At 47.6% G+C, this 140,948-nt stretch overlaps 2 protein-coding genes across 9 annotated transcripts; both read left to right on the top strand.

Moving 5' to 3' along the window:
* Positions 1-3,626: 3,626 nt before the first annotated feature.
* On the top strand, positions 3,627-7,496 carry CRIP1 (cysteine rich protein 1). 2 transcript variants are annotated; one of them, XM_085586905.1, is made up of 6 exons: positions 3,627-4,078; positions 4,169-4,217; positions 6,406-6,500; positions 6,592-6,649; positions 6,775-6,822; positions 7,149-7,496. In XM_085586905.1, exons 2-5 carry the CDS (start codon positions 4,178-4,180, stop codon positions 6,813-6,815), a joined length of 234 nt encoding a protein of 77 aa, XP_085443031.1. In that variant the 5' UTR covers positions 3,627-4,078; positions 4,169-4,177; the 3' UTR covers positions 6,816-6,822; positions 7,149-7,496. The 2 variants fall into 2 exon arrangements, with proteins under 2 accessions (XP_085443031.1, XP_085443030.1); XM_085586904.1 differs by lacking the exon at positions 4,169-4,217 and having other exon boundaries at positions 3,627-3,710.
* Positions 7,497-14,731: 7,235 nt separating this feature from the next.
* TEDC1 (tubulin epsilon and delta complex 1) lies at positions 14,732-83,550 on the top strand. 7 transcript variants are annotated; one of them, XM_085586900.1, is made up of 9 exons: positions 15,883-15,914; positions 16,651-16,729; positions 16,843-16,921; positions 23,436-23,719; positions 35,138-35,296; positions 40,832-40,930; positions 59,479-59,565; positions 62,576-62,779; positions 82,312-83,550. In XM_085586900.1, the coding sequence occupies exons 2-9, from the start codon at positions 16,691-16,693 to the stop codon at positions 82,663-82,665; spliced, it is 1,305 nt and encodes a 434-aa protein (XP_085443026.1). In that variant the 5' UTR covers positions 15,883-15,914; positions 16,651-16,690; the 3' UTR covers positions 82,666-83,550. The 7 variants fall into 7 exon arrangements, with proteins under 7 accessions (XP_085443024.1, XP_085443025.1, XP_085443027.1 ...); XM_085586898.1 differs by lacking the exons at positions 15,883-15,914; positions 16,651-16,729 and adding an exon at positions 14,732-14,815; XM_085586899.1 differs by lacking the exons at positions 15,883-15,914; positions 16,651-16,729 and adding an exon at positions 14,732-14,806.
* Positions 83,551-140,948: the final 57,398 nt, after the last annotated feature.

A 140,948-nucleotide genomic window follows, 5' to 3' on the forward strand; every position in this document is an offset into this window, starting at 1 on the left:
CAGGGCACACCGAGAGCTCTGCGGGCCTTTTGATGGGATCACGCGCCTGGCAGCTCCCTCCAGCTTCTGCCGGGCTTGTTTTAAGCCATCCTATAATTTTCTTGTCAAATTAGAGTTCCGTACTGGGTTGTGTGGTGCATATTTTACGACAAATAGTCTTGGCTGAGAGGGCCTTTGACTTGCACAAGTATGGGTTGAAACATGGCCACGGAGGGGGATTTTGCAGGATTCGCAGTTGTGAGAGTGCTGGGACAATGCTGGACCAGGGTGTCACTGGCCCCTGGGTCAAGCCCTCCCGGGTGCATCCTCTCCCCTCTGTGCAAGGGTGCTGTGGGGCTGTGAGACCTGTGAAAGCCCCTGTCCCACTCCAGCAAGGTGGGGCAGGATGGGGAGCCTAGAGCTGCTGCCCAGGCAGATGGGCTGGTCTGCTACACGGAAATAGCTGGTCTTTTCTTGCTGCGTTAGCAAAACAAACCCAAATTGGCTTATGTCACCGCCCTGCCTGCAAAAAGGCCAGTGTCTTTTCCTATTGTTACTGCAGTAGTCACCAGTGGCCAAGATGCTTGAGGGAGATACATGAGCAGGCAGCTCTGGCACACCCAGGAACTCTTGACTCACAGCTCTGCCCCAGGAGCCCAAGAAACTCTTGGGGGCTGGAAGGACCTTGCACAAAATAGGGCACAGATGGAGCTGGGGAGCTGGTGCAGGCTCTTGCCAAGGGAGGGGATAGCCCTGGCCATAACAACACCACCCAAACAAACAAATGAGACAGCCCAGGTTTTCCGAGGGCTGTTGCCATGCCATCGGGGAGCACTGGCGCCTGATGCTTCAGGATAGAGCCTCACCCACAGATTCCTATCAGAGGGCATTGACAGCTGAGGCATGCTCAGTCTAATGGTTAAATGAGCCGGAACAAGGTCTGCAGATAAGATAAAGCTGGGCTTTCCTGAAGAGGCTGCTCTCCTTGGCACTGGCTGGGTTGTTTCCCTGTCAGGCTATGAACCTTGATTTGAAATGATGCTTTGGGTGGGACTGGCTTTGCTGCAAATACCACCCCTGCCCTTCTCCTGCTCCCCAGTGCTGTCTCTGCCCAGCACTGGAGCTGCCCACTGGATGACTTTGTCTGTATGCGTGGGCACGGCACCATGGGCAGCACCCCAACGAAGAGGGATGAGCTGCCTTCCGCTCACTGCCACTCCAAGAAGGCTCCCACACAGTTGGGTTTGTGCCCTGGGGGGACCCTGGATGGCAGAGGAGCAGTGACCCCAAATGTCAGCCTGCTGCAGCGTTTCCAGCCAGCTCCCTCCAGCACAGTGTGACTGATCCATTGCAGAGCGCTGATGGGTTTTGCACACCAGCATTCCAACTGTTTATGGACTTGCTCCCTGTAAAATGGGCAAGAGGCAGTATCCCATGGGCTCCTGAGATACTGCCGTGCTCTGGGAGCACCTGTAGCCTTTCCTCCCTCTCTGCTGGGGCCCTCTGGCAGATGGCTTTGCTGCACTGCCCCAGCCCTGTGCATGCCTGCTGATCTGGGGGACAGGAGTGGGGTCCCAGCCACGAGCAGGGTGCAGGCACGGCTCCCATGGTGTGCAGGATCCAGGGCTGTGTCCCACAGCAGCATTCCCACTGAGACTGGCTTGCTGGGATTCATGTAGGTTTGCAGGGCACACACCACCATGCTTTGGCTCACTCCAGGTGGAGCAGGCTGGGTGTAGCCCAAGGTTTGTGGGTTCTGGTAACCCAGCAGAGCCAGCCAGGACAACCGAGGAGCCACGAGGGGTCAGCAGGCACACAGCCCCATGCAGGCAGGGCTGGCAGAGAGCACCATGTGGCTCCGTGGTGCCTTCTTTGTGAGAGTGGCTCACGTCCTGTGCCTAATCTCTTGAGTGAAGAGAACAATCTCCAGAAAGTCCGTGGGGACACAGAGGGGAGGGGATGGCCAGGCTCTGCTCCAGCCAGGTCACTGGGTGTGCAGTGCCATGCAGAGGCACCTGCTGCCCCAGCCGGGGTGGGAGCATTCCTGACACAGGAGGAGCTGGGCCAAGTGGTCCACGGGGACTGGCCGCAGGGCTGGCCAGCTGGAGGAGACTTGCAGGAGGGCAGTTTTCAGCTGCTGGCCCGCACAAAACCTGCCTTAAAAGGGATTGCAGCTGAAGACATCTGTCTGAGCCAGTCAATGGTCCCAAAGCAGCCTGGCACCATGTAGGAGGGGAAGCAGGGCCACCAGAGCGGGGACAGGACATTTCTTGTCCCCTGTATTTCATCAGGGTGCCAGCTGCACCCCTCGTGGTGTGGGGAAGGGTCCTGGCCTGGGTAACCCAGCTGGGTGCTCATCGAGTCCTGTGCCTGGTTCAGGGGGATGTGATGCGGCTGAAATACAGGTGCCTGCATGTACTGGTGCCTCAGGGCAGGGAGAATGGGGAGGAGGCAGGGTGGAGGCCCTTGCAGGACACTCTGCCTCCCCTCCCATACTGCAAGACACTGTCTCAGCATCTCAGCATGACTCACGCCTCAGCCGGAGCTGCTCCCCGTGACATCCTGTGGTGTGAGTGCTGCCTACCCTGCTGAGCCCAGTGCTGCCCTTGGAGCAGGACAGTGCCCTCCAGCCTGCAGTGGGGTTGCCAACTGTGGGATGAAAGACCAGGACCACTGGCAGCAGCAGGGAGCATCAGCAGGGGGATTGTGCTGGAAGGGAGACTGCTGGAGCCAGGCTGGGTCGAAAGCAGTCCCGGCTGAACATGAACTTCGCCTCTGGGAACAGCTTGCCGCCTCTCCTCCTGCACCCACGGGTGGGATCCGGTGTCAGCAGGGCCCTGTTTGTGTCAGTGAGGGATGCCTCGCATTTCGGGAGGCAGTCACAGGCCTCCTGGCGCTGGGTTTCACAAGCCCTCATGACCTTTCCAGCACAGCAACGTGCCCTGGGGAGGATTGTTTCATACAAAACAGACCTTTGGATAGGCTTTTCATTTCCTTCACAGCCAAGCACAAAGGAACAACAAGTCCTCCCTCCTAATAAAATGACAAAGTCAGTGACACAGATGGGCTGGCTCTCCACAGTGAGCGGAGCCGTGTGCCGCACCCACGCCATTCCCAATGTCCTGCAAGAGCCGGATTACAGTCCTGAAGCTCCCGCCTGCTTCACCTCGCACCCCAAAATTCCCCATGGGCAGGACACCCTGCCCGAGGCTCGACTTGTACACTCCCTTGGGAGAAAAACCTATCTGTGCTCGGAGGGGGTGAGCCCAGGTGGGCAGTGCCCCGTGAATCGCTGTCTGCGAGCGGGGCTCATTGGCAGATGCCAGCCACAGCTGCCGCTCGGAGCGGGGCTCTCGGCCACCCCCGCGGCACAGTGTGGGCAGGGGCCGGGGTGCAGAGGGCGCAGGGCTGTGTGTGGGAGGCAGTCGGGTCGGGGCGCCGGGGGCGTGGGGCTGTGCCCTGCAAAGGGCGCAGGACGTGCAGCTGGAGGGACTGCAGGGGCAAGGGGTGCAGGGCCGTGCCCCGGGCTGTCCCCTCCAGCTGCGGGCGGGGTGCACATCTGGGCGGGGCGGAGCGCACATCTGGGCGGCGCTGGAGGGGCGGGGCGGGCGAGCAGTGACTTCGGCGGGGCCGGCGGGGAGCATCCCACAGCCGGTGCGAGCGGAGCCCCGAGCCCAGCCGAGCCGACACCATGCCCAAGTGTCCCCGCTGCCAGAAGGAGGTCTACTTCGGTAAGGGCTTCCTGCCCCGCCCCAGCCGCCCCGCCTCGGGGCGCCTGCCGGGCACCGATGCCGCACTGTGGGTCCTCTGGGCACCCCGGCTTCTGGCCCCCATGCTGCGCACCCCATCTCTGCAAATTCCTGGGTATCCCAGAACGGCTCAGCCCTGTGCTGCGGGTTCCCGGGATGGCCCGGGTGGGTGATGCTGTAGATCCACCCCCAAGGAGATGCCTGGCTGCAGGGCGCGGGCTGCACTGGGCGCTTCCAGAGCAGCAAGGGAGCCCAGCCTCACTTCCTTCCCAGCACAGCCCGCAGTCCTGAGCCGCTTTGGAGCCCAAAGGCCCAGCTGGTAAAGCTTGCTGCTCTTAAAGCCTGGGCAGGTAAAGCAAGCACCCTCCCAATGGCAAATCCTGCCCTCGGGCAAGTGCCTGGGTAGGTGGGTCACCCACACGTTGTTTTTTGTGGTTTAGCACAGCAGGATGACACCTCTGGGTGCTATTTTTAAGCTGCTGTCGCAAGGTAGGTGTGAACCTTGTTAGGCTGCTGTCTGCTGCCAGGCTTCCCGCAGACGTCTTCCCTCCAAACTGGGGCCCCGAAGCTCCTGCCCCTTCTGGGGCCACGGACCTGCTGTCTTTTCTGAGAGTATTTGTGGGGTTTGAGCTTCTCACTTTGATATCAGCTTTTGGAATGGGCAGGATCCTCTGCCAGACCTCTCCACTTGCCTGGCATAGCTGAACTCGAGGGGCTTTGCTGGGAGCAGCTTTCTGATTTACTCAAGATGAGAGATCTGGACCCCAGGTGCCACCACTGACTTCTTTCTCTGCTTTATTTCTGCTCTGCTTGTGCCTGTGCCCCAACTATTTGTGCTCAGCCAAGGAGTTGGTGGCTCAAACACAGGAGCTGCTCTCTGTGCCTGTCAGCGATGCCCACCCTGGGAAGCAGTGCTGTGGCTGGCATGGGCGCTGCCCAGAGAGCTGCTGAGGCTGTGTTTCCTGTGGTTGGGAAACACTGCCTTGCCTTGAACTCACTGCTTGCAGCCGGGCTTTGGGATGGAGGTTTTGGCACAATAGAGTTTGTGGCTCCCTCCTGTGACTCAGGCTCCTGGCGTGCCTCGTTTACCCGTGTGGCTTGATCTAGGAGGCACCAAGGTGCTGGTGGCACTGTGTGCCTTTCCCTGTGAGTCTGGGTCAGTCCTGCTTGGCGCGAGTTGGGTTTGCCGTGCCCTCAGGTGTGGCCATGGAGGAGCTGGGACGGCACCGTTTGACCAAGGAGGGGTTTGACCTTGCACTTATCACGTTTGCACTTATTACGAAATGTCTCTGTTGATGCAGAGGCTGAGGAGGGTTCAAAAGCTGTTGGAGGACCAAGCTGGATGCGTGATTTCTGTGCCTGCAGATTATCCAGAGAGCTGGCAGAGGACAAAGAGCAAGCCTGGCTCTGGGGCACACTGAGCTCTTGGAGCCTGGTGGTCCTGCTTGGGCGTGCCTCAGGCTGCTCTGGGCTAAACTGTGTCTGTCGAGAGCAAGGGTGGAGAGGAGGTGATGCTGAGAGCACTAGGGATGGGGTTTACAGGAATTTTGCCTTCATGCCTGAGTGCTATAACGAGCCTTAGCAGAGTTGCTGCCCAAATGTTGGTGCAAATGTGTGTGCAAGAGGTGGGGAGGCTGTGCTCCTTGCAGAAACCCTGTGATAGGAGGGTCCTGCCTTGGGCCAGGCTCAGGCTCCAAGGGGCACCCAGGGGGAGGACACTGTTGCTGCTGCCAGGCTGCGGGCACAGGAGGCCCTTTGTGCCTCTGGGGAATGGCAGCAGGGCTGCCTTGTGACATTTGGGCACTGCCCCCGCTCCCACCTCGGCAGCCACCAGCTTGCTCCTTGCACAGGCTGTTGTGGGCATATTTGGACTCCAAAAAGCTGCTTCAGACTGCCCAGGGCCCTCCAGAACATGCACTACCCACATTGGCTTGGTCCCAGTTGCAGGCATGGGGACAGTATTCAGACCAGGTTTTGACACGATTCCTGTGGACAGCTCTGTTTAATCACTTAATAAATTCCTAGGAGCTCTGCTGCCAACATGAAGAGCACACACGCCTGCAGAAAATACCCCTCTCCCCTACTGTGCACCAATTAAAAGGCCCCCTGTGCTCGCCACTCTCTCCCTGAACATGTCCTGGCTCCCATGTTGTCCCTCCCATGGCTGCCTGAACCCCTGCCAGGCTCCAGCTCTGCTCTGATTTGCCATGGTGCCAGCAGAATCTGAGCTGTGGCTGGAGGAGACTGGTTTGTGTTGGCAGGGTGTGGCAATAGCTTTGCCTCCCCAGTCCTTGCCAGCATCCCCTTTCACCCCTGCCAACTCTACTGATTTCTTGGGCTCCATCCCTGGGGAGAAATTAATCCCCTTGCAGGCTGATGTTGGAAGGAGGGAGGTCCTCAGGTCTTTGGAAGATGGGGTAGAAGTCAGTCCATCTTCATGGATGCAGCTGTGCTCACCCTGGGTGTGGCACCACTGCTGCAGATCCACATTCCTGGATGTGCATGGCATTGTGTGTGCACACTTGGGTTTGAACACAGTGCCCTCTGTCCTGGACTGACAGACTTGAGAAAATACCCAAAAACGTGCTCCCTAGGGTTGACGGCAAGGCAACCAATCTGCCAAAACACATTTGTGCCTGTTCAGTGCCTCAACTCACCCACCTCCTTTCCATGGCAGCTGAGAAGGTGACTTCTCTGGGGAAGGACTGGCACCGGCCCTGCTTGAGATGTGAGAAGTGTAACAAGACCCTGACGTCTGGAGGCCATGCAGAGGTGAGGTTTGGTGCCCAGCAGGTCTGGGTTTGCTGCACCTGAGGGCTTGGACAAGCAGAGGTGGGCTGATGCTCTTTCTCTTTCCCTGCAGCACGATGGCAAACCCTACTGCAACCACCCCTGCTACGCTGCCTTGTTCGGGCCCAAAGGTGGGTGCCTGTGGCGGGGTTGTGGAGGGAGTGAGGGGGCTCGGGGCTCCTGTCTCCTGGCGAGCTCCAGCCCTCGGTGTGCTCACCATGCCATGGCAGTGCTGACCCTGCTCCATCTCTTCCAGGGTTCGGCCGGGGAGGAGCTGAGAGCCACACATTCAAATAAGCCTCAGGTTGGTCCTTCCCTCAGAGCTCCCCTCCTGTCTCTGGCTCCATGGGCTGGCTGGGGCTGTCCTCCCTCAGACCAGCGGGGAAGGCAGGCCTGCCACAGCATCACTCTGGGCTGGCTGTCACTCCCAGCCCTTACACCAGGGCTCAGGGGCTGGGTGCCAGCTGCTCCTCTCCACCAGCCCCAGCTGACAGCAGCCACTTGGCTCCGGCACTGGGTCCTTTGTGACCATTGGCAAAGACAGGATCTGTCCTGGAGCACTTGGCCCTGGGACATCTCTGCTCCAGCCCAGCCTGACTTCATCCACTCCTCTCTTCCATCCCTCTCCAGGTCTGATGTCCAGGGTTCCCAGCACAACCTGAAGACCGAAAAAACCACACCGCAACAGACATGCATTTTTGTTTTTAATTCACCCTGTACTAGACTAGCACATTCAAAGCAATAAGTAACCAAGGCTGGGCTGGTGTGGAGAGAGGCTCTGCTCCAGATGGAGTGCAGCCAGGGTGGGGACGTTGGGTTGCCCTGCTGGGTAGGAAATTTGGCTGACACTGCTGAAGGCTGCCTGGAGAGGAGACCACACCCTTCCAGCCAAAACCTAGCTCTGCTTCAGGCATCCAGCTTTTGTGGCTGGACCCACAGTTGTATTTTCAGTCTTTAATAAATGAAAAGATGCTTCCCTCCTGTAGCAGCTGTGCTCTCTGTAACAGGAGTCCCACGGGACCCCCTTGTGAAGTGCTTGCCACCTGCTTGATGCCTGTGGCCTTTGGATTGAGCCCCACGCTGTGTGATGGCCCCACGTGCCCTCAGCTGGGGCAGAGGTGTCTTGCTGGGAGGGGATTGACTGTCACATCAGGACAACTTGGTATTTGCTGCTTTTGATCTGAGCAGCCACCTGAAAAGGCCAAGGGAAGTGGGAGGTTACTGCCGAGGCAGAGCCAGCCTCCCCTGGCAGGGACAGCAGAATTGTGGTGTTAGCAAGAGCTGGCTCAAGAGCTTTGCTCTTTTGTGTTTCAACGTTTTTGCCCTACTGCAAACACAGCACTGACAGATGTCAAAGATGTCAACTCGAGGAATGTTTCTAAAATGGTTTCTCATGTCTTTCCCTAACCTGAACCACTCCATTTACATATTCAGAGATATCTCATCACCCACTAGGATATTTTTGTCTACAGTTTATGAATGCATTTCCTTAGAGGCTGCTTTGCACTTTACTGTCACATCAGCCTTCCTGGGTCTTGGCCAAAACCCTCAGGGGTCAGAGAAACATGTCCAGTGTCAAAATCCTTGGTGTCAGAAGCAGCCTCATCTGATAAGCATCTTAAAACTTCCAATTAAAACTTGCTTGATGCTGCAAGGCGCTGCCTCACCTCCCACTCCAACAGCACAACAAACATACGCATCTATGTCAAAGGCAAACTCTGGCTATTGCTGCTCGGCTGTCATCACACTTCCCAGCCAGCCAGGGCTCGTAGGGACCTCCTGCTCCCACTGTTGCCTTTGCCAGCAGCCTCTCGGGGTTGCAAGGAACCTCCTGGGGTTGCCAGCAGCCTCCCAGGGGTGCCAGCACCCATGGACCCGTGGCTTCTGGCCATCCATGCCCTGTCCCTCTCTGCCAGCCTTCTTCTGGGGCACTGGGACACGACTTTTCCCTGCCAGCTGAGCTTCAAAGCAAACTAGTGATAGAATCTCAGCAGCCTCACCCGTGCCACTGAGATAGTGTTTTCCCTCAGGCATTAAAAGTAATGGCAAACACAAGCCTTGTCATCATCAGGATTTGTGTGTCCAGCTGGGAAAAGGACCTGTGGATTTGGCTCAAGGTCCTTCCCAGCAGGGCCCTGCACTAAGATTTCAGAAGCAGCTTATTCCAAATACAAGGGGCCAGGCCAGCAGGGATGAGGAAGGAACCAGTGAAAGGTATGGAAAAGCAGAGGCTGCACGGGGGGAGGTTGGGGTGATCCAGCCCTTTTCACTGGCAGTGGCTGCAGCTGGGGCAGGAGGCAGTGTTCTGCCATGTTCTGCTGTTTGCTGTGTGCTGATCTTTGCACTGTGTGCTGCTGTTTTCAGTGTGGCTCCCTTTTGCTTCCATCCCTGGCCATGGATTTGCAGTGTACTTGTGTTGGCTGGGGACATCTCTCTCTTTCCTGGGTGCAGGCAGGGATGCAGGAACTGAGCTGTGCCAGGCTTGTGCAGCTGCAGCTAAGCCTGATCCTGCAGGTGCCTCACTCTGTGCTGCAGAGGGGAATATATATGTGTGCATTAAAAAACAGGGATCCCTCAAGCATGGGCTGGGGACAAGCCCCTTGGTATTTATTGCCAAAATCTCCTTCTTAAGAGTCCTGTTTTTCTGCTTGCCCCACAATAAGAGCTCCCAATGAGATGGCTTTTAGCCTCAGGACTTTCTGCTGGGATATTCTCCAAGAGCCGTGCTTGTACAAGCCACACTCTCTGCCTGATCCAGCCTTGATGCTGTGAGGTTGGGCAGGTCAGGCACAGGTCACATCTGCAAGGAGCCTTGGTCAAAGAAAATATATGATAAATTGATTTTTTAAAAAACTCACTTTGGTCTTTGGAGAGGAAGCAGAAACAGCTGTATCTCATTTGGATAGGAAATCCACTCCTGAGCCAGGCCTCCCCTGGATGCTCAGTGAGGCTCGGCGCGCGCCGGGGAGGTGGGCTGTCAGCAGACATAATCTTTTCTCCATTTGAACAGTAAATCTCCATGGCCTGGAGTGTGACTGCACAGACAGACAGCAGTGTGGTTTACAGTGCCTCTCATCTGTGATGCTTTTGGTTCTGAGCCTTGGCAGGAATTTGGGACAGGCAGGGACAGTCCCTTCCCTCCCTGTGTGGTGATGCACTGGCTGTGCTGCTCCTGCAGAAGGGAGAGCAAGATGCTTGGGGCAAATCCCAGCTTTCTGCCCATCTGGGACAGCAAAAGTTGTTGGGTGATTTACAGCACGGTGATGCCCAGCACAAAATTCCCTGCTTTGTTGACCTGAAACACCACCGTTGGTGACTCTGAAGAAAGGGGCTGTGCTTCCTCTGCCGTTATTTCCTAAGCTTGGGCTGAGGTCATTCCGTGGGTTGTGGAGTGATAGTTGCTATAAACACTTCATCACTGTGACAAAAAAACAAACAACATCACAGTTCCTCTGGCGGTTGGGTGTGGGCGAGCCCCAACGCCCTGGGTAGGGAAGCAGAAGAGATTTTGGCAAAGACATAAAACAGGATGGGTTTAGAAACTTAACTGCTGCTGCTCCCCATCCCGATTTTGTGACTTTCTGTACAGAAGAGAAAAGGGGAGGGGAGCAGAAGAGGGGCTGCGGGGCCCTTCAGCCGTGGGGGCACAGTGCAGGCAGGAGTGGCCAGTGAGGGTGATCTGACCCCATGTCCTCCTCTTGGCACAGACTGACAGACCTTAATCTGAAGCAGGGTACAGATGTTTCTCTGTGCCTGCAGCTGGCAAGGGAGGTAGCTCAGGCTGGAAGTCCTACAGCAGGGTTCTCCTCAGGGTCATGCTGAGGGAGGCAGCGGGCTCGGCCCCTCGACAGGGCTGTGTTTTGGCAGTGTGGCTGCAGCCTTGAGGTCACATCTGGACTACCATCTGCTGGGTGCCCGGGTCAATGCTACTTTCCTGGGGCACCAACGGGGCCACTCACCCTCTCCTGCCAGCGCTGATGGGGACACTGATGTGATGTTTCTACCACTTCCCTTGAGGTGGTTTGTGCAGCCTCTGGCTGGGGCAGAGTGGCACAGGGGCTGTGGCTGCAGGAGCTTCCTGCTCTTTGCTGTGCAGAGCTCACGAGGATGAAGCTGGGCTCGAGCTGGGTGGTATCCAGTGCTCCACTGCTTTGGGGATTTTTAAGGCTGATTTGTGTTAAGCTCAAAGAGCTCTGACATATTTTAGGTCAAAAAAAGTGTCTGCCCATCTCCTAATGCCTCAGAAATCTGCCTTCTTATGCAGCCAGTGTGGTAAGAGGAGCTGTGCAGCGGCTGTCAGGCAGCAGGAACTCTGGCAGATCATGTGGGGAGAAGGGACTTCCCATCCAGCTCCGCAGTAGTGGTTTGGGGAACCCCCATCTCAGCAACGGAAACAGCTCTGCAGAGGTGAAAAAGGGGGGGTCAAACCTTCTTCCTGATGGGGAACAACACCTCCAGCAAACACTGAAGATACTGAAGTCAGGGGCACTCTGGGTATGACAGCCGGGGGTGTAACAAGAAGTGAATGGGACCATGAACTGAGGTACTGGAAACTGAGGTCTAGCTAGGGAGCAAGAAGAGGAGGGCACACACTGCTGTGTGCCACCCCTTCCTACTGCTGGTGATCCAGTGCTGGAGAGCAGCTGGGTGCAGAAAGCTCTGGTGGTGTTTATCAGGTCCTGGGTGGCTTGCCCAAGCAAGGAGTAGGAGAAGAAAAGTTGACATCAGGCACCTAGAGGTGAATTTTACTTTCACATCTCTTGTGTTATTTTCAATGAAACAGGGAGAGTTTCCAAGAGGGAAGGGTGCAAGGACTTCCCTCTGAAGCCTCTGTCTTCTTTTGGTGAGTCTTGTGTTAAAGGCCCTGGGGGAGGAGGTCAGAGGGAGTTTCCCTCTGTGCAGGGGAGCTTGGCTATTAGAGTAAAAAGGGTGAAACTCCAGATAAGAGAGTTGCTGAGACCTCAGACCACTTTTCTAATCGTTCCCAATTCACTTATACTGAAAGCCCTGCATAAGAGCCAGCGCCTGAAATACCAACACTTTTTTCTTAACCATCCAGCTGCTGGGAGCTGACCTTGAATTTTGGTGCTACAGCCCACACACAGGCTTTGCTGCTGACTAAATGACTGTGTCCAGGAATACCTGCACCAGAGCATTTGTGGAGTCATGTCAGCATTGCTGCAGCCCATCTATGCAGGCAGTCCATCTTCACAGCCCTGTGCTTGCTTGGCTCCTTTCTGCCAGCACCATGCCATGCTGCCAGGTCATGCCTTTTCTCACTCTGCTTAACCTGATGTCCCAGTGAGGGAAGAACAAGTGTGTATAAAAGGGCCAGGAGGGCGCGGGGAAAGGAGCTGGAAATGTTTGCAGCAGAAAGTGGTGCAGCCTGCCTGACCTGCTCAGGGTGTGAAATGCTCCGGCCACCCAAGGCCTCCCTCGAGCAGGCAGGGAGGGAAGCTGTGCTCTGCTCTGACAGCTGCTCAGCAGATACCACACCGCAGGAAGGAGAGGGAAAGGAGAGGGGAAGGAGAAAGGTGAGGAACTCTGGCCACCCGAGCTGGCGGTGGAGCGTGGGAAGTGCTGATGCCTGGATTGGAGGCCTGGCCAGGAGACAGACTGGCTTCCACCCACGCCTTCATGGAGATAAAAGCATTGAGAAAAAACCCCAAAAGACCAAAGAAGTTGTTTTTGCAGGAGGAGAGCTCACACCTTGCCCTTGGCAGAGCGGGCTGAGGTGACATCAGGGAGCAAGCAGGGATGGCTGCTATCGCGTACGATCGGCATGAGGCAATGGGACGGGGCCGCCGTCACCACCTCTGGCAGCCCTGTGCACGCAGCAGGGCCCTGTGTGGTGGCAAGTTGCCATGGCACGGGTGCAAACAGGCGCCCCTGGCTCCACTGAGTCACCCAGCACGGAAATGACCGCAGCTGACACATCGCACCGAAAATGGCCGGCTGTGTGGCACCACGCGGGCCCAGGAACCCAGAGACCTTTCCCAGCTAAAGCATCCCTGCCCCTGGACTTTCCCTTCCCATTGTTGTCCTCACTGCCATGCTTGCCCTGAATCTGCCTCAGCGCCTGGGAGCCAGGGAGCAGCTGATAAGTCAGCTCTGTCCTGCTTCCTTTCTATAGAGAGGGTCCTGGGGGCTTCCAATCTCCACAATGACATCAGGGTTGTGTGCTGATGTCAGACAGCCATTTCTGGTTTCCATCTGCCAGGACACTATTGCTTGGGAGAGGGGATGTGAGGGTGGCCTGGATGCAGCAGGGCTCTGCTGCCAGCCAGGTGCTATCGCCAGCCCTGCTGGGACAGCACACTGGGGGCTGTCACCTCCATTGTCTGTCCATAGCACACGGTCCATCTCTGCAGCAGGAAACCATTGCCTTTCCATGGCCTCTCCCACGCTGGGAACATGGCCTGGCAGCTGGCAGAGCAGATAAGTGGAGTCCCGTGGGCCGGCACCGAGCACCCGCTGTGCTGCTGGGATGCTGCAGCCTGGGGTGCTCTGCCCGGCCTCCAACCCGCCCGTGGCCGAGTGCCAGCCCTGCACAGCGCCAGGCCTGGGCCAGCTGTGCCCACGGGGCTGCGTGCCGGGGGAGCCGCGGCACAAGGGAGCGGGGGATGCCGGCCAGCAGGGCAGCCAGCCCTGTGCTGGGTGCCATGGAGTTGGTTTGGCCAGCGGGATGGAGAGGTGGCACGGGGGTTCTCGGTGTGCTGGGATGGCGTGAATTCCAGCTGCTGAGTGGTGATATTCGCTGGCCTGGGGGTTGCCTGGGGGACAGGAGCCCAGAGGAGGAGTGATGGACAGAACTACTCACTGTGCACTGGGCGATGCAGGAGAGCCCTTGTCTCGGCAGCTGCCCTGAGGAGAAAAGGCCTAGACAGAGGAATGTGTGTGGGGACAGGGATAGCTTTGAGCTGAGTTTATGGAGTGGTCAAGAAAACACAGGAAATTGGCTGCAGCTGAAGGTCCTCCTGCCTGGAGACTGCAGCAGAGACGGGAAAATAGACAAGCGATGTGTCATGGAGGGAGCAGACAGCGCTCGATAGCAGCAAGGCATGGAAAGCCAAGAAGGATGCCAAAGACAGCAGAGGATTGTCCTGGTTCGATAAGGCTCTGGGCAATAAAAAGGGACTTTATGGGCTGTTGGAAACCAAAAGAAAGGAACCATGTGGAAATGCCAAGCCTGTTAGGAAGCAGAGCAAAGAAGTGGATACAGATTGCTGAGCTAGAACTGGACAAGGGATAAGGAAAATGCTTTCCAGATCATTAGGAAAGGAGGATGTGAGACAACAGCTGCTAGAGAAGATATTTTAAAAATCCTTAAGCCTGGATAACTCACACCCAGGGGTCCTTCCAGGGCTGGCTGGAGCAGGAGCCAGGATCCACAGGATGGGGAGAGCGCTAAAACAGCGCTCAGCACTGGAAAGGAGTGGGAGGCAGGAGAGTAGCAACCAGAGGGAAGGAGTGCAAGCACAGTTCACGTTGGTTCGAGGACCCTTTGGACCACTGCGATTTCTCTCCTCATTGCAAACAGCCATTTGGCTGCAAGAGCCTGTTCTGTAGCGGGAAGGAATTTCACGTGTTTGTTTCATGTTGGAAAAATAAAGGCATCATGCTAGATCCACAATGAGCATATTAAATGGGCTGTGAGCTGGGGAACTGGCCAAGAAACCATCATGGTTTCTGCTGGAAACCATGATGCTGGGGGCTTCCAGCAGGTCTCATGTCCAGGCACAGGCAGGATCCCGCGGTGCTGGCGGAGCAGAGCCGTGCCCCTGGCACAGACCAGCTGTGCTCCCTCTGTAAACGCACGGCAGGAATCCATCTCTGTGCCAGGTTCGGGTTCTGTAGATCCTGCTCATGGGCAGACCTCTCTGGAACTCAGGCTTCTGGCACAGAGCAGCTCCGTTTCTCCTCCCCCATGGCCCCCCAGGGATGAATCCCTGGGATCGCTGCCTGTCGGGGTGAAACGCCTGGGGACCCGAGCTGGCCGCAGCGCGCTGAGCAGGAGGCTGGCAGAGTACCCGCGGCGCGCTGCCGCCGGGCGCTGCTCTCCCATCGGCCGAGCAGCCGCTCCGGCTGCGGCACAGCTGGGCTTTTGCCATCGCAAACCCGGATTTTGCAACAGCTCTGTCCGCCAGGAAGGGTGGGCGAAGCTCGCAGGGCTTCCCCGGGTGTTTTCTGCCGGGGCAGGAGGCGCGTCCACGGCTCGGGGAGGTGACATGTGCTGGTCACTGCCCGGGGCGGGCCAGGAGCGTTCTGTGCCCGAGCCATGCGCGCAGGTCTGGGAGGTGCGGGGACATGCAGGGACATGCAGAGACATCCAGAGCGATGCAGGGACATGCAGGGAGGTGCAGGAACATGCATGGATATTCAGGGAGGTGCAGGGACATGCAGGGAGGTGCAGGGACATGCAGTAAGGTGCAGGGACATGCAGGGAGGTGCCGGAAGTTGCAGGGACATGTAGGGAGGTGTAGGGATATGCAGGGAGGTGCAGGGACATGCAGGATGATGCAGGAACATGCAGGACGATGCAGGGACATGCAGGGAGGTGCAGGGACATGCAGGATGATGCAGGAACATGCAGGGAGGTGCAGGAACATGCAGGATGATGCAGGGACATGCAGGGAGGTGCAGGAACACGCAGGGAGGTGCAGGGACAGGCAGGATGATGCAGGAACACGCAGGGAGGTGCAGGAACACGCAGGGAGGTGCAGGGACAGGCAGGATGATGCAGGGACATGCAGGGAGGTGCAGGAACACGCAGGGAGGTGCAGGGACAGGCAGGATGATGCAGGGACATGCAGGGAGGTGCAGGAACACGCAGGGAGGTGCAGGAACACGCAGGGAGGTGCAGGGACATGCAGGGAGGTGCAGGGACGCGCAGGGAGGTGCAGGGACAGGCAGGATGATGCAGGAACACGCAGGGAGGTGCAGGGACAGGCAGGATGATGCAGGAACACGCAGGGAGGTGCAGGAACACGCAGGGAGGTGCAGGGACAGGCAGGATGATGCAGGAACATGCAGGGAGGTGCAGGAACATGCAGGGAGGTGCAGGGACGCGCAGGGACACGCAGGCAGGGCTGGGCGCCCGCAGTGCCCCTCCCCGCGGCCAGGGGGCGCTGCCGCGGGCGGGCGGCCCGGAAGGGCGCTCCCGCTGGGGCCGGGGCCGGCGGGAGCGGCGCGATGCGCGGGCAGCGCCGGCAGCAGCACCGGGAGCGGCTCCGGGAGCGGCACCGGGAGCAGCTCCGGGAGCAGCACCGGGAGCCGCTCCGGGAGCGGGGCCCGGCGCTGCCCGCCGCCGTCGGGGCGCTGTGCCGGGCCCTGCCGCCCCGCGCCCGGCCCGCCCCCGACACCCTGCGCCGCGCCAGGTTCGACCGACCGCAGGCGGTGAGCGCCGGCCGCTCCGCCCGGAGAGCCTGCGGGGCACGGGCACAGGGCGGCGGGGACCTGCGGGACTCCCGAGTCCGGCTGGGCCCGGGGACAGGCCCTGGATGGCGGCGCGACGGGCACCGAGCCTTGGGCAGGCCTGCGAGCTGGGCTGCGGTGTGGTCCCGGCTCGGTGTGGTCCCGGCTCGGTGTGCGCCCACCTCACACGTGTTAGGGAACTCCCAGCAAATTCTCCGCTCTGGGAAGGGCTGTGCCTTACTGTGGTTGTAACTCGAGGCTTAGTGTTTCACTCTAGTCTGCGACACCTTCTCGGTGTCCCCTGCTGCCCTTTGCTGTACCCGGCTTGGGTCTTGCTGCTTTGCCTCCGAAGCTTCCAGCTCGCACACTGGATACCTCCCTTCCTGGGCTATTTTAAGGATTTTACGAGTGTTGACTGAAATTCCAGCCATAAGAATCACTATTTGAGTTTGTCAGCATGGTGTCCTTGTGCAGCCAAGAAATGATTCCCAGTCCCAGCTCATTCTGTTGTGCCTCTTTGTGAGTTTCTGACACTGGCGTGTCAGATCTTACTGGTGTGTTCAGGCACTTGTTTGACTACGGGTGAGCTGTGCCATATGTGGTTGTATCAGAGCAGATTTTGGAATGCTCCTCCACACATGGGTCTCACAGTAGAAGTGTTGGGTGTTGCTGTAGAGCCAGCATTAACCCTTTTCTTTCTGGGCGCTCTTTTCTGTAGATTCTGTGTTCATCAGATAGGAACATGAACAAGAGCATACATGAACCTGCCTGATCAGATGTGTTGGCTGGATCAGCAGGTGTGCTGTTCCGTGTGTGATGTTCAGATATGGGCTTAATTGCCTAATTGAGACTAAATAACATGGCAGATATTTTTCCTGCTGATCTCCCCTTCCACCCCTCTCTTTTGCAGAGCCTGGACTTCTGGAAGCTGCTGTACGTGCTTCTGAAGCAGATCCATGGGGGCAGGTGGACAGAGTCTGATGCCATAGGTAACATCATTGTGGTTGACTGCAGTTTCCATCTGTCCTGGAACTGGTTTTGTAGCACCTTTGGCTCCTTTCTCCCTGTAGTGAGTGCTCTGTTTTGAGCACCCGTGCCACCAACGTACTGGGTGTCAGGTTTAGTGATGAGTAAATGTGCTGTGAGGCAGGTTTGCTACTCTTTGATGTGCTTTGTCCTGGAAACTGGGATGTTTCCACAGGCTCTTGCATCCCTGTGACGTTTTATTGCAGGTAAATCTCTGCAATGAAGTTATACATTCGCAGTATCTGCAAAGACAGAAGCAGATTTGGTTTTCCTTTGGTTCCTTCTTTTCCCATTCCCGCTCATACCATGATTCTGTTGGTACTTTTCTATCCAGCCCTGTGTCAGAGACAGGAATTGCAACGTGAGGGCCACAAAGGCAGTGTTTTAGATTGAAGTTCTAGACAAAACAAGAAATGGACTGTGTGTGATTATTTTAGGGGTACTGCAAATAATATCTTTATGGACAGGGCCACTGCTTCAGAGAGGAGCTGAATACAGACTGACTTCCCAAAATAGCAGAAGACTATTCTTAAATGTATGTTGTTCCAAGTAAAACACTACTCCCCATCTTCTCTCTTGAAACATGCCTATCTAGGGCCTTTTCACTGTATGAAAATTGTATTGTGATGAATCAAGGTCTCTTCATACCAAATCCACTTAATATTCACTTTTGCCCTTGAAAGCAAAACACCCTAAACAGCACTGCATAAGCCCCTGATTAGCTGTGAGCCTGGTAGCTCTGTAAATGGAATTAAGAAAGGTTAAGCATTGTGGAATGCAGAGCAAAACCACCAGCATAGTTCAGCTGGTAGCTCAGCAGGAAGTTCTGTTGCTTGCAGGACTGCTATTTTTTATTTGGCTGTTTTTATTTTTCCATTCATCCACAATCTGCTGTATATGGCAAGTCTGTTTATTGACTGTCTCCCACAGCATTGTGGATGTGGTCGTGCACATGTGCAACCTTATTGGATCCTGGCTGCTGCCATACTAATTGCCTGTAGCATTTGGGGACAGAATTTCCAAATGCAAGTGGCAGCTTCTGGCTCTGGAGACAGCAAACACAGCCTCCACTGGTATTATTGTGAGGTAGCAGTGTGTGATTCTGCTGAGAACTGCTCGGCTGATTTTTGAGAAACCTTTTTAGTCACAACTTGGTGATTAAAGCTGAAATTCAGGCTGGAGTGCTGGACTGTTTTTCAAATGACACTAATTACTTTTGCTTGGCAAGTGAATGAGTAGTCTGCTCTGAACACAATCGATATTTTACTGCTTTTCTTCTCTGCCCTAGCTCTGGTCTCTTGTGTATTTAATGCAAATGAAATAAGCCTTGGGCATAGGCACTGAATAACTTTCTCAGGTTTGTGTAGGATCCTGTTACACAATAGAGAATTGAAACAGATTCCTCTAATCCAAGTCTAGTGCCTTAGTCCACAGATCAAGCTTTGCTTTTCTCTGGTCTTTTTGTACAACCTTGGTTAAAAGGTTAATTACCTTGGTTAAAACAAGGAGAGCAGCAGTTGCCAGATCCCAGAGGAAGGCTGTGAAGACTCCTTTGGTGTAGCAGTTACTGTGAGCATAGAAACACTTTCTGGAAAAGAGAAGCCATTCTCCAGTGATCTTGCATCCTTTATTTTTCAAAAGGAAACAATGATCTTTGGCCACTTCAGGAATCCCACTGAAGCCTGCCAGTCAGTGGTTATAAAATCCTGCAACTGGCTCCTGGTTTCTTGTTCTGTGAGAACTTTTTCTTCTCACAGTGAAAAGCACTTAACTGTAAACCTTACTTAAGCTGTAAACTTACTGTAAAATCCATTGCCTTAAACATGTCACAGCAGTGGGTCACTGGACAGTGGAGAGTCAGTGTGAACACTCTGGGCATGACCTTGCTGATGAAATTGTGATTAGTGGTTTCATGCTGCTTGTTCTTCACAGAGACTGATGAACTTGATTAACAACCTGACAGCCAGACCAGGTAGCAGTGCAATATGCATTTGGACAGTTGGAGAACACATTTATTTTCTGGGATTGCTGTTCAGTTTTTATAGCATGGGAAAAATGTGTGGAGCTGCAATAGATTTTTGTTTGACAAATGAAGCAGAAAATGTTTTTCTGAAGTGGTAGTTTCCCATAATCCCACTCCCTGTGCAGGTGTTCCTTGTCAGAGTGCACGAAGTAATGTATCTGTGTCTATGCTTGTACTGGGTTTGTAGTTCCTTTCCCTTTTAGCCTGGCAGGCTAGTGCATAGCTCTTATTTGAATATCATCTTGTCAATCACTGAAAATATTTATTGGGACACACAGTAGAAGAGCACAGCTAGAGTATAGTTTTAAGTGAGCTGAGCCCTGAGGTTCATCCCCAGCTTGGTCTTACTTGGCGAGTATACTTTTATAAATATAAAAGTATACTTTATATCTGTGGCTAAGGGGATTAGTTGGAAGCCTTGTGAAGGTCTTTCTGTATAAATTTCCTAATCCTAATGGCATAAGAAGAAGTCAGACAGGTGTCTGGTGTTATCTTCTCTCTGAGTGATATTTTTTCCTCACTCTTGGTCGCATGTTATGGAAGAATCCATCTTGGTCCTGGGTACGCACATAACCTTTATTGCCATTTTTACTTTTGCCTTCTAACTTGAGCACTCTAGAGATGGGGAAAACTAAGGGACTTCTCTAAGGTCACAGGAAGGCTCCTTGAGCCCCAGGTCCAGATCCATGCCTTGACTGCTTACTCCCAATTCCTGCCTGGTACAACAACTGTACCCTCTCCTGTGAGGGTAGCATGTTGCAGAGGGAGACATGAAAGAGGGGGAGATAAAGAACCAGAACAACTCTGAAATTCAGGTGCTGAATTGCCTTGCTGGATCTGGCCTGAGTGATGTCTTAGAGTAGAGAAATGGTGGTAAAAGAAAATAAAAAAACACCTGACCTGCTCTGCTTTCCTCCATTTTTAAGGAGCTCCTTGAACTGCAGATGGCAGCATGTGATGCTTATTTGCTTTGAAAAAGGAGGAAAGCATGTACTGTCCATCCTTCCTTTTGGAGGATTTCTGCTTTTATCTGTTATGGCAGTTCCTTTCTTAACAAATGCACACAGAAAAGGAAAGGATGACATGAAAACCCTGCTCACGTAAGAATATTCACGCGTTATCAAAATAAAATATGCAATACCTCCATACTCCTCTTGTGCCTGAGGAATTGGAGTGCTCATCTACAGGAAGATTTTTAGGAGGCCATAGGCATTTCTGCCACCCTGACATGGGGAAGGGAAGCTGCTTGTTTTATTCACAGGATCTGTGGAAAGAGCAAATGGAGTGATTTAGGTATTTTGCTTTGTAGGAATGCCTGAACTGCATGGAACTGTAGATTTCTCTAGCTCTACCCAGCTGTGACAGCTGTCAAAAGGAAAGAAAAGAGCAAATCTAGAAGGATGGTTTCATGGCATGGGGGGATATTCCTTCAGCCTCCAGCAGTTTACATCTCAGATTTTTCAATACAGAGAGGATATGTTTGTGTTTCATAAGTTTCCATGAACTGTTGTTTTGTAAATCCAGTTTCTCCTTGAGCCTGAGTGACTCTTAGGAGTCCATAGAGTCCCACCCACAGTGAGCAATTTCAGAATTTTGCTGCGTGTGTGAAAAGCATTTCTTTTATGTTTTGACTCACATGCTTGCTAACTTTGTTGGCTCACAGTTCTTGTGTTGAGTGTTGTGCAAACAAATCATCCACTCTTCACCCATTGCACGGCACTCAGGATTTTGAAGAGTTTTGTCATATCCATTCTTGCTCTTCTTCTTGGCCTACTTCATGGCTTCTTACGATGCAGCTGCTCTGTACTTGTGATTGTACTTGTCCTTTCTGTTCACTTCTTTCCAAATCTTCTGTAGCCTTAATGGGAGAGAAGAAATAAGGGTCACGGTGGGTATTTGTGTTCTGTTCAGTGTCCTTGGTAGGTTTCTCACACTGAGTTTGCCTTTGGATGCCTGTCAGAACCAATTGTGATACTGTCATTAAAAACTTCATAGTCTGAGATTGTGTTCCTGAGCCCACGGCGCAGTTCCACGTCCAGTCTTATGTTGTAAGTCAGTAAAGTTAGGAACATTTCTTTCTTTGTGCACATAATTTTTCATTTTTTTCTAAAAATACTTTTATCTGTCTTTTTAAAGCTTGGTCTCAAGGTTCTGAAGTCCTTCATGATCTGCCTGCATTCTTTACTACTAATATCACATCAGCATCAAGTTTTCTGTCACTGTCACGTTGTCTAAGTGTCATTTTGAGTTGTTTGAACAGCAGTTGTTTAGCACAGAGCGCTCACGTGAAACCACTATTTGTTCTGCCCTCTGGTTTTTGTCTGCTGGGTACTTGTCATTGATCCAAGGCTTTTCCTCTCCCTCCACTGCAGTGCCTTGGTTTCTTTGTGCAAGCTGAATCCCAGTGGGAAGTCTAAATGTCTTGCACTCGTTGAATCTTCCTTAATCACTTGCTTTTTGTTGCCCTTGGAGAGCTCCAGAAACTTTCTGAGCAGGTCTTCCTTTTACACCTGTTGATTCCTAGCCAGTAGGTGTTGTTTTCGTTGTCCCCCTAATTATGGTCTTTATTCTGTTTTTGACTTAGTACAGAGCCAAGGTTTATTGGGCAGAAGCTTTTTTAATAATAACTTCCTCTGTGTTTCTCCAGTATTTTACAGTCCTGCAGTGCCTGTCTTGTAGCTGTCAGGTACCATTTGCTGGTGTGAAAGAATATGGATCAGAGCATTCCTGAGAATTTAATAGCCCATGTGCTGTGCTGCATTATCTCTGCTCTCTGGCACCCAGAGATTTGCAGCAGGCTGTGAAACTCGTATCTCTAAATTCCAGTTTCGTTCAAGAGTGGAGTGGTTCAAAGTGCTTGCTAATTCATAGCGTGCTTGGTGACTCATAAAAAATGAATAGGTTAATTGGAGTCCCATTGTAGTGGGGGTGGCTAGTGGCCTTTGTTGCCTTTTTTAATTTCCAAGAGGCCATTACTGGTCTTGATCCCAACTTTGAATTTCTTCTTTTCCCTGAGGAGTAGTTCCTGTAATCAGAATGGGGCTGTATAAAGAAGGCTTTTATCCTTTCCCTCCTGTCCTTCACCAGTTGTTGATTGTTGCATATAGATAAAACCTTATAACAGAAAGGCCTTATGAAATGTGGTTTAAACCTTATTATTCTGGCTAAATTAACCTCTTAAGTTTCCATGAGAAAAAAAAAATTATAAAAATAAAAATCAGTTTACATAGCTGTCTATTCTTATGAGAAAGAGTTTGCACCTACAAAAATAAGAAGTCTATCCTGTGAGAATCCATGAAGAAAAAATATAAACTATCTGGAAAGAAAAAAAATTGATCAACATGTTCATTAGCCATTACCAACCAATCAACTGAGTTTCAATAATTTGCTAACCTATTAAATTCAAACATGGTACCTTCTAATACCATATAAAAGTTAGCTATGTACAATACAGATTCAGCTATTCTACACAAGAAAACCAAGCATCTCCTCCATCTCATTTCTATATCTAATGCAAGGCTGCAGCGACAGTTGATAAAGACGAAGTCCCCACTGTCTTCCTGAGGCTGGGTTAGAAATGCTGCCCTGGAAGGAGGCCGCAGCGGTGGAGCTGCGTGGGTGACTGCACTGCTGCAGTGTTACTCTCAGCGGTTACTCTGAGCTGTTACTCTCAGCGGTTACTCTCAGCAGTTATTCTCAGTGCTTACTCTCCGTTGTTACTCTCAGCAGTTACTCGGGGGTTACTCTCAGCAGTTGCTCTCAGCGGTTACTCTCAGCAGTTACTCTCAGATGTTACTCAGCTGTTACTATCAGATGTTACTCAGATGTTACTCAGCAGTTACTCTCAGCAGTTACCCTCAGGTGTTACTCAGCTGTTACTCAGCAGTTACTCTCAGTTTTTACTGATCTGTTACTCAGCAGTTGCTCTCAGCGGTTACTCTCAGCTGTTACTCAGCAGTTACTCTGGTGTTACTCAGCAGTTACTCAGCAGTTACTCTCTGGTGTTACTCAGCGGTTACTCTCAGCTGTTACTCATCTGTTACTCAGCAGTTACTCTCAGCGGTTACTCAGCAGTTACTCTCAGCTGTTACTCAGCTGTTACTCAGCTGTTACTCTCAGCGGTTACTCAGCTGTTACACAGCAGTTACTCTCCAGTGTTACTCAGCTGTTACTCAGCAGTTACTCTCAGTGGTTACTCAGCGGTTACTCAGCTGTTACTCAGGAGTTACTATCAGCGGTTACTCAGCTGTTACTCAGCGGTTACTCTCAGTTGTTACTCAGCAGTTACTATCAGCAGTTACTCTCAGCGGTTACTCAGCTGTTATTCAGTGGTTACTCTCAGTTGTTACTCAGCAGTTACTCTCAGCAGTTACTCTCAGCAGTTACTCTCAGCAGTTACTCTCAGCTGTTACTCAGTGGTTACTCAGCGGTTACTCAGCTGTTCGCTCTTGCAGGTGCCCAGGTGAGCTTTGTGAAGTGGGCGCTGTGGTACCACGGCTACGGGCGGCCCCAGCTGCAGCGGCTGCCGGCCGACGGCTCTGCGGGCAGCCGGGAGCTGCTGCTGGCGTTCTCCTGGCTGCTGCACAGCCCCGGCCTCCTGGAGCGGCTGCTGGCTCGGAACAGGGCGCAGCCTGGCGATCAGACCTCCGTGTGCACGGTGAGCATGCTTGTGTCCTTCCACCCCTCCCTGTCCACGCACCATCAGTGTGTGGTGGCTGCTGTCCTGGTGCCTTGGCAGGTAAGTGACTTCAAAAAAAGGCCGGTGTCGATTTCCTTTCCGTTCTCTAAGCTTTCGTGTGCAAAGCTTAGGGGTTCTTTCTCTTCATCAAACTCCCACCCCTGCTTAAATTCCCTGATTTCTATTTCAAGTACAACTGAGACCACTGTGGAGGCAAGTGAATCTCTTCAGTCTCTCTGCTTCTGGGTTTTGGGCTCCCAGACTGAACTGAGTGGTTCTGCAGGGCAGGCAAACAGGTTAGCAATGAATGCTGGGTGTGTTGGCACTGTTGGGTAGAGCGGGTAAGGGTAAGGCAAATAATACTTTTTGCAAACAACAAGGTCTCAAATGGCAGCTCCTGCTCTTGAGGTAACTAATGACCTTTGAGTACACGCTGGAATATGTTGTTTTTTCCGTTACCAAAAGCTGTTAGTACATAGAAAGTCTGTTCTGAAGTAACCAACATCTAGTCAGACTCTAATTACTGCTCGGTCTGCTTCAAAATGACAGGCTCACAGGATTTTGTAATTTTTTGGCAAAGGACCTTGTAGGTCGGAACCCCTAACTGGTGATAATCTCGTGGTGTCTAAGGCCTGTAGGCTTTATTGAACCCATATATGTTTTTTCCCTGGTTTTCTGGAGCCTTTTCAGGAGGCAGCAAAGCAGGAAAGCGAAAGTTTGGAAAGCTGCAATATAAAAACAGTGTCTTCAGAAGGAAAACACTTGTACAAATGGAAAACAAGGGAAAGAATCCTCTTTGTAACAACGTTACAAGAAGTATTTTGAGGAAAGGGACCACACTTGCTGCACTACAATTATTTGCTGCACAGAAGAGGGAGCATAAGAGGCTGAGCTGTGAGTGGCAGTGCCATCTACTTATGTCAAAAGTGTCTTGAGATTTCAGAAAAAACACACTGCTGGAGAACTTTTTACTTTAAATTTCTCTTTTACTTTTTTCTGTTTTTTCATTTGCAGTAGCAGGGTTTTTTTTTTTTTTTGCTTTGTTTTTTTAACTTTTTTTTTGGTTAAAATTTTTCTCAATTTCTGCTACAAAAGAGTGACAAGTGAAATGTGACGTGAATTCAGGGAATGGGGCAGCACCTGTGTTTTCTCTGAAGGCTTTAAGCTTTGCATTTCCCAAAAAGGGATGAAAGAACTATGATAATACAATGTTATCTCTTGTGGGCACACATACTGGTGTGTCCTTCACTGCAGTTCTCACCTGCTGTACTTGTGTTTCTCAAAAAGCTTAGAATGCATATTAAATGTTTTTACTTCATAACTGTCCAAAACAGTGTTTGGAAAGGCTTAAGAGTCTGATTTTTTTTTTTAATGACCAGACAAAAATTGTATAGAAGTTGGAATTGGAGTTAGCTTGTGTATGTAAAGCTCATTGTATTAATGGAAACAATTCTTGTATGGTGTTCATCCAGCAGTTTTCATGCTCCAATAAAAATAAATATTTACAAGGAAAAAAAAATTACATAGTTACAGCATAACCAGTGGGTTTTGTGATTCTCCAGCACAAGAAAGTTAAAACAAATGGAATTTTGAGGGAGAGGTCTTATATTTGATCAACTAGGCATTGCAAAACCAATAAATTCAGCCTTTAGGTGCCAACCAAATGAAAATCAGTGGTAGTGCACTGGCAAGGATGCAAGGAGTTAGTGGTGGGTGAGGAGGAGATGGGAGGGTCACACACCTCATTTTGGTCAGTGATCAGCTCCTTGTAAACCACTCAGGAAAGCCTGTGTTTGTTTGTTTCATAAAAGTGTTAAGTTTTATTGTTGTTAGATATTGTCATTTGCTGGCTGTTGTTATTTTGTGAGGCAACCATGTGTCAAAGCCTGCTCATTAGCCAGTGTTGAGCAATAAAACCCCAAAATCTCAATAAGAGAGGGGGAAGGTGAGGTTGTTACTTTGCTACCTGACATCTTTTAAGTTAACACACCAGACATGTAGTCTCTGCAGTCTTAACTCTCTTCTATTTCAGTAAAGTGAAGGAAAAGGGTAAGAGAAGAGGAAAAAACCTTCACTCAGGAAAGCTCTGTCTCAAAAAATAGGAGAAAGAAAAGGAAATGCTCTTTAAGACAATTGAAATGAAATTCTCAGTTGAGAACTCGAAAAATCTTCCACTGAATGGAATCTTTAATGTTACAAACAATTTTCCTGAAGTGAAAATATTGCACAAGAAAAATACAAACAAACAATGAAATACATTTGGTTCTGTGAATGGCTTAGATCTCTGCCAAAATGAGCAAAGTGTGAAAGCCAGTACTTGCTGGAAAAGTACATCTGTTGGTCTACCAGTGAGAATAAATTTGGAGAGAATCCTTACCCTTTGTCTTCATTTAAAAGGAAAGGAGGCTCAATAACTGTAGGCATAATGCTAGTTCAAACTGATATTCATATGGTTTGCTTTTAAAATTTTGTCTGAAATCCACAAAGATGAACAGGGTCTGTTGTGTGAGAAGAGAGAATGGAGCTAATCCCTAAATTAAGTGTACAATCATGTTCTGAGTGTTCTTTCAGCCTAAATTTAAAACAAAGCCTGCTGAATTGCTGATAATGTGCCAAATACCCAACATATCAACAGCCAATTAATTTAAATAATTTCATTTCAGCTACCACACTCTGGCCTTTTTTTCCTTTGCAGTTCCTTAGCAACACCATTTTCTTTCCCTGCAAATTGAACACTTCCATCAGCTCTAAAGGATTTTTAGAGGTACAAGGGTATTCATGACACATGATGGACAAGGAGCTCAAGCTCTGCATGGAATTCTTAATCTTTTGATCCTGAGCTGGGAAAAGCTTCCGCAAGATTTTACATGTACTTACATCTTCAGAACCAAAAGTTAAGTGATTCCTGAAATTATAAACTCCAAGATGGTAAAAGGTGTTTGGAGGTAGTGCTAATGTAGGCACAACTCACTGTGAGGTAGTTGTGGTAAGGACAGGCGTGGTTGGTAGCCTGGGGTTGGCTGCTTTTGTGTGGTAGGTAGCAGATTCCTTCAGGGCACCTCCAGCTCATATTTTTTGGCAGGGCAGTGCTGCAGTGTCTCCTGAGCCAGGATCCCGGTGCCTGTGGCAGGTTGCCCCAGTGAGCAGGGCTGAAGGATCCTTCCTGAGCTGTGCTCTCTTCTAGCACATGAAATTCATCAACTGAGAGGGGAAACAGTTAAAGGAGCAAACTGTGTTGCTGTGCAGGAGGAGCAGGGGATCCACAATCCATGATAAACTGGGATCCACAATCCATGATAAACTGAGATCCATAATCCATGATAAACTTTAGAGAAGGGCTGCAGCAAGTTCAAGTTCTCTGAATTTACTGTGCTCATCTGTCAGCAGGTTGGTGACTCCAGAGGCAGTAAGTGAAAGTTCAAACCTTGCATGGGCCAACTCTAGAAGTATTCACTAATTCTGTTAGATCTATAAAGACTTAAGTACGATTTGAATTGGAGGCTCATATTGATGCACTGAAGTGTCTGCTTGGGAATTCTTGCCTGTTGATTGCATTAAAGCACTGTGTCAGTAATTGATGGTTTTCAAAGGCTTTTGACACCCCTTGTGGATTTCCATCTCAGATATACACTGCTGTGATGTCTCAACATCTTCTATTGCTTTGGTGATCATGTACAGGCAGATTATTCTCAAGTGCCATTTATTGATTCCTATTCACACATAACAAATCCTGGTGTACAAGACACAGCTGAAAACCTATAGCTGAAACTATCTCCTTCACTGAACTTGGGAGGCACACCTGGGAAGTTCTCATTCTCTCTGAGAAGCATGTAATTAACATAAACTTGCCTTTTTAGCACATTCGATATCTGATTAATTTGTATTTACCTTGTATTTTAAGTTTCAGTGATACCATCCCAGCTTTCTCCGAATCTGTGATGGTTTGGGCAGGTAATAGCAATACTTTGTGAGTACATATTCTTCCTGTTTCCAGGGAGGAATACTGCCTGTACTTCTTTTATTTCTACAGCTGAAATTAATCTGTGTCCCTTGTAATTTAATTATGTGTGGAGACTGCTGAGCTTTTTAAATGGGTGTAGTGATGTTATATCCCTCACGATCATCAGGAGATGTTGTACAAACACTGGTTCTTGTTTCCTCTAATTCCCTCTGGCTGCTTCTGGCCCTCTGAGTTAAATTGGATGCCCCTCCTCTTTTGTGAATTTGTAGTAATCAACAAATAGAGCTATTATGTCTGTTGTACTTGGAATTCATGCATGTGTCTCTAGCATGTCAAAGTGAACTCAGTTTAATTACTTGTGGTGGGCAAAGATAAACATGCCTTCTGACCCTTGGGTTTGCAATTTGATTAATCTTTTGTTTGTCATGGTCTAGTTTGGCTCACTGGCTATTTTCCAGTATGGTATAGTATAAGGCTTTTGCTTGGTCTAATCTTGTTGTGAAATGCCTTTCTTATATAGAAAACTTGACAGTCACTGCTGTTCCATAAACCATGCTACTAGAGGAAAGTATTACAGTAGCGGCCAAGCTTGATGTTCCCCCCAGCAGAAAACAAGTTGGGCACTAGTTTCAGTGAAAAATAGTTTTCTGCATTTTTTCCATGTCTTCATCAATTCCAGTGAGGATAGAGGAGGGAATTGTATTAACCTTATTGATTCTGACTCAGAGGTGTAATTACTTTCCAGATCTTTATGGGCTATATTAGTCTGTCAGCTTTCATTTTTTGGTTTTCCTCCCTTATTCCCTCAACTTACACTTCTATTCTCTTTGTCCTTCTGTGTTCCTAGTAACTCTCACCATTTACGTTTTTGCCCTTTTTCTGCTATTACTGTTGCTGGATTCAGTAGCTGCTAAGGAACGCTCTTTTTTTAAAAGCCATCTGTGAAACCTGAGCAGAGGGTGGAGGATCCCTGAGGTTTCTCCTGCAGAATTTTCCTCACCTCAGTGTGGCTGACAAGTCTGTTGTAGCATGCTTTGAACTTGTCATGGTACCTTCTTCCTGTGCTACACTGGAAGATGTGCAGTTACCAACATTTGTCTTTGCTTGACACAGTGAATGCACAATTAAGAAGTTTTTTTTTTTTTCCCAGACAGCATGTCAAAGTAAAACACTCTAAAAGACAAGTCTGAACTGATCAGAAAGGCTTATAATTTATTGAATCTGCTGTGTCTCTGGTAATGTCTGAATTGCTTGAACTTGACATTACAGCTGATGTGTTCCTGGATGGGGTTCAGCAAACAGGTGCTTGAGCTGTGTGAGGAGAAAATGATGAGGACTGGAGTGCTGGTAGGAAGGTTTACCATGGTCATACTGGTACTTTGCTGAAATCCAGCACAGGGAGCTCCTTCCTGGGCTGTTGGGGAAAGGAGGGGTTTTGAGATGTTTCAGTGCCTCTCCTGCCCTCCAGTGCCAGGGCGCAGCCAGTGCCTTTGGTACGTTTTGATGATCTTCACAGTTGAGAACATCTGCTTTTGGTGTCCCACTGTAAACAACCTGCATCTAAGGTTGAGAGGATCCTTTGAAATAAAGCACTTTTCCCTCAGGAGGACTTTTCCTTCAGGAACATGTGGAGAGGGCATGGCAGGCTCCTACCCAGGGCAGAGCTCTGCCTCCTGTCTCCTGGAGGGAGGTGCTGTTCCCCTGCGTTCCTCTAGCCCAGGTGTGCTGTTGCTGCAGGGAGCTGCATCTTTCTATCTCCAGGGGCTCCCCTCTTGCCACACTGGAGCAAATGGCCATTGGCAAGGGGAACTACAGCTGCAGGCAGGGGAAAAAAGCAGTGCAAGGCATTATCTGTGTATTGCATTTCATGAGCCCTGCAGAACTCTCTCCCAGTTAAGGTTTACCCTATCATGTGATGGTCTTAGGATGTTTAGTTTCCACATTCTGCCTGAATATATAATGCAGTGAGCATTGGGATTTTAATGTTCTTTTTAACCATGCAGCTCCAAAGATTTGGCAGCGCTGCCGAGCTCTTTTAAAGGCATTGTGCTTTTGCTGTATTGCAGAGCTCTTAAATAACATCCCAAATGAGTGGGGAGGGATGGGATAAAGGACTGATGTGCTCTAGTGCCTCAGGCCTCTGGCTACTGCCAGAGAGGCTTGTTTGAACAAGGCAGGCATGGGTAAGAGCTGTGTTCACATTTTTTGTTTTCCCTCAGCACCTTCTCTTTTTCACTCTTTGCCATGAGTAAGCTCTTGGGAGTGCTGTTGTGAGTAGTAATTCTTCAAAGCGGCGTAGAAATTTAAAAGCTAAAAGGCCTTGCAGAAACACAGGACTTCACTTTTTAAATTTAATTGCTGAACGCGATATGAGCATAACTTCGATGTTGTGAGCACTTATGTTTGTGGAAAACTTACTCTTCTATGCAAATATCTGGAGGTTTAATTGGTATGTGCACCATGTGGAATGGGTTTTTACACCATCTATCTTTCCCTGCATAAATCTAATCTGGATCATGTCTTGTCTAGGAGGAAATCCATTTAGTGTTGTTTATGGTGCTATTAATGAAAAGAGTGCTGTCCCTTTTGCATTCATCTGTTCAGATTGTTCTTTTTCACATTTTCCCCTCCTGCAGATAGATATATGGCTATATTAATTAAGAAGGCACGTCTGATACTGTTATTTCTGGCTATGGTGTTTAATTAGGAAAAAAACAACAAAAAACTCTGTTCTGTTTAAAGATGTGTAATTACAGAAGTTAGCATATGTTATGTCACATCAAAACCATTGTTTGAATTATGAGCGGTTGGGAAGGAGCGCTCAGTGAAAGCTGCAGAAGCACTTTATTGGCTTGATTTATGGGATTGCCTTGCCTTTCCTGAGCCCTGCAGTGAGGATCTAAATGTGCTCCTACCCACCTTGGTGATAACAGGCTGTGGGCTTAGAGTAGTTAAGATCTGAGTGGTAACTGAGTAAATATTTTCTGTCTAGATCCAGAGTCAGTCCAGTACAGGTGAGCAGTGGGCTGGGAACGTGCCCTGGAAGGTTCAGCTGGCAGTTGCTTTGTGTTGCTCTGCTCAAGGATTAGTGTCAGGAGGTTGACCTAGTGCACCTATTTGTGGGTTAAATATCTTATCTGTGTTCCAGCAGGCTTGTTTCTCCATGGGTAGCGTGAGCAGCAGATTGTGTGCTGGTTGTCCAGATGTAGAGGCAGAGAGCTGGTGCTTGGAGGGATTTGGAAGATGCCTGGGAAAAGCCATAGCTTGGTGGGGATGAGCTGGGCTCTGTCCTGGGCCGACAGGTGGCAGCTCACAGTCAGAAAAGAGCATCTCTGGGGGAGCCAGGCCTGCCATCGCAGTGTGTTACAGCCGTGCAGGCAGCACGGCCCTTCTGTTCCATCGCCTGCACGGGGCACAGTGAATTTATTTAGGTAAGGATTCATAAGCCTTAAAGATTCAGTAGGAACAGTATAAAAAGGCCAGATGAAGTTGTACAGCAGTGTTTCCTCTGCAGTCCTGCATATGGCATATCACCGGATCTGCAAGGAATTTTGCATTATATCAGTTTTTGGAGTTTTAGTAATTCAAAGGGTATGAACAGAGCAAGATCTACTCCATAACAAGTCATTAAAATCCTCGAATAGAGCAAGTAGGGGAAAAAATGCTCCCTTCTCACATGTCTGTAAACACACTGGTGCCTGTGTTGTTCTTTGATGAAGTATTTATAGGATGAAGTACTTGTTTAATTTATCTCTATCCACTGTTGGTACACCTGCTCTCTGATTTCTGGTAATGTGGGGTTGCTTTGTATTTCAAACCAAAAAGAACAGCTTCATTTCTGTTGTTGAAGTTGAAACTTCTTAATCTTTAATTTCTCTCTAAGCACATTGCATGCAAGTTGTTTCCTCAGATGTATGGAATGTGACTGAAAATTGATAAAGCACCATGTCTTTTTCACACCCTCCTTTCTCCCACCCCTTATTCTTTTCCTCTGAGTACTTTCATATCTGATGGCTTTTTTCAGTTCGCTGTATTTCATGATTCTGACTTGTTTGCTCAGAACAATTCTGCCAGGAAGACTTTGGCAGTGTTGGGCTTTTTTATGCACTTCCTGCATTGTCTTACCACAAGCCTATTCACACTTTTTGGGAATGATCTGACACATTTTTTTTTTTTTATAATATGACTTGAAATAGCTTGGGATGGAATGTTTCAGGCAAAACTTGTGTTTTAAAGGCTGAATTCTAGGCTGCCTTGCAGAATTTGTTAAATATATGCTTTTGGGACATAAACCATGTTTAGGTCTATCTGAGGTTTATTTGTGAGTCTGGGGTAGGTTTTGTAGTTTGTGAGCTACCTTAACTGGGTTGGTAATGGGTGGTGTCTTGGAAGGTGTATTTGTTCTGGGGCTTAGCTGTTTATTTCTCCTGGATCTTTTACCACAGGAGAGCTGGATCTGCTCAAGTGTGGGCAGGGTGATAGTTCAGAAACTGGCTTGGAGAGAGCTCATGTAAATATATGCTTGTCACTTTGACTGGGCTTCTGCTTGCTTTTCTTAGTCTTGCAAGTGAGTGGATACTGAAAAGTTTTAACAGCAGTACTTGGAGCTTTTAGGATAGAAAGCTCATTTGGGGTGAGCTATGGTGGGAGTGAAATGAGGATCTTCATTCTATCTTATGCTTAATCAATTTTCCTAAGTTATACTGCTCAGGAGTGCTCTGGCAGATCCACATCACCCAGTTTGACCAAACCAGCTCAGGCATCACCAATAACGGGAAAAAACCTCAACATGGTGATGAGGGCATTGATATTTACTCATGTGACTTTTGAACTGCAAGACTGTGGCACCAATTCTTCCAGCTGATCCAGGCATGTCCCTTCTCTGAAATGGAATCAAAGAGAAGCATTAATTGCAGCAAACAGTTTGCAAGCAAAATGATTCTCTGGGAAGTGGAATGATCTCTTCCAAAAGAGGCGTGGAGCATTCCAGGTGTGGGAAGGCCGTTGAGGTCTCTGGGTAGTTGCCTTGGCTGCTCTCTCTCTGTGAACTGGACTAAAAAAATATGCACTTCTGTATCTCATAGTGAATGTAGGTGTGTGCCTGGATGCTGCATAGATGAGATAAATTCACAGTGATACTCAAAGCAAAGCCTATAGCTTGGACTCATGTTTTAGTGATTTTTCACCCCCTGGGAGAGCAGCAAATAGTCTTAGATTGTAAAGATGGGACTGGAAATTGAGGTCACAGTATAATATGCAAGACCTTTATTTTTTTTACCTTGTTTACTTTATGCCGGGCTAAGTATTTCATAGCAAAAGTAATTTTTTTGTGCAGTTTGCGAAATAAATAATGGAGAGATCCTGTTAAAAATGCATTGGCTGGCTTCCTTATTTTAATATTAATAAGGCAGGTTGCTACAATAAAATTAGCTCTGCATGGTGTTTGTCACTGTACTGCCAAAGCAATCGAGTCTAATGCCATTCCTTCCTGAAATAAATCCCCTGGAGAGCAGTATTTGTGCTGTTCGGAAACCTCTAACCAGGGAAGTTGGAGTAGGACTGTAAATTATGGACACTGAAGATTTTAATCCGGGATTCCCAAGTCTGCCTTTGGCCTTGTGGCTTTCTAGCTGCTTCTGTGAGGTGTTTTAATGTTCTTTACATGGGCGTTTTCTCTGCTGCCGTGACTAATATCCAACTGCTTGGCTTATCAAGCTAATGGACAGCTTGGTAACCATATCTGCATGGTGTCCTGGTCCTGAAACCATCCTGTATGGGGCAAAACAGCCTGAACTGTGGAGGGGCTTGGCTTGGACTGCAGTGTCCTAGGACACAGTGCCAGGTTTAGGAACCTGGAGACAAAAGAGTAGAGGAAGAAGAGGAACGCTGGAGTTGGCACAAACTCTTTCTACTTTTTTTTTGTTGTTGCTGTTAAAGATGAATCTTTGCCTTTAAAAGGAGAAGCCCTTTACCAGCCCTGCACCTCTGTGATTTATAGTATTTGTTTATCTGAGCCACAGAGCAAAAGGGAACAAACCTGTTTGGTATGTGACCGGAACAGTGTTTTTGTGCTTATAAATAATAGGAACACTCATTATAATAGAGGCTATGTCAGCTGGAGCTATTTAGGTTAAAACAAGTGTTAGGGGGTTATTTGATCATGGTTGTAGACACACTTCTGTTGAAATCTGCATTTAAGGCAAGATTAAATCTCTTCATTTTACAGTTTGCATTGTTAGTTTAGAATCCAAATTGGAACTACATTCAATCTTTGCCTGCCAACTGGATCTTTTGAAGATTTTACTGAACGTGGAAATCTGTGAAGCAGGGAAGCACATATGTTTAAATACCATCAAGGTCTGTGGGTCCAAATATCTGCCTAAGTGTTTTCTTGAAAACAGGCATGTTTCAAGTAGGCTTTTAAAATTTCTGCTTAAAAGCAATGTCTTGAGAGCCTAAGAACTGGGAGACATTTCCTTTCAGAATGGCAAACATCTGAATAACCAGGTCTTTGCAGTTCTGTATTATTTCTGTTTCTTATGACATGTTGTGGTAAAAACGTTTGGAATGATGGGTTGTGTTTATTGTAATTCCTATAGACCGCATGAAATGGAAAGCTTTACTTTAAATGGTATTACTGGCTTCAGAGGTAAAATTACCCATGTCTTCTTCCCCTTTTAATTTGCAATCTGCAGGAATCGTAGCTGAAAATGGAGGGATATGTCTGTACATGTGCAAGGGGCTGGGGGAGGTGGAATTCCCTGTGTTCCTGGGAAAGAGGTATGACAGAAATGGGCTGCAGAAATTTCATCCAGAAGATGAAGGTGTTGGCTGTTGTTGGGTTTTCATTTGCAATGGAAGGAAAGTGGGACAAGATGAACAAATGGAAACTCTTTGCTTCTCTTTTCTTCCTTCCAAATTACTCTAGAAAAAGGCAAAACAAACAAGACAGATGTTACAACTGTAGCTGGGAGTGCTCCTGTGGAGTCCTGGCTTCTGCCAGCTGAAGGATTTTTTTCTTTTCCTCAATCCTGCCAGATGGGAAATGCTGGATGGAGAAAAGAAAATAGCTGGGCAAGCACAGGCCCACAATTTTGTCCCTATATAAGTTATTGATTTACAACATAGGGTCTCAGGTAGACACTGCAGGAGCTAAATCTTTTTTTTATGTTCTTTGACATATTGGAATTGTAGTCAAAATACAGTTTTTCTCATCTGGGTAAAGAACATGCTTGCTGTCTCAGGAACACTATGTCTTCCTGGGTATGGAAAATGAAAGATGGGAGGGGAGACAGCTCACCACATTACAGCTGAGAAGCTGATATTTATTCCACACTTCTCTACCTTGTTTAGTCTGTTCCCAGTCCTGTATTCTAATTTCTCTGTGTTGCTGGAATTGACTTCATTTTAGGGTGACTTTCTTCTTCTTTGGCCTGTATATCTTGTACATTCACTACTGAATGACTTGAAAATATTGAAACTAATTAAACCAGTGTGGTATTCTTTCCTGCTTTCAGTGTGAAGATGAAGTGCCCAGCAGCCAGGAAGGCACAAGTGAAGCAGGAGCTGAAGACAGAGTGGATGTTCGATACCTGCAGTGGTTAAACGGGAGGCTGAGGCTGCAGTGGTGCAGTTTGCACGCTCAGCACCAAGAGCAATGCAAACTTTGGCACAAGGTAAATGATTCTTCTAACTCACTATGACACAGTTTATTATTTAAAAGCCTTGTATGCTAGAGCTAAATGTACAAATTATTCTTGTTTGCTAGTTCTGCATTTTCTGCAGGTAAGAGTAAATTACTCTGAATATAAGCACCTCTGTCTTTCCCCGGTGTGGCAGAACCATGAGAAAATGTAGTATGTTCAGAGTTTGTAAGGTTGTAATTGTATAAAAGTCTCTTTTGCAGGTTGGCACATTAGTCACTTCTGCAGCCACAGGCTGTTGCTGTTTTTCTCAGAAAATGCCTGGTAGAAGCAAGACAGAGAAACAAAACATTCTGGTTCCCCAGACAAGAAGTAGCGATGCAGAACTATTAAGTTCACTGGAAATATGGGTTCAAAATGTTAAGCATAAATATTTAAAGTAATAGCAAAATAAAATGCAAAATCTCTCTCTAAAGTACTAGGGGACATCTCAGCAGAACCCAAAGTTTGCTTTTAAATCAGGAATCAGTAATGGTCCCTACACTGCTAAGGTTCCAGTTCTCTTCCCATTTATGAATTTAGATGCCTGTCTAATCACAAATATCTGGGAGCATTGTATCTGTTTAGGATGGAACCAGCCTTCAGTCCCAAATTCGACAGTGGTGGTGACTCCAGAAACAAAAAATACAGTTCTTAAGATAGTCCTAAAAGTTATTATGTATTATTTTCCCTAGGTCCTCTTTCTCCATTTATATCTCTTTAAATAGCTTAAATTGAACCAGCTATTACTGTACTCAAAACCTTCACAGAAAACCTTTTTCTGAGACTAAAAATGGTTTGGGGAAATTTCTTCCAAAAGTACACATCAAAAAGTTGTCAGAACCACCTTCACCTTTGAATGAAGATGTTTTCTTGGTTTTAATCCTGTGTCTGACAGAGCAAGTGCTAAAAACTATAATGAGGTTATATTTTGTTCTTTCCATGAACTGATTGCTAGGGCAGATGTCTGATGGACAGCCCTAGGGAAGAGGGATCAGATGCTGTGTGTGCAGCATCCAAAAGAACCTTTTGCTTCTCACTGACCACTGCTGATGTGCCTCCCTGGTCTGGGAGCAAAGGTGGCCATTCCCTCTAAGTGCCCGTGTGGTCCTTGACTTTTTGCACTGTGATGGGGTTGGGAGAGGTCAACCTCAAATGAAATGATTGGCATCTTCTCCCCTTGATAAACTACCTCTGTTTAAGGATGCTGGTTTTTCTAGTAGGTGAGGCAAATACCTCCATAACTCATCATCAGTGCTCTGATTTATGTGAGACTTGACAGTAACAAGTCATTAGGCAGCTCCAGTGCCTCAGCTTGCAGTTAATGAGGCCAAGGAAGAATTAAGAGCAGGTCAGACCTGGGAGCTGGAGTACAAACAGAGGTACTCTCAGTGGTCCAAATGAGGCTCTGAGGTAATGAAGAGATGTGCTGATGGGGCAACATGCTAAAATCTTGTTGGCAAGGGAGATAAGAGATTATGACCCTCCTGTGGAAGTTGTACTTTGAAATAAACTTGTAGTTTTTTTTCCCCTTTTTGGCTATCTAAGGCAAAATGTGTGCTAAAGTTAGGACAGTCAGACAACTACAAGAGACAGGTTAGCTATGCTGCAGGTCCCTGGACCACGATTTCCAGAATCTGGGGGAATAAGCAGGAGGGAGAATTGTGTCTCTGTTCATCCGGGTTCCCAAAGCTGTCGTTCCTGCCCTCTGCAGTAGTCATTGCTGAGTGGAACTGCAGGCAGCAGTGGTGCTGGTGGTGGTTGTCACAGTCAGGGCTGCACCTTGGGGGTACCCAAAGCAGGATGGAACTGAGCCCAGCTCCTCCACATGTGAACCCACACTGGTATTATGTGTGCAACTGTGGGAGTTCAGAGCTGTAATAAAGTGCAGTGCTCTGATTTATATTTTAGTTTGAATTAAAAGTAGAATAGAAAGGTAAATGTGATTTTGTAAAGACTTCATTACAGTGCCACATTAATGTTAGCATTTAGGGTAACACAAAATATAACATATTTACACAATTTAACAGCTGTATAAACAATAATTGATATTTCCTGACTCTTTCTAGAGAAATTGCTTTTACTAATGCATTAATTTGCAAACTTTTAAACTATTTTATGTGTTAGAAGACTGAATTGACCCAGTATGACCTCTATATGAGCTGCTGCTTTCCTCTAATAAACCACAAGCACAGTATGCAAAAGGCTAATGAGTGTTATGTTTTTTAATTATGTTGGCAGATTTACAGAGGGCTTTCTCTACAAAATGATAATTACGGCTTTTACTCTCTCTGTTTAATAATGTACCAGGTTATGTGTCTCAGCTGTGGAACAATCTTATTTACTGCTCATCAGGAGCTATAATTTTTGTCAACTGGTGGCAACACTTCTGCAGATCTCATTCTGTGACTCACACGGGCTCTGAAATGCTATTTTCTCTATTTGGGCCTTTCTGAGAAGAACACAACACAGTTGGAAAAAAATGTTCTTACTCAGAAGATGACTGCTCTTCCTTCCACTCTGTATTTTTAGTACAAATGTTGCTGTATCCTCTATCTACTCTGTCCTGCCTGCAGCCACCTGAGGTGGATGGGATGAAGTTCTGCAATCCCCAAGAGAGGAAAGCCTCCCTGGAGCTGCAGCTGGTCCCGTGCTGGGAATTGCTTGTTAGGTGGCCTGCCTGGCTGTTCCTCTTTGCTGGCTGCTCTGTTCAGTGACTTCAGCTCCCAGAAGGCACGTTGAGCTTACAGAAGCACACATGTCCTGCTGTAGGAGGAAGACTTCCTGAGGGAAATCTTAACCTCTCTGTTTCTGAGGAAGTTTGCAGCCTGAGGCAATGAGCTGTTGAATAACGTTTTAATGGCTTCTTGACATGGGCAGGTTGGCTCGCTTTGAAAGTATAATGTAGTAATACCATTCTCATTCTCTCAAAATTCTCAGTGGTACATATTTACCTGGTGTGCCTTCAAATACATGGGAACGTGGAGAAAAAATTACTGTGTGAAGGCACTCCTCTTTGTTCCTTCTGTTCTTTTTCTTTCTGTCAAATGCCAGAAGAATCTGTCTGCCTGGGTTTTGATCCCTGCTCCCTCTTGAACTCATAGGAGAGAGCAGTTGTTCTTATTTATTCTTTGAGTTACCACTTTGCCTTAATAATGTAAGAAGCCTTGCATGGTTTCAGCAAAACAGGAAGGAACCTGTATAGTTTAAAACTTCCATTTGGGTGAGGCTCTGTTAAATGCACTGTGCCACAGTCAGTGTGTTATAAAAAACAGAGGAACAGGTGAGTTTCTGCAAAACTGATTAATATCCTGGGGTTCTTTTCCATCCTGAAGTAGTGGAGGGTTAGATCAGTCTCTGAGATGATTTTTTTTTTTTTTAAGGAGGTGAATATCTGATTATGGGCTGTGCATATGGCTTAGTAAGAATAAAATGATGTTAAATGGAATTCTCAGTGATGGAAGAAGAATTTAACATAACTGGAATTATCAGATCATGGTAAAGCAACAAAAATTGTTTCAATATACTTGGAAACTAATAGTTGTATTGTTAGTAAGAATGCAGAGCAGCACTGGGAATTACCACCTATGAATGGAGTGGTTTCTTGTGCCCCCTCTCAGATGTTAACAATATAAAATAATTAATCTGTTAACAACATAAAATAAGATGTAGTGCAGTGGATCAGATGGGTTGTATCTATGTATCTGAGGTAGTAAGAGTAAAGGGACAAGGACAAAGTCTTGAGCTCTGAATAATAGAGGGCAGGGACTGGTGCTGGGTAATTACCTCATTGTCAGTAATTTATGAGTGAGCTAAACTGCAATTGTTAGATGCATCTGTACCTTGACATGAAAAATCTACCATGTTGCTCTGGGAATTGCTACCTTGTTTATTTATATATTTTTGTCTGTTTGGTTTGAAAGTCTTTGCTTTTTTCCCTATGGTGAATTTGCCATTAGATCTCAGAAACACATTCTTTAATGCACTAGAATTTTTTCCTCTCATGCAAATGTGTGTGAACCATGAGCAAGCCCCCTTTTCATCTTCTCTAGGTGAATTAGGCACTCTGCAGGGAGAGCAGCTTGAGTGAGCTCAAGGGCATTTAGGAATTGGTGCTGGAAACTGCCCAGAAGTGGTGCTGAGTGTGGGGGGCTGTGCCTGTGCTCTCTTGCAAAGGTTAGTGTGAGGTTAAATCTGACCTGCTCTGCATCGGGGTATTCCAGTGCCAAGGAGCAACAGCTTGGCATATTCTGCCTCTCACCCTCTCACCCTCTCACCAGCCACTTCTGCTTTGGTGCTCTTTCCCTTTTTAAGGCTTGTTTGTCTTCTATTAGTCATCAGTAAGAGATAGCAAAAACACTAATACTGGATTATTTCGGTATCCATCCAGTCTGTTCTCAGGGGGACACCTTATTCCTCTGTTGTTACAGCTTTATTGTATTTGTTTTGGGCTTTACCAGGGATGCTGCTGCCACCTACCCTGGAAAAGGGGCTGAAATTCACTGCTGGTGCTGGGGGCCCAAAGGTTTGTCAGCCAGAGTTACGCAAGAATGCAGCAGGGAGAGAGAGGAGTGGCAAGTGGAAAGGAAGAACATTGTGTGGGGAGGTGCTCTTTTATTTTTAAACTCGCACAGCTCTGCACATGTGACAGATGGTTGTCACCAGCAGTAAGTTTTGGGAAAGGAACGCTAAAATATTCTGAAGTTTCATGGAAGGGTTGATAATTACCCAGTGCCTGTCAATTTTAAAATAGTTGTCAATACCCAAGTGTGTGATAAAGTTCATATTAGAATAAAGGAAGAAAAGCAGGAAACATTCTCTGTCTTCTGGCAGAAATATTAATGAAATATGAGTGATTGTCTGACAAATGTGCACTGCTATCTTGTTTGGCAGCTGCAGTTATTACAGTTACAAAGGGATCAGCTCTGAATAGGAGGAATTGCTTTTTATTGTTCCCTTGACTAACTTGGGGAGCTTCTTCATCAAGTAATTGATGATACTATCACCAGTGCAGCTGGGACCAGGTCTTGGTAAGCAAAAGCCAACAGTATAGAGCAGCAAAAGAGAGCCTTACTGTAACTAGGTAGCATTTCCTTCTTAAAAGAAAGAAATAAAAATTATTTTGAGAGTATGCTTTAGCTCAGTTGAGACAGCTGCTATCTGTGTAAATGGTTTCTCCTTTCATGCCATGCACCCATCCATGTGTGCTGTAAGGAAAAAGACTTTGAGACAGGCTGAAGAGAGAAACCTTCAGCTTTCCTGTGGTAGCAGAGGTTGCAATTCCTGCATGTGGTTCTGGCAATGCTACCAGATGGACCATTTTGTGAGCTGGTTGTGGTGCCTGTTCTCCTTTCCATTCTGGCTGTTGTATTGGTGGTAGCACTCACACCTGTACATGTCCATTGGGAAAGGCTTTGTGAGCACTGGTCACATCACCCTGCCAACCCACACGGCTGTTGGGTGGTACTTAATGATCTTAATGATCTGCTCCTTGCACTGACAAATGTCTTTTAAATTAATCTGTTCCAGATCCATTTATTCACAAGTGGCTCCCACATGGACCAGAACCTCGGACATTTTTCTGTCACAGAAACAGATCTCATTAGACAACCAGAGAACTACAAGCAGGTAATGCTTCTGCTGTAATTCTTGGATGCTCAGTATGCTTTACACAAACATTGTAAAGGATTGCATTTTTTATAGCTTTTTTTTTTTTTTTACTTCGTTTCTAGCAGAAGTAAGGGCTTATATATTGAATTTTCAGTTTCTTCACTTATTTGTATTCACCAAATTTGGTTTGATAGAACATAAGCCCAGAGGTATCAGGGTAAGTTTTATAAAACCTGATAGACAAGAAGTGGGAAGAGACCTGTCTTGAAGTGCTGCTGGAGAAAAGGCTTGTAGAATAAAAGTCTAGATAAGTTGGCTGACTTCCTGTTGTATTCTGCCAGTAACCACAACTGGGCCAGTCAGGCACAGTGTCTGCCTGTGGCCCTGCCTGAGCAAGACAGAACCTCGTAGGAAAACAGAATTTTTCCCAGTCTGCTGTTTTACCCTGAAGGATAAATTCCTACTGCTCTCAATTACTCAATTATCATAGGTGTTTCAGTTCATTATCTGAAGTAGCTTAATTCACTTCTTTTAATGCAGTATAATACATTTGTTTTAAAAAATCATTTTCTAAAAGTTCATTAAGTGTGAAACTGAAACAAGATGGAAATTTCAAGCTCATCCCTAACAAAATCAATATTTGGCAAATTTCTGCAGTCTGTCCAGACGTGTTTGCTCAAAGAAGATATTCTTTCTGCTGTTTGCTTAAGAATGAAAGTGGGCATTGTAAATATTCTGCACAAAGAAATTCGGGAAAATAGATTTGAAGGTGGGAGGATAGTTTTATGTTCAAAACCCCTAAAGTGCAGTGCACAATAATCTTTCATTGCTGAGTATTTCTTGGATGAGCAGTTCATATTCAGCCTCTTGGTAAGATGCATCTGTGTAGAACATTTTCCTGGAAAACGACTGTTTTTCTGGCCTTAAGTCAGCTTGGAATTTCTTTGTCACTTGTGCTTCACAGTGCCCCTCCTATGGTGTTTCAGCAACTCAGAACACACATCAGCACCTTGCTCTGAAGTCTGTAGTCTTCCAGATCTTAGCAAATGCCTGTAAAGGTCTGGCAGGCTGGTACTAGAAACTTCCAGCCTCTGCAGAGGGCCTTTGCAATGACCTTTTTTCCCAAAGCCTTACCCTGAGTATGTCATGGATCTATTGCAATAAAGCTTAATAATACTCTTGGTATTTGGTTTTGACTTCTTTGGTAATGAATCATTCCCAGGAGCTTTTTCTTGCATTCTGCTCCCTTTCCTGGATGCTTGCTCCAGGTGTTCTGTTCAGAGGAGGCTCAGGATAAAATGGAAGGAGTTCTCTGTTGTAAGCATTGTGGTTAGGTAGAGTGCTGTATTCAAGAAGGTTCAGTGGGCAGCTGTGTTGTTTAGTTAAAATCAACAAAGTCTTCGTTCCACCTTTCCCAGGCTTAAACAGCAAATATGCGAAACAAAACCAGGGTGATGACTGAGAGGCAGGGTGACAAAAAATGTTTTCTTTAAATAAACTACAAGTGGCCACAGTCTGTCTCCAGTTTCTGGGCTCTGACAGGTGCAATCCCAAACAGGCTTCAGCTCCAGTGCATGTGTGTTGAAAATTCCTTTCTTATGTCGCTTACTGCTTGGACTAATCCAAAATTGGAATTATTTGTCAGTATAATCAGCTGTGAAATTCTTAACCTCTTAAAGCTCTCAAACCTATTCAAGAAAGGTATTCTAAGCTGCTCTCTTGAGCCTGATTCTAAAATACACAGGAGAAATGCAGGAAGTCATTGCAACACTTGAGTTGCTTTTGAGAGCCTTATAATTGTTATGGTCACCATTTGAACATTCTTTGTAGATTTTGTCTCCCATTACCCTTGTTTGCCAAATGCAGCTTCTGGAAGTCATAGGCTCAGTATGTATGAAGAGCCTGGTACAGCAAGGTGGTGTGGGCTTGAAAAGGCATTGTTGTTTTGAGTGTCACTTTTCCAGATGGATCCAATACTCCATATGCAAAGTGATGCTACTTTGGAAAATGTAATAAAAAGCCTCTTAATTTTCAAATATCTTGCTAAGATTAAGTAAATTATGAGTGTTTGAATGGCTTGGTTTTCAAATATTGGTGCAGATGGCAGCACTCTGCCAAATGTTTTCTCCAAAAACTGTGAAATTGTTTTTTTTTTCTTTTCAAGTAAATGAGACATTTCTCTTAATGCTACCTCAAGTAAGGACCTGCTGAATGGAAGAATAAAAAGAGCAAGCATGTCACTATGCTTTACTGTAGTGCACCTCTCTTGGTGGAGGATGTTATGAATTCCTTCTTATCCTGGGCATCCTTCAAAGCCTAGCAATGCAAAGTGGATCACAGCATCAGAAATTTGCTATCACAGAAGGGACTTGGACTCTTCCTTTTTAAGCCTCGAGTTCATTTTAATCAAAAATACCCTGCGAGAAAAGTTGCTCTGTTTGCATCAAAACAAGAGATGTTTAGTCTGACAGGAAAAGTGTGATAGGATACAGATAGCTGTGAAGTCAAGCTTCACTTTATGAAATGTAGAAGTCACGCTGCTCCTTTTCTATAGAAGATGCATATTAACTTATTTAAAATGTTCTTTCCTTGGGTTTTTTGGACTGTAAAACACTTTTAGTGCTTTTATGTACAGGGATTTTACTGGACATTATTATTCCTCTATCATCATAAATGTCTTTGTCAGATTCTCAGGGCTGGAAGTTTTCCAAACCTAATGGTTTTAATTATGTTTTTCTCTAGTGAGGCATGATCAAAACTCCAACTTCTCCTGTGGTTTGGCCGTGGTTATATGTATGTGTGTGGCTGTGAGCTGCAGGTCACTGTTTGGCTCTTGTGCTGCCTTTGGCTGTCAGGGGAGGGGAGGTGGTGTTATTCCAGCTGGAGCTCAGTTTCCAGTGCAAGCACAGAAGTCCTTGGTCAGTGGGGATGGTTCTGGAGCTGTTTGCCCGAGCCCGTGCTGGAGCACACAAATTTGGGAGCTTGGGGGCAGGTCATTGCATCTTTTCTTGAATATCTCCTGCACTTATCAGTTAGTGTCCTAGAATGTAGTCCAGAGCGCCCTGAGTCTCTTGTGTTCTGATGCATTTTCCAAGGTGATGGGCACTGCTTGTGTTTAAATGGTTCCCCCCAGCAGCTGGGGTGAGGCAGGGGGCTGCTGCTGTTTGCCAGCCTGAAATATCTCCAGGGCAGGAATGGAGTTCTGGTCTCTGGCACTGCAGCTGATACAGCTGGAAAGCACACTTGGGAGAGCAGGCAGGTGATGTGGCCACATCTGCCCCAAGCTTTCCAGGGCAGTAATCCTTTCCAAGGATGTGGTCTCATTCCTCTTTCTTGCCTATCAAGTCCACCTATCTTAATTTTGCACAGCAGTGTTGCCAGTTCTGAAGTTTACCTTGGGCTCAAAAAAGTCTATGTTGCACTTAAGTCATTAAATTAACTTTCTTACCCAATTGTTACTATATAGAGATCAATGAATCAAATCAAAGCACCTTAGTCCTTCAGTTTCCTCTGTCTCTTCATATACTGCTTTGTATGTGGAATTCAATCTTAGGAGAGATTAAAAGTTGAAACTCAGGTCATTGGTGCAATGTTGGTAGTGCTGGAGTGATCACTGAAATTGTAATGAGTAAAGATGACACCTTTAAATGCCCGTAAATCAATTTACTGAGTGTGACAGCAAATAAATAATGCAGATGTCTGCCAGATGGACATGCAGTGAAATTTATAGAACTTGGATGTGAATAGCTAATAATTTTGTTTCAGAATTTTATGAAGAATGTTTGTTGATCATTAATGTGTTTTAAAGGTGATTTATTTGGCATAAGAAGCTAAGGTTCTTGGTAGCAAGTAAATGAGAGCAAACAAATAGTGTGTCTGACTTTGCATACATAATGTATGGTCAATTCCATGCCCATAAAAGATTCAAGGGAGCTTTAGCTCTCCAAGCAGCAGGGATTGGGTGGGATAGGGTAGCAAGTGCAGGCACAGCACTAATCTGCTTTCTGGACTGTTGCTTTATCAGGAAAGGACACGAGTGTGAAGTATCTGTATTGCTTCCTTCAGTCAGGTGGGATCCGTAATTTCTTACTGGGTTATTTGAGGGATAACTGATCAAGATGTAAAGTGAACCCTAAATCTTGTGGCAGTTTCCATTTAAAACATCTGTCCCAGATGGCTGTTACAGATGGGTGACACAACAGGTTTATTCTCTGTGAGCAATAGCCCGTGGTTTGAATTCATGCAAAGCACTAAAGAACTGCTGTTCTTTCCAGAACAAGTGCGTTCAGATTGGATTAGGAGCTGATAGTCTTGGAATTCTCAGAAATGCTGAATGTGCATTTAACAGTTATTTTTTCATGGAAGTGGAGACTTCAGTTGGTGTCATGGGCTTGTGCACTTGCACGAAGTGCCTTGTATCTGCTGAAGTTCTCTGCAGAGACAAACCAGTGATTTCAGTGCATCCAGGGGACAGCACCACCTCCTGGAACATGTGTGGGGGCAGAGCTGCCAAAGTAAGGGCTGTCAGCCAACACAAGGTATTTTTCTGGCTGCTGGATAATCACTGTGCTACTGCATTATCTCCAGAAATGGATCTCAGGTTGTTCACCCCCTTGGATGAAAATGGAATAACTGTGGCAGGACAGTTTCAGCTGCTGTGTCCCAGGCTATATTTGGTGTCCTTGTGTTGGCTGCTTGGGGCTTGCTGGAATGTTCCCAGTGGTGACAGGCACTGCAGGCAGGCGCTGAATGAAAATAAACAGTTAAACCCCTCTGATAAGCTTGACACTGTGTCACGTTGTTGATTTGACACAGACCTGTGCTAGTATTTCTGTAATCAACCCTGTTGTGGTCTTGTATGGTGAGGTGAAGGATATGTAACCTTATTTGAATTTCAAAGAGCCTGTTAGGGAGCCATCTGATATTTTATAATGTCCTTCCATCTGTTGTACAAGAAGCAGTTCAAGCCACATATTTCTCAGAGTGTACATACCAATGGGAAAAAATGACATTCATCCTATAGACCATGTTGCTGCTGGGCAGAAGATTTAAGTCAGGAAATGAAGGCTTGTACTGCACGTAAATTCCAGAAAAAAGGTTTGGTGTTTAGTGAAAAAATGTCCTTGAGCTTCAAGGACAAGCTGCCTTCATTGGTAGGAATTGTCATAGATTCATGATCTTCTCTGGTACTCTGGCAACTAATTCTGTTTGGTCTGGCCCTCAGCTGTTCATGTGTTCATTGTTTCATTCCCTTAGTAAAAGCCATAGTTGTGTCATTTCTATCCTCCAATTGGATCACTATTTTGTGTTGTAGCTCCTGGTCTAATTAAGGGCAGCTTTGCCTATTTGTAAAGTAAAATTGTGTTTTACTTCCCTGGAAAAAAAAAGAATACTTGAAATTTCTCAAATGGCTCCTGCATAAAAAATAATATAGCATAAGAGTAGTTGAACTGGGACTTGTGAGTGTTTGTGAAAACATGGGGTTTTCCTGTTTTGGTTTTCTTTTTGTGCCTGTTCTGTCCAAAATCCCTCTTTGGCCAGTGCTGATGTCTCAGATATTGTCATGGAGTTTCATTTTACTAGGAGCTATGCCAGGGTCTGTGTGAGCTTTTCTCAGAAAGAACCAGTTTTCAAAGTGGGCAGAGACTGTGTTGCTGCAAATGAGATTTTAAAGGTGGAGAACAGTTTTCCCCAAAGGAGCACAAAGATCTGCAACAGTTCCTGGAGCAGTAGCTCAGACAGCCAAGCTTTGGAGAATCTAAACACAATGAGATTTTAGACTTACACTACACACCACTGGAATTAACTTAGTTTGAATCAGTAGTGACTTCTGACCATTTCCCAGATCTGCTTCCAGGGCTTCAGATAGACCCTTGAATTGAACCTTTGGATTTTGGCACTGTTAAATTTTCAGATCAACAACTAAACTGCTAGGTTCTGCAGCAAGAACATTTTTAAAATTTTCTTTTTCAGCTTTCTAAAGATACGGGTTTTACTAGTTCAATGCATCAAAATTTTTACCTGTTTCTAAGCAAGTTTATTTTTCCTTGATGATTGATGATGGCTGCATGTTAATTAAGTTATTCAATGATTAAATGAAATTAAGCTTTAGAGCTGCTGACCTTTAATAAATTTCAAGGTTCACCAAAGAATTGTATGTTAGGCCCATGGACACACATGTTTTGAAAAGGTCAATTATGACAAGTTTTTTGAATTTACATAATTATGCTCACCAAAACACTTGGAATAAAAATAGCAAATGCTTTGTCCTTTTAAAGTATTTTCCTCTCTTCCTGTCTTTAATTTGCTTTTACTAAGCCATTCCAACGTTATTCATTGAAGAACATAGGGAATGTGGACTGTGTTGGGAGCTGAAGCAGAACTCTGGGAAGGGGTAGGAAGGAGAGTGAAGAACCTTTTTGCTCTGGCCCTTGTCCAGTGATGTCAGGAGCTGGGAGAGGCACATGGACAAGAAGCCTGAATGAGGCATTTTGGAAGCAGGGTAGCTCTGATGTGAAAGAATTCAGATGATAGGGATGAAAAGAAACTGAGTGAGGCATCAGGGGCTGAATATAAACAGGAAGACCAAGATTGGAGAGCAAAATGAGGGCAGGGAAGATCTGTCTAAAGACCTGGATCAGTGTCTTGCTCCTTGTGGGAGTCTGAGAAGTCACCCTTGTGCAGGAAATGTCATCCCCCTCCAGTGATGGTTCAACCTCCTGATGCTGCAGGAGGAGTTTTCAAAAGTGCCTTTCTAAAAACATCAAAGTTATCAGTAATCTGAATGGGAGCACAATTTTGGCGTGTAAGGTATGTTTATTAGGAGCGGTGGTGTCATTCAGAGGGCAGGGTGCCTTGTTTGTGGATCACAGCAGTGCTGAAGAAAGTGGGTGATGAAGGTAGAGAAGGGTGGGAGAGCCTCTGGGAGAGGAAGGAAACCTTAGCAGCTGACAGTTGTCTTTTGTCCTGGAGTGCTGCCAGATGTCTCTGCCTTTGGATTCTCAAGTTAACTAAACTTTCCAGGGAGGGCTGTTCAGAGGGTTGCAAGTTGTTGAGCTGTGTTGGGGAGATGTATCCAAAAAAGTGCTTTATAGTAACTTCTAAATTTCCTGAAAATCATGTCTTGGAAGTCTCAGTTAAGGCATCCAAAAGTAATGGAAGCATTTTACTTACATCTCCTTGTTTTCATTTCCCACTTGTGGCCTGGCAGCAACGCTATTGTTTCACATGGGTCATTAGTGAAGATAAGTTGTTTCTATTCAAGATAAAAATTCTGCCTTTAGAATGGGATTTGAATGATGTGTGACAAATAAGGCAATGGTTTCCCTCTGAAGAACAAACAGAATAATATGCCATTTGAAAGGAAAAGGAATAACATGTGGAGTGAGCACCAGCCAGTGTGTGCCCTTGGTGAGACAGATTATGAAGGGAAACATTTTGGTTGCATAATACTAGACCTTATACACATGGGAGGGTCAAATTAGTGTTGTTCAGGCAGCTTGAATTCTGGCACTTTTTAACTTTGAATGCTGCAGTTTCCAACTTTAGCATTTATCCTGCTGGGCTGTGCATTAGAGGTGTAAAACACGCTTCCTGCCATGTGCTCTGAACAGCACTGCCAGTGAAAGGCAATGCTTTCCTCCCCCCCTGTTAAATGACTTAATGTTTTGTATTGCTCTTTCAACAACAGTTACTTTAGACATTTTACATGCGTGGTAGTCAGGCTGGTGAGAAATAACATGGGAACTGGCATTAATATTGCAGAGGAGAGCAGATCTGATGATGTATTGCATTATATATGGGGCTCCAGCATCTAAATGCAGGAGGCCTGGAGGCTCACACAAGAAAGCTTGAGGGAGCTGAATGATCCAGAGTGCTGGAATTGTGATGGTGGTTGAAAGGAGGTTGTAAGGATGGGTTTAATATGAAGGTCACCTGCAGGCTAAAATGAAATACACCCTTGATGCTGCTCCATGATAATCAGGGTCAGGCATGTTGGCAACCCTTTTCTGAGCTGACCTTCTGACCCTGCCAGAGACTTCTGGACTGCTGCTTTCCCCTTGGTGCCCTGCCATCACTCAGGTGAATGGTGGAGCAAGAATGGGCTTTAAACCTCCCTGGGTTCTGTTGGTTGAAAGGTTTATTCTCTCTCTCTAGCTGTCTCTGGTGTTTTGGTGGTGTAATGTCAGGAGCAGAGTGGCTGCTGTGGTGCTGTGCACTGGAATTGATGTGCTGGGATGTGTAGAGCTCCAAAGCCCCCAGGGAGGAGAAGTTCTGTTGGAAATCCACGTTTACATATGTGTGAAGATGCTCAACACGATCCCTTTAAGTGTTGTGTCTTCTTAGTGGGACTGCCTCGATCACCTTTAAAATTCAGGATAGTTATTGCTCGTTGCTTTTCTGTGAGAAGGCTCTGTTGGTTTTAAGCTTGGTACACTGAGGGTTGTTTGGATTGGAAAAAGCTCTGGTGGATTTTGTTCTGTGTGCCTGGGAACCCCTCCCCACCCCTCCTGGTGCAGCAGTGGGTGCTGTCTTACAAAAGAGGTGATTTGGTGGTTGTTATTTTATTCCTGTAGAATAGGAGAGTGGCTACTGGGAAAACAGTTTAAAGAGAAATCCAAAGAATGCTGGGCAATTCAGATACAATTTTTCTTCCTCACATTTCATTGCAAGGCAAGAGTAAGTGCTAAGAAACAAAGGAGCTGTCAATGACAGCATGTGCTGCCCACCCTGTCCTACATGGCAGGAACAAAGAATAGTCTTCCTGCCTTTTTTAATGATTCAGTTTACAGGAGGAGAGGGTAGGCTGCCATGTCATTTTCCATCCGAAATGCTGTAGGCAAATGGTTTTCAGTTTGTTTCCTGACATTTTTCACATAAAACATGGTTTCCTCTAGACATTACTAAAACCTTTCGGAAACAGTGGATCCAGGTACTCATTTGCAAAAATAACGTAGAACAGCTTCAACCCTTGTCATCCGTATAAATTCAGGAAGAATTACAGAGGTCAAATGGCTTCAAAGCTGCTTTTAGACAGCATCTGCTTGTAGCTAAGTTCCTGATCCTTCTTAAGAAAGGAAAATCTTGGAAATCTCTGCCCTGCTGTGCACTGTGGAAGCAAGAGCAGTCAAATTGTGTGTGTTAATGTATATTGGGAGTTTCTAAGGCAGACTGAAGTCGATTTCAGAAGGGATGGCTGAAAAATGTGTTTAATATAAATTACTTGCCTTTGAATACTTTGTGTAGTCTCCTCTTGGGGCAGGCAATGGAGCAGTTGTCTTTGGTGAGGAATTCTCTCCTAACTTCCCTGTTCATGCCTGTGGTACTGCTGCTGGAGGTTTTACTTGCCCTCCAGAAGCAGGGGGGCTTGGCTTCCAGATCCTGTCTGGAAAATGGACGAGCACTATCCAGAGCCATAGAGTAGATGGAAGTCAGAGTGGAAGTTCAGGCTTGACAGGAGAAAGGAGAGTTAATTGAGGGAGAGTGGAGAGGCTAGAAATGTATGAATGACTCTTCTGCATGCTGTAGGAAGAAAGGAGCCTCTGCAGGAGCTAAACTGCTCTAAATCTCAAAAGGTGAATATGATCAAAACAATTTTCCTTCCCTGCAACTGGCTGTGGCATCAGTTGGTTTCTGCTCCTCTGATGCCTGCTGTTCCCAGCTGGTTCAGTTCCACCTGCTCTGGGACAGGCACTTGCCACCTCCACAGTCCCTCAGATCCTGCTGCCAGCTCTCTTTCAAAGCAGTGTGGAGTGTCCCATCCCAGGAGGAGGCAGGGTCATGTCATTAAGGAGCTTTCAGAAAGGCAGGTAGGCACAGAGAATGTGCCTGTGTTTGTGTATCACTGAAGGAAAATCCTGAAATCCTTATGGCCAAATTGGTCACAGGGGGGTTGCATAAGGAAGCAGTGGGAAAACGTTTGGGCCACTGAGCTCTAATTGGTGTCTGGTTGTTAGTGGTGTCCCTCTGGGGTCAGCTGGTGGTCCAGTACCCTTTACCAATAGCTGGGGGCTCAGGTGGGCAGAGGGTTGCCCAGGAGTCAGCAGTGTGCCCAGGCAGCAAAGGCTGACTGCATCCTGAGCACTATCAGCTGGAGTGCTGGGAGGGCAAGGCCAGGAATCCTGTCCTCTGCCACATCCCTGGGAGGGCAAGGCCAGGAATCCTGCCCTCTGCCACATCCCTGGGAGGGCAAGGCCAGGAATCCTGCCCTCTGCCACATCCCTGGGAGGGCAAGGCCAGGAATCCTGTCCTCTGCCACATCCCTGGGAGGGCAAGGACAGGAATCCTGCCCCTCTGCCACATCCCTGGGAGGGCAAGGCCAGGAATCCTGCCCTCTGCCACATCCCTGGGAGAGCAAGGCCAGGAATCCTGCCCCTCTGCCACATCCCTGGGAGGGCAAGGACAGGAATCCTGCCCCTCTGCCACATTCTTGGTAGGGCAAGGCCAGGAATCCTGCCCCTCTGCCCAGTCCCTGCCAGCCTGAGTGCTCGGTGTCCCTGTCCCAGCACAAGGACCAGAAGCAAATCCAGTAAGACCTCTGAGGTGGTCAGAGCTGGAGCATGGACCAAGTCCTTCTCAGAGTGCACTGGGACAGGAGAAGAGGCAGCAGGCACAAGCTGGAACATGAGAAATTCTGGCCGGGTTAAACAGGAAAAAATTGCCATGAATTGATCAAACTCTGAAACCAGATCCTGGAGAAGGGGTGACAGCTGTGATGTTGGTGTTCAGGACTTCAGGGTGAGCATCTTGCTTTGAAAAGGAGATTGTATTAGAGACCTCCAGGGGTTCCTTCCCACCTGTGTGGTTCAGCAGTGTTGGCATGAAGCCAGCTCCTTCAGCTTGCAGGCACTAGATTGTCATCAGTCATGAATCATTTAGTTGTTGAACTTTTTACCCAATTTCACTTTCCCAGTGCCCCTTCTTGGGAAGGATGCTCTGGGTTTTTTTTTTTTATTACTCCAGACAGGTTTAGTGCTGAAATATTTCTTCAGATATTTTTTTAAGCAAGGTGGCCTCTGGCTGCAGTTAGTGTCCAGTTGGAGGAACTGGAAGCATTATATAGCAACACTAAAGCAAATCATTCTACCTCATAGCATTATTACCTTGATCTGAAAATTTCCCCAGGCTGCAATTTGTCACTAATACTGCTTTCAGCTAAACTTATCCATACAAAAAAAGAGGAGTTAATAGAGCTGCCGTTCTGTAGTTGCCATCACCGGGTTTTTTTTGGATGAGTTATTGCTTAGTACATTTTACTGACCAAGCTTATAGAGTTCTTGGACCTTGAAAAATGATGCAATGGTTTATCACAGACTCCATAAATTGTTGGACTGTGCAGCAGCTGTATGTTAGACTCCTCCACCACAAGAAAGGAAGGTGTCTCTGAAACACATGTGACACAGAATATACATACTGAGCTGATGTGAACACGTGGTTGTGATTGCCAGTGGCAGAGCTGATGGAATGATACTGAGCTTCACTGCTGCTTTTGTGCTTTTGCTTGTTTTATGCCATACTTAACATAATTTGAATGCTGTGACAGTGACAATGACAGTGATATACTATAATGTAATTCCACCTGAGACAATGCAGCTGGAATTAATAAGCTGGAGAGACAAAGCTGAGGTATTTTGTCATCAGTTGGCATTCAGGTTTTTTTTTTTCTTTTCCTGGTGGAAGTGCTAGCAAACCCAGTGTGGGGAGCAAGCTGTCCAATCAGGGGATGCTTTGGGTCAGCACAGGGAGGACAGGCAGGCACTGTGGTCCCACAGTGCTACAGCAGAGGTTGGACCAGCATCCTGCCTGACGGTGAAGCTGAAGATGGAACTGCCACTGACCAGCTGAAGCTGGTGTGGTGAGAGGAGTGTCTTGTGTCCACATCCAAATCCCCTGGTCATGCTGTGCTGCCTCAACTTTCTGCCAGAGGACAGAGTGAGAGTGCTTGCTGATAGCTTTTGGTGATGGAGTCAGAAAGGGTCTTGTTGGTGTAGCCCAGGGGATCTTATCTGAGGTATTGGACCCTGAAGGAGCAAATTAAATATCAGGGAAAAAAAAGTTTGGGTGAGGAGCTTTAAAACTCCTGATTCATGTCTTGAATTGTGCCTTGAAACTAACAGTAGTCACTAGAAAGTGCAGAGCTGCTTAAGGAATCTGCCCTGTTGTTGTTTTCACGCCAAAGAGAAGAGTTACCAGCTTCTGACAGAAAAGAAGCTTCCCACTCTTCTTTTGTGCCAAAGTACAGCTATGGATGAAGGATGATCCTGAAGTGCCCCAGAACTATCATGGTCCTGTAATCCCTAACAGGGGCTTTGTGTCCTGTGTCTACCTCTGAATCAAAAATACATGTAACCCATCCAGAAAGCCAAGCAGGACAGGACCACTGCACTTTCCAGCCTCACTCCTCATTAAAGAAGCAGAGCACAGTTAAATTCATATATTGCAATGGGTCTGGCCACAGCTGAACTGTTGCTGGAATGCTGAATGGAGCTGTACTGCTTTTCTGGATGTGAGAATGCAGCTCAGATTGTGAGGAGACTGGTAGAGCTGCTTTTATAGCCTTGTAAAATTAAACTTTGTGTGCAATTGGCCCATAATGTTAACTCAGCTCTACTGGCAGGTATTTTTGTGTTTTTTTTTAAATAGCCAAGGAAATGGAGTTATAAAATCAGCTGTTACTCATGTTTTGCAAGAAATCTTGGGTTTGTGATTCTTTTTAAAGTTTGTTGCTTAATTTAAAGGAGTGTGAAAGAGACTAGAAAGATAAATTAATTGGCATGAGGAACTATAGCAGACTTTAAATTAGTAGTTTCTCTAGTCAGTAATACATTTTAGAATGTGTGAAAATACCTGCAGCACATATAGTCTAGGATGGCTTGTCAAAGAGCTAAGCTGGGTGAAACTGTACTCATATCAAGTGGTAATCCACATATTGAATACATTTTTAAATTAATTGTCCATGGCCTGTTAAAAATACTGGAAAATGGGCAAGTATATGGGGGGGAGGAAGGGAAAAATGACTATGGATAATGCTTTGTTCTGTGTACAGAAACAGTCTGAATAAAAGCAGAAGAATAATGCTCTTTTTTGACATCAGCTGCATGGGGGTTTTGGTTGGCAGTACAATAATAACAGCTGTCAGGCAGTACTGTGATACAATTTGATTATTTTCTTTAAAATCCTCTAGCTGAGATTTCTCTAAAGTAAATTGTGATTTTTGGTACCTACTGGATATGCTTTAACTGAGCTAAAGGTACTTGGTACTGCCTGAAAATTTGGCTCTTCAAGGATGCCAAATTGGGCACCCAAAATCATTGGTACCTTTAAGTGAAAAAAATACATACCTTTTTCATTCTTACATTATTGATCTTGACTGTTGAAGTATAAAACTTCAAGCTTCTTTTTCCTGGTATTTTTTCCATTTTTTAATATGTTTCCATGGGGAAAATGCCAAGTGATCCCATCATTGACCCGTTCCTCTGCAAATGAATGTCATCAATACATCCCAGTTCACTGCCTATCAATGTGAAAGCTGTAATACAATTTTTATCTGCCAAATGCCTCATTCTGTTTGTTTTAAATATAATTTTCTCTCAGTTGCATTTGAAACAGCTGTTTTCTGAATCCCTCCACAAATAGCAGTTACATTTTATAATGATGGTCTTTGTCTTTTACGTTTTTAACTAGTGGTTTGATTTTCTGCTCTCTGAGATAGCTCAATTGGAGTTTGAGCTGTGGTGGCATAAAACTGGTGTTGGTGGGTGGAAAGGCCACATATTTTGGTTTAGATATTGGAGATTTTGTACTTATCCAGACATCTGGAATTATACTCAGCACCCAAAACTGCTGTGTTTTGTGTTTTATGTATTGTGTCTTCTGCAAAAGATTGAAGTCCTGCTTCTCATCCACTTCTGTCCTCCAAGAGCCTTTCAGATCCACTGCCTTGTGATGGTTGGGCTGCAGTGCTCCTCTTGCTCTGTCTTGGCTTTCAATGGTATTTCACAGGCAGAGAAATTAGAGGTCTTTATTTGCCTTGTGCCTAGAGGCTGCTTGTTGTTCTGTAGGTTTGTGCTCCTCAGCTGCTTGTATTTCACACTACTCTACTGTGACTTTCTAGTTTCCAGCTTATTTTTTTTTTTTTTTTGTTTTAGCCTTCAAGGGATATGTGGCAATGTCTTAAATCAGCTTTGCTTCTGGAAAAATCACAATGTGGAGCTGAAACTTGGAGCACTGAGTGTGTCCACCTACAGTGTTGCTGATTTGTCCCAGCCTGAGATGGTTGTGATAACTGAGATTTTCTCAGTTTCTTGTGATGAATGAGGGTCTCAAAACTTAGCCATACCAAAGTTCAATTTGGATTGTGTGTGCCATTTTAAACCAAATTTAAACCTGAAAACCTGCCTGCCCGAGGCTCTCATTTGTCAAGGTTTGCAGGTTTTTTTCAGTTTTGTATTGATAGAGAAGATGTGTTGAATTCTTTTTGTTTCATATGATGCTTGGTTAGGTCTCTAAAGCCTTAATCCCAGTTATGGTTTGCTTCTGGTACCATAAATGGTATAACTTTCATGAATCTTTACCCCTTTTCTTTGCATTTTTTGGAATGGACTTCTTCACTTACCTTCTCTCCTGTGCTTTTGCGATATTCAGAACTAGAATTCAGATTACCCAAATGCACACTGAATAAAACCATTCCCTATTAAACAGCTACTGAGTAGTCTAGGTAGTTCTCCATATAAGCTTTCCTGCTAAGCCAACCCTGTCTCAAGCCTTGAGCAATTCTCCAGAAATGTTGGCGTTTGGGTGAGGTTTGCAGGGCTCAGGAGCCCACTGCAAGTTTTCTGTCTACAGACATGTATGAACAGTGATGAATTAGCAGTGTTTTGTCTCTAAGCCAAGAAACAGAATTTTTTGCTGAAAGACCATTTTTTTTGTCTGTCTAACAATAAAATGATTTTCTGAACATTTAGGCAGAGCAATTTTTGATTAAAAATAGTTTTGCCAGTGCTGTGGATGTTGAATTATGAGCTGTGGGGATTGGAGATTAAATACTTGTTGCAGGGAGCTCTCTGGAGCTGAGCCTGTGAAAAGGGTGCATTGTGCTGCAGATTTATGAAATATTGATTTCCATAACAGTCTACAGGCACTAATGATTTTTCTAATATGGTGGTAAATAATACGAAAGAGATTAATATCTCTACAGAAAAAGTAATTGCAAATATCTTTAAACAACATGCCAATTACACTTGGAGATGCTGAGGAAGATTCAACTTTGGCCTCTTGCTGGGTATGATGGGATGGGCAGAGTTGGAGAGGACCACTGGAGGCCACCTAGCCCGACCTCCCTGCTCAAGGAGGGAGCACGTTACTCAGGGCTGCGTCCAGATGGCTTTTGAATATTTTCAGGGAAGTGTCCAAAGCCACCTAGATCATCTTGTCACCTCGGACTTCTGCTGCTGAAGCTCTGCTGCTCCCTGAGGTCTGGGATCTGCCATGGAGGCTGGATGTTTGGTTTTAGAGGTCACAGCCACGTGCTGGAGGAAGCAAGGCTTGCTCTGTACAGAGTTAGCATCCTTCTGCATCACTCTGGGGTTTCCTGGCAGCCTGCTCTGAGGCAGCTCAGCTAGGCAGAGTTCACCTCTGGAGCAAAGAAGTTGTTCCTGCAAACATTTTGCTCTCAGCATTCATTATGGAATTGCCTCTCCAGAGCGATTAGCAATTTGAATTTGTTGTTACTTTTTCAGTCAATGTAAATATTTTAGAGAAATAACTTCCTCCAGAAGAATGAAGGAAATGGATTTGGTTGTCTTAATTTTGTGTAGAGGGAAACACAATTTTCAGGCATTATCCTTAAGCATCACTTAGATACCCACGTGAGGCACTTTTTTGACTTGCTGCTTCACTTTTTTTCATGAAACAAAATTGATGTTCTTCTACTGAATTCAGTCTTTAAATTTCATTAGGAGGTGTGACATTGGGTCCTTAGTAGACTGAAAATGGGCTGGCAGCTTTAGTTAAAGCTTGGAAATTTGTTTTGAGAGGTTTGTGTAGCATCAGAGCTGGAACTGCTTGTGGCATGCGAGTGAACTCTTGTTGGTAGTAAATGAGCAAGAAGTAGTGCTGTGTTTGGGGGGGGATGCAGAGGTACAATTTGGGCTTTGGTTTCTGAAATACCAGCTCTGTGATGTGTGACCAAAGAAAACGTGCATTGTGGCTTCAGAGTCACAAAAAGCAGAGTTTGTTAAAGAACACAAAATGCTCGTGAGAAGCTCATGAAAAGGATGAGGCTGGGTGAAGGAGGCTGCCTGACAGAAATGTTCTTTCCTAAGTCTAGGCATGTCTGAGTGAAAACCTGTCGCCCCTGGGGCATGTGGACCCTGTCTTTGTGACCAATTTCAAGGCACATGGACATTACGATCCATTGTCCCTTCCCAACCTTGAACATTTATTTGTTTTTATGATTTTTGCTAAGGCATCTCAAGGATATTTGTAGTACATTATTTTTTTATTGCGTTCTGCTTTATTCTCCATGCTGCAATAACATCAAAGCCTTGCAAGGCCTGTAAAGAAAGGATGTTAGAGGATATTGGCATTCAGGAGCAGTGCCTGAAGTCCCTCAGGGTGGAAACTCAAATGTTGGCTATTGCAGGCCTGCCTGAGGCTGCCACGGTATATTCCAGCTCTGCTGGGAACTGTCCTCCAAGGATGGCTGGAGTCATCCCGGTACTGATTTATGACTGAAGCAATCCAGCACAGCACACAATTGCTGCCCTGCTGTTTCTGAGGGTGTTAATACCTTAGTGAAAGGTGAGGATGCTGTAAATGGGGGAGTCAGATCAATACTTTCACACAAGCTGCTCGGAGTTTTATCGTTAGTGTAACTAATGAAGGAGTTAAAAAAAAAAAAAAAAAGGCAACAAGAGCACCCAAATACAAAAGAGCCCAAAGGGTTTGAGATTAGGAGACTGCTGAGGAAGCTTTGATTGTTGTTCAGGTCAGTTAACTGCAGCAGATCCTGTAGAGGTATGGTGATGTTTCAGAAGCATATCCTCTCAGTTGTGCTGTGAAAGCAAGTGGCATATGGTGCTTCTAACATTCAGGTGAGAATAAAGATGATGACTGTGTTTTTATTAAGATCACTCTTTTTTTGAAGGCTCAGAATGAAAAACTCCCCATCCCAACCTTCAGCCCTCTTTAGCTGTAGTAAGATGTATTCATACTGTAATCACATGCAGCTCATGACCACATTACAGAGCTACTTTAAAGTCAAGTAACTTCACTGTTGCCTGAATATTTAATCAACTTTTTGGCTGGGTTTTCTTGCAAGCCTCAGATTCCATAATTTAAGCCATTTGTGCTGTAGATGTACCTATGAAAAAAAAAAAAAAAAAAAAAAAGGAGAAAGAAAAAAGGAGACAGAAAGCCATTCTTCCACCTTTTCTATCCCAGCTGAGCTTGCAACTAGCAGAATCATTAAGTGTAATGCCAAGTGTCTGGTGTGTGAGCAAATGTATAATAATTGTATTTTGGATCCAGCAGTGTTTTAGAGCAAACTGCATAAAATTTCCAGCAGTTACTCTTGCAAAGTGGTTTCCTTTCTTTGGTTCCTTTATCTTTAGGTAATACCTGCATAATAAAATTGCAAAGTCAACTCATGCTTTGCACTTACTTAAATTATGTTGTGTACTAAGTAACTAAATTAAACAAATCTAGCAGAAGATAGTTGTCTGTATAAAATGTAATCCATAAAATGGATTTAGCTGGTACTGGTCTGGTCTTTACCACTCTCCTCAAGGCCCTACACTCTTTGTGGTCATCTTAAGAAGTTGCCTTTGGTGTCAGATTGGTGTTAAAATTGTTCGTTTCAAAGGTATGGTCAGAACCAAAATTGTTAAAGCTGGTGAGCTCTGATTTATAGCAAATTAGTTTACTTTATCATTCTTTACAAGACCTTTTTTTTTTTTTTACTGATATATAAATATTTAGTCTTGGAATGTCTTCTTCACCATATATGTGTGTGCATACATGTGTATCATGCATATATTTGTGAAAAAAATTATAATTTATGTACCTATAATGCAGCATTTAAGTACTCTCAGGCAAAGGGAGGGATTCCTGATACAGCAGATGATACAATTTATGAAATACATAACATTTTAGAGGTAGTTTTTCCATGCTGTTTCAGAGTGAAGGGATAGACAGGGAAAAATACTTCTGGAGAAACAGCTTATTTTGGTGGTTAAGAAGCATGGAATTTTGAAGCTGGTCATTCACTAAGCATGTCTATCAGAACTGTGTCTCTTGTTCCCTCAAAACAGTAGGAAACTCACATTTATGTATGGAAAAGCTGATAAAGTTGGTACATTTGGGGTGAGGGATAAATCAGTGCTACTGGGAGAAGTGTTTTACTTCACGTTTCCCCGTCTGTTTTTAAAATGTTCTTATAAAGCCACTCATTGTTGTCCCATGTACCACTCACAGTCTTTATATCCTTCAGTCTAAGCACACATTTCATGTAGTTCTCACGTGGCCAAGGTTACCTGATTTCCTTTCCTTTGTCTCCTCTCCTGTAGCTGTTACAGCTCCTGGACTCTGAGACCAAGCAGCTGGAAGCCTTTCTGGAATGGAAGCAACTGGAACCAGTTTACTGGCAGTGGATGGTAACAAATGAAACTGATTTTGAGGGGTGCATCTTTCTTGACTTTTAACATAGCTGGCTACTCCCAAAGGCCCTTAAGTCCCACAAAATTAAATGTTGCAAACCATCTGTTCAACATCACTTGAGAAAAAGGAAAAAAATCTCGGTAAAGTAAGAAATATTTTCATAGTTCTCTTTTATTCCTGCTTTTATTCCTGTTTTCTTCAGTAGGACTCATGCAGCTAAGTTGAGGAATTGCAGAATTTCATATAGTTAACAAAATGAAAAGGTCTGATCTTCATATTTTTTAATAGTTTTTAAACATAGCAGTTACACATTTTTGTAAAATTAAATGGCTTTTCAGAAGAGGACCTCTAAGCTTTATTGCAGTCTTGAGAACAACTAAATTTGCAGGCAGCTGATATTGAAAACAATTTCATTTTTCCCCAGCCAAATAGTGTGTTGACATTGCTGATTTCCCCTTGAACTGTGTTGAATGATCATAAGAAAATCAATAACCCTTTTTCTGTGCTTCTTAGGCTTTCTCAAGTGAGTGCAAACGATGCCATCCATCTCACTTCTCTCTACGACTTTTGGCCATTCAGTGTTGCTGAAATAATTGTTTAGCACACCACATTAGCTCTATGAGCTTACAGGATTTTGAGAATCAGCTGAGCTGACTGCTAATTGCCTATGTGCCTTTTTCTACACTAAAAGCAAGGCAAAGGGCAGTGTGAAATTGCCTCACCTGTCTTGAAGGTGTACTTCCAATTTCCGTTAGTTCTCTGATGGTTTTTGCTTTACATGTTTACCATCTTAGGGTTTTTTGGAAAGCATCAGCATTAGCACAGGCCTGGCTCCCAATAGATAAAATACAATTGCAATTATTTCTGTGTGTCTGCCAAAACATTTGCCTTTGACATGTTGAAGAGTCTTAGCCTGCTTTCTGGAATCAAGTTCTAAATAAATACTTGAAAATTGACCAGCAACATCTTTTTAAGCTATTCAGTGTGCTGGATGGTGAATTTGCCTTTTTCTTTTGTTTCACTGATGATGATGGTTGATCTTGGATGCAGTAGGATGTATGGGGATGAGATGTGCTTAGAAAAGACAGTAGTTTTCTCTTTCTACCAAACTTGTGTTTTGCATTGGTGATCTGATGGATGGAATGGTTCTCACATAACTGCTGTCAGCTCTGCCTGCTGGTGGTGGGCAGGAACACAACAGAGCATGACATCACTGCAGAACTGGAATGACTGCAGTAATCACAGAATATCATCAGCTGGAAGGGATCCACAAGGACCACAAGTTCAGCTCCTGGCCCTGCAAAAGACTGCCCAAAAATCCCACCATGTGCCTGAGAACGTTGTCTGACTCTTAATGTTACTTTACAATTCTGTTGTTTAATCAATTTCAAAATAAGGCTTAAACAGAAGAACCCCCAAACCCCCAAAAGCCAAAGCCCTTTGCTTTATTTCCTTGCAGTTTGTTATCCTGTCCATGTCCCTGCCATGTCTGTGTTCTTGTGAGCTGGGCCATGGGGCAGCTGCCCTCAGTGCTGCTTTGTGCCAATTCCCAGCACCAGTGCTTGCCTAGAAAGGAGCTCTTGCAGGGTGTCCTATGCCATTCTTAGCTGTGTTATGAAGCTTTTTCTTGCATGAGTCTAAGAATCTTTTACTCTGAATTAAGCCAGAGTTTTTAACCTACCTTCTGAGAAAAGAGCGAAAGAGGAGGAAAAAATAAAATTTCCCATCCTCTTTATAGCAATCTTTTATGTAAGTGAAGGCTGTTAGCATGTCACTGCCTTTCCATCCCTTTTTCTAGGCTAAGCTGAAGTTTTGATGTCTTTATGTGTCCTTATAGGCCATTCATTCGAGCTTTTGATGTTTGTTGCTGCTCTCATCTGGGACTTTCCCTCTCATTTGTCTGTGCTTAACTTCAAGTGCCTCACCTGTGTGTCAGCATTACAGTCAGTACTCTTCTATCACTGGGACTTGTGTTTATACTTGGTGACACGGTGCTTGACTTCAGCAGTGTGACATTGGTGACTTCTGGCTCTCTGACGTCTCCTCCAGCAGTGTTGCTGCTGTGCCAGTAATTATGCACTTGGTTCTTCTTGCTCGTGTATGAACCACGCTGCTCAACTGCTGAATTTCCTGACAGCGTTTCTAAATTACTTCTTCAATTGCTAAAGATAATTTTGGATGCAAATTATGTCCTTAAAAGAGATTATGACCTCTCCTATTGAATGTCTTCTTGATAACAGTATCAAGAAGACAGAATATTTAATATTCTATAAGTAAGGCCTATGTCCTTTAGCTATGCTGTGCTATTCAGGCTTGAAAAATGTGTGTTTCTGCACAGTCTGTGCACCAGAGTGTATAGATGGGCTCTGCATGTTTTGTTTAAATGCTTTTGGTTTTGGGTTGTTTTTTTTTTTTTCCCTTGAGTATTTTAAATACCACTTGCTACCTTGGAAAGCAATTGCATAGTTAATTATCAAAAACCAGCTAGATGGTTGTGGTCAAGGAGAGCTGTCAGCTCCTGACCAGGCTGAATCAAGGATCCCAAGTTCCTCAACTTGTAGAGTTTTCCATGGGCACGAGGGACCCTGTGGGTGTTAGAGCAGGTGGTGCTTTCCTGTGTTGGCATGTACCTCCCTGGTCATCACTTTGTTACCAAAAGCCCTAGAAGTGCATCCAAGCTCAGAATTTGAGAGGAAAGGCATATCTAGAGCTGCTGCAGTGCTGTTCACCTCCATCTCAGGAGTGTTACTTTATGCTTTAGTGCAGTGGAGAGTAGCTGACTGTGCAGTGCTTTCTAAAATAAGCTAGGTTAGCAAAGTAAGTTTTCTGTTAACTTGGAAATATGTTATAGTGAACTGAGGGGTTCTCTCTTGAAATAACTCTGAAGTTGTGGAGCAACTGTATATTGAGATGGCAGCAGTGAATTCCTAGCTATGAATTACCAGGAGGATGGGGGAAACCATTTTAACTCCTACTGAAAAGTAACTTCTATTGGTTTTTGTTTAGGAAACTGTTTTGGATAATATGGCTGAAGAGGGAAATCTGTGTGAGTCCCAGGATGTACATGTGGAGAAAAGAAGGCTGCCAGAGGCCACCCCCTGGGCTGCCAAGCTGACTGGGCAAATGGACAGATTATCCAGAGACCTGGTGGCTCTCCAGGAGCAACTGCATCAGCTTGTAGCTCAGCGAAAGGCTGCGTGGTGGGAGAAGGTAAGGCCTTGGCTGCTGTTCATGACCACTGGAGGTTTTTAGGATCCTGCATTTTTCAGTCCATGGCCTGTCCTAAGGCAGGTCTCTGTGGCTGCTCTGTGCCACCCTTGCTGCAGTCACTGTGCCAGGGCTGCAGCTCCTTGGGGGTTTGTGGCCACAGCATGCCCAGTGCTCTTTCAAACACAAAGCAGGCATCTGTCCCGGAGAGGACAAACAAAACAAGTGTTGTCTTGGAAGGGCAGGCTTCAAAGCATAGGCACTGCAAAGGAGAGGAGAAAAGAGAGAGAGAGAAGAGGAGGAAATCATGACAGCCCCCAGAGGGGATGGATATAGCAGGCTGAAAGCAGCGGTAATGGTCACAGTGAGAAAATGAAGTATTTACAGGAAAAGAGGCCGGGGCTTGTCATCTTTCATTGAATTAGGAGTCTTTGAAATGTCTGATGGGGGAAGGAATAAGAGGAATTTGAAACCTGTGAAGTGAGGGAAGAGACTGAGCACAAGATATGATGGCAGAACAGACTGGCTGTGGGAGGCTGGCTGTGCAGGAAAGCAGGTGATATGAAGGAAGTGTGCCTGGTATTCGCTGGAAGGATGGGGAGACACTGGGAAGCACCCGGAGCGGGTGGTGGGGCATAAACAAAGGAGGTTTAGGTAATGGAGATGTGGAAGGTGAATCTGAGTATCAACATACTGGCACAAGGAGAGCAATGAAGATGCAGGCATAAAAAACTAGTGATTCTTTCCAGGCAGCACGTGGAGAGAAGGCTACCAGAGAATCTACAATACCTGTGGATGGAGAAAAAGTGAAAGAAACAGTTGGGATGACAGAGCAGTAATAAAATTGTTGTATCACCACTTTGTGTCTGTCTTAAATCAGGAGAGGGTTTTTTTAGCCTAGAGTATTTGATTTTTTTTCTTTTCAAGACAGAGGGGAGTGTGTGTTTATAGATTGGGGTGTTGGTAGACAGGGTTGCAGGTCAGCTGACAAAATGGAAAATGGCAGGTTGTCAGATCCAAAAGTATCTGCCCAAGAATTCCAAAAGTGTTTGGCATGGAAAAAGTGTGTGGAGAGCTAATTGCTCTCTTCCACCTTAAGCATAAGGAGCTAATTAGGATCAGTTGGATAGGGAAGGCAAAAGGCGCTGCTGCTTCACACAGAGTACAAAAAATACAAAACTTCTTCCCACAGGGCACTGTGGGTATAAGCAGTGTACACAGATTTGAAATCTGCCATACACGTTCTTGGGAGTTGAAATCCATCAAAGACTATAAAATATGCAGACACAAATTGCAACCTTATGAGTTAGTGGGAGAACAAATCATTGCAGGCTGGGGGAATATTCTGAGGAAGCATATCCATGTATTAACATTTCTTTTAGAGTCTTCTCTGGGCACTTACTTTCACTCACTGTCAGTGACAGGGTACTGGACTAGACAGATCTCTAGAATCATCAGATTTGGTTGTTCTGGACAAAATGGACATAACTGCTGAGGGACCACTCAGACCTCGAATTCTAAAAATAAAACTTCCAGTGCATGATTTCTAAAGCAAGATATGCCCTGACGTCTCTTATATGTGACAATATATATGCTGTTAAATATTATGTTAGGTGTTATATAATATCACACTATTTTTTTTTTAATAGTTAAATTTGGCGTTGACGTCCAGAAAGATTTAACTGATGATTTCTTCTTTAAAATAGATGCACTGATTGGATTTGAATAATAGTTAGTCACGTTCCAATGTTTCTGAGATTCTCTGGACGTCATACGATTTTGTGACTGTGATAAATGGAGTGCATCTTAAGTGTGTTGTTAAAAGGCTGGTTTACCACAAATGCCTTCTCTTCTACATATGCCCTGAAACAGAATTGTTTTGTAATGCTACATAACAGCCTTGTTTTAAATGCTTGGGGTCAGATGACTCTCCATCAATCCTCTTTGTATCAAGCCTTGCTTTGCATAGTGCTGCTGGTTGTGTGATGCTTTCTTCCTGTGGTCTGTCCTTTTTTCCCATAGCCAGGATGCTTGCTGAATGCAGGCTTGTCTATCAAGTGTATGTTTCTGACCCCTTCTTTTCCCTGGAGAAATAAGCTTATCAAATCTTTCCTTCTGTATTATTTTTTAATCAAACAAAGAGAAGACACAGCGGTAGCTGAAGCCATTATCGCTAACTTGGTATCTTGCAGTACTGAGACATCTGGAAATTGTCTTGGCTCTTACAGGCATGCCCAGCTGAGGGCCAGCACAGTTTATTACAGCTCTTATGTCCACTACCTTGTACTTGACAAAGAACCTGATAATCCGCAGAATGTTTGTGTCTGTTGTTGCCAGTAGGCCTGATGTCTGTGCCAGGCAACAGGGTAGAAACTGTTCTGAACAGCAGAATTGAGTGCTGAAACGTGATGCACTGGGGGAGACAGCACAGTTCCTGCAGGGAGAAATCATGGCTGGAATCTGCTGGAGCTCTCTGCAGGGACTGCTGAGCGTGTGGGCAGCAGTTGATTCCACTGCATTGATGCCACTTAATCGCATTTGCAAATGGATTTGATGGAGGCCCTGAAAAGATTCTCAGCACAAATAAACTACCCACGTGGCTGTGTTCCCTCTCCCCCTTGAGCAAACAGCAGCAGGAAGCTGGCAGGAGGTGGCTGGGATGGGTTGGTGGAGGTGGTCGCTGGTCCAGCCAAAAACCAAGCCAGGCAAAACTAACACAGGGCAGCATGGTGAGGTGCCTACATGGAGAGAGGAGACTGAATCCCTAGAACCAACAGCAAAGGATTATTCAGGGTCCTTGTGCTGAGTAGTGAAATGGTAAAATGTCAGAAAAACTGCATGGAGATAAATACATCTGAAGGGAGCATCATAATTTTACATGTGTTTCTTTGGATTGTCACGGCATGTGAATGACCTCTGTGGAAAGGTCAGCAGTCAGAAACAGTAAACTGGATCCTAAAACTGTTAGGGAAGCAGAAAAAAAGTAAAACTTAAAACATTCCCATCAGTTTCTGGAATGTGATGTGTGGTGCTAGTCCCATTCATAAATTTAAAAAAAATTGATCTGGAAAGAAGGGGATGCAGTGATGACCCAAGTTGTGAAAGGGTTTCTGTGAGGAAACTGGACTCGTTGCATAGGAAGAGGAGAGAATGAAGGGGGTATCACAGTGGAGCAGGAGGAAGCATTTTTTATGTTCTTCTGATGCTCCTTGGTTTTCATGATGGGTGAACCTAGAGGAAATTACTCAACCTGCTCTAAGACTGTGGATTGGGCTTGAAAATCTGTTGAAGTGTCTTTCATTTAGGAAAGTCTGCAGTTAATTCATCTATTTATTTTGGACTGTGCAAAGTTATTTCAGATGTATTAAAAGTCATTGCTATGCCATGATGCCTGGTTTGCACCACTGAACATAATTTCTTATGATTCAGGATGTGATTTCAGGGGAATGAATCTGTTGCAAGTCTCAGCATTTGCACACTGTGATTCTGGTAGTTAAAACTATCAATCTTAAGTCTCTTAAAATTATGAAAATTATTTTACTTCTTTTATTTTGTTTCATTTTTCATTTCCTTGTTTTCTTTTGTTTGTTTCTGCCTACCTGCAGCTGTTTCTTTGGTTATGTGCTTGGAATGACTCTGAAATGATGTAACCTTTCAGGGACATTCACTAGAAGACATTTGAATGCTGCCATGGGATTTGGGTGATTTGTGAAACCCTGATTAATAGGACATTTTAACTGATACCCCTCTCTAGGCAGCAATGTGTTCAGTCTCTTGGAGAAGAGAAGGCATATGACAGAGGTGGGAATCTGAATATGGGGCTTTCTTTCTGTTAGCTTTGCTCTTTTCTGTGCAGTACTGGGCAAATAATAATTTCTTTGGTGACATTTTGGGGATCTGTCAAAAAGGGGAGGGAAATGGTTAAGCTTTAAGAACATTTCTTCTCTCAGAAACTAAAGTTGACTGTAAAAGATGAAATCTGCTAATCTCCGAAGACAGCTTGTTTGTTTGCTTTTTGCTTTCTGAATATTCTGTTACCTGCTCCTCTATTAGAGGGGGGGATTTGATTTCAGTCTGTGTTAAAACATTTGGCATCCACAAGCTGGAATGCAGAGTGTTAGACTCCAAATGGTATTTTTTTCAGTTTTCATCAGGTAAATACTTGTACCATTCCCAGCTTTTGTTGAAACTTGGAATATTGTATCCTGGGACCCTCTGTTTTCTCTTACATTTAAAAGCAAGCCAGACTCCTTTGAGATGGTGGTGTGATTGGGATAGAGCTTGCTCATGCATACATCTCTGAGGCACAGACCAGGAAGGCTTGGAGCCATTAATCTGAGCTAGAGCAGGCTCTTTCCACACCAGAATTCCACCCAGGAATTCTGGTGGCTGTGCTTGCTTGGCTGGTGGTGTGTCCGAGTACCCAGGTGAGACTGCAGTCTCTGACCTGGACCAGGCCTCCATAATCAGAGTGGGAGGGCACTGGAACATATATTTTATCATTGTTTCTGTGTTTTTCTCCTGATCCATCTCCTCCCCTCCATTCAGTAATCCCCAACCTTCCCAAGCCCTTGCAAGTGTCTCCTGGCTAGGGATGGGAGGGTGCAGGGCTGCCCCATGTCCTAAGAAATGCCCTTTGAATTCACAGTGGGCTGGGGAGGGCTGGACAGGACAGGATGTTTTGTTTTCTCTTCCTGGGGACAGGGTGGGATGCAGGGGTGGCAGGAATGGCCTGGGTCACCCAGTCAGGTGAAGGTGGCAGGACTGAAACACAGAGGCACTTCCACCCCATTCCAAGAGATCTGTGGTTCATGTAAACATTTTGCCATTGCCAGCTCATCACAGCTGCCAGAGACCTCCTATAATCTACAGAGATCTTTCTTCTAAGGTTCTTACATTTACAAAAGACTAAATGGTTTTTTATTAATTTTGATTTAAGGCTTCAATATTTGGAGTAGGGAAGCAGCTCCAGAACTGATGCGGGAACATGGTCCTACTTCTGTTTGTGGCTGGGTTTTTTTTTTTTTGTTTGTTTCTCTTACCAAGATTGAGTTGAATTTTATCAACTCAGAAAAATGCACTTCCAAAGTTTTTCTTTATGCCTCATAATGATTGGAGAGGGGGGCTGAGGAGCTGTGGGTCCCTAGTAGCCACTGCTGGGAGAAGATAAAGTCTTGTTGCTTTCTGCAGCATGGGAATGGTGAGGGGCATGGGTGTGGCTGGGCTGGCCCCCGGTGGGCTGAGTTCCTTCCTGCACTGCTGCAGGCCTGGGTTGTGTTTCCTCTACCTTAAATCAGGGATTTGTGGCAAAGCTACAGCTGAGCTCTCAGTGAAGAACTCTCTGAAGCTAGTCAAAAGCACCTTTTTTTGGTGTTTCTTTTTCCTGTTTTTGTTTTGTGAGCACACTGTTCCCATTTCATCTTTGCTGTTGCTGCTGTTTATTCTAGTTCCCCGGGCTTTTTGCTAATATGAAGATGTTAGTGTAGTGAGCAGTTAATTATCCCTTCTGTCTGGGTGGAGGAAGTGGAGGAGTGGTGGGGAATGGTTCAGTGCTGGTGGATTTCCTCAGTCAGCACATTCCCTTTCCTGGTCCCTGAACGCTTCTGTGTTCCACTTTGTATTTGCAAACCTCCATCTGGAGCACTGAGTGGCTGTCAGTGGAGCTCCTCATGCGAAAAGGAATTGAAGAACTAGCAAGACCACGAGAGCAGCTTTTGGAAGTGCATGGTTGGCTGGGCCCAGATGCCTGGGAAGGGGGGAACCAACAGAGATCAACCAAAACATCCATCAGAGCAGCAGTGGGGGACACAGACAAGAGGATGTCAAGGAGGGACGAGTCTGCTGGCTCTTAGTGCAGTTCTTAGTTAAATGTAGGATTAAATTTGCTGCTGGTGGAATTGCTGTGGCTCTAGCAGATTTAGGCTATTAGAAAACATGAAGCTGCTGTAAACAGTAGGAAGTAAATACTGATCTTTACATTCACTCTTTGCTCTTGGATTTCCTTGCATTGGTTTGTTCCTCACTCATCAATATTTGTAGCAGGAGATCTGAGGCTGTTTGTTTCTGGTAAGTGCCTGTAGAGATCCAGGTGATTGTTGATGGAAGGCACTGTGCTCTCTCTTGTGATGCAAGGAGAAAGGGAATCACATCTGTGCAACTGGTTCTTCTTTTGACAGCAGGATCTAAAATCTGCTTTAGACCTAAGTCTGAAGTTTGCCTGCTTTAGAGCTAGAGTGCATGTGAAAAATTACTGTACATAAGCAGAGCTGGAAGATTGTTTGGAAGGCTTCTAAAGCTCTGTGTAGGCTGGCCAGGCTTGAATAGTCAATGTTAAGCTTGCAGCATACAAAGGGTTGGAAAGATAAGTGTTTATTCCTCATTTGCAGATGCAACTTTTTGTGCAGATCGCTGAAAGACTGACGAGCTGTGTGAGACACAGAGGCACTCTGTGTACCATTGGCTAAATCAGCAAACTGATTTCAAACACACACAAAAATCGTAACTGGAAATAAATTACCTAGCCTGACATTTTTCATGGCGCTTATGTAGGCTAAAAGACTGCAGCTCCTCAGGGAGGAGGGGAACATTAAAAACTCGAGTGCTGTCTCCTGTTCTGTGTGCAGAACTGTGGGGTTTGAAGGAAGCGTGGGTGAAAGTTTTTCTTGCTTCCCAGAAGATGCTGCTTTCCCTTCCTTTGCCAAAATGCAGGATGTTTGCTCAGGTGACAGGATCAGTTAAAGTATAATAAATAACCAGAGTTAATGTTTTACTTGCATTATTTATGAAGATGCTGGATATTGACCGAGGCAATGAAACATAATAAATGCAGCTGGAGAATTATACTCCGGTAAATTTCAAATGAGCTTTATTTAACGATAAAGTGTAAAAAAAACCCCACTGCAATGAGAGAAGCCACTGTTTTGTAGCCACTGTAAATGTTTTAGTGCATTTTTAAGAAATAAGTATAGCACTTAGGCTGTTCTCACAGTTAAAGCACACCATAAAACAAGGATGAAGGCTAGGAATGTCTACAGGGCTCAGATGCAGAAGATAAGGACACACAGGTCTCAGCACCACTATTTTTTGAAAAGCTTCAAGTCTGATGGGTGGGATTTGAGGTACCGGAAACCACAGAGTTGCTGGATTTTGTCTTGCAAGTGGTGAGCCACAAGAGCACACATCCTCCCCCAAGGGCAGAACTTGGGGTCACAGCTAATTCTGGCTGACAGAGGCCGTGTTAAACCCCACAGCCAGAGGCTCATTTTAGACAGCTCCACCTGGAGCTCTAGGAGTGTGCTTTACTGCACCTTTCAGAATGGGTTTTGGGGACAGGAGTTTCCAGGAGGGACCTGGCTGGCTTTGCAGCTCCAGGCAGACTGTGGGCATGGCTTCCCCTCTGCCAGCAGGAGCAGGCGCTGCCTGGGTTGTTTTGGGGTTTTTGTTTTTGGTGAGTTGACAGAGGTGCTTTTAGAAGGATTCTTTGCATCTAGGCATTCAAAGCTTAACTTTGTTTCCTTTGTTCTTGAAACCTTGGCCTTGTTCTCTCAGTTGCCTGCCTGAAATCAAGGGTACTTGATCATAAGAGAAGAAAATATCCCCCTTGTTTCTGTCTTTGTCCCTTGTGCTTGTGGAAGAGCTGACACAAAAGTACATCTGTAATTTAGTGTTGTCACATATCTTCTCTCCAGCCAGAAATGCATCTAAATAAAGCCTTAGTACTCTTCTGAGCTCCAAACATACCATTTTTCTTCATTTTACTGTCTCTCTCTCTAAGCCCTGAGAGCCATTTGATTGTTGCCCTTTGCAGGCTGGCTGTAGGGCCTGGCCTTTAGCTGCTGCAGGAGCCCTGCAGCCTCACATGCACCTGCAGCTGCTCCTCCCCCTCAGGCTGCCAGCCCAGAGCCCCTGCTGCATGCACTGTGAGAGCCCAGAGACCCTGCTGAATGCACTGTGAGAGCCCAGAGACCCTGCTGCATGCACTGTGAGAGCCCAGAGACCCTGCTGAATGCACTGTGAGAGCCCAGAGACCCTGCTGAATGCACTGTGAGAGCCCAGAACCCCTGCTGAATGCACTGTGAGAGCCCAGAGACCCTGCTGCATGCACTGTGAGAGCCCAGAGACCCTGCTGCATGCACTGTGAGAGCCCAGAGACCCTGCTGAATGCACTGTGAGAGCAGTGGCTTCAGAAAATGTCTGCACGGAACCTCTGAAAGTGTTTTCTGTAGAAAATCTCCACCTGCGAGTTAAAGTTCTTTTCCTTGTGCCATAGCTGTGGGTGGGCTGTGTTGCTCGAATGACCTTTAATGCTCTGGATCCCAAAAGTTGGGATAGGAGCTGCGGGGCTGGGTGCTGGGGGAGGTTCTGCAGTGGTCATGCAAAGCCCCTGGAAGGGAACAAGGGAGTATTTTCTAACTGGGAACAAAACCAGTTTGGGGGTGAGCAAATTCCCTAAAGGTCATAGGGTTTTTTGGGGCTTTCTTTTTGTTTGTAATTCTTGGGTAAGAAAAACCCTTTTCTGAAAATTTGTATGACTAGGTGGTACCTTCCTCTCATCTCTGTATTTTAGGAGTCGTTTGTATGAACATTGCTTTTGTCCATACAAGGACCCCATTGCTTGAATTTCAAGTTTCACATCCTGTTCTCTCGAAGCAGGATGATACAGAGAAGTGCATTTCTGAAGTGGCTACTTTCATGTTGTGCAGTGATAAAAGTATTCTAAAAGCAAAGGGGGACCCTCCGAGCCTCTGCAGGCCACTTAGATCTGAGATGATCTATCATCAGTGTTTGTCTCTGCTGCCCAAGATAAAAGTTTGGTAGAACAAATTGAAAAGTAAGTGAGCAATTTATTATCCAAAGCAATACTTGTCTGTTGCCTTCCTTTGTAATTTGTAGTTGTCAGGGTCTTTTTCAGAGTAGCACAGCAGCCTTTTTGCAAGTGTCTAAATTACTTATACTGACATATTCTAGTTTTCATATAATATATTTTCAGAATGTGCCTATTTCTACTTTAATTTCTGTGATCTTCTAATGGAATTCAAGGGATTGGGAAAGTCTAGAGATAAAACTAGTTTAAAAGAAACACATTTTGATACGCTGGAATGGTAGAATGGAACTTTTAAAATTACTGTAAAATGCTCAAGATTTCTAATTTGGGGAAAAAAAATAGGGTTTGTTTTTTTTTCTCTTCTTTCCAGTAGTGTGCATTCAGAATTGTGTGGCATGTGGGACTTTCACAAGTCTGGACTGTGTCTCTCTCCTTGCAGTCGCTAGTAAAGAGTCTGCAAGTTTGCTGATGCTGCTTGGAGCTGTCCCACTTCTCAGGGCAGAGAGTGTCCCGAGGGGCAGGCATGCACATTTTGGGAAGGAGCTGAAGAGGTTAGGTGAGCTTCTGCCTCCAGAGCAGCAACCTGGTCAGCTTGGATGCTCTTGCTGCTCTCTTTGTGCTGGCATCCTCTTCAGGTGAGCTGAGGTGGTGCAGAAATGTCTTTGAAGACCATTTATTATTTTACTTCCTGTCCTTGTCTGGCTTTGCAGAGTTGCTGTGGTAATATAATGTAACATTTTTGACTCCTGTTTGTTTTTTTGCTTTGATTTCAGTTGTTCTCTTCAAAAGTTAATCACTGGGAAGCAAAGTACATATGCCAAAAAATCAGAAACAGAAAGTACAGAAAACATTATGGAACTGAATCATGGAATCATAAAATCACTTAGATTGGAAAAAAACTACCAAGATCACGGAGTCAAAGCCAGCACTGACAAATCCAACACTAAACTATGTCACTTAGTGCCACATCTACATCTTTTTAAATTCCTTGGGGACGGTGACTCAGCCATTTTTCCTGGGCAGCCTGTTCCAGCATTTGCCAATCTTTTTAGTGAAGAAATTTTTACTGATATGCAACCTAGAGCTCCCCTAGCACAGCTTGAGGCCATTTTCTCTTGTTCTATTACTTCTTCCCTTGAAGAAGAGGCTGATCTCCTCCTGGCTACCACTCCTTTTGGGGAGTTTTAGAGAGTAATAAGTCTCCCCTGAGCCAGGCTACCTTTTCTCAGCTCTCTGGAAGAGGGATGGGTGTGATGAGGCTCTGGGCACAGCTGAGCGTGAGCTGTTTGCCTCAGGTGTGGCCCTTAGGGACCCGTGCCAGGGCTGTGTCAGGAGGAGCTGCCTGTGCAGATGCAGGGCAGGAGGAGAGCTGGGCAGCCTGACCCTGAGCAGCTCTGGCACAGGGGCTCACTGTGCAGCTCTCCCAGAGCTCAGCTGCTCCCAGCCCCGAGAGGGTTCACTTCCCCTTGCCTGTGCTCTGGTTCTCTGTAGGCTCAGCACACAGGCAGTGCTTTCATCAGCCTTTGTATTGGTATTCAGGGGGGTATTTATAATCTTCTGGTAAAGACCCTGCAAAATATTAATGCCGTTCTCTTTTCTTAATCCTATATCCTTTTCCTTTACCTTAAGCAAAATTGACTTTTCTGACTCCCATCAAGGAATTTAGAGACACGAGTCTTAAGTACAGAGCTATTGGATTATCTTAAAAAAAAAAACCAAAGTGGAAAGCTCCCAGAACAAACCAAGCAAACCCCAAGAAAATCTGTTATCCATCCTGACAAGACCAGGTCACTCCTTGTTATGAAATTATCTGAGTCAAATGTTTTAATTAGCATCTAGCTTCCCATTACTGTGCTTCCTCACCATCTTTCCATTGGAGAGAACAGTGTGGATGCTGATCTGAAGGCTTAGGAAGTTCTCTGCGGTATCTGATGTTTAATTGAAGCAGGGAGCAGCAGTGCCAGCTCCTCTCTGTGTGCAGTTAAGGGTGCTCTGAGTATTAAAACTGTATTTTTAGTTATCAGATCTGTTCCTAGTTAAGATAAGTAACCATCTTCTCCCTGGCTTCCCTGTCAGCATGTTTTGGAATGACAATAGGTGCACCAGGAGCCAGCATTCTGATGGTGAATGTCTTGCTTCAAAACGCATAAGATTGGAGATGCATACATTCCTCCCTAATTGCAGGAAATTGCAGATCCCAGCAAAATTTGGAATGCAGCTGCTTGTATAATTACATCTTCTCTCAATTGCTATAGCTCAGCTTTACAGCCCTTCTAAAATATCTTCATAGTTTATGGGACAAATAATGCCCCTGTTAGTGTTACTTTGGGATCACCCCTTTCATTTGTGCACCACCACTTCCAAAGGACTGAGATTTTTCCTCATGCTGAACTAGTAACGAGGGTTAGAAATTAGTGATTATGTTAAGGTGACATTTTGCTTTAGCTGCTGTAATTATTGTTAAGCCAAAAGACATAATTTAAATTTCTTCCTGTTGCTGGGGTTTGGGTTTAGTAATAAGTACCGATTCCTGTACCTCAGGTCAGTTTGATTTTGGTTACATGCAAACCTTTCCATTTTGTGGGACTTTGGAAATAGAAGGTAATGGGTCATGGAAAAGTTGTTAGGTTATTGGCAACTAAGTGTTGCTATCTGCCACTGCTCATTGAAGGACAGATGAGATATAGATCACAATTCAGAGTTTAATGAAACGTGCTGGCACCACTTAGGCCACCATCACAGGTGGGAAATGGTTGAAAGGTTGGAAAGGATTAACGGAAGGGTTATAAAGGAACTAATTTGGTCTGGCTTTTTGAGAAGTGAGAAAAGTGTAATTTAACCAAGGCAAAGTTCCTAGCTGGACCATGTTCTGCAAATTCCTAGGCAGAAATGGAATTTTGAGGGTATTAGACTTTGGATGAAAGATGGTATGAGCAGACCCAGTGGCTGAGGTGGAACTTGCTGAAAAGGGCGTGTTTTGAACCATAATTGCATTTCACTGCTGGGGCAGTGCAGTCATAGGGTAGTATTTTAATCTGCTGGAGCTTGTGTTTAGAAACCCAAAACTATATGTTTCTAGTTTGCCAAAATGTAGCAGAACATTGCAGAAATTACCAGGTGAGAGACTGTAGCCTGTGCTTCGTGATAGATTAGACTATTCAAACAGTTTATTATGACTTTAATCCTCCAGTGCATGAAAACTGACATTAAATGGGCTATTTCAAGTCTCTTTGTGTACAATCAATGCTCTTATGAGAAGAAAGAAACCTCATTTAGGCAGGACAGTGTGGGAAGTCTTCAGCTATTAAAATAGAAAGGGATGGTTTCTAGCTTTTTAAACTGGTTAGTCTTGAGTATGTAGAAATTGCAGGAGAAAATTAAAACCCTTGAAAGCTGACAGCAGAGAAGCTTGATTCAATGAGACAAGGTTTATAGAGCTGCAGTACTCTGTAACGTCCTTACAGGCTTGAAATTACATTTGGGCAAGTTACTATAAGGCATGAATTTGAAATTAGGGTAAGGTGTTTTTTATAGTAGAACACCTGCTTACTCAGTGTTGTATGTTTCCAGAACAGTTGATTTCAGATATTGCTTTGGCTCTAACTTGTGGGCTTTTGTATATAAGCAGCAAATGTCTTTAGATTATTTTCTGAAGACTGGGGGCCTGATTTTCCTTCTCAGCAAATGTCTGAACTTCATGGGCTCTGCTGGGCCTTGTCCCCTCTGCTCTATTATTTTTCCTAGCAGTAGGAGCTGCAGGATTTGATTTTCTGTCAATTATGCATTCACAGCATCCCTTGAAGTAGTGCCTTTCTCTGCTCCTCTGAGCCTGAATGGGTCACTGTCTACAGCTAAGGAAGAAAAGCATTTGTCAAACCCTCAACCATCATTGTTAAAAAAAAAATAAAAAAAAGGCAAACATTTTTGTTAAAAGAAACTGGTGCCCCAGCCAAATTATTGTTTATTGTTAAAGAAGGCTAAAGATCTCACCCTATTTATGTGTGAAAAAAGCTTTGATTTTATGTCTTTGGGGTCACACAGGCCTCTTGGGTTACTGATTTTCATTCTGTACAAAGAGAAGCAGTGCTGGCATGTTCTGTTTCTGCTGTCTCTGATGATATTTGAGAGAAACTGTGCTTGGGCATCCTCTTTGGATGCTGCTTTTCATGTGCAGCAAGGTACAGAATGCATGTTGAACAGTGAGGAAACCCTTGTACAGGAACACAAAGGGCTTGTGGGTGGGAATCGTGGGATCCCTCTGGCTGTTTTGGTTATATTCTGCTTTCTTTTCACTATTTACAGGTATTTCTCCTGTACTTAGAGGGGACTCTGCTCTTTCCTCTACTATGTTATTGATACTTCTGCTTATTATTTCCTTTTGCTCATTTATTTTGTACTTGATGCTGGTTTTTAAGTGCTTACAAGGAAGACTTTCTTAAAAGTAGTCTGCAAATCCTTGTTTATCTCTTTTTCTGTATCCCAGACAGATTCAGCTGAGATTGCAGCTCTGCAAGGCGTATCTTGGGGGGTGGTAGTGGAAAAAACCACTAAACTGAAAGGCAACACAAGGTATAAATAATGATCCTTTATAAAGTGTTTGTACCAATTAAAGACAAGTGCTTGTAAGGTTCAGCCCCTGGACTGGTTTGGATTCCACTCTGGGAGAGCTCCTAAAGCAGTGTTAATTTGCCATTCCTGGTTTCCAGTGGCCGGCTGTCAGGATTTCTGCTCAGCACCCATCCCAGATCTTTATCTAAAATTGATTCTTGTCTGTTGAATTAGAGTCTCCTGAGTTTGCATGGAGGCTGAGAGCCCTGGGCAGCTCCTTCAGGCTGGTGAACCCATTGCTGGAGATGTTGTGATGTGCTGGGGAGCTGTTTGGAGCCAGGGTGGAGAGTGCACTGGCTGGCCTGGCAGGTGTCCTCTGTTCCTGCAGTCTGACCCTTCATTAATCTTATATTGCCAAGCATGTAATATTTCACTTCATCCTTTTCAACTCTCCAGGCACGGGGGCCTTCTTCGATGTGATGGATTTAAAATAAAACTCAGAAATAAGCAGCCTTTAGGAATACAGAATGCTGCAAGTCAGATGCTGTTTGATGCTTTCAAGAGTTTATGAAATGTGTTGGATTATTATGCCCCCATGACCAAGGAGCATGACTTGGTGGCTTGGATATTTTGTCTGTTTATATTTCCTAATTTCCTTTCAACCCCAGAAGACAAGATCTAAGATTTTTCTGTTTGTTCCTTGTGTCTGGGAGCACAAAGGAGGCTCCCAGGCTCATTGTGTTTTCTGGCAAAGGCAGTCATCACAGTTTGTAGTATCTGTACAGCTTGGCAAGGATAATTTGAATTTCATCCTCTATGCTTGTGGAGTCTTCTCCCTGTTCATAAGGGAAATATGAGAGGAGGAGTGGACAGATAGGACTGGAGACAGAAAATGTGCCATTTCTAGGCTTGTGCAGTGTATTTTTTCTGAACAATACTATTCTAGCTGTTTCTGCAAAACTCCTAGAATAATATTAAGAGAATGTGATTTTAAAGTAATGACATGATTCTGGTCTTTATCATCCACTTCAAAAGAAATTCCAGCCATTTCTTTGCTATTCCTTCTTTGAAGCTGGCAGCAATACAATCATAAAATGGAAATGCTCCTATGATTCCCCTTCCTTTTCCTGGAAGTAGATGTTTGGACCTTTCCTTGCTGCTGCTTTTTAAACCTTCATCTCTAGCTAGTGGCTTCCTTCAAGGATGCAACTGTGAGGCTTTCAGGTTGCCATGTGAAGTTGCAACAGGCTGAAATGTTGACTTCCAGCATTTGGGAGATTGTCACTTCAGCTAGGTCATTACTGGAAATGATGTAAGTAACATGATATGGTTATCTAGATCTCTTAGCATCTCTTTGGGATGTCTTGCGTGTTGGTTACATTCTCTCAGAAGAAATTCACATTCAGCTTGCTTTTCAGCAGAAAAAGAAATCATTTGTGTGTAATTTTTACTGCACTTTTTATTAGTGAGTTATTAAAAATGGGAGAGAGATCAACCTCTCTGGCATGATTCCAGACCCTGGAATGAAACACAGAGCTCTGGGAAGCTCATTAGCAGAAAGGTACAGGCAAATGGGAGGGAGTTGAGGGGCTGGGAGGTTTCCTTTTGAAGAGGGATCAAGTGAGTTGAGTGTGTGGGACATCCAAGCAGGTGATGGAAGCAGAGCTTCACTGGGTGGGCAGCAGGAAGACTGGGGCTGTCCACATGGCAAATTGTCACATGGTCAGGGGAGGTGAATATGGGTAACAGCCTTCTGGCCTCAAAGCTCTGGACCATGCAAAGAAACTGGAAGGCAGCTTACTCAAAATATGCAATGTTACCTTTGCCATGATTTGCCCACTGAAGTCATTGTTATAAGATTTATTCAAAGCCAGAGGATTCCCAGGACTGAAAATAGGTGAGATAGTACTGGCTGTTCTTTTCATTCAGCCTTTGGGTAGAAGACATTTCAGAGAAGGCTGGGCTGAGGAGATGCTGGAGGAGTTAATCATGTGTAGGTGTTTGCAGGCTCAAAGCCTCTTCTGTGCTTTGGTGCAGGAGTTAATCCAATTAACCAAGCTACCTGCTCAGCCTGGTGTTTGGATGTGCCTCCCCTTTGGGGATTCCCCTTTCCAGCTGTACTGGGCCCATCCTTTTCTGCTTTGGCTTGGCTGTTTTCCTCCATCAGATGCCAGCCTGAATGGTTCTGTGAAGGCAGCATCCCAGTGATGTCCCAGGGAGGTGGTAAATCCTTTCCATAGCTGCCGGATGTCCTGCCTGGCTTGGTTCCACCATGCCACCACCTGTGTCTGCCCACCCTCCAGCCAACGTTGAAGAGGTCTGTTTCATTGCAGTGCTTATTCCTTTGCACATTCCTGCTTGTGGATATGGCAGCAGGATCTGTGCCTGTGCACACTGCAGCCCTTAGCACCGTGCCAGCTTTGAGGACAGCCCAGGCTAGCTGTCACTTTGGTCCCTTTTCAGTCTGATCCCAGATGCAACTGCTCCCTGCAGCTCCACTGGTTTGTTGGCTTCTTCTTAGAATATCTAAGTTATTGAAGTTTTCCTGTTAGCTTTTCGTTCCTAATACCTTTTGAAGGGTGAAGTTATCTAAAGGAAATAAAGTTATCTGGGCTCAGGGCAGTTTGGCCACTGTCCTGTCCCAAAGAGCAGCCATGAAATGAAGAGCTGGGAAGGGAGAAGCCAATCCTCTGCAGAGCAGGGTATGTGTCAGTTTGAAGATGCTGATTCTTCATCATCTGATTCCCTCTGTGTTTGGAGTGGAGTTTCTCAAAGTGCACCGGGTCCCTTTGGGATGAGGATGGTTCTGTACAAGTGGAAAAGATTATTATAATGCTGTTGTATTTATTTGGAGAGGATGTGCAGCAGTTTTCAGACAGCACTACACACCTAATTGGGAATTCAAATTCCAGCTGGTAGATTGAGGCTGAAAGGCAGAGCTGTGGGATGGAAACGGGCAGGCACAAATTGCTGAGACTCCTAATCTTTTACAAGATGTTTGTTTAATACAAAGTGGTCTATTGAGATTGTTTTGCAGAGTAGAATAATCAGTGTGCTGACTAATGGGAGACAGCAAGCTGTTAAAGAGCATCAATTAACCATACAGGAGGAGATTATTGACTATTTTCACAAGCATTCAGGATGTGAAGAGTAAAGGATATTGCTTGAAGGTAACCCTCGGAGATTTTTAGCAGTTGAAATCTATAAACTGCAACAAAGGTACCTGTGGCCATACATATGTTTGCAGAGCCTTCCAAGAAGAACAGAACTGGGAGTTAGCTTTCCAGTTCCAGATTGTGCTGATAAGAAATAAATGCTTTCCTGAACTTGTTATCTTATTTAATACTGATAATTTAAAAAATTTCCCCTCTTCGGTTTATCTAATTTTATCTCAGGAAACACTGCTGCTCTTTATAGAAGATGGCATGAGCAGCATCCTTCTGATACTGGGGTGAGATTCTGTTATTCTTCTGTTTCCCTGGCTCCAGGGCTCTTGTCCCTGCAGCTGCTCCTGCTTCCCTGTAGTAATTCCAATCCCTGCTGTGGGTTAGAGCTCGATGCACTCAGTGCTGAGAGGAGCACTCTTCCTCTCCATCATGTGCCTTGCTTAATGGATAATAAAATTCTCCAGTTTTGACTGGTGGAAAGTATGAAAACCTATGTTTCATTAAGAATGCTTTTATACAACCTTACTGTGCTTCTGCTGGAGTTTAATGTGAAAAATAAATAACATCTTGTGGGCTCTGTTTACTGAGTGATGTTGTTGTTTGTAACTGATGGGAAATTTTTCCCATCCTGGATTCCAATGTTAAATCCACTTTGTGCAAGCATCATTTTCCATTTATTCATTGGCTGTGTGGAGACCAGATAACACTGAATTTATTTTTTCAGTTTTGTTCCTTTTGAAGTGGTGTTAGAGGATTGCACCTCAGTTATTCTTACAGCCAGCAGCAAGAGATGTCCCTGGGATTCCTTGGGGATTATGATAAAGAGGGACCCCTGGTTCTTAGACAAGGACAAAGATAGATGTCTCTCAGCTTCAATTCTCTGTTCAAATGCCTTAATCAACAGAGGTCTCCTTTAACAGATGGTTCTGCATCGATAAAGCTTTTAATGTGTTAGTAAAAATTCAGAGAAATTTACTCCTTTTCTGATTTGATTGATTTTCTTAATCTTCTTTAAGCCGAGGCTGAGGGCTGAGAATAACTCATCAGAAGACTATGGAGAGGATTAATTACTTGGCTGCAAAACTCATGAAGATATTCTGAAGGAGGATGTGGGAAGAGTGAGCGAAGCCCTGGTGAAGTTGGTGTCAGCGGAGGAATTACTGTGACTGCAGCTGTCACACATGCAGTGTTGCACTGTCAGAGAGGGCAGACTGATCCCCTGCATGTCACACCCTTCTGAACTTGTTTCAGTAATAAAACCTTCCCCCCTGATCTGGGGGATAAAAATCCTTTTCTTGTCACAGACAGCAGCTGGTCTGACCCTAAGCAGCTGTAGCTCGACAGGGGGAAATGCTGCAGGTGCTTCACTACCTTCGGACTCTTGTCCTTGCAGCTGGGGCTGCTTTGAGCTCTGCCTGATCTCTGATGCTTCAGAGAACTGCCAAAATAGCCCTGACTTTACAGGGAACTTGTCAAAGCTGTGATGTCTGATGTACCGATATCTTAATGCAGATCTGCAGATTTAAAACCCCAAGGAGTTGTTCAGCTTCACCCACGGGCAGGAAGGGGAGGGGTTGCAGAGCAATTTCAAGGCTGGAAGGGGTATCATTAGCACTGAGCTTGACCTGAGCTGAGCTTTGGCCAAAGGATTCATCCCTGGAGCTGCATTGAAGCATTTCATGGTTCATTATCCTCACAGTAGGAAACATTGACTTACTCTGAAGCTGAATATCTTAACTCGAATTTTGATCTTCTTATGGCTTTGTCAGCAAAGTCTGAACTTGACCACCTTTTTTCCCACTTCCTTTTAGGAAGTAAAACAAACTGCGTGTCCGTCTCCATGAATGGAATATTTAGAACTCTCTAAGTTTCAAATTCTATGGTTTGTTTTCTGGCTGTGGGTCACTGGATGCCCTGCCTGTGAATCCTACTCTCTGTTTCCTTGTGGATTTTTGAGGCACAAACTCCAGAGCTGTGCACAAGTCCCAGGAGAGCTCTGGGATTTATGCAGGTTGCCAAGGCAGCTTTGGGAAACTTTGCTGCTTTTTGACTGAGTTGATTTGGCAGCTTTTTGCCATAGCAGAAACAGAAAATCCCATTGGGCCAAGAACCATTTCCCTGAAGGCCTTAGCAGGGTGTCTCTTTTACAGATGTTTCCCCACTGACAAGTGCATTTTGAGATGAGTCACTGAATTCATATTTAATCCACTAGTAAAATTGGCAAGGCAATTACCATCTTGCAAGTTCTTTAAATCAAATTGTTAGGGAACATTAAATCAAATGCTTTGAAAAAATCCCAGTATATACAATTGCTTTTATAATCTAGACTGTGATGCTGTCACAAGAAAAGCTTTTATTTTATTGGGGTTTGTTTCCAGTGAAAGTGTGCTGCCTGGTACTCATTTTGGTCTTGGCCTCTGCTTGACTGTGCTCCATTATTTTCCTTTTATTAATTGTTACCTGATAATGAGGACCGAGAATTAAGGAATTGCTTGCTTACAGTTGTCACCCCTACTTCTCAGCATTGCCAAGTGCAGGAAACATTTGTAAACCGAAATAATGCTGTTGTTCATGAGGCAGTTAATCTGTTATGACAACCTGGTGGCTCACAGCACAACAGGGATGCAGGTGACTGCTGGGTCTCCCTTTTTGCTGTGTGTGTCTTGCTCTGAAGCCACCCCACGCACTCCCCAGTGAGAGGGGAGAATGCAGAGGCCTCGTGTGTAAATCATCACCGGAGGGGCTGCTGGACTGGGAATCTGCAAACCAGGGACTACAGTGGCTCTCTGGGCACTGAGGCTGCTGCCTGGCTGAAAGCACACGATGGCTTAATTCAGTTTGCTCTGCCACACGCTTTAGTTACACTCACAGCTGGCTCCTCTTTTCAGTATGTGCTAGTCCAAACGTGAGGTTTTGTGTTGTTTCCTGGGGGGAGGATTTCTTTCACACAAATGTGCCCTACTCTTCCCTTCCTGGTTTTTTTCTTCCCTCTACAGGTGGCAACAAGAGAAGAACTACAGAAGGAGAGGTTCTCTGCCACTGCTAGAAAGATACAGGAAAGCACTGAAGTAAAACTGAGAGGTCTCACATCCATCTGTGCTCCAAAGAACAAGATGCATGGTTTGTGCAGGCTGGTGCTGAGGAGCAAACATCCTGCTGGCAGAACGGGCTTTGGTCAGTGTGGGTCCAAGGAGGCTGTTGCAGCTGTCAGTGCTGCAGAGGTGATCACAGAGCTGCAGGTGAGAGAGGCCAGCCTGCAGAGAGAGCTGCAGCAGCTGCGGCAGCAGTGCAGGCACAGGCTGGATGGAATTGCAGATGGCTTGGAGGGAGTGATTTGTATCTCCCCTTGAAGAGAGAAACCTGGGCTGGGAAAAGCAAGGGAGTAGAGTGGCTTGGTCATGTTCTGCAGCCTGGCATGGGGGACTGTGAGCTGAGGAACCAAATCTAATTTCTAATTCTTTAGCCTGGGAATCATAACTTGCTACTGCTTGTGAGTTGTACTGGGGCCACAGCCTCAGTGCTCTCTCTGCAGCCCCTTTATTGCTAACCCTGCCAATTAAATTCTGCATTAGGCCTTGGTGAGAGTGTGCATAAATCTCCCTTTTATCTTCTGGATTTCTAGTTCTTCTGCCAAGTCCTGGGCTCTTTCACAGTGCTCAGCTGCGAGGCACGGCGTACATCGAGGCTGTGCATTGAAGTACTGATTGCATTCAATACTTTCCAGCAATTGGAAGAGTTCATTAGTCAGAAAAATCCAAGTATTGGAGAACATGAAAAATACCAAGGCTTAGAGAGACTGGAAATATTCAGGAGTGTGTTGTTTTAATTCAGCTGCTCAGAGTATTTGTGGCAGCTATAATGTAGTCGCAATAAAGAAAAACAAATGCCTAATAATAAATAAAGCACTGCACTGATTTCATTTACTGGTGTGGTGCACTTGAAGTAATTGGGTTCTCAAAGAGAACAAACTAGAAACCCTTTCCATCAGGTTATGAGTCACAATGAGATGGATAACTTACAGACCTGCTATAGGAAGTGTCTGTGATACAGAAATACAGCCTTAACTTCCAAGCCTGAGGAGTCTCCAAGCTCTGCCTCTGAAGATGTCTTCCCTTGGAACAGTGAAATGCTTTTCCTTTGGCCTTAATTTCCTACCCTTTTCTGGTTTGCTTTTGCCAAGGAATATTTTTGTGTTCTAGTTGTACACTTTGAGGAATAAATAATATTTAAAGAAACCAGTCTGGATTTCATTTGTGAATTGCCATGAACAGTGGGATTTCTTTTGTCTGGGGAAGCAGCCCCTTGGGAGCAGGGTGTTTGTGTGTGTTGTGCAAAGCTGTCAGTCACAACCAGTGTTCCTGCTGGCAGCTGGCACTGGGAGTGACACACAGTCATGGAGCAGAAAAACCCTGTGGGACTGGCAAGATCCATGTCTGGAGCAGGTGGCCCAGGCTGCTGCTCCTGGAGGAATCTCCATGGCTTTGAAAAGCCAATCCACACCACTCTGCTTTCCAAACCATCTCTGTAGGTGCAGGGTACCTGTTTCAGGCTGGTACAACTTAGGGCAGGTGTTGGCTCCAAGACTGCAGACATTGAATGCACAAGAGGACTCATTCAGACAGGTTTCATAGAAAATTATTCATGAATGGGAGAGAAGCAGTATATCCCAGAACGAACAAGAATGTCAGCACCAGTCTTTCTCTCTCTTTGAGTATTTTATATCCTCCTTTAGCTTTTATACAAGGAAATTTTCATACTGCATCACACTTAAGTTTAAAATGTTGCCCTCAAAAGATTTTCTCCTGGGATATTCCACAGAGAAGAGTGGGCAAATATTCTTGAGCATGGCAAGAGCCCTCAGATTCAAGTGCAGGTCTAGCTCATGCCCTGCTGTGGCTTCTCAGTGCTGGATGCCAGGATTTATTATCCTGCTGTGCACTGAACCTGACAGGAGTCATTTGGGGATGACTGATTTCCTGGGATCAGCCCTTTGTCACCACACACACAGTGTCCAGCCAAGGGTCCCCTGCAGAGACTGCAGCTGGCAGCACCGTGCCCCTGCTGGACCCTGAAGAAGTGGTTTTTCCTCAGGTCAAGGATGGCAGTGCTCAGTGTGTGTACAATGTGTGTGTGATGTGCAGAAGTGCCCACAGTGACTGGCACAAGCCACTCTGCTGGAGTGGCCACACAGGAGCTGCCAGGAGAGCCGGTGGGCTGGAGCTGGAGCTGGAGCTGCTTGTCCTGGAGTGTCCATCAAGGTGGGCTGCAGCTGAGGCACTGGAAGGTTCACCTGTCCATCAAGGGGGGCTGCAGCTGAGGCACTGGAAGGTTCACCTGTCCATCAAGGGGGGCTGCAGCTGAGGCACTGGAAGGTTCACCTTTCCACTTGGGGTGCTGTGCTGGTGTCGGGCGCTGCAGGTGCCCGGTGCTGAGAGCGTGGGCAAGTCCTGTTTGTATCTCCTGGCATGGATTCTGCTCTGCCTTTTGTTTCAGGTACTCATGAGCTTAAACCAGAACAGCTATTCTGTGGGCCCTGGTGAAGGTCAGTGTCTGTTCTGAGCTGGCAGTGGTTTTAAATGAAATATTGCAGGCTCCTCTTTCCTGTGCCTGCCTTCTCAGCACAGAGCGCACAAAGCGGGAGACGCTACAGGGGCTTAGTGCTCTCCCACACTGAGTTTTGGAGGGTCATTTTTCCTTTTAAAAATCACAGCACCTCCCCAGGAGCTGGACACACAGGGGCTGAGCTCTGGTCATGCTTTGTGACTGGTCACAACTTTTGAGGCATATCAGTGCATCTGGAATACAACTCTCCAGTCCTCATGAGCTTGGTGAGCCATCAGCTGTCTCTCCAATACTGCTGGGAATTGATGAATGATAAACACCACTTAAAAGCCCAAGAAAACATCCCTGGATTAACACCACTGCAGTGAGGTCAAGAAAGTGAATGGGGTGACCACAGTTACACTGAATGTGGTATGACCTAGGAGCAAATAGGTGTTTGTCACCTCACAGGGCTACCATGGCATTTGTGGTATTTTCCTTTCAGTCACTGGGGCATGGTCCTGTGTCAGCAGCTCAGGATGCTGCAGAAGGGAGAATGGCTGCCCTGGGAGAGTATGACAGCCAGCATCCATGTGCCTGGTTGTTCTGTAGCAGATGCTGTGACAGGAGGAGGGTGACTCAAGCGGTTCATGCCATCCATGGGCTCCTGTATGTTTCTGAAAAGTTAAGCGTTACTTCACAGAAATCGTGGAGTGTTGTAAACAATCACCTACAGGCTGAAAAGAAAGCCAGAAGCTGTTAAGAGGTTTGCCCTTTGCCATACCACCATGCTGGTTGTACATTTCCCGTGAAAGCAGGAATCTGCCCTGACATTGTTGATGGCGTTGAGCAGAGAAGAGCAGGTGGGTGTCAGGCAGGGAAGCTGTGCGAGTGTCTCACTGTGTGCAGGTGGTTTTTGAACTTCAGTGGTGTGGGAATCCAGGGCAGCCAGAGGGATGGGACCCTGGCAGAGGGTCAGGAACCCCCCTGGACAGAGCCCCCAGAGACACTGTCTGTGATGTCTGTCCATGGAAAAGAGTTTTCATATGAATTACAAGCTCTGAGTGTTTGATATAAGGAATAATTAAGTGTGGCACGGGTGCAAAAGTAAAATTTTAGGAATCTAGATTAGGGGTCCAAAGGGGACAAGATGGAGGAAATTGGGTGTGCCTTGTCCTTTTTCTCCTCCTTCATGCCCTCCATGTCTCACTGTGGTGTTGGCATTTTTCTGTTGGTTCAGGCTGGGGACACACTGTCCAATGTAGGTGACAGATATTGGCACGTTATTGTAAATCCAGCCCAGGGAGTTTCTGGTATTTAATGTTTGTAACATCCCACTGAGGGCAGAGCCCCACACGCTGCCCTGCAGGACAGAGCTGGGCAGGGCAGCAGAACATGTTAGAGATAAACAGAATAAACAACCTGGAAACCAGCACAGACCAATTATGGCTTCTGCTTTGGCAGCGGGGCAGAAAGACAGAGACTTCAGAGACCTCAGAATCATCAATACCACAGATTCCGACACAGTGATGAGGGAAGGCTGGTGGTGATGCTGTCCAAGCATTTGGGGTGGGCAGCAGGGTTTGGTTTGCTTTCTGCTTTGTTTGAAGCAGTTCTCCTTGTTGATGAATCCTGAAGGGTGTAGTGTGGGTTTGGATCCAGTTGGGAACTAAGTGATGCTGGGAAAGAGAGGAGCCTATGCTGGAAAAGTAGGAGACCAGGTTTAAATCAGCACCTGGCAGAGATGCTGCATGTGCTTGTCAGATACCCCTGGTGAGGGTCAGGCAGGGAAGAACTGTTCCAGATGTTCACCTGGAGACACCTGACAGCACAGCCCGTCCACGTGGAGCCCCCATCACAGCTGAGCCTGCTTGTGGGGCTGGGAGCACCTGGCCTTTGCTTCATGCTCTGCTGATGCTTCACTACTGAGCAGGCTGAGATACTGCTGCAGTGTTTAAACCACGCTGCTGATGATTGTTTTCCAGTAGAGCCTTAAGAGAAGTTTTTACAGGACTTGCGCACGCTCCGGAGGGCCAGCATGGAGGTGTTTGCAGGAAAGCACAGTTTAACCCATTGCTCTGATGTAACTGAGGCTTGCTTTCCAAGCATCTCGCTAGGAAAATGGAATGGGCCATAAATACTTAATTGGCTGATAGCTCTGGCTCACACTGTGTAGCTGGAAATGTTCCTCCCCAAATAACTGAGCATCATTTAGCTTGCAGTCAAAACAGGAGGTTCCCTTTGCAAAAGGCAAGCGCAGCACCCGCAGTCACCGCTCCCGACAACGTTGAGCCTGCTGGTAAATAAGGGCTGCAACCTATGTTTAAAATAAGAGCTGCTGTGAGCACTGATTTCCAGCCTGGAGTGTTTTGGGTTCCCTGTGGCATTCCTCCGCCAGCCCCTGCTGGCAGTTGGTGTGAGCGTGGTTGTGGCAGCGTGGTGCAGCTCTGTGGGAGTTAACACATCCCTGATGGTTCAGCTCCCTCTCCTCTGACCCTCAGCCTCCTCCAGCAAGAGCCTCGGGTCTTTCACCCTCACGCTTGGCCTCCTGCAGCCAACAGCTCATATGGAGCAGTCTGACAGTGCTGCTGCTCCTCAGCTCGCAGCCTGGTTGCCGGTGTCTCACCTCTAGGCTGGGGAGATCCTCGTCCTTGCAGCCCCTCCATACCCAGTCTGTGTCCCGGCCATCAGGCTATGGCCAGATCCCTCTTTCTATCCCTGACGTGTTCTGTTCCCCAGCTGCTCTGAAATGGGAGGCAGGGGAAACAAAGGTGTGCACCCTCATGAGAATCCAGTCTCCCATGAAAGCTCCTGGCCCAGGCTGGGGACGTCTGGCCTGGCCCCAGCTTCTGTCTCTGATGGGATTCGTGCTTACAAATGGCTCAGCCAGCCACACCATCATCCCCCAGCCATGAGGTGACCGTGTCCCACTCAGTCAAGGAGCTGTCACCTTCGCTGGCAGCAGGTACCTTCACTGTCAACTGTGCCAGCTTATTTCCCAGTGTGAATCTTAGGGTCTGCATCTGGTCCTGCAGGTTTGCTTCCTTCTGAAGGGCTGGAGTGTCGCTGTTGAGGCAGGACGGGAATGAGAAGACTCTGACTCTAAGGCTGCTGAGAGTGAAACTCCGGTTTATTCAAAATACACTGCTCTTTTATACAGAGCTTCGTGAGGACCAACTCCATTGGTCCTGAAGTGAAAACAACCCATAGCATTGGTGCAGAGTGCTTGACGCACAGTGATAGAACTTAACTATAAACAATGTGAAAAACAAGAGAGATAAAGAATTATTTACATTCTTCTCTAGCTCTTTCCCAGGCTTCTGCCTGGCTAGAAACTCTCAGTTTCTCTCTTTGACTGAATCTGAGACCCACACTGGAGGGCTCTTTGCTCGCCCAGAATTTCACCTCCTAGAGGTGCAGCTAGACACTCAACTTGAACAAAGGCAATGCAAGCAGCTGGGGAAAGCTACCCCCTGTGGTTCCCTGGGCACTGGGAGGGTCAGCAGGAGGAGGGGGACAGGCATGGCCCCCCAACCAGCCTGGGCTGGGGGGGCAGTGGGGCTGGGAAGAGGCTGAGCTCTCTTGGTGGCTCCTGCTTTCATTTAGCATCAAGTACAGCTAAGAAATATTTGAGCATGGCTACCTTCATCAGAGACCAACAAACAAGGGATTTACTGGGGTAGAGTCAGAGCAGGCTCTCAGGGCCTACTAATGCTCTTCTCCCATCTGACCTTATTAAATCAGCCTGGTTGTTTCACAAGATGCCTGCTTTGCCTTGCAGCAGCCCCCAGCTGCTCTGGAGGGAGCAGAGCTTTGGAAAGACCACATGGCTCAGTGGAGCAGTGCAGGGAGTGGGCTGTGGGGCATGAGCAGGGCTGTGCCAGCCCTGGGGCTCGTCCTGCAGGAGCCACCAAACACCCTTCATGTTACAAATACAAATCCAAGGTAAAAAGCTGGTATTTTCTGCCATTCCAGCTGCTCAGTTGGCAAAATCTCCAGCACTTGGCAGGGGTAAGTAGAGGACTTTGCTTAATCCTACCAGCCTCTTGTCCTCCACGTGGCACTTGCAGCTTTCCTGGGCCATGAGCCAGTGGGTGCCAGGGCTGTGCTGGCAGCCAGGTGCCAGGAGGACACAGGGCATGAGAGATCTGGCTATGGCAGGGGGTAGAGGCTTTCTTGGGGTATTATTCCATGAAGGCTCCTTGTTGAGCCAGGTTAGGCTGCAGTGTGCTGTTGGAGCTGGTGTGCCCCAGCCCTCAGGCTCCTGCTGCTGTGGCCCCGATGGCAGGGAGGGATGAAGGGCAGGGGGAAGCCTGTGTGTGTTCTGTCAGCACAGCAATCTCTGCCTCTTGCCCTGTCCCTCGACAGCCTTAGGCCCTGGAATGGCTTGGCTTTTCCAGGTTGCACCTTCAATGACATGGCAAGTCTGCTCCTGCCAGGGCTCAGCAGGGAGGGGGAAGAATCCTTAGGCTGACCACGGGCTCCGAGCACAGTTCATCCTGTGGTGGCCATGGTGGCCTGTGACTCCTGGGGCAGGAGTAGCCCCTCACCCAAGGGAATGAGCCTTGATTTATGTGAGGTGTGGGCGAACCATGAGCCTGAGAAGGTTCACTCTGGAAGAATGCTTCACAGCCCTGAGGTGTGATATTAATTCATCAGTGTCCTCTAAGGAAGGGAGCTTTCTAATTAATTTTTATAGAAATATCTTTCTTGTTTACACTGATTAATATTAAAAATGCTAATATGTATTTTTTAATGCTAACCACTGGCAAGGAGACCACGCTATCACCCTTGATTAATGCCAGCTTTCATGGTGTTAACACACTGCCTTCTCGCTTCCCAAACCCCTTTTAAAAATGAAAATGCACTGTAAAGCCTGCAGTGAGGGGTCCAGGCTGCCTGGGGCTGGGGCAGATGTCCTGGCCAAGGCTGTGTGCCTGTCTTCTTGCCTGCTGGGTGCCACCACAGGGGACAGGGCAATGTGCCCAGCCTGTGCTGCGTGTGCTGATGTCTCCTATTAAACCCTGCTTCCCTGCAGTTTCAGGGCATTCATTTGTTTCAGGCTTGTAGAGGTTTCCATTTGTATTCCCCCATTTCTGTTGCTACCCTCTGGAGGCCAAGGCCAGCAACCAAAGGCGTCATAACAATAAAGCTCGACTGCAAGTTATTTGCTTGGCATCGTTGCATCTGCCAAACAGCAATATTAATTTTGTCTCTCAATGAAAGAAATAGTCTTCTGATTAGCCACGGGGGCAGCATTTGTTCTAGAAATCAGCTTTTAATAGGCCTTTATATCATGCTGCAATTCATATTGCTAAGCCAAGAAGAGCTTTTCATTGGCACGCTTGGGGTCTCCCCCTCCCGGGCTGGGCACGGGGATGGCACGGGATGAACACAGACTTGTGTCCTGGTGGAAAGGCAAATGCCATGGTTTGGACTGTAAGTGCTGTGGAGAAAGAGGATGGTAGGGCAGTGGGGAGGGACAGTGTCACTCCAAGGTGCCATCCCTGTGAGGGTCCTGTGGGGACAGCCAGCCAGGGATGCAGTGCCCTGCTGCTCCCCTGGGACCTGCAGTGGGGACAGGAACAGGATCCCCAGGCTGGGAAGCTTCCCAGGGAGGAGATCCCAGCCCCAAGGGGGTTGGAGAACACATTGTTCAAGAACACACTGCTGCCCACAGCCAGGCCCGTGCTGCGGCCCCTGCGGCCGGCAGGGATAGGGGTGGCGGTGATTTATGGTCCCACAGCAGGGATTCCTCACTCCCCTGTGCTTCATATTCTTAGGAGATGATGGTGCTTTTTAAAAAAACAGCTCTCTCCCATCCACTGCAGGAGAGAACCTGGGTAGAAGTTTCCTGGTGCTGCCCTGGCAGTGCCTAACGCAGTCAAGCTGTATTTAATGTGAGCATTAAATACTGAGCCTACCCTGAGGAGCTTGTGGGGACATCCCCCCGTGCCAGCTGCAGCCCAGCAGTGCTGCCACATCCTGTGCCACTCTCACACGAGCCCTGGCTTCACTGCAGGGGCAGCACTGCTGGCTCTGGGGGCCCTGGCAGCTCCCTGCCCACCAGCAGTGCCATGCATTTTCCCTCTCTCTCAACACTTTTCTCAAGCACAGGAATGTGACACCAGGCTCTGAGCTCTGTTTTTCTGCCAGGGACCCTACAGAGCACAGCAGTGCCTGTGGCAGCCCGAGGGTGGGCACAGGTGGGAGACGCTTCCATCCACTGGCTGCTCCGGGGGAGGCAAATGCCCTGGGCAATGCTGAGGGAGCAGATGGCATTGAATTTCTAAGAGTGCTTTTTTAAAGTTGGGTTTATTTTCCCCCCATCAATTGCTCAGAAATTGTCTTGAAAAAGTGGGTTAGAACAGAGCAAGGAACAGGGATCTTGCTGTTTTGGCTGCAGGGACTCTGTGTGCTAATAAATTGTCAAAAGGACCCGTGTCCCCGTAAGAGTCCTGCTGTAAGAGATGTTGTGACTGCCACTCATCCCTCCCACTGCCACCTCTGGCTGAGGGGACGGGGCCTGTCCCTGCTCAGCCATCTCAGGAGCAGCCCCAGCCGGGAAAAGTGAGAGGATGTCCCCAGGCTGTACCTCCTGTCCTCTCCCACGTCCTTGGGGATGGGAGCTGAGGTGTGTGCTGCTGGCGAGGGTGGCCCAGGGTGCTCCAGGGGTGCATTAACCCAGCCAGCCTGGATGCCAGGGAGCAGAGGCAGCGATCTGGGTGGGCTCAGGGAGGGTTTGGTGCCAGTGCACGGCCTGGAAGCCTTGGTGGCCCATGGGGCTGCTCCCAGGGAAGCCTTGGAACTGCAGGCAGGAGGCTGCATTCAGGCAGGGGCTTGCTTATCCTGCAGCTGGGACATTTCAGCTTTGCTCAGTGGGAATGTTTCGGTGATATGTACTTTTCCTCAGCTGTTTCTGAAGAACTGTCACCATCCACTCCTCAAGATGAATATTATACCCAAGAAGTTATTGTTTCATAAAATATTTCTATAATAGTACGAAGTTATAATGGCGTTTCAAGTGTGTTTTTGTGTGGGAAGTACAAACCTTTAGGGATGCTTATTTGATAATGAAGACCTGCTTGTCTGATAACTTATGACCTTTTGTGACACTCAGAATCCCCAGGGAGCTGCAGAGCTCCCAGCAGAATCCCCAGCATCGTGTTCACATGCATTTGTTTGGAGGAGGAGACACAGGACCTGTGCAGACTCAGGCACTGTCAGACCCTGCCTGACACCTTCAGCCTCAGCAGCCTCCCGAGCAATCTGCCTTTCCTCCTCATCCTGCCTCTCTGCTGAACTCGACACCTCACCTAGCTGCCTTTCAAAGCAAGGGAGAAATTAGGAATTATTTCAGATAGACCTGAAGCTTTTAATCCTTTCAGTCTCCAAAGTATGCGTTGGATGGCCATCTAGATAACATCCCCAAAATACAGTCTGGTAATATGTAATCAAATAATCATGTAGCCTGGTTTTCAGGTGGGTTTTTGTTGTTGTTTTTTGTTTTGTTTTCCTTTTATTTTTGGATATTGCTGCTACTGTGATCCCTCCCAGTCTTACACTGTGTGATGACACGTTCATACACGAAGGGAAAATCCCCGGCATCTCTGCCGGAGCTGCAAATCCCAGGCGCCCTTCTGCTCGAGAAACAAACGAATACAAGATAAAAGGGAATTATGGGTCTAATAAAAAGGATTATTTTTCCACAGGACAGGCCGTGTGCCTTCAGCCCCGTTACACAGAGCATCTCTGAGCCTCACTAAGTGTCAAATGAAATGGGCTAATGAAATGGATTAGGATCTTAATAGCACATTTGATTAGTGAAGCTCTCACCTCCGGGCACTCTCTCATGTGTGTTAATGGGCGCTGCGGGGGACAGCTGCCTAAATGAGCCTATTAATGAGCAAGAGCTCAGCCAGAGCCCCTGGCAGCCCCCGGGGAAAGCCGTGTGTCTGTCCAGCTCAGGAAGGTGCACTTGTGTCTAGAAGGAAAGAAAGAAAGAAAGAAAAAAAGAGAAATGCTAATATTTTTTTGCCTGATGGTAGAAAAAAAAGGCCAGTCTGTTCTTAACTTATCACAGTAGGAAGCCCCGACATTTGGTGATGGATGGGGATCTATGAGTGCTGTGCTAAATTCAGCCGTGGAGTCCTGCGAGGATGTACTGGGATAATTCCTGAGTGCTGTCGGCTCGCTGTCACCGGGGGCTCGGGCAGAGCGACAAGCAGCTCAGCCTTAGCCCGATATAATTAATGTAATTAACGCTTCCCGGAGCCGCACGGCTGCAATCAGTGTCTGCCACTCATTAAGGTGATGATGCTCCGGAGGGCTCGCAGGAGGATGCAGGCAGGGATGCAGGGAGGGATGCAGGCAGGGATGCAGGCAAGGATGCAGGGAGGGATGCAGGCAGGGATGCAGGCAGGGCTGCTGCAGGCTGGGCACTGAGGTTTCCATGCACCACAGCTGTGCCAGCACCTCCCCCCTGCCCAAATAACTCTTGAACAAATTTTCATAATGTTTCTTATTTTGGTGTCAGGCAGTAAATAACACAGAGCCATAAACAGTTAGGATGCTGTAGGGAGGCAAGAGTTATAAATTGCTGATGCAATAAGCTATCACATATCCTTAAAGAAGGGATTTAAAACATTTAAGTGAATAAATATTCAGAGTTGGCCTGGTTGGTTTTGGTTTTTTCCCATCAGATTGGCTGCAGCATCCAGCAGATTCAGAGAAAAGCAGCCCACAAGCTGTGAGCCCTGCACCCACAGCTGTCTGCTGAGAGCAGGAGCTTCACTGCCCTGTCCTGTGAGATGTCTCTGACTGGGGCATTTTTATGCTGTTTGTTATTTCAAAATTAAATAATTGAAAGGCCAACCACCTGAGTGCTGGCAAAGCACCTTCTTCCTGGAGTTTTGCCTTGTTTTGAAGTCTGATGAATGCTCTGCAATTATGGACTGCTGGGATAACCAGCATCCCAGACACTGCCTGCTTTCACTGTTGGTTGTTCAGGCCTCTCTCCAGTACCTGAAACTTCCAGCATCTTTCCAGTACTTATGAAAAACAGGGAGAGGGATATTTGATGAGGGAATGGCTTCAAACTGAAAGAGAGCCAGTTTAGATTAGATGTTAGGAAGGAATTGTTCACTAGGAGGGTGAAGAGGCCCTGGCACAGATGTGCAGAGAAGCTGTGGATGCTCCATCCCTTGCAGTGTTCCAGGCCAGGCTGGAAGGGGCTTTCAGCAACCCAGTTTAGCATAAGGTGTCTCTGTCACCATTCTCTGATTCTGCCAGAGGCAGCAATGGCTCTCACACCATCTTGAGCATTAGGAGGGGGCAGGCAAGTGATGCATCAGCTTTCAGTCTTGCTGTTGAAACTGAGCTGCTTCTTCTTCCTCTTTGAGATTAGCTGTTGTGGATGCAAGCCCTGGAGTGCGCTGTGGGGTTTTTGTTCCCTTTCTGAGCTGCACAGCCACAGCTGCCCTGCCTGGAGGGGTTCTGGACATGGCAGCAGAAGCTGGGAAGGGTTCTGGAGTAGGAGCATGAGAAGTAGCTCCCGTGAAGGATGGGGACAAGGAGGCACTTGCCATGTGTGCAGCTTCCAATGGTGTAGCCAGTGACAGAAATGGCCACAGGGGCAGCTTGAAGCAGTGTTCTGGAATGCTGCACTTTCTGGGAAGGCAGGATCCTCATCCTGTGAGCCTTTGACTCAAAAGAGCCACAGAGAAGGACAAAGGCATGTAAGAAGGACAAGAGAGTGTAAAGACCAGGCAGACTGTCAGCAACAGCAAGTACCACAGATTCCTGTGAGCTGGAAAAACAGGAGTACCCCCTGCACGGGAGTCTTGGCACTACCCAGGCAGCTTAGATAGGTACAAAACAGCTCCCAAGAAGCACAGAAAATTAGGATTTAACAGCCCCTCTGTGCCACACATCCAAGCCTGGACAGGAGTCCTCAGCTGTGCTCCCACAGCCCTGCTCAGCATCCCTGCAGGTGAGGGAGGCTTCTTGGCGTGTGCCTGGGTGTTAAATACAGATCTCCGGGGCCTGGAAATTGTTTCAGTAATTTGGCTCACCGTTCATAAAGCAATTAGTCATTGGAATAACGTTAGCAGTGCCTGATGTCAGCACGGTTTCCATGGCAATGGGCAGATTCCCGAGCAGACAGGAGTGAGCGAGTGTGTGCAGGGGGCTGGGTGTGCAGGAAACAGCCAGCCCCAGCCCCAGCCCAGACCCTCCCCAGCCATCCCAAAGCAGAGGGCTTCCAGTCCCTTTGGTCCTTTGTCCCTTCCTGGCTGCTGAATGGGAAAATGATGGCAGAAGGGAACATCTCCCTGGGGTAAACACCTGAAGGAGGGACACCCTGTGCTCTGCAGCAGCAGCCCCAGAGCAGAGGGAAGTGACAGGCTATTTATTCATGACAAATGTCACTAGAAATTATGTGAAATGCAAGGTCAGGTGAGTGATGGCCTAACTTGTATCATATTTTAGCACGCCAGCTCTGTAAGAACATTTATTCTGCTCTTTTCCCTAAGTGCTGTAGCACCAAAGTGATATCTTGCTGTCTAGAGCTTGCCAGGCTCCAGGTATCCCCTGGGAACCTGCTGGGATGGGAGCAGAGCCAGGCTGAGCTCAGGACACAGAACAGCCTCCAAAGCCCTGGTTAGGAGCTGGGATTGAGGAAAGTAGTGTGGCTGCACCCCTGCTTAACAGAGAAGGTCTGCCTGGTCTCCCTCCTCCCTAAATGAATCCCTGGTGAGGCTGGGTGAGGATCTCTGCCCAGCCTGGTGGCCTCCTGGCACCCCTCTCCAGCCTGCACCAGGAGTTTGGGAAACCTGGGAGAGCCTTTTTGCACCCATTCTTCCCAGCAGGGTGTGACAGGCAGGGCAGACACTTTTTCACCTCCTGAGCACTCAGATCTAATCTGTGTTGGGGCAAACTTGGTGAGCTGCTGGAGGTACAAGGGCTTCGAGGGAGGGAACTGCAATTGCTGCTTTTGGAGCAATTAGAGCAGAGCAAACAGTTTTTTCTAAAGGAACCCAATAGTGGTGAGTGATGCAGGGCTGCTCTTTGTTAGGGCAGGGCTGAGCTGCAATTTCCCCGTGTGCTGGGGGCAGAGCAGAGGGCTCCCTCCTTCGGGCTGGGAATTTTCAGTTTGCATTGGAATGAGCTGCTCCCTTTCCCGGTGGGTTTAGAAACGAGCAGGGACAAGAGGGACCTCCCAGCACCTTCCAGGCTCTCAGTGGCACCTGTCACAGCTTGGGTCACAGCAGCCATACCTCAGCAGCACTTGTGCTGCCGGGTTTTGGACCATCCTACCCTCGTGAGACAACTTCCAGCCTGGAAACTGCAGCCAGGGAGGGATGCAGGGGCACGCCTTTGGCTGCCGGGGTGCAGCAGGGGGTACTGAGGTGTGAAAAATGTATATTTATGATTGGCTTTTCGCAAATGTTACAATGAATATTATATGTGTAATGTTAGAAAGTTATGCTGTATTAATTCTCTTACGTATTGTGTTAAGTGTAGTTTTAGGTTACAAAATAATGTTAAAATAGAGACTATGTATGTGGGGGGAGTTTTCTTTTTAGGAATGAGATACTCGCTTTGAGGAACACCTAAATCTTCCAAAGGAGAGGAATTTATGGCTCCTTATCAGAAGCTAATTTCTTCAGGCCTTGCTCAGACTCAGCGCCATGGGGATTAAAGGAAACAGCTAACATACAACAGAGAGAGTTTCTTGTTTAGAATAGAATGTATGCATAACCATAAAGGATGTATGAATATGCAACAAGTGTATTGGTTTAAGGGTGATTCCTTTGTTCACAAGTCATGCTTGTCGTGACTTAGTGTCAGAGAGCATCTGGATGTCTGTAATTCTTTGCTTTTTATTGTCTTGTAATTGTCTGAACTCTAAACTTTATTACTCTAATTGTATTATTAACCATTTTCTTATTAAACTTTTAACATTTTAAAAACCAAGTGATTGGCGTTTTTCACAGAGGGACATCACAATGTGTTTTCCCAGCCAGCTCTTGGGAGAAAGGTTATAAAGAGAGCTGGAATTTAATCCCATTGATCCTGCCTCGGGATCAAGGCTGGGAGATGACAGTGTGATGTATTCAATCTGCAGATCGGGAGATAGCAGCAAGAACAAAGGAGCAGGAAAGTGCTCCCGTTTCCTCTGGCACAGAGATGGAACTGAGGAAAGTCATTCCCCATAAATGCCTTTTTTATGGCAAGGATTCCATGCAGGAGTCAGAGAGGAATTGAGCTGTTGCCACAACAGAACCTGATAGCCTGAGGTGTTTCTAGACCTGTGGAGAAGAAGATGATAATAATAATAATAATAAATAGTAATAAGAATAGCAAAAGCAACATGAGGAAATAGGTACTTAATGCTCTGAATGGACTGTGAGGCTGATCCTATAATTTGTGTGGGAGTTGAAGGGATGGCTGGTTCCTGGGAAGGTCACAGCCACGTCCTGCTGCCTCCAAAGCCCTCACTGCCTTCCTGTCCCCCCACCCCTGACGTGTGGCTGCTGTGGTGCCAGGCACATGGTGTCAGCTGTGCCCCTAAATCCAGCTGTGGTGACGCCTGGCCCTGGGCAGGTGGAGCTGCCTTGGTGAGGCTGAGCCACGTGGCAGTGGGAGCCCTTCCCAGGCATGTGCCCAGTTATTGAGTGAGGGTGTTTGTGTCTGCAGTTTGTGTCAGGGCTGGCTGAGGAGCTCCCTGGGAGCACTGGTGTAAAGGAAAATGGGAAGCAAAGTGTTTTGGTTTTGGGGCTCTTTCTGCACTGGCTCTGGGCTCTGGGTCCCCTGAGGAGGACAGCAGCTTTGGCTGACAGAATTGGTGCCTCTGTGGCACAGCACAGCTTGGCTTAGCAGGTTTGGTGCTGATCTGGGTTGGGGACAGCAGTCCCTGTCCCACAGCCAGCCATGCCAGCTGTGCACACAGGGACAGGTCCAGGTCTGAGCTGAGGGCAGCCCACGGATGTGCTGGCAGCCACACAGACCATGGGGCAGAGCAGGCAGGGTGCCAGGCACCAGGAGAGGCTGGAGATCACCAGAACAGCAGCATCTTGTGATATTTATCCAGCCTTTCCTCTTCTCATCCCAGAGCACTTACACCCAGAGCCCTGGCTTAAAAGTCACAGGCTGTGAGATTAATTGGGCTGTCAATTCTATTTTCCAGCAAATGAACTACCCAGAGAGTATTTCCAAGGTCCTATTTCCAGTGGGCAGAAATGTCATTTCAACATTTGGAGAGAAATGTAGGTGGGAGCTGTGTGAGACAGAATTTATATCATATTCTCTCTGTTTTGAAGCTGGAGCTAATTGGAGCAAGCCTTAATGGCCAAGGAGAGGATGTGTTTGATTGATCTGAGCTGCTTCAGAGCTGTGGGATGAGCCAAGCCCTAACTGATGCACAGGTTCTGCTGTGGGGTGAGAGGAGGAGTGATGAGACCTCCCATTTGGAAGGTGAAGTGGGCTCTTTGGTGTCTAATATTCTTTAGATTTGGGTCAAAACTTATCTTGCTGGTGGGGTCTCCATATACCAACCCCAGTGCCTGCTTTCACCAGCCTGCAGTTGCTGCTTCTGCCCAGCCAGGGCCTCAGCATCATCTGGGGACACAGGGGGGAGTCTGTGCTCACAGGGGAGTTCTGATCCCTTCTCTTCCCACCACTGCCACAGCACCTGCCTGCCTTCCTTAGCACCTGAGCCCAGCAACCAGCATGGCTCATCACACCCAGCCTGTTAATAACCAGCTAGAAATTAAGTTGTATTAGCTTAAATGCAGATGCATTTTCAACAGCCCACTAACCTTTCTATCTCGAGTCTTTGCTTATGTCTTAAAAATCCACTTTTGGTATAAGACTGTCAGATTTAATCCTTTTTAAATATCCTTTTCCCTGGTGAGGCAGCCAGGTTTCCCAGGCAGCCCTGAAACTTGCAGATAAGATTTCACTGCAATAAGACATCCAGATGCAATGAAATCTCTATTAAAAGCAGTCTTTTGGGGGGTACTTTGTCCATGTTTCTCTAAAAGTTTTAGTGTCTGTTTTCTCACAGGACAGCTCATTTAGGTGTGGCTGGACAAAAATCGAAGCTCTTTGTGCCTCACAAAGGAGAGTCCTGAACCCTGGAAGCTGGTGTGTCTCTGACAGCCACTCTTGGTGGGCAAGCTTCATTCCTGCTACACATCTCCAAAGGGCTCTGTGGGGATCTCCTGGGATTTTCCTTGTGGATGAAGACCTCAAGGAGCCAGAGGAAAGGACTTGCAGAGCAGTTATAGCACGAGGCTCCACCGGTGAAGGAGCCCATGCTGGTCAGCACCAAGTCCTCCCCCAGCCCCCCAGGTGAGTCACACTGCTCCTCCTTTTTTAGCACCTTGCAGCACATCACTGTGACGTGAAGGCCTGGAGCACATGTTCCTCCTGAGCTCTGGGATCAACGGGAGCATCCATGAGCACGTGGGACCACAGGGGCAGCAAGGAGAGGAGGGGTCACAGGCACAGCAGGCGAGCAGGAGGGTCAGGCTGGGCTGGGCAGTGGTGAGGGAGGGCAGAGAGCTCTGCCCTCTCCCCGTGTGCCCGTGGCCAGGGCTGGGCAGCAGGGCGGGGGCTCTGTGTCCCAGGGGTCAGGCCACCCCCCGTGCAAACAGCGCTCACGGTCCTTGGCACTGCGGCCTGGGGGAGGATGTTCTCCAAGGATACAGAGGTCTGCTTGTGTGTCTCTGTGGGGGTGAGTTATTTCTTTCTTTAAAAATTAATTTTCTGGCCGAGTGTGGAGCTACCTGCTTTTGGGTCACTAAAAATAGCTGTAAACACGACGCTGAGGAAGCGGCAAGCAGGAGTGTGGCTGTGTGCCTCTATTTCAGGGATGGCAGCGCCATTTACAGATGCACATCACAGTTAGATTAAAGGCTTAATGGCTGCAATTAAACTTCCTGCAGGAATGATTTCCTTGCTGAGCTTTTCTCGGCAGCAAACCCTGCGGTGCCAGCGTTTCTCCAGCAGAGAGGAGGTGAAGAAGGGAAGCCCAGCAGGAGCCCAGCCAAAGGTGCAGCCTCTTGCCCCTTGGCCAGCTCTCAGGGTTAAATAAAAACCCCGCTGCAGCTATCTCAGCAGCATTTCTGGTGCACCAGATACTCTGCAGAAGTAAGGAGGTATGAGGAAAACCAGTGGGCAGGTGTCAGGGTGCCATCGGGCAGCCTTGGAAAAATCCACTCACTTGCAGCAGCTGAGGAAACCCTCTCCACTAAAATGAGCACGAGGTTCAGCTCAGACACAGTGGGAGAGGGCCTGGTAGCCACACAGCTGAGGACCTGGGGATACAGGACATGTTTTGGTGGCTCCAACTACCTCTGCAGCACGAGGACAAGCCAACAGGGCGCAGAAGCCAGGCAGCTGCTTATTCCCTCTCAAATCAAAGCCAGCTCTCTCTATTCAGTGGGAAGACAAAAGGAAAAAGGAGCACTCGGCCAATCGGGCAAGGGCAAAACCTTCCTTGGCCCTGGTGCCAGTCTCTGTGGTGCCATCACTGGGAATGTGTTTGCTCAGCCAGGTGGGCACTGACACGTCCTGGGGGAGCAGGAAAGCCTTTGAGTCTGGTTAACAAGCTGATTTGGGGTAGAGAAACACAGCAAAGAAAGCAAAACCCATGTTTCTGCTCACCTTTACAAACTGGGCTGCTGACAGTGAACTCTGTTGTAAAGCACTATGTTGCCTGAGGATGAAAATTGCTAGATGAAAGCTTTGTATATAATTTTTGCTTGAAGTACAACTGTTATCATTTAAAGTGATCTTTAGTGCCTGATTTTGACATCTTCTTTTCAACCTTGCAGACTTGTTTTCATTGGCCTGAAGAGCAAATCTGCCCATTTCTGAGCTGAAACAGCTTTGTGGTAGAAATTGCAGTCAGGTCAGAATTAAGGCTAATATGATGTTGTTTGGAGCCACTGTGCGGAAATGGTTCAGATGGAAACAAACGTAATGAGGGCCCCAGAGAACAGCCAGAAAGTTAGAGCACTGAACTGCTATCTTTTTTCATTACAGCAGCAATGCTTCCTTTGAGCTGCCCATTTATTTCTAAGTCTTTAAAAAAGAGGAAGCAAGAACAAGTCAAGAAAGGAGGATCAATAAAAGCAAAGGAATGAAAGGCAGTGAGACCAGGCTTATGGAGGTTAATGTCTCAGTAATTACACCTTCACTGCCGTGGTACATTCAGAGTTCAGGAAAACAAAGACCCCTTATTTACTCATTGCTGTTCTCCTTGGGATCAACAGTGGAAAGATTTGAACCAAAAGTAAAACACGATGAAGTTGTTCTGGTCCAACAGAAGAGCAGGCTGGCTGAGAGCTGAGGAGGGGATGTCCTCAGCCATGCCAGCAGTTCTCCAAATGCATGTGGGCTAGGCAGCAGATCTGCTTTCTGGTGGTTATGGGAACCTGGAAATCCGGGCAGAGGGGTCTGTGGTGCTTTTTGCCAGGCAGAAAGGGCAGTGGGATGCTGAGCAGTCACTTACCACAACAGTGGTGTCCCTCAAATGAGTAAAACTGCTGGGAGAAGAGTGGGTGAGCAGTGGTGCTCCCGAAACAGCCAGTCCCAGGGATGTGGCTCCTCACCTGCACCAGCTGGGCTTTCCCCAGGGAGATGTTGCCTACTGCAGCCAGGAGCTGAAAGCTGCCTTCATGTGGACTTGAAGCAGAAGTAGAGCCCTGTTCCAGGGGGTCGTATCAGAACCATAGCTGGCACCCAAGAGCCTGGTGGGATCTTCTCAGCTCCCAGCTGCTCTTGGCCCTCTCTCACACAGTTCACAGGCACTGGTGGGCACAGAGTGCGCCTCATCACCACCTGGGGCCATCAGCCCTGTACACAACCTCTGGGGAGCAGGGGGCAGGAGGAGGGTGGCATCACCACAACCTGGGCACAGTACTCACTGCCATCCACCATGGATGGAGTCCCAGCCCCTCAGCTTCCATCCCTTTCCATGTGCTCCAGGTAGCTGAAAGCAACTCCAGGCTGGTTCAGCAGCTAAGCCTGGGGTTGGAGTAACCTGGACAGTGCTGCAGGCTCCAGACAGGCAGCTATGTAGGCCAGCCAATTTTAAATATGCCTCTTTGGTGAAAATAGAAGAGAGAGCATCCATCACCTTCAGCTGGTATAAATGCATGCCCTCCTTCTTTCAATCACACCTGCCTGCCTCTTCCACACTGCCAGCCTTTTCTGCCCACAGGAGGATCCTCTGTCTCTTTCCTCGCTCTGTTTAAATTTGCCTCCTTGGAACAGTGGCATCTACACTAACAGTGAAAATTTTATTATTACTTTGCTTCTCATCCCAATTTCTTGTGCTTCTCATGCCATCTTCTTCACACACCTTTCCCTTTCTCGTTTTTCAGCTATTATTTTCTGATTTCTAACCGCTGTCAGGCTGACTTCTGGCTAAATTGTTCCCTTCACTGTTTCTACAACACTTCTTAAAGAGCTCTTTCACTTTCCATTCACAGCTGTTTAGTTATTGTTTTTTTCCACCCAGTCAGTTTTGCTGGTAATTTCCCCTGATTTATTTCAGCATTTTTGAAGCAGTGAGAGTATCTGTTGCTGGCTGGGGCTGCCCTCTGCTCCTACTGACTATAATCGGATCACGGGCACTACTCCCCAAGCAATTACCTCTTCTTTAGCAATTAAATCAATGCAGCCATAGAGCATCTTCTTGCATCTGGCTAAATGGTTTCTGTATCAGCATATGTCTATCTGAACCCTCTGGAAATCCTCCTGACACTCACCCTGGTCACACACATGCCCAGAGGAGGTTTCCCCACAGCATCACAACCTGGACCCTGTGGGTGGGAGGCTGCTGGCACCAATTTCTGCTTTAATGCAGGAGGTATTTCCCCTTTTTTTCTTTTTACTTGCCAAAAAATTAAATGAATTTTAAATTGCCAGGTGAAGCCACCTGCATGAATGATCAAAAGGTTTTTATTTTTTAATATTAGTTTTATTTAACACTCTCCTCCCAGGGTGCAGCCCTTGAATTTTCCGGGCACATCTATTGCTGACTGCATTGTCTTCATGGCATTAGCCTGCAACTCAGCAGGAGCAGGAAATATTTCCCAGGTGCTGTATAATTCTCCTACAACCATAAAACAAGTGGCTGGGCCCGTTTGCCCATTTATCCTGGATCAGATGCAATCCCCCACACAGGCTCCTGTACCCGCATTGCTCAGAAGGCCTGTTAAGTGTTTTTGCTTCAAGACTGTAAGAAGAATGATTTATAGCCCAGGGATTTAGTGACATCTTTTTCTTGTTAAATCATCTCTTTCTCACCCAAGGTGTAGGACTTGGTGTCTTTCTGATGAGGAAAACAAAATTTGCTTTTTGTCTTGCTTTTTCCACTGGCATCTTAGAAGGCTTTTTTTTTTTTTTTTTTTTTTTTTTTTTTTTTTTTCTGTTGCATCTTTAGCACAGATTTTGGCTGTGCAGGTCCAGGGAGACCTACTCCTCAGAGCTGAAGGAGAAAGAAAGCCTGAGCCCTTCAGATGACTTTTGCTGCCAACGTCCTTCAAGGCTAGGAGCTGGCAGGGAGGACCTGAATGACCTTGTTTTTCACAGCATCTCCTCTCCTTTGGTGGTGTCTGTGGCAGGCAGGGAGGGAGCAGTGCTGGCCAGAGCCAGCAGCTCCCATGGGAGCAGCTCAGCACCGGGGCACGGCTGCGGGGTCACCTGCAGCCCACCTGTGTCAGCTCAGAGGTGAGGTGACACCTCGCTGTCCTGCCTGTGCCTCAGAGAAACCCCCAGGCAGAAAGAGCCCCAGCCCCAGCCCGGCTCCTCGTGTGCCATGAGCTGAACCTGCCTCCATCCTCTGCAGCAATTCCCAGTCACTTGCATGCAAAAAAAAGCTTTGGAGAAAGAAACCAAGCCGACCCACAAAGAAATAAAGCCTACTTTGCCTTTCTGTCCCAATTCCAAGCAACCTTTAGTGCCAAGAACAACAATGAATCTGTATTTTGTTCCCCGGGAAAGGCTTTCTACCTGACCATGGTACCAGTCCCAGACTAAATGGTTTCAGCCCCTGACCCATTGCTGTGATTGTCCTTGCCCTGCTGCCTGTTTGTGCCCTGTGGAGGCACTGGGGGAGCAGCTGTGAACCCTGTGGGGGTGGTGGGGGTTACAGCCACTTCTCTCCATGGCTGAGGTATTTTACACATGGCTCAGTCTGTATTTGCTGGGTTCTGTGCTATATATTTTCATTACTGGGAAGAGCTGAGGGCTAAGGATGCTTAAACTGTAATAAATACATAAATTGTTCCTGAAGACTCCCAAGCACCCTGATGGAGGCCCAGGGAAGACACAATTACCTTCCAGTGTAATTGAAGCCCTCGGAGAGGTCACTTTATTTTCATAGCCCTGAATTTTTTATGACGAATGGTTCCTAATATGCAGCTGACAAAGATGCTCATATGGTGCTGCTAAGTGAGAATATGAGAAAAGGGAGGGAATGTGATTATGGGGCTGCAGAGAGTAACACGCTGTCTTTCACAGCACCACTGCCACTGCTCCCTGTGCCAAAGGCACAGCAGGGCTGGAGTGGGACAGGGGCAGGCTGGATATGGGGCCAGCAGCAGGACTGCACCTTAATCATTGGGGACCTTTAGTCTTCCCTCTTGGACCCTTAGAAGGACCTGGACATGGGCTGATTCCCCCCAGAGCCACCACTGGGTGTCCTGGGTGGCTGTGAGGTGGCTCCCAGGCAGTCCCTTGAAACAGAATCATGGAAGAGTTTGGGTTGGAAAGGGCCTGAAAGATCATCTTGTTCCAATTGCCCTTCCATGGCAGGGACACCTTCCACTATCTCATGCTGCTACAGCCCCATCCAACCTGGCTTTTAACACTTCCAGGGATGGGACACCCACAATTTCTCTGGGCAACCTTTTCCAGTGCCTCACCATCCCCACAGCCAAGAATTTTTTCCCTCTGTTTCACCTAAATTTTTCCTGGTTCAGTTTGAACCCTTTACTCCTCGTCCTATGACTACAGATTTTGATGGAGAGTCCCTCTCTGGCTTCCTTGGAGGTCCCCTTCAGATAGTGCAGCTGTGGCAGGAGGTCAGGGAGCCCCTTTGCTGCCCGTGCCCTGCAGGAGGTGATGCTCTGGGAGAGGAAACCTCATCCCTTGCGAATGCAGAAGCTGCTTTAGCTGTGGAGCTTTGTCTGCTGCATTACCTCCTTGGGACTACAACTTATTTAGCTTTGAAATGGAGCTGGGAGTTTGGATGGAAGGGACTGACAGCTCAATTTTTCAGGAATTTATTGTCCCTAGTGTTAATTATATGACCCACTTTGGTTGCAGGCTTTTATCTTTGCCTGCCACTCGTTTTACTGTAAATCTCTGTCCAGGCATTTTGGCTCATGGGGTACCCTATAATTTGGTTCTGTGTATTCATTAGCACTTTCTGATACTGCAGTAAAACCTTTTTGCATAAAAGTGGCTATTCATTTTCTGGCAGTAAGCGTAAAAGACAACCAATGTTACCCATAAAAATAGCAGTTTATTCCAGCAGCAAGTGTCTCCGTGGGAAGCAGAAGGATCACTGCCAGGCCAGCTGCACGGGGTGCTCAGAAAGTGCCCACTTCCAAGGAAAAAGCGGAGCCCTGGGTGGGCACTGCTCTGTCCTCCTGCAAAGGGGACAGCCGGCACAGGCTGTAAGGGTGCCTTGGGGACCCACCAGCCCTGTCCCTGGGGATCCTGGCAGCAGGAGCATGCTGTGCTCCTCTCAGACTGACACAAAAAATGCCATATTGTGTTTGTTCTCCCCTCCCCAGCCCGGACACTACAAGGCGGTGTATGCTCTTCACACTCTTCGTTGCCTCTCCCCCGCCACAACAAGCACGTCCCTTTTTATCCCAGCTAATAAATGACAGGCTCTATTATCGGCCTCATTACCGAGGCAACTGGCTCGTGTTCTCGGGCCTGGGCTGCCCCTCCTCGGGCAGCACCGTGGATGCTGCCAGCGGGTCCTGCTGGCTCCTGGGGGCCAAGCAGCCTCCCTGCTCCCCAGCCCCAATTAGGCATTCAGGAAGGGCTCATATCAGAGGATGTAATTCCACTCCCACACGTTCCCCAGAGAAATGAGAGTTAAACAATGAAAAGATTGATTTTCCAATGAATGTCAATTTGTTTTCTAACTGAAATATCAAATTACGGAGGGCTGGGAGGAGGGGAGCACGGCACAGTGCAAGAGGGGACTTGTTTTAAATGGGCAAACAATTAATTCCCAGATTCATTACAAGGATTGTAAGTGAGGTACATGAAACACTAAATGCATTTAATTTGGAGCCCAGCATTTCCCCTGATGAGTTTGGCGGCTACAATATGCTCTCACCATTGGAGAAGCTTCCCTTCCACTGCAAAATTTAATTACCTCTTCATTACTCCAGGAAATGGATGGGAGACAGACGCAAGGCTGGAACCTTCACAGGATGCTCCCTGAGCCCCTCCACCATGCTGCAAGGGCTGTTGAGACAAGGCTGAATGGGACCTCACACCCCAGATAAGCGCTGGATCCCTCCTGTCCCCGCAGTGCATGTCCCTTTCTGCAGGAGCAGTGTCTCCTGGCTGCCCTGGGTGTCCGTGGCTGCTCTCCAGGGATGGAGACCGCAGCCAGAGCAGGGCTGGATGCCTCGTGCCAGCTCCTCAGTGTGCCCAGATGTGGCAGCAGGCAGCCAGGATGGGGGTGCTGCAGAAACAGCAGCAGCTGGAGGACAGGACAAGGCTCCTGCACAGATGCTACCCTGCAAAAGGGCACAGAGAGGGTGGGTGCTGCTTTCTGTTCCACCAGAGCAGCTCAGTGTCTCCTGACGCAGCTCCTGAGGATGCCAGCCTCTTGCATCAGTGCCTGGGAGCAGCTCTTCACAGCTCCTGGGCCTGGGAGAAACCGGCAGGATGGCTGTGCAGTAAATTAATGGATCCAGGCAGGCCCGATTGACTTCCCAGGTAATTACCTAATGACTAGCTGAGAGAAACAGAGAGAACAGCACGGCCTCCAGGAGGGCTGCTCCAGAGCTCCCTGCACTGCAAGGAGGTCAGGTTTGGCCCTAGCAGATGCGGCAGGTGGGATCAGCGGGGCTCATCGTGGCACTGGCCACCCTGACACCTCACCCTGCCGACGGCTGCGAGGGTCCAGCTGCCAGGCACTGCTCCCAGGGCAGGCAGACCCGGGGCACCTCCTGACCCCTGGCACAGGTCAGCAGGGACAGATCTTTGTAGCAGGATTTCTGAGAGAGAGAGGACACGATTTATATTTGGAGTGAAGGTTGAGCTACCCCAGCCTAGGCCTCACATACGGGCCTTGGCGAGGCCTTTGAAGCCTATGGCGCAGTTAAAAATCAGTCTGCGGTGCAGTTAGAAATTATGTTAAGGTGTAAGCACAGAGCAATGGGCATTCTGGGTGTGAATTAGTATAGGTCTGCAGTATGAAACTTTAGCCACATTAAGACAAAGACAAACAATGTTTGCTTGCCAATGAGAGTGTGCTCACAATTGTAAACTATATTGAAGTGTATATAAACTGCCATCTTATAAACAATAGAGGGAGAATGTTTGATTAGCCACATTGGTTCAGATCTGTCCAGCTTCCCAATTATTACGAGGCCCCTTGCTTTAGATTTTTGTCCAGCAAGCATAAGGAGAGCAGTGTCCCTTGACTCAGGTGCTGATTTATGGGTTTCAAGTGCATGCAGCTGCTGTCTCCCTTCCACACTGCCTCCAGCACTTTTGAGGTGCTTCCCCTGGAAAATCAGCTGCAGACAGAGCTGTCAGCAGTGCCAATGTGATAACAGCTTCCGTTGGCAGTGCTGGTAAACAAGTGCCTTGGAAACCTCCGCTGAAAATAGAGTTGTGACTGTCTCCTGCTCTCCTAAGGAGAAAGGAGCATTTCCCCCCACCCAGGCACTTTCCCTGAAAAGCCCCCAGATCCCTCAGCCTGATGGTGAAAAATGCAGCAGTGACAGGGCCCAGATGGAGCCCAGGACATGCAGCCTCCCCCGGGTGCTCCTGGGCTCCCTAGCCTGCACCTGCCTGGGCGTGAGGCAGAGCTCAGCCGAGCTGCTGATTACCTGCCCATCTCCTTTAAGACAGATGATCCGTTTTATGGGCTGCCATAAAAGCACAAGGAAACTCACACAAATCAGGCAAAACTGCCATTTCCCCAGAATGATCCTTCCTTCTCTCAGCAGCCGAGACCCACGTGGAGCCCATTAGCAGCATTCCTAGGAGATGCTGGGGAAGCTGCCAAAGCACACAGCCCACCATGGGAGAGGTCCCAGAGGGTCAAGCCCCCCTGGCACAGGCAGCTCCCCAGGGCTGAGGAAGCATCACAGACAGACTGGATATTCTCAGGGGTACCCAGCCATCACAAGACCCTTTGGATAAACTTTGGCCTCCCACAAATAGATCCATGTCCTGCAGGCTGACCCTCTGGCTTCCAAACTGCTCCTTCTGGTACAATATATTGCAGTTGTGTAGAGCAAGGTGATTTGAGGTGTTGGAAATTGCCTGGGGTTTGGGGAAAAGGCATTTTTGGAATTATTTGTTTTGCTGCAGAGTGAATGGTGAAATGGCCCCTGAGGTCCCTGCCCTGGCTCCCCCAGCTTTGCTTTTACCTACCAACACTGCAGACTTATTGAAACCCTCAGATCTGAGACCAGCAAGATATGATTCAGCACCTTTTAGGTATGAAATTAACGGTCTCTAATTAGGATGGCAATAATGAGAAGTTATTTAATAATTAATTAATTCCTATGAATTATTCCGCATGTTCTTAACTCCGAGGCTCTGTTATTTGGCAGAGAACACCTCTGAGCCTGCATGGGGTATCCTCTGGGTGCTGCTGGCAGCAGAACCCCCTCTCCGCCAGCTCCCCAAGGGCCTCTGAGCTGCTTTCCCAAGCGCAGCCACAAATGCAAATCCCTTCAACCACAGAAAATCTCGTTTCAGGCAATATTTCCACAAGAGGCTTCTGCTTCTGCAGAGGGAGGAGAGACCTGTCATCCGCATGCCAGTGTTTATGGTTTGAGCCTGTTTGCTCTTGTTAACTCCAAGTTACTAAATTTATAAAGGAGCATGTAAATCAGCCTTGGCCCTTCACAGGGCTTGAGATGTTATCTGCAGCCTGGGTTATCCACAGAGGGTCTGAGCTCAGCTTTCAGAATAATGAGTTTTGGCTGTAGCTGTGGAGCCATCTGTGCTGCCAGGCTCAAAACCCGGGGAAGCATCGTGCTGGGGACTCGTGGGTGCTGGTACTGATGCCAGCCATCACTCTGCCCACAGCCTGGGCTTGCCCACCTTCCCCTGCAGCTCTGGGAGCCTGGGCACCGCAAGCCCCTCAGCCCTGCTGCCTTTGGCAGCCTCCTGGGTGAGCTGCGGACACAAGCAGGACCACCTCTGATTGCACTTCTGGCTGTGCTGTTTTGCCTGGCCTGGTTAGAGCCATGTGTCAAGGCTCATCTTCTGTGAGGCAGAACAGCTTCTCCCGTGGGGCTGGAGCACAGTTAATTCATCACCCACTACAGACCCTGCAACGCCAGCCCTGTTGCCATGGCAGGCTCTGGCTGCTCTTTACACTCCCCTCACCCTTGAGAAAGACAGCTCAGAAGATTTTTGCCTCCATCAAGAACCCTGAGTCCCAGGGTGCTGCAGGCCACTGGTAATTCCTCGCTCACAGCCCTGAGTGAGTTCCCTTGCCAGAGGGCACTGTGCCCAGCAGCATGGGCACACAGACCTCACCCCACCTGAGATTTCCACCTGCACTGAGCACACGGCCTTTCTGTGCAGGCTAAGGCTCTAATCTGGGCTCCTGGCACCCAGGGCTGGTTCAGGCCACAGAGACACTGAAGGTGTGTCACTGACACACTTTGGTGGCCACCTGAGCGTGGAGCTTGCTCCACTGGCATCTCCATCCTCATCACATTTCCTGCTTCCCTTCTAGTTGAGCCTCCCTGTAGCTTTTGGGGAATATTGGGAACACTTGCTGGCTCCTTCCCTGTCCCTCCTCCCTGGCCCGATTTCCATGGTTGTTTCTCCCATGGCTCTCTGTGACAAGGGAAGGGGGATGTGCCAGGACCTTGTGCAACTCACACATCCTCTAAGCCACTTGGTTGCCACGTGGCTCATTCTCAGTCAGCCCGTGAAAACCTCAGCATCTCCCACCCCATCCTTTAACCCAACCTGTCCAGGACCTCTGCAGCTCTGCAGAGGTGCTGCTGGTGGTTGGAGAGTTTTCACCCTTACATTCCTCTGCCCTTTCCTGCATTGTGACTGAGATCTTCAGCACAGAACCCCATGCTTAAACCTGATGCACTCTGAGGGCTGGTTCTGCCCTGGCCTTGGGAGCTGCTCACAAACACATCCCTCCTGCAGGACACTCCTCTTCCCTGGCCTCTGCTGTTGCTGAAGGAGCAAGGGACCTTGCCTGTCACAGCTGTACTTGCCTGAAGATCCAGCCTGGCAGAAGGAGCTCACAATTACAAAAGTTCTTCAATCACAGATAATTTTAAATTCATGGCCCTTCCCCCCCCCCCCCCCATGTCCTCATTATTGAGCAAAACCCCCATGGTTTTTGCTGCATAAATCTGTTGGCATAAAGCAATCACCACACTTCAGCCCTTGTCCTGCCTGGCTGGACCCTAAGGAAAGGATGAATTTGGAGCAAGAAAATGCTCTTCTGGCCCCCAGTGGGATGGCCAGCATGGCCCAGCTGATGGCTGCTGGAAATGCACAGTTACAAGGTTCCCATGATGTCCTAAGCAGCTTTTCTCTCTCACACAGACATGACTCACTCACAAAGCATGCCAAAATAGACTCAATCTGTTCCTGGGATTCCCTCATTCAGGTGTCTCTCCATTTCTGGAGTTTTTACAGAGACTGTAGAGGGACTATTCACCTCCTGGCTTTGCAAAATGAATTGTGTTGGACATTTATGTTATCATTTTTCAGACATGTTTTAATTGAACAAATTTTCCTTTAATTTTGTCTTTTTTCTGGCTGATCAAGAATAGCATTGAGAATTTAGATAAACCCAAGAGAAAAAGGTCATTTGCAAAGCAATAATTTTATTTTTTCCACCTTCTTTCCCACTGGCAAGGATTCAAGCAACCACCCACAGGCAGGTTTCAGTTTGAATTTAACCAAGTGCCAGTGAAGTGCCTCCTCCTCCCACTGAAGGATTGCTCCTGCTGCTCTAGCAGGCATCCATGCAGTGATAAAAACTATGCTGCCAAGGTGGGATGCTGCTTCTGGGATGGGCACGTGGTCCCAGATGGGTACTCTGGAGCTGCCACAGCAAGCTTCAACTCTTGGCACATTTTTCTCCATTTTGTCCCACAGAGCTGGGACACGGCACCTGGCAGTAATTCTCTAAATACCAGCAGAAGCATTGATTTTCAATATTCAGCAGTGCATTTCCTCTCACCCTCTCTGAAAGGGGGTGCAAAGGGCAATGAATCCCACAGGAGCTGAGGCAGCAGCTGAACCCACTCCAGGTGCAATCAGCTCTTCTCCTCCTGCCAGCCCTTTCACGACACCCACTGCTGTGCCCTGCTGGTCCTGCCCTCCTCTCTTCTGCTCTGCCATGCAATTTCTTCCATTTAGGATTGCCTCCCAGCAGTGTCCTTGCAAATTTCTCTTCAGGCTGGCATGGCTCCTCAACAGCACTACCTTACAATGAGCTTTTCTGAGCTGTTAGATGGCAAGGGTTTTAATTTTCTTGCCTTTTTTCCTCTACCTTCTGAAAACCTTTACCTACAGTATCCTCTTGTTCCCTTCCTCCTGAGTTTACGTCTCAGTGACTGTAATAAATTGCAATGGAAATAATGCTCTGTATTTCCAGGAACTAATCAAGCATGATTGTACAGCAGCAAAAGGCCAGGGCAGCTGCTCAAAGGAGCAGATCCCAAGGGAAGGAGGGATTTAAAACCCTGTCTGGACAGGAGAGCAGGGAGGATGGAGGCGGAATGCTGGCTCACTTGACCCCTGTCCTTCTCCCATGGTGGGGATCAAACCCAGCACTTTGAAGCATTAGTATTGAGAAAAAAAGTTGCCTTTTACTTTACTCAGCCATTGATTTGGTGGAGCTGGTTGCAGTTCAGGCATGCCATACATAGGAGAAGTCCTCCCATGGAAAGCTTCTGAGAGGAATTTGGGACCAGAGAGCTGCTAATATCAGCAAGATGAAAATATTTTGTGAGTTATGTACACTGATGTCAATCACACTTCCCCTTGGTGCTTCCCTTCCTGCAGGGAGGTGCAATAAATCACACACATTTCCTGAGTGCAATCCTGTTCTGCTTGGCCTTGGAGGCAGAAGATGAAGCCCAAGCAGCACGTGGGTGGGGAAAAGCAAGGACTCCCATGAATGTCAAGGAAAGCACCTGCAGCTGGGGTAAGCCAGCAAAGCCAGCCACGCCTGAGCCAGCCCAAGGCCCCAGACAGCCAAAGAGAAGCTTTAAAATGTCCTGGGGAAGAAGCAACTCTATCTAAACCTATGCATTTTCTATTTCTCCCTGGTTTGCATGAGATCAAGGAGGCTGCATCCCTCAGCCAGCGTTCTTCGATGTGCATGGCACTGGATCCTGGGCAGTGCCTGGTGGTGGCCTTGGGTAGGGAGCAGCTCCAAGGCAGGAGGAGCAGAGGCAGAAGATGAGGAGGAGGAGGGTGCACCCCAAAGCTCAGGGAGGTCATCTAATATTGGGATGTTGCTCTGGGTTAGGACACAGAGCTGCCTCTCTGCAGCTTCTGAATTCTTCACTGTTATTTATGGACTCTTCCCTACATGCTCTTATTTATTCTCCCCAAGGAAAGCTGGGCAGTGACCCACTGCCTTGTGAAAAATCCCGTCATGCTCATTGTACCTGATTTAGTGCCTGCTAAGTAATAGTCAGAAGATGGGCTTGGGGCTGCTTCACATCTCTCTTTTTGATAAATACAGCACTTTCCTGGACCACAGAAACTCTCTTCCCTCCAGCTTTCCTTCTGCCACAGGGAATGAGTCTCACGGCTTTTCTCAGCTCATTATTCTAAACATTTCCTGTTAGGTGTCTGATTAGTGTTTCACAGGCTGTGTTGTGATATGAGATCTGCTTCTGACAGGGCTGTGGCAGGCAGAAGAGAAATCTGTCGCAGTTTAGATGGAGATAACAATTTAATCTGGTTTGCACTGGGGAGAGGAAAACCTGCCAGGGGAAGCTCAAGTCCCTGCAGGCGGCGTGCGAGGCAGAGGCGCTGCTGGCTCCCAGCACCACCCGTGCAGAGAGGTGGCAGAGGTGACCTGTTCCCTCAGAAAGCACTGGCAGGGCTGCCTTGATGGACGTTTTCAAGCTGACTTTAAGCCTGACTAAGATGCACGAGCAGCCCATGAAAGAAAAGAGAAATTGAAGCTTTCCCTGGTTTTGCATACAAAACATAGAGAACCTCTGGGAGTTTGCAAATGATGCAGGAGGAGCAGCAGAAGAGGGTTGTGCTTGAGGTAATAATCAGCCCATGGTCTGAAAACAGGGCAAGAACCCCTGCTTGGTCAGGACTCTCCCCTTGAAACCTCAAAGTTGGATTGAATTTTAAGAAGTTAGCCAAGAGCAGTAAACAGATCTGTTCAGGTTTGTACTCAAAAGTTTTAAAGCTTATTCCTTCTTTGGTGTTTGTTTTGTTTGTTTGGTTTTTTTTTTTTTGTTTGTTTTGTTTTGTTTTGTTTTTGTAGTATATTTTTTGTCTTGCTGCCTGTAGTTGCATTAAAAAATCTAAACCTAAAAACCAAACAAAGTTTCTGATTAATCATTTCTTATGTTTGAAGAAGAAAGGCTTTGGTTTGGAGTTCTTCTGAAAGCAGAGTGTTTCCATGCTGGGCAAACAGAATTACCTGGCAATAAGGCAGGGGAAAATAAAGGGAGCAGGAGGCAAGGAGGGAGAGGAGCAGAGCCTATGCTCTCCCGTGTGTTCTCCCCATGTCCCTGGTGGGCTCAGGTGCAGGTGCAAGGGTGACTGTCCTGCTTGTGCCTCTCCTGGGCCATCAGCACCACCTGTCCTCCTCCCAGCACTCATCTGGAGGCTGTTGTGCAATGAGCCCCCTCCTTGGCAGGGTGTGGCGACAGTCCCCAGCCACTGCTCTTGTTCCACGCAAAGGCACCTGCTCCAAGGCACCCTGCACAGGACACTGCTCAGACCAGCCCAGAGCACCATTTCCAGCTTGTTCCAGACAGTTTGTTCCAACTACACCCTGGCTCTTTGAAGAGTCATCAAAATCTGTCTTTGAAATGCCACATGATGAAGCAGCTTGATTGGAGTTGTGGGGAAACATCTGAGGGTCAATTACACTCCCTGCATAAAAAACATTAGGGCAGCCTGTCCTTAATCTTTTTTATGGCTTTGCCTGCTTTAAAAGGCCTGTATATAAACAAGCCTTTAAATAAATAGACTTGGAAGCATAATCTCCTCACACAGATTCTTACAAAACTCTGTTCAAACCCTCTCAATCTTCAGGACAAACTAAATAGGTTGAAACCATTATGTTTCTCTTTGTAAAGTGGCTTTTAGAAATGACCCTTCTTTGAGCTCTTTGGTTTTCCTACCTGTGCTTTTAGATGTGTAGGCAGATCAGTAAATGCCAATATCAGCCATATCTCTCCTCAGCTTTTTCCTTTTTTATTAATCCAAAGATCTCACCAGTCCATTTGTGCACGGCATTAAACTCCTCATGAGCACTCATAATTCCTCTGCATCCTGACAGTGTCTTCATCCCCAGCTGCACAGCACTTTAGAAGAATTACACCGTATTTGCTACCTGGCTGATCAGCACAGTCCTCAGTCATTAATAAAAGCCTGCATGATCAATGCCCCGTTGAATCACCAGTGGGATATTTTTAGAGGGATAAGCCTCTAAGAGGGGCTTAGGGCTAGCCTATGCTCACCCAAGTACCAGCTGGAAGCTGTGAGCTTCTTGTTCCTGACCAGGACAAAGTGCTGTCTCTACCCTTCGACTCTTTTTCACAATAGAGAAGTTGTAGCCAAGCCATGGTTGAGAAAGGGGTCGGGCTCAAGATTTATGGTACAAGTAAAGTTCATTGTAGCACCAGCTGGCAGCTTCACAAGGCAGACATAACTCACCTTCCCACACGGTGGCTGCTGGGAGGGCTGTTTAAAGAGAAAGAGACTGCGCCAGGAGGGGCAGAATCAAAAATCCCTGTGAGATACTCTGCCAGCTCAGGAGGGGCAGGAGAATGGGAGCACAGAATGCAGAGATGATGGAAAGCACTCATTTTCTTTGGGTCTTTTCCTCAGAAAGCTTTACTCTGAATTTCTTTGGTATTCATCTGTTCCCTCAATAACTCTCCCATTTTGCAATTCCAGCCAGCAGTAGCATCCCCCAGGCCTTCTGGTGGTCTTGGCACCTGTGCTCAGTCCACCTCAAAGTCTTCTGGACCCCACTGGACTGGCTCCAGTATATCCACAGCCTTCTCGTTCTGCTCCTTTTCCTTGTGTGTCCAGGGCAGAACTGCTTCTCTCAGAGCCTGCAGCCATGCAGCCAGGCCCAGTTTGCAGATGAAAGGCTTTCCTGAGAGCCTGCCTGCAACTGCTGCTCCTTATTGATGTGCTTCCTTGTGTTTGAGCCAGTGTCAATGAGCAGCCAAATGTACAGAGAGGAATCATCACAGTGCTCCAGTTCCTCCTCTCTTTCACTTAGTGAATCAAAAATCACGCAGGCAGCAGAGCTGAGTCCTTCCTTGGGGTGAGAACAGCCCTGAGCATCCCAGGGCCCACAGCCAAACCAAGGAGCTCCAGGCTCTGCAGGGACACGGTTCAGAGTCCCCTTGGAGGACTCTGCTAGGGACAGGACAGTCCAGCTGCTGGACCACCAACCTGGTGGGTCTGGGCCACAGCCCGTGGCTGCTGTGCCAGGATGTTAATGGTTAAATGCTCCAGAAACTGCCTTGGTGCAGAGCACGCAGCTTTATCCAAGTGCTCTTCCAGCAGGATCTGAAGCCACCAGAGCTCGTCTCCCCAGCCACCCAGTCCCAGGCTCTGTCTCCTGCATTTATTCTCTTGCTGGACCCCTATTTCTTTCTCCCCCTCCTTCTCAAAAGGCAGGCAACCCCCTCCCTTTGTGCCTCCCTGGAGCAGCATCAGCCTGCTTTTGTGGGGTCCATCAGCTGCAGAGCTCTCCTGGGGATAACCAGGAACCCACCAGTGCTGCTGACACAGCAGCACATCTCCAGCTCCTTTCAGCCACTGTGCATCTCCTCCTCTTCCCAGCTTGCCTCAAGGGAAAGGGAAATCATCTTTCCAGTCCCATGGAGGATGCTAAACATCTGTATGAAAGCCTATATCCAACTCAAAAGTCATTATTAGCCTTGTTCATTAAGCCATTAATGATGCTAAAGCATGCAAAATACATTAAAAACCTCTTTTTAAACAGCAAATACACCCTGTGGCTGTTAGGGTCAGTGCAAACTGATCTATATGGCATTATAGATCAGTTATGCTGCAGTGGTTATTATTTTTCCCAGTGTATGAAGTTACATAGATCTGACCACCCCAGTGAATAAACAGGTCCTTATCAAAGGAGCCATCTGGCAAAAAACCCTGAAAAATCCACTTTTATGGGAATAATAAATATATCATGCCAAGCTTTTTTTGGGGTCCTCTGTCCCAAAGACCTGCAACAGACTCTGGAGAGATACTGAGGTACCTTGTCCCATTTTCTCACCAGCGGGATTTGAAAGGAACATCAAACAGTGGCTTTACACTGACTGAGAACTGCAGATCAGGATGTCTTCAGCATGTGGGGATGCAGCACGGCCTTGGCAGGGCTGCCACCACCAAAGAATTTGGTGGTCACTGTTGCTGCCTTCCCCTTGTTCTTTGGGGCAAGTGACAGGAGGCAAAAGGGGAGTTTGGCCTCTGACACCTGTTCCACTCTCAGGTGATGCCAAGGTCATTTCTGTGGCACTTACAGCACCCCTGGCAGTTGTGACATCCCCTCTCTCATTTCAGGCAGCACTGCCTCCCTCCTGGAGGCTCAGCCTTTGTGCACAGTGCTGGGCAGCCAATATCAGCTGGTTTCAGGTCTGTCCCCCAGCTTTCAAGGCCAGTGTGGTGTTGGTGAGGCCTCGCTGCCTTCTCCCAGCACAAGATAAAAGTGGTTTATTGCACAGCGCTAACAATGGCATTTGTTTGCACATTACCCAGAGGTGGCACAATCTGCACTGGTTAAAAGGAAATGTTAAACCTGTCACTTCAGCAGGAGACATTCGAATGTGCTAAATGGGTCACGCTGTTAAAACAAATATTCCCAAGCTAAATTTATGAAGTACTGCAAAGGGACAGATGTGGGAATGCTGCAGCATCCAGAGCCTCTCTGTCACTGGCAGCTGCAGCATCAGGTGCCAGAGCAAACACAAATTCCTGTGCAAGGCAACAAGTGTACTGGCAAGGCAGGTCATATTCCCAGAGGCCCTCAACAGTGGCCAAATAAGCCTGTTTGGTTGCCAGCCAGCTGGGGTCTGACACAGCCTCCAGGAGTGCAGGTGCCACCTGCCCAGCCCTGGGTGCGTGAGCGTGTCCAGGCTGAGGGGGCACAGGGCTGGGGAGAACACGCCGGGTGTGGGGCTCGCCCCGCAGGCACAGCCCAGCAGGGCTGTGTGGTGGCAGGGCAGGCCCTTGTGATGCTCTGCACGTTCCCAGTGTGGCAGAGAGATGCTCCCCGAGACAGGGGATGGCTCTGTCTGCAGCTCAGAAAGGGCCCGAAGGAGTCTCTGAGCAAAAGGGAGAGCGTCTCACCAGCCCTGCCTAAAACGCTCTGCAGGGAGCTGGGCTTGCACAAACGACCCCATTCTCAGCCAGCACAGACACGGGGAGGGGCTCTCGGTGTGCCCAGAATCTCCACATGTTTCACAGGAAACAAAACATGTGAACCAGTGTCAGGTGCTGGCCTGGCCCTCGGTGTGTCTTACTGGAGGAGAGTAGAGGTGCAGCCCAGAGCCTGTGTGAGCCATAACTTGCCTTCCCCTCCTGTCTGTGAGGGTTGATGGCCTGGTGGAGATCTGACCCTGCTGTTTCCTCCCTCAGGTCAGCTCTGGCATTTGGCCCTTGCTGCCCCATCCGCTCAAAGGTGCAGACAGAGTTTCTGCCCTGCCTGCTGCCTGTGGGAGGGATTCTGACAGTGCTTCCTCCAGCAGTGCTCAGTGATCATGTGGAAAGATACAGCAAAAGGCAAATCCTGCTGTTCCTGCGACAAGAGAGTCCTCAAGGGTGCTGCAGTCTTCCTGCTTGCCCAGCCCCCTGGCATCTGAGAGAGGCACTTGTGCTCTGCCATCCCCATCAGGTGTCTGCTTTGCTTAGATTGAAAAGGAAAAAACAGCTGTCTCATGTTCAAGCACTCCAAGCACTGTGGCTTTTGTCTCTTTACAGCCAAGGGGTTTGCCTCCTTGTCTGACATAGGAAAGACTGAGAACTTCTCTGGTTTTCAGCCCCTTCAATCCATGCTGGACCCCAACAAAGCTTGTGCTTTCAGATGCTGGGGAAGGAGAAACTTGGAGTGCTGGTCACCCTGGCACCATCCAAGGACCCAGGGATATTTCTTCAATATCTTCATCTACCAGATGGTGCAGCTGAACTTGTACATCTCCCCACCTCCTTCCTTTTCCTGTGTTAGAGCTCTACTATCTGATCTCTTCTTCTATGGACATGCCAGTGAAAGTACGAAAGGTGCTGCCTGCACTGTGACTGGGATGACAGTCAAGTGCATGCAGCTCTGGGTATCTTGCAGTAACTCTTCCAGGCTCTCTGCAAATCCCAGCAGCTGTTCCAATTCAGTTACACATGTTTTCCATACTGAAACCAATAGCTGCAAAGCAAGAAGTGTTATTTTGGCTAACAGAGAAGGCCAGGGGATGAGGAAGAATTCCTGCTTCTCTAGGCAGCCTGTTTCCAACGTTTGACAGCCAGGGAAGAAATTTTTTATCGTGCACAGTCTAAGCCTCCTCTGGCACAACCCAAGGCCATTTCCTTTTGCCCTGTCACTTAATACCTGAGGGAAAAGCCTGACCCTGACCTGGCTAAAGCCTCTTTTCAAGAATTTCTAGAGAGTGAAAGAGTTCTCCCCTGAGCCTCCTTTTCTCCAGGCCAAAAAACCCCTCAGTCACTCCTCTTTGGACTTGTGCTCCAGACCCTTCCCCAGACTTGTTGGCCTTTTCTGGACACTCTCCCACACCTCAGTGTCTCCTGTCCCTCCTCTCAGGATTGTCCAGGTTCTTCCCTTTGCTGAATCATGTACTGCTTGGCTTTGTGTCATCTGCAAACTCACTGAGGTGCACCCGACCTCACTGTCTCTGCCATTGATAAAGATATTAAAGAGCACTGTTTCCAAGACAGAGCCCTGAAGGACTCTTAATATAATATAAAGCAATCAACAGCAATAGAAAAGTATCTTAAAACTAGGTATTGATTTCCTGTCCAACGAGATATATCTCAGCCACTTCCCAGCCTCCCTGAAGCCACACTGTGGGGCTGTGGACCCAAGATTAGGCTGAGCAAGGAGACCCCTGACCTCCAGCGAGACCCTGGCTCACCCCACTGTCTCCCAGGGAATTAGATCAGAGTAAAACAGGAAAAATGAGATGAGGTCAGCTTCAAAAGTGTCAGGAGGAGAAGTCCCACACCAATAGCCACAGTCTGGTAACAATATTTTAAATTAAGAGTCATTGTCTACATAGTCCCCAGGTGCTTTCTTACCTACATTTGCAGTCCCCTGATCTTTTAGTCTGCAGCAGCTATCCCCACACCCCTGCCTGTCATAGAGTCCTGCAGATGGAGGATCCATAGGAGGTGTGCAAGTCTCTGGGACAGGGTTCTTTTCAATTACTTGTTTAGCAACATTTCAAGGCCCTCAGCACTCACTGCACCCTGTGTTGCTGGGCCCAGTGCTTCAGTACCTACCATGGGGAAAGGAGCCAGCATGTCCACCATGCAGGATTTTGTCCTGCCCTTCCCTCCTTCCCCAGCACAGCCTCTTGGGCTGGCCTTGGGACCATGCTGGCACATGCAGTAGAATGCTTTCTTCAGAGGATCTTAGGATTGCAACCCTGCCCAAGCAGAGCACAGAGTCCCTCCAACCCTATTTATTATTGTCATACCAGTGCAAAAGTACTATTTCATTTGCTTGCTATTTTGGGAAATCAAGAAGTGACTAACAGACCGGCAGAAGATGCAAAGGGGCTTGTGTCTGCTGCCCATCATCCTGAGCAATCCACCCATTCCTGGCTGCTCAGGGTGAAACAGCCAGGGCCAAAGAGCAGTGCTGCTGGGCTACTTTGGTCATGCTCTGCTTTCCTGGGGTTTGCCAGCAAGGCCATTAACCGAAGGAAGAACAGACATCCTCTCCACTGCCTACCTGTTACTCCCACCCATGGAAATGCCTGCCATTGCCGCAGATTTTCAGGCAAACTGGCAAGGATATCTTCCTAGGCAGAGAGAAATGTAACTGGCATAACTGACAGCATAAGGAAGGTCTTTATCAGTTCATTGATCAGAAAAGAATTTCTAGCAATAATCTCTGGGTTGCCAGCATGCTAAAGAAACCCCAACCAAACAAGAGGGAACAGAGTTTTCTGATCTTTTAAATGTTACACTGTCACTAAATAATGATGAGCAGTAGTTGCATATTAGGACCTAGGTGCATACCTGGGTTCAGTAAAGTAGAACACCATCAAAATATCTCAGAGGAGCTGGAGGTATTGGAGGAAGGCTGGGATTTCCTTTTTTGTTAAAACTGATTTAGGGGTATGCAATCTTGTGTTGGGGGTGATGTATCACACTCAAAACACTTTCCCATGGGCGGGTGTCCTGTGTTCTACCTTGCACAGCCCTCGGTTTGGTAGCAGGATTTGTGTGTATAAGTCAACATGTAACAGCCCAATGCAGTCATCTCATTGTTGTCTTGTTAGCAAACAGCCTCTGTTGCTCTTGCTCTGCACGACAGGGTCCCCTGGAGCCCCCACGGCATTACTGTCACTGCAGGACACGGGTAGGACAACACAGCCAGGAAAAAATTAAAAGGGTCAGGGGATGTTTTCCATGAGCTGCTGTCCCTGCAGAAGAGAAAGGCAGTGCCCAGTCATGCCCCCACACAGCAGTGACTGTGATCCTGCCCTGTGCCAGGATGGTTTCTGCTCCCTGAGCTGCACCAGCAGCGAGTGCAGGGCTGGGACCTCAAGCCAGACCTCAAGCAAGCGGTCCCGGGGGAGAGCAGAGCTCTTCACCTCTCCCGTGATAAGAAGGCAAATTACTCAGGCTTCAGAGGCTGCCTGAGGAACTTTATTTTTAGAGGAACCTCTGAATTATGCATGAGAGAAGGTGGCATTTTAGAGGAGATTGTAGCATGGGGCTGCATCAGCCCCTTCTTAACACAGGCACTGGGGGTCCAGTCAGGTACCTGCAGAGTGTGGGATTGCTCCAGCAGGAGCTGGAAGGAAAGATTTGCTGCAAGTACACCCTCCAGACCCATGCCAACCCCAAAGCCAAACTCAGCTTCAAGCACAGGGAGGATGAGAGGGGAGCTATAAAGGATCAGTGGACAGGGATGCAAGGTTCCCTGTGCTCAGTGGCCACGGGGACAGTCCCAACAAACTTGGATCCCACTCATCTGAGCATGGTGCCTGCAGGCAGAAAACTGTGCCAAGGGGCTGCCAAACTAGGCATGGCTTGAAGCAGCACTCAGCAGGGAAGCTGGCTCCATCCTCCAGTGCTCAGCCTGCCTCCTCGGGAACCCCCCACAGCTGGGAGCAGAGGGCAGCTCCCAAGAGGTGCCAGAGGTGGGTCCAGCTGCTGCCCACCTGCACAGCTGTCCAGCTGCAGGCAGGTTTTCAGCAATGGCCATGCAGGCTTCAGGGATGGAGATACTGGGGGACACTACAGCTGGGAGACTGCAAAACTCTTTCTCATCTGCTTTCCCAGGGAAATGACCAAACAAAAGGGTTTGCTAAAAGACAGAGGTGATTTTGGCATCTTTTTTTCCCTTCCAGCTACACTATTTGAAAAAGTTGAGCCCTGCTGGTTTGTTTTTCTTGATCCTCCTTTCCCTGTTTTTCAAGAGGCCGGAAACTCCTAGAGGCAGCTTCCAGATTCAAACACAGTGACCTGTGCTCTGGGAGCAGCTTTGGAGCAGTGGATCCAGATCAAGACAGGCAGGAGCATCCCCTGTGGAGTGCAGTACTGACCCTTCCTGGAATGGCACAAAGCCCACAGGTTTTGCCCTTAGAAGAGAATTTAACTTCAGAGCTTCAAGCAAACTCTTCCCACATCCCCCACAGAGCCAGAGAGAAGGACTCAGCCATGCTGTGACACCTGGCTTGGGGCAGGGGGAGAGAGGGCAGCCACTGGAGAGGCATCCTGTGTGTCCAAGAGATGGACAAGGATGGCAATGGAATAAGTAAACATGTTGCTAGGAGACACCAAATTTGAGATCAATAATTCATGAGATCTCTGCAATGAAGTGAATAATTTATGGCTGTGGGAGGCAGGGGGAGAAATGGGGAAGAGGTTTAAAGCCCTCCCCATGATGACTGGTTCCCTGACTGCTCGTCTTGCCAAATATCACCCAGCCTCTCCTGGATGGAGAGAAAGACCTGGGACTTTAACATGCTTGGGAGAAACATCCAGGACAACAGCTCAACCTCAGTATCAGTGGGCCCAAACAAGGCTCAGAAAACATGGCCATCTGTTCAGAGGCTGTTCACCATTTCAGGCTTGCCTAAATGACTGCACATTTGGCAAAGTGTTTTTCCTTTCACCAAATGTGGTAGTTGCTAAGTCATAATGTTAAATAGAAACAATCCTGAAAGGCTCCAGTGATCTATTAGAAATGTTTCATTTAGAAATCAAGCTAAATTTAAATGAGAATGGGTTTGTTCTGCAGTACTTACCAGCATGTTTGCTTATGAGTGGAATCAAGTGCTCCATTCAATGTGAAATAAGGATTTTATTTTTTTTAAACACATCTCTGGTCAGTGAAACATAATATTTTTTTTTTTCCAGAATGCTACTTGAAATTAATTTTTGCAAATGAGTTTAGGGAGGGAAGTTGGCTGATAACACACCTGTGTTTGGATGCTTCCTGAATAAAAGTTCAAGGTTTCATCCAGACTCTCAGGAGACAGGACTCAGCCTGACAACCAGTTTTTCTCCTGAGCACACGGGCTCATGCCAGCTTCCTTGTACATCCCTCCCCAGCTTGACAGTCATGGGAGGATGGACCAGCTTCTTTTTCTTGGGAAAGGCATGGTGCCCTTGGGTGTCCCAGCACGATGTGCAGAATCATTGGGGAGTTGGGAGCCATCCTACCCACTGCTGATTTGAAAAGGATTCCTGAGCTAGGAGAGGAAAAGAATAATCTCACCCCCACCTCTTTCAAGAAAGCCCAGTATGTTGAATCTTCTGGGAAGGTCTCTGATGGCTCTGTAAAACCCAGTACTCATTAGCATTCAAGGGGAGAATCTCTGTTTGGAAATAGCTCTGCTCCTCACGTGCCAAAAACTCAATTGGTAGAAAACAGCCAGAGTTTGATTTGCTCTGAAATGGAATGAACTTTGGACAAGAACTGGTTCCAAAATTGCTTGGTACTACCCAAGCAGTAGCAGTGAGTGAGTGAGCTGTTCACCAAGTAATGAAGAGGGTGTTCTCCCCCACAGAAATATCACTTTGCCACTAGCAAAGTCTTTATGAGCAAGGAAGGTCAAATACAATTTCCAAACCCAGTTATATCCTACTGCCAGACTTGGGAGCGAGGCTTTTGCACCCTGCAGCTCTGAGCTGGGCAATGGAGATGCTAGGCACACCCTTGGAAGTACTTTGGGAAACACTTGAAATGGAGAGAAATGGTTTACTCAGAGCCTGGCAAACAAGCCAGTGACCTGAGGGGTTTTCAGCAACAGAGAAACCAATTTTGTTCTGTCTGCTCTATTATATTCCCTTAGTGTGGGCTTTATAGAGTGCTGGGCCCTGAAGAGCTGACATTTTCCTCCGAACATATTTTTGGGGATAGAACTGCAAGAAGCTCCATGCAGGAAACTAGGTGTAAATTAAACAAAATAAGTACTGATGTGCTTTTGGCTCCAAAAAGACTGGGAAATACTGTGGCAATAACTCCACTTTGTGCATCTGACAGGAAGGAGAAGGCTAGGCATGAGGAGCAAACCGCACGCCCGTCTCCTGCAGCCTCCTCGTGCACTGCTGCCAGCATCAGGGCTTGTGGGCATCACCTCCCTGTCAGAGGGTTTCCAGCAGGGAGATAGATCAGCTCCCATCCTGGGAAGGACAAAGCTCAGCTGCTCCAAACATCCCTCTCCTTTCCATAGCGTGCAGTTGTACGACACAGGCACATTACCAGGATCTGCAGGATCTCCTGCTGGAGCTCTGCCACATCCTGGCTGCGCTCCTGGAGGAGCTGGCACGCCCTGCGGAGACGAGGGCTCCAGCACTCCGTGGCCACGTTTCCCTCACCCCATTAGCCCCCCTGTGCCTCCCCCCTAAAAGCACCCCTCGTGTGCAGACATCCCCCTCTCGGAGCTGCTCCTTGTGCTGACAAAGCAGCGCTCGCAGCACGTGTGAAGGCAAGCGCCGGTGGTTTTACTTTCACAACAATAATTACTCCACAAGGAGCTTGTCAGTTATTGTGCTCTGTGGTAATCAAAACCTCCACTTTGGAAGTGCAGGGCGGTTTCCCGTCTGTTTCTGCTCTGCTCTGTGTGGGAAGATCACTCATTCAAGGCTCTGTCTTGCAGCCAAGTCATGACAGATGGGTGGGCTGGAGTGAAATTCAGGATGCGGTGACAGCTCAGGGGTGTCACTCTGTCCCAGCACCCAAAATTTTGCCCCGGTTGCTGGTCTCCGTGCAGCATCCCCAGAGGTGGGGATGTGCCCCTTGCCGCAGCTGCCTGGCCCAAAAGCTGCATCGTGACCTTGTGGCACTTCATGAGGGGCTGTGGGGCTGCAGGAGCCCTTTGCATTCCAACAGCAAGGATGGGAAGCCATCACTGGTGATTCATGCCCACTAAGGGAACACAAGCAATCCTCACCTGTCTACATCCACAGCCAGCTTCATTAACTCCCAGCTCCCTCTGCCTCCGGATCAATTGGAAGATAAAGCTGCGTGTCAGCACCTGGCAATCTGCTGCTCCTGACTCCAGCCAGCTCCCACACACGGCCTGACAGAGCAGGCTGAGCTCAGCCACTCCAGCCGGGCCCCGCAGAGCCCTGTCCCGGCTCGGGAGGGCCCTGCAGGCTCGGCAGGGCGCGGCACAGGCAGCTCTGAGCCTCTGTGCAATGCCAGGGCTGCACAGGCAGCTTCAGGCCCTGGGATCTGCTGCCAGGGGCAGAAGGAGGCTCTGCACCACGGTGCAAGGCAGGGACACAAACCCCAGGCCGCGGCCACTTCAGAGCGCTGTCCACCCCCAGGACCACGAGTGACCGGCCCAGCTCACACCACTGCCTGCCCCAGCTCCTTGCAGCCTTGGAGAGGTTTGTGTGAGCTGAGCATTTCCAACAAGACACACATCCCATGAATCCAGCCTTTCCAGCTTCTCACCTTGGGGCTGGGAACTTTAAAGCCTCAACTTCCCTGAAACCCATGGCTAGAGCTGTCTTAGTGGCCACTGAGTGTTAGCTACCAGGGTGGTGACTGAAGGTCTTTCTTGATCAACTAAACTCTCGAGCACTTTGGCTGAAATGTGCACACAAAAGGTCAAGTTAATTTTTGTTCATGCTGTAAAATTGCTCTGCAGAGCTACCCCTGAGAAGGGCCCACCGTGTGCAGAAGCCCAGTGAAGCAGAGCATCCACCTGACGCGGTGTCAGGCGGGAGAGCAGCAGCATCTCTGCCACGAGAGCCAATGCACAGTACTGTGGTTATTTGGCTACAGGTGCCTGAATCTAATTAGGTATCTCAGCCCAACAATCATTTTAATTAAGTAAAGCCAACTGCCTCTGCTGGAATCCAAAATTCCCAGGCAAGTTTCCATTGCATCTCCCCCACTCTGTTCATTTCCTCCTTGTAAACACTGAGCTTGAACAAAACTCCGATTTTCCCCTCAGGTACAACATAACAAAACCAGGCCGCAGAAGCGGGCAGGAGGCTCCTGAGGCAGCAGGGATGGGGCATGAACTGTAGATCAGGGGCTGTGCACACTGTGCAGAGTTTGTGCAGGGCTTTGGTCCAGGCTGGATCCACTGATCAGGGGATGAGATCACAAGGGCAGCCTTTAACTAACAGCATCAACTGCAGTGGATTTCCCGCTACAAAGGAGCCTTAACCAGAGCAGTCTTTCTGTGACAGTGAAAAGTAGCAGCAGGAGTAAGAAGTACAAAACACAGACCAGAAGCACAATTTCTTTTAAAAAGTTTCACCTTTAGAACAGGTGTAAAAAAAAAAAACAGAAAAAAGGACTCAGTCCAATTTCATTAGGGGGCTAAGCAGCTGCTGGTTCTTTCTCAGATCCTGTGCTATATCCCCAACCCAACTCCCACCACTAAAATCCCCCCGTGAGCCTGGAGCAGGGCAGCACTGCTTTTCTCCCCCAGCAGTGCTGCCCCATAGCAATTCCCATCACTTGGGCTGGCTCTGGGACATTTCCACTGACTCCCAGTGTTGCCCAGATGTGTTCAGCAGCCATGGTCCAGGCTCCAGAGCATGGCAGGGAGGGCAGCCTGCAAGGGCAGCAGCTGTCTTGAGCTCATCATTCCCATCCTTGGGAAACCCCTGGGAGCCAAGTTTGGATCTGACCATCCCAAGCTGGCCAAACAGCTGCTGGGCTCCTTCCCTTGTTGCTCTGCAGGCAACCTCCCAGGCAGGAGACATTTTTCCCCTAAATGGATGTGCTAAATGGCTCCTCCTGCAGATCCCCACCCCTGGTACAGCAGCAGCAGCAGCACCTCTGGGAACTCCAATCTGTCAGGTTCTGGGGGAACAAATGATCCACTAGTAACAGCTTCTTCAAGAAATAAAATAAAACTACAATATATGGAAAGACCACATGCCTAAAAAGAAATTGTTGGGGCTGCTGAATTTGTGAATCCAACCCTACTTAACTTTTTAAATTACTCCCATAAAGCCAGCAGTTTCAAGCGCACATGCAATATTGCGAACAGATTCAAATCTAATTAGCTGTGTTCACGTTAATTAGATTCATTGTGTATTTGATGCTCAGCTCTTCCTTCAAGTTTTATCTTGGAGCATGTGCTCATAATTAACCCAAATTTAGTGTGCAGTTAAGGCCAGTTCTCCAAGAATGGCTTTGCTCTTGTTTTCCCTGTGGACAGTCCCTCTCCTTTGTTGCCTGGAGTCTGTGTGACTTGGGCCTGCAGAGAAACATGAAATACCCAGAGAAATCACTGAGTTTAATGAGTGGAGCCAGCACAGCCCAATAGAGAGAACCCCAGGCAAGATCCTGGCACCTCTGGGTGATGCTTGGGGGCTGAGTGCCAAGAGAGATCCCTTCTGGCCCTGCTCGTGGCTTCTTGGGGCTGAGGCACTCTGGCTGTGGCAGCCTTGGAAAGGGCTGTGCTTCTCAGATGTCACCTCTGGTGATGCCTTTTTCTGTGGCCCTTCTACACTCTCCCCCCTTAGGATGAAATCCAGGCCCTGTTTACAGAAAGCTGGTTTCAGCCTTGGTTCTTTGGAGAACCAAGATAGCATAGGAATCCTGGAATTTGTTCTTTCTGCCTAGGAAAGGGTTGAAACTGAGGTACAATATGAAGCTACAAAGCTACACGTATATGTGCAAAGGATACAGAGAATATATAAAAGAGAAAAAGGGTAAAACTAAACCAGCATCACTGACATGTGGGCCTATTTGGTCCTGCTCTGTGAGCACAAGGGTGCAGAGGTCCCTCATGGCTGAGGTACCTGGCCAGCCAGAGGAGCCATGCTGGGGACACAACAGAGAATGACATTGCTGTCAGGAAGGATGTCATTTGTATAAAGCCTGGTCAGCTCTCTTTTACCTTGATTTCATTAGCTAAATATTTGCTCCTACAGGATGCTTATAATTAGATTAATGTGGATTCCTTGCTTATGTGAGAGTGGATTTGGTGGGCACAGAGGTTGCTGTGGTGTGCCTGCCTGTGGCTGCCAAGGAGCAGCAGCATTTCCCCACAGCTGTCCAGAAGAGAGGAGGGAGAGGATGGAGTGGATGGAAGAGATGGAAAGTAGCAGCAAAGCTTCTGGTATTGCTTTCCCAGCCAGGGGCTCTTGAGCATTGCTGCCCAGCAGTAAGGGAAACCTTTGGCCAGATGTCTTGGAGGAGAATTTTGAAAGTTGGATTTGTTTCCTCTTGCCCAAAGAAGAGAAAAAAAGTGTTGAAGCATTCAGTGACACCCTCCCCCTGACCCCAATAATATTTCCTTTTTTTTAATGGGTAGCAGTAGAATTCTTGGTTCCATTCAAAGCAAGTCATAAAGGATAGTGACAAACTGGTTGCAATGGAAAACCTCTTCCATTTAAGAGTCAAAGAAATTGTTTCTTGCATAATGGTATGACATTCTTATTTGCTATTTGCAAGCCAAAGAAGAAGTGTTTTATTTTGTTGACAATGACACAAAATAACCATGACAGATAATTCCTACCCTTCAAAACTATCAGAGGAGAAAAAGAGAGGAGGTTTATTGACTTGTCCAGCTCTGCACCCAGAGAAATCAAAGTGGTGCTGAGGCAGAGCCCTAGGTACCATCACTGGGTGAGGGCAAAGACACAGATGAAACCAAAAAGCACTAACTTTTAAATTTATTTAAACAGAAAAAAGGCTTGTGACTTTTTTTTTTAATAAATAAATTATTTGTAAGGACAACCTCTTTATTTTTCTTCCATGTCTATAACGACACCTTCCAGAGTTCAAGGTATTTGGCTGCTGACAGATTCGGGCTGTCAAAGGGAACTCCTGCCAGCTGGCAGAGTGCAGGCAGCCTCAGCTCAACCAGAGATGAACTGCACTGCAGGAGGCACAGGGAGCTGGAAGGGTGGGCAGGGAACAAAACCTTAGCAGGCAAAGTTGACCCTTTTGCAAGGAAAGGATGAAGTTTTCTGGCATTGCTGATATACTGCTTATAGAATCATGGAATCCTGGAATATCCTGGGTTGGAAGGGACCCACCAGGATCATTGAGTCCTGTTCCCAGCCCTGCCTTGAGGGCTGAATTGTCCTATTCCCCAGCCCCTCACCCCTCCAGCCCCTGTGCCACGTCTTGCTGCTTCCTTCACCCTCAGGACACCTGCTTAGTTCAGTACAGCTTCTTCTATGAAGTTCAAACAAACTATGAATTTGTTTGAACTTCATAGAAGAAAAAGAAAAAAAAAAGGTGAATGGAAAGAAAGTCCTTAGTCTGTGTTCACAGATAAAACAGATGTGGTAATGCAGAATAGAGTTGGTTGGACACCTTTTAACGCAGTAGTTCAATTCAAAAATTGCTACTTCATCAAAAGCTTCTGAGGAAGATGTGAATTTGGGTATAATTTCCCTTCAGAAGAAAGAAGAAACGTGTAGCCTGCAAAACTCTTTATCTTCCTATTTGTGCCATTTAGAGCAGTGTATTTTCCTCCTCCTCAGTGGCTTTTCCAGTTTCTCGTTGATTTTCAGAAAACCCTTCAGCAGTTCAAGCCATCCCTGCAGTTTTCCATCGCCGTGTGCTGCTCGACTCCCTAATAAAGAATTTCAGCAGAGCTATAGAAATCAATATGAAATTCATCTTTGCAGCTGAGTTCCCTGGCATGCTGCATGCGGAGGGGGAAGCTGAGAGAGCACAACATCTGCAACACCATCCCACTTCCAGTCCCCCTGGGGGCCATGGAAACCTGCCCCTAGAAACAGCCTCACCTGGGACTGGCCTGCAGCACACTGCAGCCCTTCCACTGCAGATTATTTTGTTAGAAATCACCTAGCACTGGGGCCAGAGGGGCACAGCTCCAGGGAGATGGCCTGGGGAAATGCAGGAACCTGGCAGGGAGCCTGAGCACCCCAGGGACTGCTCTGATGCTCTGCCATCCAACACACTTGATGTGGAGGTTTTATGTTTTTTCCCCTTCCTGATGGATCGCTGGGTGATTTTTCTTTTCTCTGGAATGAGATGCAGAAAGCTTGACAAATGGGGAGGAGGGAAACTTCTCACGCCAGAATAATTCAATTTTATTGTATTCTTCACTGCACACCACGCTGCCTCAAACTTGCTGGGGGTGAAAATCACTTGACGGAGAGTATAACATGCAGAAAGTGTCAGAAAGCTCACTAGACGTGGCTGTGCTTTTGTGCTTCCCTCTCCAGCCTCACCTGCACTGTCAGGGTGGGAAATGCAAAGTAAAAGGGCTCTGGGTTTTGTGATATCAGCAGCTGCTCCCCAAAATCTTGGTCTAGTGTTGGACCCAAAAGGAAGCCCCACATGTCTCTGACAAACAAGCATTTCCTTGGCAAATACCCACCTGGTCCCTGCTCTCCATCTCCAGCCATTTTCCCTCCTGGGTAATGGCATTTTCTTCTTCAAAATTCTGCTCGAATTTCTGATGAATGAAAACTTTCCTAGTGGCTTGTTAAGCCCTTTGCAGTACTCTGCCATGAAGAGGGAAACAAAAACAGCAAAACCCCACTAGCTTTTTTTGGTTTTTTGGTTTTTTTGTTTGTTTGTTTGTTTGTTTGTTTGTTTGTTTTGTTTTTTGTTTTGGTGGTGGTTTTTTTGTTTGTTTGTTTGGGTTTTTTTTTGCCAATTTATCACTTAACGGCCCAAGGGACACTCCAGGCCATCAGAGAAGTATAAAAATTGATTGGAGAGAAAAGTCAGCCCACCGTTCCTTTTTGTGACTCTTTTCAGCCCTTTGGACCCAGAAGTCAGTGCTGGAGAGTCAAAGATGGCAATGTGGGAGCTCAGCAGAGCCCTGACCCACAGGGCTGCTCATTTTGGGAGGGATTCAGCATCTCTGACTGCTGGGATTTTTGGGAAGAGGAGCTGCTGCCTGCTCACTGCAGGGAATGTTTTACTTTGAAGGTGTCTTGATGCTGCTGCACTTTTAAGAGCCTCATGGGCTAAGGCTGTTGGCAGGAGGTGGAGCAGGGGGGTGAATTAGACATGAGAAATCTGAAGTATCTCAGTGAGAGCTGCTAAGCAGGACTTGCAGAGAGGGCAGGAGCCCCCTGCAGTGGGATGGGCAGCACAAGACAGGAGAGGCTGTGCACAAGAGCCCTCCTTGTGCCTCCTGGAGTGAAACTGCAGCCTTGTCCCATCCAGCAGTCGAGTGTGTGTGTGTGTGTGTGGGGTCTGTGCCTGCCCACAGGACCACCCCTGGGCACTGCTCTCCACCTGGCATCGCTCCCTGCCCCTGGTCTGGCACATCCCGGGGCCTCCCTGGGTCAGTGGCAGCAGCCACGGGTGATGACTCTCTGCTTGTGGCAGTTTCCAGCCTGGCCAATTTTTCGGCCTCTTGACTTAAGCTTCACTGATGTTAGGCACCATTATTGTTTAAAAATAGAAATGTCATGCAATGATTGAATCAAGTGTCTTGCAAAAACCTGGGGGGCTAAATATAGTTCATTTACACAGTAACCTTCACCTGCCAAGCCAATGTTAGCAGGAGAGCTCAACTGGGGGAGCCTGGGGCTGGATTTTAGCTCCTCCATGTATAAAGGCACTTGTGGAGGGAGAAGCAGGCAGAGGAGCCTGGGGAATGGTGTCAGGAGGTGGATGGTATGGGCAGTCCCAGCGAGGATGGGGTACCATGCAGGTCAGGTAGATTTGGAAGGGTGCAGGCTGCACCAGGTCAGCTGCCTGAGGGAGAAAGGACCATCAGCCTTGCTGGTGTAGGGTGAGAGAGGTGTGAGGAAGGTGATGGTGCCCTTCCCTGGCTGTCACAGATGGGTTCTGCCTTGCCTCAGGTCATTCCCAATGTTTCTTTCCTTTGCATCAGTAGGATTTAGGAGCTTAGCTACCTTTGTGCAGTAATGACAGCTCACCCCAGAGTCTTTCAGGCATGGCTGCTTGACTGCCTAAAAGCCTGGAAAACTGCTAATGAAAACGAATTCCTGGCCGAGCCGTGGCACCCACGGGAGGGCAATTCGGCCACAAGCTTGGCCATCCCTTCTGGACATGCTGCCCACAGGAGCTGCCAGCCCCGCGCTGCCCCACGGCATGGGAGGTCCTCTGGGGACACAGCTGCTTGCCCTGTGCCTGTGTCACCCACCCTGCTCCCCAGGGCTCTCCAGCACAGTGCCCCAGGGACACCTCACGGCTGCAGAGCCCTGCCTAGCAAGGGGGGCATCTCCAGCAGCAGGGGTGCTTTTCATCTCACAGGAAAGCCTTAACAAAATTCAGAGTCGGGAGCAGTTTTGGCTGGAAATGGGGAGGATGTGAGTCTTCAAAGGCTTTTGGCTTTCCTACATCCAGGGCTTGGCATCCATCCTGACCTCCTCACAGATGCCCAGGGGAAGGCTCATGTTTTATTTAGCCCTCTTAGCCTACTGAAGCAGTATTTCCTCTCCTCTCCCTCCTTCCCACCCAGTTGTTTCTCTTCTTTGACACACCCTGATGCTTCCTCAGGTGCCTGCCCTCAGTACCCAGCCTCTCCAGCACAGGAACACAGCCTGTCTCTGCCCTGCAAATGCTGCTGAGTCTAGGAAGGATTTTTTTTCCCCAGAAAAGATGAACTGTGCAATTATTCTCCTAATGGATGTGACACGTTCTCCACATACTGACACGTAACATATGGCGCAAGATTACATCCTTCTAAATGATTCATGCAGTTCATCACCACCACAATTATCTGCTGCTTTCCAGAGCCATGTCTTCCCATGCAGCTAAAATTCCCAGCCCCCTCCCTCTGGCCTCCCTTGGCTCCAGCTGCTGGGGTATTTTCAGCTTCAGGTAGACACTGGGTGGCTCTGCCCATCAGAGAAGTCATCTCCAGCCCAGCCCCTTGTGCAGTGCAATCAGAGCACAGAGCAGAGTCAGGGCTTCCCTGCCAGCACCTCTGGCATGAGGCTGCAAGATCTGGGAAAACACATCCCTCAGGTGAGGTGGCTGGAGCAGTTTACCCACAAGAAGAATTTATTTCTCCTATAATGAAATATTCCTTCAAGGAAAAAGCATTCATTGAGATGCAAATTCACCATGTTCTCTGTGGAAAATAAACTCATTTTCCCCTGCACAAGGCTCCAGGAACCTATTTGTAATAGCCCTGCTCAACAGTGATACCTCCAGCTCCCCAGGAAAATTAGTGCACATTAGCACAGAGCAGGGTATGGAACCCGAGAGCAGCGTCCTGGCCTTGTTTATCCTTGGGACATTCAAGACAGAATTAACACAATTTAGCTTTTCTGACTCACACACTTTGCCAGGGAACTTTAAATGAGTTTTTAATGTAGAAGCCTGGTCTGCAGCATGTGAATCAGGAGACTCTTGGGGCATTTACCAGCCAGGCAGTTTAATAGAAAAGCCCCACAACACGCAAAGCCTCACGCTGGGAGAGGCAAGGTAGCAATGCCATGTGCTGCTCACTTACAGCCAGGAGCTAATGATCCACTGATTCAGTGGGACTGCTACTGATACCAGATTATTTAAGATCCTACAGACAAAGAAGCTCTGCTAAAAAAAACATTGCTCGGGCAGCGAGGTAAGTACTGAAATGTTGGGAAAGGCCAGATTTGTGGTTCACACGAAATTTAATTTTACTCCATGTGTGCTGAAATGAGTGAAAAGCCCCAGGAGGAAAGAGTAAGCGGTCATTTAACTAAACATTGCATGGCACTGTAGATGTGGGCAGAACAGAGGTCAAACCAACTACCATAAAACTAGCCCTACCTAATTTCTGATGCTTGAGCTTGCAACCTTCTAACAGAGAGTTTGGCAAGATTTCCCAAACTCTTTGAAGTTTTCCAGTGGCTGCAAAGCCCCCAGGGAGCAGGAGCACTGATGTGCAGAGCTTTCCTGGGCCTGTGCCTGGCCAAGCTGGGTGAGGAGCAAGGCCAGCAGCCCCAGGGCTTGGCTGGCCTAGCAGCTTCAGCTGGGGTTTTGGAACAATAAACCTCACTAATGGATCTCCCTCACAAAAGAGAAGTTCTTGTGACCCAGACATCTCTGGGCCTGAATAATTTGTCTCTTCCTAAAGCACATCAAAAGACCACTGGTGGCCTCCCAGGCTGTTCCTGGGCAGTTTGTCTTGCTAGGACTGATGCCTGCCTGCCCACTGCCCTGCCTGGGGGTTGTGTGGTGCTGGAGTCACCACAGCCTGTGCAACCTGCCTTCCCCTGGCCTTCTTCCTGCCTGGGACTACTCCTCACTGAGCAGAGAAATCAGCACCATCCCAGCTTCTCCTGAAAAGCTCAGCAGGTGCCCGTATGCTGTTTGCAAAGAGCCTTAGATATTCCTCAACTATATCCCTATTAGCTCTCAGACTTAAATCCTCCCAGAAATCAAACGGGAACCCTCCAGGCATTTGAAATTAAATATAGCCCAACTTTACAGCTGCCTGGGCTTCTGCAGGGAGCTTTTGTCTCGCCCACAGTCCCCAGCCGTGCATTCCCTACACAGCCATTTGGTCTCCAACCATAAATTGCACAGTGAGACTGTGCCTTGTCTCAGCCCTGACAGGTTTGGGTACAAGAGAGTATTTCAGGGCATCACTAGCCTCTGACAAGAGCTGCAAGCCAAAGCAGCCTGTCCAAACTGACTGATTTAAAAATGTTGATCTCTAGTAAATATTGTTTAATGCCTTTAACATCAGTTAAAAATGGACTGGGAAGTATTTCCCCCAGCAGAAGAGCAGGAAGAGTAATTAGCAATAAAAACCCCAAATCCACCAACAGGCAGAGTGGGAAAATAGATAGCAATCAACGTGAAAAGCAGAAAATTGGTCTGGGAAGCAGAAGCGATAAGCAGAACAAATCTCTTGTCCAAGGGGGCAAGAAAGCAGCAAAAGAGATTTTCCAGGCTCTGAAGGAAGCTGAGCAATTGGGTGCTGGGGACTGGAACCCAGAGCTGTAGTGAGGTGGAAAAGGCAGAGACGGGCAGTGGCTATTCCTGCTTTTTCTACCGAGTGCAGCCGGCCAGGCTGGTGGAGCATGGCCCGCCAGGAGCAGCCTTGCCTCCATCCCAGCGTGGGCTCCCTCGTGCCACTGCTGTGTGACAGCCAGCAGCCTGCCAGCTCCCTGCCACTGCTCCTGCAGCCATAAATAACCTTCCTCTCCGTCTCTGCTCTTCCCGTGGCGTTCCCTGGGATGCAGAGCACGGCGTCCCCGGGTCAGCCCCTCTGCGCTGCTCAGCCCTGGGGCCGGGACTATCCCCAGCCCCGGGCGGCATGGCACGGCTCCGGCAGGTCCTGACAGCGAGGACAGCCTGGGCACAACAGGGAGGTGGCTTTGTCTTGTCCCTACAGCTGCGCAGAGCTGTGTACTGGCCACGGGCTGCATCCCACAGGGATGGGGTTGGAGCAGGGGGAGGGAGGGGAGGGAGGGAGAGGAGGGAGGGTCAAATGAGCATTTTCTTTTCCCTCCAACTGATGGAAGCAAGGAGAGCATGCAGTGATTTCTTTTCTTCATGCTTTGCTTGTGTGGAAGGGAAGCACTAAGAAGCTGCTGTGTTTCCACCATCTCCTTGCCTTGCCATAAGAAGACATCACTTGACCCCAGTGACTGGAGGGATGCTGTGGGAACTGTGTTGGCCTTCCCCCAGCACCATTCCTTGCCTATCCCTCCACTACTTTGCCTTATCAATTCCTCCCTTGCCTTGCCTTGCTTTACCTTGTCAACCCCTCCTTGCTGTGCTTTGACTCTCCCCTCTTCTTGCCCTCATTTCCACAAGACAAGCCAAGTCTTGGCATCCCCAGGGGTGTTTCTCAGCCATGGTGCATCACTGGCATGAGCACACCAACTCCCATATCCAAACCTTTCCCAGCCCTGGCTTGGGACAGGTTTGGATATGGTTGTCCCCCCCAGGAAACCCATGGGGACAGGCAGCTGTTAACAGACAAGAAGAAATCTCTCAGTGGAAATACTGCTGTCCAGGGAACCACCTTTTCAGCAGCAGCTATGAGATTCAAAGTCATTTCCCCCCCCTCCATTTAAGGAGATACCAATAAAAAGCACAAAACCACATTGTGGCTCTATTTTTCTGTGTAGAGGAAAGCAGAAATTACACCATTTTCTAGGAGAGTCACGATCCAAATGCCCAGGGTTTGAAAAAGAATTTTTCTTCTGACAACAACCATTTTCATCATTATCAGCTGGACATAAAATCCACAAAGCTTTCTGCATTTTCCTGGCTCTTTGGGAGCACCAGCTCTGTATTGGGTGCCCACGTGGGCTCGGTGTCACCCCACTGGAGGACACCAGTCGATGTGCCCTGTCCCTGGGCACCCAGCCCTGGCTGCTGCCCACCAGCCAGAGCCAAAGCTGGCTGATAACTGGGAGCTAATTGAATCCATTGCAAATTACCTTTTCCCCAGTTCTGTTTCCCTTCTGGAAGGCTGAGCTCTTTTGGGCTGAGAGCAACAACTGAAATTGTCAGTTCTAATTCCCTATGGCTCCGTTTATTAGGCCAGAGGACTTCCCCAGAGTAATCAAACCCAGCCAGAAAATGCATTAAACTCACAAAACAAACACTGGTGTTTGCAGCACAAAGCCCTTCCTGTCTCATTAAGATCAATTAAGTTGTCTTGAACAAACTTTCTCCTTTCTTTCTACTAAGCCTGGACCATTAAGGCGATCCTCCATCTAAACAAGCTCAACGGCAAATCCGAAGGTGAAAAATGCCCACGCATCAGTGCTTTGCTTCCAGGCAAGCTCTCTCCAAAGCACTGCAAAGATAAAGGCGATGAGGCGGGGTGGGCATTCAGGACATCTCTCCCAGAGCCCTTTATCCCCCAGGAAGGATGCACACACACAAGACAGCTCCTCTCCATCGCTCTGGGGACCACGCTGGCTCACCCAACACAGGCACAGGCTGCAGGATCCTCTCTGGGTGAGCGGGCTGTGCTGGCAAGCAGCTGCTGCCCTCCCTGCTCAGCCCGGGTGGATGTCTTGGTGTATTTTTTGGAGGCTGGAGCCGAGCCTTCCAGGGCCAGAAGTCCCAGCTGGTGCAGAGCGACGCGGCTCATCTGCGGCGCTGATTTACACGGAGCATCTGCTGCGAGGGGAAGGGAGGAACCCGTTCAAGCACCGTAAATCCAGCTGGTGGAGCGGCCCCGGCAGCCGCACTCCCCAGCCGCCAGGGCTGGCCATCCCTGGAAGCAACAAGGGGGAGAACAGCCCCGAGAGAAGGAAGGAAAAGGGGTACTTGCTGTGAGTGGGGATGCATCCCAGGCTGCATCCCGACCCTTGAGGGCTGCTCACAGCAGCAGAGCTGCTGCGGCTCGGGGCACATTCCGACAGAGCCACAGGCACACATCCCTTCTCTCCGAGTCACAAGGACCACATGCGAATTCCCAGTCCGGCAACAGCGACCAGTGACCGGGTAAGCACCCAAAGCAGGGACTGCAACCGCAAAGACCCTTCCTTGGATGTGCAGCCTCCATCCCCAGCTCCCCGCTGGGCAACGACCCCACTTTCTCACAGGCGCGGCTGAGCATCGCACAGAGCAGCGCAGACGTGACTTTGCTGAGAGCCAGCAAGGAGAGGAAAGACATAATTAAAGTCCTGACTCTGGCTCCAAATATTGCATAATGAAATTAGCCCCGCGGTGCCAGGCTGTGAACTTCCTGCCGAGCGGGCGGGCACAGTCCTCCGAGGCTCCCGCAGCAGCAGAGCCAGCTCAGCTCCCAGGGCATTCACCACTCCAGGCTGGCAGGCTGCTGAGCTCCCACAAAAATCACTCCCCCAAACCACACAAGGCTTGCGGATGCTGGCACAAACTCATGGGGTTCCCATGGGGAGGAAGCTCTCCCCGCCTCGTCAGGGACCGCTGATGTGCTCGTAGTATCCTATCCCATTAAGCTTAAACACAGCAGGACTTCTGTAGGGGCTCCTGCATCGCCCCCGGCTCCACGGGAAGAGGAGATCCTCATTCCCAAACAAGTGCAGCTTGGCACAGGATTGCATATGCTCCCGACAGATCCTGACTCCTGCTACTCGGAATCCCCAGCACGGGAGAGAACAAATTTGCGATTTTGAGCCAAAAAAGTCACTCCCAGACGATATTGCAGAGGAAAGATGATGTTAATTCAACGGGGAGGGTGGCTGTGTGTTGCTGTGGGGTGAAAAAAGAGGAGGGAGGAGAGCTGCCACCACCACATCTGAGAACCACATGAGAAGCTGATAGGATTTCTTCTAGGAGGCAAATAACATCAAGAAGCATTTTAGAGAAACCAAACACTTTTTTTTTTTTTTTTTTAGCACCCAGAAGAAGCAGCCGTGCAGGTCTTGCCTGATTACTGTGCCAGGTCCTGCAAGGATGTCTGCAAAGGAAGGACCAGGACTTGTGCAGGTACAGGAAAAATGACATGCTTGAGTGGCCTGCTTAAGGGTTTATGCTTAGAAAAAGGAATTAGGGCTTGGCTGGTGTAGGATGTTCCTCCTCTGTTGAGCCTGTCCCAGCCCTTTGCTCTGTCTATTCTGTCCCTTAGCTGGCCCAGCTGTGTGAGAGGCAGCACCTCTGCTCCAAAGGTTGGCTTCATGGGTCCCACCTTGTGTGAGACTCATCCAAGACAGCAGAACTGCTGCGCAGAAAGAGCCAGGAGCTGATGGTGTCATAGCTGACAGTGTCACAGACACTTGCACCTGCATCCTCCCCTTCCACTGGCAAAACTGCTCAATGCCTTGATCCCAAGTGGTGGGTGTCAGTAAACTCCCCCTTGGAAAGTCCTGTGCAGCCTGGATGATCTGTGCCTGCAAAGACATGGGGAGGAAAAGAGAGTTTTGCAATGTGAACTGTGAAGGAGTGGATGGACAGACCAGCCATGGTGAAGTCCTCAGGCTGCTTTGAAGAACAGCCTCTGTCTCCTGGAGCCCAGGAGAAATCCATGGGGACCGGCTCTGGAGGGTGAGAAGTCTGAAGTGTTTTGCAAATGAACAAAGCCATTGGCTGAAAAACTGAGTGTTTGCAACGAATTATTTTCAGTAACTGACCAGCTTTATGGACGGGTGAGGAATATTCATCTAATAAATTATTCATGATTTCTTTCCACTGATCAGCAAATCAATTAACCACAAACCTCTCTCCAATTATTCATCCAGCTCGAGCAGGATAAATGGGGAGATTTATGACACAGACAACCAACTAATGTGTATTTCCAAACAGGGACCCTTAAGATCCATAAACCTTGTTCTACACTGGCTCAAATGACCCTGTGCTCACTCACAGTTAAGATCTCTGAGCTCATGCCCTGTGTGCTGCCTGCTCTGTAAAGTCTCCTGTCACTCAGCACTCTTGGGAGGTGAGGAAGTGTAGACCTGTGGTATGGAGAGACATGGTCTCAGGGGGCTCAGCAGGGCTTACAAGTAATCTGGAAACACCCCTCGCTGAATAAATGAGTAGATATGGCCAAGTCAAACACAAAACCTGATGCAGAAGTAACCAGCGGTCTGCATAAGGTCAGGTATGATGATGTACAAATCTCTTCAGCTATAAACTCCACAGTTATGGACCTGTTGGGAAGTTGCATTTGTGCAATTTAACCTCTACTGTTATAATTCCCCATAAAAGCACTCTCACACCAAAATTAAGGCATGTTGACAATATTAAGCTGCATAGTAAATGTAAGTAAGGGTTATGAGACTAACAAATAGTCAAATTAGCATAAGAGCTGGCTTTGCCTCGCTGGAGTAACACAATTAGAGTCTCTAAAAGTGAAGCATAATTCAGCATAAGTGTGATAAGTGACCAGAACTGCACAGAGATATCTCCAAATTGCCCTGCTTTGCAAGACTTCCCATGCCAACCACACTGGTGCTCCAACTCAGAAGTGAGGCCTGCCTGCCATACTTGGCATGGACACAGGTCCCTCATGGCAATCTACAGCGCTGCTTGTTAATATGGTTGGAAATTAGGTTTGTGGCTGTCTTGCACAGATAAAGTGAGTCCAGATGTAGGAGGGAAGCTGCTGTACATGCCAGGCAGAGCTTCTTTTCCTGCAGTGAACAGGCACAGGAACAGCAAGAGTCCAGGGAGAAAAGCATCACTTGCAGCTTTGATTGATCTGGTTAATGGATTAAGCTCATATTCATCTAAATACACTTGCAGCCTTAATCTGCTTTCATCCCACTGCCTGGGAGGGCTCCCTTCTCACAAAGTCCCATTCATAACTCCACAGGGTTATTTCAGCTGGAGCAGCTTTGACTACAGGCAAGAGGCTGTAAAGACACCCAGCTTCTGCATGGTGACCTGCTGCAGAGCAGCCTCCAGGCTTTACCTCCAGAAGCACTTGGCTTCTCTGGGTTTGCTAACACTCCCCCCAGTTAGCATCCCAGTGCATCCCAGAACTGTAGCCACATCAGGGAGCTGAAGCAGTCAGCTGTGACAGGGGCAGCTGCAGCTTGGGAGGAGTGGGAGCCCCTGGGCCAGACAATTCTGCATCCCAGAAGGGTCCCCCATTCCTGCCTGAAGGGACAATTCTTCCCTTTGCAGGGTGTGAAGGTGAAATGGCTCCCGCCCAGTGAAGCACTGTGAGCCTTCGAGCAGGGCTCAGCCTGGTGTCCCTCTGCTCCTCGGTTCTCAGTGCTGCACATCTTCGGTGATGAGGACAGCCAACCAAGGAGTCACTTCTCCTAGATCACCAGTTCTGCGCCCCAGGAAAACTCTGTCTGAGGCTACATGTCTAGGACGGGGCTCACCACTCTTCAGATGCTGCTGTCAAAAGCCAAAATCTACGAGTTAAGAGATTTCTTGCAGCATCTATTCCCATCCCAGTCACCCACACGCAAAGCCCACTTATGACAGGGTGGTTTCAGTGCCCTGGGGTTGGAGCTGCTGCAGCAATGTTCCCGGAAAAGGATCGTACGTGTGCCTGGACAGGGCTAGGAGAGGTAGGAAGTTCAGAGCTGGGGCAGGAGGGGCACTGCAAAATGGGTACTGAGGCAGGGCATGAGCCTGACTTGTGCT

This window comes from Lonchura striata, chromosome 8, assembly GCF_050655825.1.
Source record: "Lonchura striata isolate lonStrDom1 chromosome 8, ASM5065582v1, whole genome shotgun sequence".
Lineage (NCBI taxonomy): Eukaryota > Metazoa > Chordata > Aves > Passeriformes > Estrildidae > Lonchura > Lonchura striata.

What these genes read in the sequence shown, in the direction of transcription:
- CRIP1 (XM_085586905.1), top strand. Translation starts at nt 4,178, where the DNA reads ATGACACCTCTGGGTGCTATTTTTAAGCTGCTGTCGCAAG. An exon ending in TTTTAAGCTGCTGTCGCAAG is followed by an intron (nt 4,218 to 6,405) that starts GTAGGTGTGAAC and finishes TTTCCATGGCAG; the next exon opens with CTGAGAAGGTGACTTCTCTG. An exon ending in TGCCTTGTTCGGGCCCAAAG is followed by an intron (nt 6,650 to 6,774) that starts GTGGGTGCCTGT and finishes CATCTCTTCCAG; the next exon opens with GGTTCGGCCGGGGAGGAGCT.
- TEDC1 (XM_085586895.1), top strand. Translation starts at nt 15,711, where the DNA reads ATGCGCGGGCAGCGCCGGCAGCAGCACCGGGAGCGGCTCCGGGAGCGG. An exon ending in GACAGAGTCTGATGCCATAG is followed by an intron (nt 16,922 to 23,435) that starts GTAACATCATTG and finishes TCGCTCTTGCAG; the next exon opens with GTGCCCAGGTGAGCTTTGTG. An exon ending in CAGTTTACTGGCAGTGGATG is followed by an intron (nt 59,566 to 62,575) that starts GTAACAAATGAA and finishes GTTTTTGTTTAG; the next exon opens with GAAACTGTTTTGGATAATAT.